The sequence below is a fragment of the Cryptomeria japonica genome, chromosome 7 (genome assembly GCF_030272615.1).
Source record: "Cryptomeria japonica chromosome 7, Sugi_1.0, whole genome shotgun sequence".
Classification (NCBI taxonomy): domain Eukaryota; kingdom Viridiplantae; phylum Streptophyta; class Pinopsida; order Cupressales; family Cupressaceae; genus Cryptomeria; species Cryptomeria japonica.
In genome coordinates this window covers 698,516,547-698,660,725 of record NC_081411.1, presented here as the reverse complement: position 1 = coordinate 698,660,725, position 144,179 = coordinate 698,516,547, and the positions used below count along the sequence as shown (strand labels likewise).

At 36.8% G+C, this 144,179-nt stretch overlaps 1 protein-coding gene across 3 annotated transcripts; it reads left to right on the top strand.

Annotated features, from left to right (window-relative positions):
* Window positions 1–52,989: 52,989 nt before the first annotated feature.
* LOC131033068 (V-type proton ATPase subunit F) lies at window positions 52,990–117,598 on the top strand. 3 transcript variants are annotated; one of them, XM_057964193.2, is made up of 5 exons: window positions 52,990–53,110; window positions 55,670–55,775; window positions 84,370–84,451; window positions 114,997–115,079; window positions 117,159–117,598. In XM_057964193.2, the coding sequence occupies exons 2-5, from the start codon at window positions 55,713–55,715 to the stop codon at window positions 117,321–117,323; spliced, it is 393 nt and encodes a 130-aa protein (XP_057820176.1). In that variant the 5' UTR covers window positions 52,990–53,110; window positions 55,670–55,712; the 3' UTR covers window positions 117,324–117,598. The 3 variants fall into 3 exon arrangements, with proteins under 3 accessions (XP_057820176.1, XP_057820177.1, XP_057820178.1); XM_057964194.2 differs by having other exon boundaries at window positions 53,009–53,176; XM_057964195.2 differs by lacking the exon at window positions 52,990–53,110 and adding an exon at window positions 53,200–53,353.
* Window positions 117,599–144,179: the final 26,581 nt, after the last annotated feature.

The window sequence follows — 144,179 nt, the reverse complement described above, 5'->3', positions numbered from 1 at the left end:
CTTTTATATATTTTTTCATTTGAGGAAACTTATTATATATAGATATATATTAATTATTTTCAATTACATATTCATTGTCTTATGTGTGTGTGTGTATTGCATTACTCCTTTCTTAGCTTCTATATTGTTTTGTTTAAGTGTTTTTTTTGGTAAGTAAATAACTGCTAAGGGCAACACCCATTCTATTAGAATTCAAAAAAAAGTATATTATTCATAGTTTTATCCTAGTTGATGAGCCAACAAGACACCCCACTACTAATTTAATATAGACCTACCATGTAGGCCCACACATATAGTTTCTATTGTGGTTGTGTGAGCCTCCCCCAAAAAACAATTATAAAAAAAGACCTCTTATGTGTGTGTGTGTTGCATTATTCCTTTCTTAGCTTCTATATTGTTTTGTTTAAGTGTAATTTTTGGTAAGTAAATAACTGCTAGGGGTAGCACCCATTCTATTAGAATTCCAAAAAAGTACAATATTCATAGTTTTATCCTAGCCGATGAGCCAACAAGACACCTCACTACTAATTTAATATAGACCTACCATGTAGGCCCACACATATAGTTTCTATTGTGGTTGTGTGACCCTCCCCCAAAAAACAATTATAAAAAAAGATCAAAATGATGACACAAGTAGAACTTCATATCGGATATACACACTTACCTGAGAAAGCTATTAACATATTATTAACATTATCAACAAAAAGGGGAAGACTTGGACCACTTTTCCTTCTTCTATTTCTTCTACTTCTTTTCTCTAGCCTTATTAGACAATTTGGGAATTTGGGCCACAATCCTCGTGGATGATGGTCGAAGCTATTCTGGCTCCAAAACAGACCTTTTGTACAGTGTGATAGCGATGTGTTAGTCAATCACAGCCGTTTGTTGCAAAATCAACGGTGTAAAACATGTGACTAACACACGTGTTAGTCAATCCGTACTGTCATTTTGGAGCCAAAGTAGACGCGTCTATGGATGACCAATTCTGCAATTCTTAGCAGGCCTTAGCAGGTCCACCTCATTGACATCATCCTCTCTTTCTTCCTTTATGTCTAGACCAAATTCTTCCTCCTTTGTGTCATCGCTAGCAAGGCCTTCACTCTTCAATAAACTTTGCACCCATCCTTCATGCTCATTATGCACTATACCCATAAGCTTCTTTAGGAACATAGCAACCCTCCTACCCTTAAACAACACTGACTCTGTGGTAGTGACCAGTGACAACTTCTTCAACTATTTTCCTCGACGCCTAACCACATAGTATTCTTGTAGGAGTGGAATACACCTGTCAACATCCACATTCTTGAAAACATCCTTGAATTCTCCAAGGTGGGGTCTCTTGAAAAGCTTCAGGTGCAAGACCATAACCCCCTCTTTCATCTCTCGTACTTCTAGAATGGTGGTCAGGAACATGACTATCACATCTATGTTAACCAGGTGTCAATGACATGCTATGATAAATTCATCACCAAGAATGGTCTATATGGCATGGATGACCGAACAATGATCAAAGGTGAAAATCATCTTGAGGCACTTCTCAAAAACCTCCCCTAAGAATGACATTTGATGCTTCTTTGAAACTAGATGGATAAGAATATCCATTATCAGCACTTGACACCAAATATTTGCAATACCAGAGAAGTGAATCACCCACAACCATTGAGGGTGATACATAGGCATCTTCAAACTATCATCGCCATATCATAAGATACGATCCCAAGGCGGTCTCACCATAATGTTTTTATAATACGACCTCGTCTTGTCAAAGCTTTCATATCTGTAGAAAAGCCAGGATATAAATGTAATATAACTAGTATATCTATATTTAAAAAATATAGGTAAATTATGCCGAGAGATATCTTATAATAGAAGGGAATTTGACGATTGCAACAATATTAATAGTATACAAGAGTTTCAAAAATATAGATAATAATAGAGTTTATTGTTCCCTTTTAAATTTTATGGCACTTTTCCACAATCATTTGAATGTAACGGTTTCATATAGTTGAAGACAAGCGGCGAGGGTTCTATTTTATTTGGAGTAATAAAATAACACCTCCACAAAAACCAAAAGATGACATATTTCATGCATTTACGCGTCATTTGCATGTCAAATTGTTTCAAAATTGAATTTTTGTTTACGAACATTTTGATGTCATTGTAGATGCCTCTCGATATAACCACTTCACATGCATGGATCATCAAGCAGCCAAGTTATAATGTTTTGGTGTGTTGGCAATAGGTAGGATCAACACGTCCGCGACATTCCTCACTTTTCAGCGTTCCGAAGGTAACCACTTGGAGCTTGCATTCTCGGTGGCCTCATTGCACTACGGAGAGATCAAATAAGTGGGAGCCTCTATCATCTCATTCCCATCAACCCGTTTGTATTCATAATGCGGTGACGTTAGTCCTAGGATATGTTGCCACAATAACCCGATGTCACCAAAATAATTATCGATCATTTGATTACAAATGACAAGACAACAAGGTGCCATAGTCAACAACCTTTTTGGCAATCTATCAGCTAAGGAATTCCCCTCACAATAAACGTGTGTAAATTTAAATTCTACAAATCTATTAATGAGAGCCTTGACTGGTCTTAGTCATCAAGCCAATTTCCAAATAGGAGTCGAGTTTAAGTGTATTACGTACACCGTGATTAAATAATCTTCTTCAAGATGCAGTCGGTCTACATTCAGTTCCAAACCAAGTTCTATGCCTCAGAGGGCAGCCCAAGATTCTACAATATTATTTGTTGTATTGCATAGGATTTCAATTTTTTCTCCAAGAACTACCCTAGTGTAATCACACGCTATGCACTTGGCAATGTTGGGGCCAGGGTTCCTCTTGGAAGCCTTGTCAAAATTCCCCTTAACCCAACCTTGTTCAGGCTCTTTCCCAACTATTCTGATCCAGAGGTTTAGAGGAAGATTATCCTTCCTAACCCCATTAACTAGGGTGCTTAAATGTTTGTTTTTTACATATTGGTTTCTTTTATTAGCATGTAGTTGTACTGTTTTTAGTTAATTTTTCTCATTTTTATTTCTATATATTTATTATTTTCTTATTCATCTTAATTTTCTTTAAACTAATAAAATAGTTTAAACATATCTATCCTTATCGGACATGTTTAAGAAAATCTATTATCTTCATATCTGAACTCTATTTTTTACATTTTCTTTTGCTAAATTCTTTTTATTCTTTTCTATTCTATATGTTTAGATTTACTTTAATATCTACCAATTTATTATCATTCTTTTCTTTATTCTTTCATATTCAAAAATTTTAAGATTTACTTTAATAGCTACCAATTTTATTCTCATTCTTTTCTTTATTCTTCTATTTTATTTCTAGCATTTCTATAATCTATTTGTTTCATTGTTCTTTCACCTACATGTTTTCTTAATACATTAACTCATATATATGTGTTTAAGCATTCTAGATTTATACAATATTTCCTTAAATTTTGTAGTTACGGGTAATTTTTTATCTATCTATTTTTTTAAAGATATATTTAATTTATTTTTTTACTTAGAATATATTAGCTATTAGCTTAATAATATGTTTATACATATCTATTAAGAGACATATGGTTTCTTTAATAAGATAAGTTTGAACATGGCTAGTTATGTTAGGAACCGGAAGGGAAACTGAGAGGGGGGGGGGGGGGGAGGAATCAGTTGTCAATGAATTACAACCCAATTATAACTTAATCTAACATAATATTTAATATCGGTAAACCAAACTTAATGTCGGTTAACAGATTAGCAGTTAATATCAATACCGGTAAAACTCAATGCATGAAACAGAAAGAGAAACAACATCCACAACACATAACACAGAGATTTTGACATGGAAACCCTGTAAGGGGAAAAACCATGGTGGGAAACCTTACCCACAATCAGATGATACTACTACAGATAGTATGTGTATACAAATGGGGTTTACACATGTAGAAAAGGCCAACCGCCTAGAGCACACTCCTCAAATGGGAGTCACAATGACTACAGTAGGATGGTTAAATCCTAGAATAATGTACTGCTCAAAATAGCATCTTCAATGTTGGATTCAGTACTAGTTAAGCTCTGATAAACACCTTCAAACCTTCCTTGAACCTTTTTTATGGTTTGATCAAAATGATCTTCAATATTCGCACATACCATGTTACAATACCATACCATATCTCATCTCAAATGAGATCTTACATATATACAAAACCTAAGACCAAATATGTAGGTCGGCTCACTAAGAGTATTACAATAAAATCAATTACATATAAGTCTTTATGTGATGCATCATGTCGGATCAATACATTTACAACAATATCCAATCAATAAATCATCCCCATAACGTGTCGTGCTAATTTGGAATAGATAACGCATACCGGTCCATAACCTAGACCAATTTGTCGATAACAACAAATATGTCAACCCGATTAGACCATTAACCAAAACACCAAAACCAAGTATCCAAACCATTTCTTTGACATAATCAAGTGATCTCCAGATGATAAGAAGTCATCAACTATGCCGATGAACCATATACTTGTTCGTGAGCAATATATCGGTGACTCTACATAAGTCACTGACCTAGCCAGTGAACATAATATGTTTGTAAACATAACCATAGATCTCCAGAAGGATAAGTGTTGACAACAATGACAAAACTAATGCAACACATCCATAATACCAACAAGTTAATGGGTCTTTTGGGGTTAATTTGGGTCTTAAGGAGAGTAGGATTGTTGACCGGAGCACCTCTCGATCAAAGATGGATCAAGGTGAACTTTGATGGGGCATAAATAGGTAACCCTGGTTCTTGAAGGGTGGGGTATGTTTCCAGGGGTTGTACGAGAAGAATTATTGCTTTTGGTGCTTCAAGATTGAGGGAAGGAATGAATAATGTGGTAGAGGATCAAGCTACATGACTGATGGTGGTAATGGCCAAAAATTTGAATGTTTCTAATCTTCACCTAGAGGTTGACTCTTAGGTCATTATCGCTGCATTGATCAGAGGGAAAATGGGAGCTTGGCGGCCCAATAAATATATTGAAATCTTAAGGGACATGTTTGCAACGTCCACCAATTTTTGAATTTTGCACATTATGAGGGAAGGTTTTATAGTTGGTGACAATTTGTCCAAGGTGGCGCTCTCCCTTGATGATGATGGATTGCATGGTTTGTGGGAGGACTACCATGAGCTGGATCTTGGTACGTGAGTAGCATCGTTCGTCGCCAAAACCATTCAAAATTATTATTGAGAAGGACAAATGTTTATGGTTACAAGCAGGATGGTATTCATGGCACGGGGAGGCGAGTTGCTATTTATCTGGTGGGTGGCATTCAGATGTAGTTAGTGTTCTGTGTTGTACTGGGAAGATGTGTAGTGCCAAATGGAGGCGACTTTTACTCTCATCACACCAAGGCAACATCTCGCCTTCTTGGGTTTGGCGATAGAGAAAAATTTGAAGGGCATGTTTAAGTATGATGATCCCATCTTTTTATAGATCATGGAGGTGTTTCTTGGGGAAGAATTTATGTAGTTAGAGCATCGATATCGTACGAACATCGATACAATGGTGTGGGGACTATAATTGGGCAAGGAGGAGGTGCCATGGGTTATTCATAGTTGTGTGGATGCAGATTAGTTGTATGGTATGCCATCTTTAATGGTGAGGGCTCAATCCAACATGGGCTTTGTGGTTGAAGGTGACAAGGCAGGCCGAGAGGTGGATTCCCCACGTCCTCTCCAACCTTTCATACATTGGAGTAAATCGTTTGACCGGGAGGAGTGACGAATGATTTCTTTGATTGGGTGGAACGAGTTGGAGGTGTTCCTATGCGTGAAGGAGGTGGAGTAGAGAGGTGCAAAGGTTAACAAAGATGAAAAGGGCAAGGCAAAAATGGCTTTTGATCTATCCAACTACTGGGTCAATGGTCCCTTGTCGCTTGGTGTGTAGAATGAGTAATGTAATTATCTTTATATAAATTTTTGGGTGTTTGGGTCGTTCTTATGTGTTATTCTCAGTGGCAGGGTAGGGCTTGGTTGTATTTCTATTCAAATTTTCAATGCTTGCATAGTTCACTTTGAGATGTTATTGTTTTTTGTTGGTGGGTTTTGTAGTTGGTGTGTAGTAAGGTTTAGTTGTTTGGTATGGTGTTTGATTTGGGTGGAAAATTTTTGGATGCAAGGGTTTGTCTTTCTGATTTATGTAGACTTTATAGAATGTACTTGATCTTTATTACTATTAATAATATATTATTATTACTGACCAAAAAACAAAAGACAAGTTGGAACATATTTATTTTCCTTCATTTAGCTTAATCCAATACTCTCAAGCCCTTATATGTTATACTCCACTTTTAATTTATTACTTATGGATTTAATCATGTCTCTTAGCTAATATATTATCCTAATTATTTGATATTTGGTTTTGGTTCAAAAATGTATTAGAGAACATTTTCAATTTTTTTATTTTTTTACCTATACCCCCCTTCCCTCAATTAAATTTACTTGCTATTTTTTTTTTTTTTACTTCTTTTATTATTTCTAAAGTTTTTCTTGATACATAATGTGTAGAAGCCAAGGCTGCACAAATTATATTAAATGATTGAATTATTTGGGTTGTTCTATAATGGAGGGCCAAAAAAAGTGCAACCTGTCCATGAAAAGGGGTGCACAACATATTATAGAGACTTAGTCAAACTCCTACCTACTGGTTTTTTATGCCACTATCAGAAACAAAAACTACTCTACTACTAAAGATATCTTGAACTACAAGAACAAGGTCATTTTTCTTAAAAAAGGTGCAAGCCCAACATGTGGGAATCACAATATAATTTGCTACTAGACTATTGATATAAAAGCACGCCTACCCTACTTAACATGGGATGAAAGGCATAAATAAACTAATGCTTTTAAGATTTGATCCACTTTTGAAAGGATCTTAAAGTCATTTGATGTGGATGTTTTGAAATTCCAGAGGATTTTTTCTTCTTAACTTCTCTCCATTCCCGTTCTTGGGACTCCTCATTCATCCTTGTTGGATAGCCAAGATTGCCCCCTTTCATTTCCTTTAAGATCATCATCACCAAAAAGGCGATCCCTTGGGAGAGGAGAAGGAATGCATTTTGACCTAAAAATACATGACTTATTGAGGCATGTAAAAGACTTTGAGGAGTGAGTAGCCTTTGAAACCATAACGGTATTTTGAGAAGCCACCTAAGAAGTGCCGAGAGAAGAGTTTGGAGAAGATCATTGAAAAGACTTTAAGCTTGAATCAAGATCCAAAGTAGGCTTCACAATTTGTGAATATTTTATATCTTTAGTGCCTTCCTTTGAAGGACGGGCCTTCTTTTTGTTAATACTATCAATAGTGTAGTGTTTGGGAGTAGCTTCCTTCTATCAGGAGGCATCTTATTTAGAATGTGTTTTGATGTTTGGGAAATCAATTGCTATGTGCCCAATTTTAAAACATATTCTACAATGAAAAGGTAAGGCCTCATAATCTAAGAGATGATTCCATCCTTGTCCATTTGCCTTGAGGACAATTGCAGCATGAAGATCTTTGGTAGTGTTGAGCTCAACCAAAATTATTGCAAATGTAATGTGCATAAAATTTGTTGAATTTTGGTTTGTGGTAAAAAATGTACTAATTGAATTATCGATTTCTTCAAAGCGCGATTTAAACCAATAATGAAGAGGTAGATTTGGAAGGTGGACCCTAATAATTGTGATAAAAAAGGATTTTGTGGGCAAATTAAAGCAAGGGTGTCAAGATTTTAACATTAATGTGTTTTCTCCTAGGTCCATACATAGATTAGGGTGGTATTTTTGTCTTTCTTGTTCTCAAAGACCACAATAAAGAAGCCTCTAGTGCATGGATAAATTTCTATTTTTTCTTCCAGTAAAGGTATCTAAGCTTTGGAGAACCACTTGTGTAACTTAGGAAGACTCGACCAAAAATGGCTAATCTTTTGATTAATCCATGCTCAGTGAAAAATTCATCATTTTCCAACAATTTCTTCTTCAACTACATCAAAATTTTAATTCATTAGGCTTGTCTATGTAGTGAATAATTTTCTTGGAGTCATTACCTCATAGGCCATTAGAGTGGCCCAAATTGGTGGAAGAAAGAGTTGAAGATTTGACCATAGAGGAGGAGGGAAGTAGAGATTTTATCACATCCAAATAAGGTGCTCTAGATGCAATGAAAGTAAACATGTAAAGAAGCCCATTAGTGACCATAGCCAAAAGGGGAGGCACATTTGAGACCTCATTATCTGAACTCCAAATAGAGACACTTGTCACCATCAAAAACCCCTATGTGACAAGGTAAAGGAGAAAGGGGCAATTTCACAAAAATCATGGTGGTTGAACTCGACACAGAGGAAGAAATTAGGTCATTTGTCAAAGGCATGCCATGTACTCCCAAGACAATGCATCCAAGGGCACTACCAAGAGTTGAAGAATCACTAGAGCGAACAGAGTTGTGGCCACGAGTAGAATGAGAAGTTGTAGAAGTCCTAGCAGGGCACCTCTCAGTAGCAGACAAGAGCACTATATTTTTATTATGCTAATATTTTTTATCAATTGAAAATAATAATTATATTTCTTTAAAATATTAAATTTTTGTATAAATATATATTATTATTTCTAAAGTTTCATATATAATATCTTGTGTTTTAAAATCTAAATTAATTTCCTTTTCATCTTGTAGTTGTTTTGGAAGTATTTATATATAGATCTATAATTATATTCTTGAGTTTTTTTAAAATATAATATCATTAATATCTCTCTCTCTCTCTCTCTCTCTCTCTCTCTCTCTCTCTCTCTCTCTCTCTCTCTCTCTCTCTCTCTCTCTCTCTCTCTCTCTCTCTCTCTCTCTCTCTCTCTCTCTATATATATATATATATATGACCATTCATCTATAGTTGTACACATATTTTTTGCGCATTTTTTGGTGAATTATTTTCCTTATCTTCCTTTTATATTTTGTTATTTCTTCCTCTTTTCTCCTATTTTGGGTTTTGCATGCAACATCTCCTCTCCTCCCCTTCCCTCCTCTCCTTTTTAGTCAATCTAGGTTTGCAACTAACCATCTTTCTTCTCCTTGTGAACTCTTTCATCCTAATGATGGATCACAAAGTGATATCCAAAAGTTTGATGCAAAAACTAGCACACAATCAAATACGGAAGCAAGTACAATCAAACATAGAATTTAATTTTACTACCATTATTTGAATATGAAGTTGGTATTATTTTATCTTTTATTGTACCAACAAATACACACCTCATAATTTTAAATATAGATGATAATACTAAGGGCCAAAACTACATATTTTAGTCTACATATGTCTTCCATATAAAAAATGACCAAAACTCACATCATTAATACTAAAATTATCTTTCTTTTAATCAATAAAATTCACAAATTACAAGTTAATCAATATGCCAACAATAATCAACACAAATCCATTATACCTCTACCATTTTTACACCCAGTGTGACATAACAACCCTTAAATCCTAGTCAATTTATATGACCAACTATACATTAAGGCAACTTATAGACATTCAAGGGTTTATTATGTAGGACAAGAAATTGATACCAATAAAAAAATCCAACTTGTCCATAAATAGCAAATAAACACTAAACAAATTTCCTTAAAGTCCCCTAGTCCCCCTTGATTTCCTAATATTAGGATTTTGATATCACCCTTACTAGCACGCCTTTCCTGAAAATCCCACATTCCCCACATTTCCTTGATTTTAAGATTCCCCTTATTGGAAAATATTCATAAAAATTCTCCATTTTCCTGAAATTTGGGATTCCTTTATTAGTATGCACCTTTCCTGAAAATCCCCAAATCCTCAACTTTTAGCTTTTGGAATTTTTTTGTCGACTCTTTAGCAAGTGAATTCTTTGGACTTTATTATTTGAACATGAAACCATACCTACTCTTATACATGAAACAATATGCCATTAATGGTCTTAAAAATATGTGAGTAGACAAGGGAATTCTTTCAAAATTCTATCAATACCTTTGGACCCTTATAACCATGTGTAAATGATGCAGCACATATTTAACACTTTGTATTCCCACCCAGGAATTAAGATTAAATATAGTACACTATATACATGTTTGTAAATAGTAACGAGAGCTATTCATTAAGCTAGGTTTTGATTGAAAGCATCTCATGTAGTTCCTAGGGTATTAAATGGTGAATGTCAAACTCTATAAATGATGAAGCATGTTTGCAGCTTTGGGAAAGGGGTAGTCTAGTGAGTTTTTATTTATAAGCTTATCTCCATGATATGTTGTAGTAGCTCATGAAGGGCTTTCAACTTAGTTGATGTCTCTCACTTACCACATTTAATGGCATAATTGTAAAAAAATGATTAATTTATGACATGCATTCTAAAGCATTACAAACACTTTTGCAACGGTATTATTTTTTTTTGTTGCATGTGGGGTACTATTGACATATCGGAAATAACTAAGCATGTTCATTTATAGGTTTCCTTATCTTTTTGGGTCTTACATATATATAATCTTTGTTCTTATTGCTAATTTACAAATATGATTTCATCCTCTTTGGAAGATAAGATTATTTTTTCTAATGTAGAAGGCACTAGTCTAATTAGTGAATGGACAAACACCTTTTATTATAATAATCTCTCTTATTAATTGCAGGAGTAATTTAACTGTATGATTAATATTTGTATATTTTCATATCTTGTTTTATCTTAAAACTAAAATGATGTTGAAAAATCATGTTGGTATGTCCCCTCTCTCATCCATGTATATGTAATGTTAAGTGGGTTCATTTGATAGGGAAGAATTTAATTATATTTTGATGCATGCTGAGTGAGTTATTATTTTCTTATTAGTTTTTTAAGGTCTATATTTAGTCAATGCTAAAAAGAACTTAATAAAAAATGTATGAATTCATAACATTTTAGGTATAGTTGCTTAAGGGCCTTAAGCATAATTGATTATTTTTCTTTAATTGTTTTGATATTGAGACTTTAGGGAACAACCTCGATAACCTTGTAGATCCTAAAAGTGAAAGGGAATTTACCCACTCACAATAATTGTTTCTTTTATGCCATTGCCGAAACCTAAGTCTTTCCCACCAACGTTTGTTGACATTTCCTTGGCCTTGGGTTTTGGTGCTAGTATTTAGGATTTATGGAGATGCATGTTTAAGAGCCAACCAATTGTTTAATGTCTTGGGTGAAAGCTTATATAGTTAGGCATAGTCTTCTTAGTTTATAACTTGATATTGAGGGTGCGAACATGTTTAGGAACCCAAATTGTATTTTTAAGTATTGCAAATACCATTGCTAAAAATCTAGGTGTTGCAAGTGTCTTTATTCTAAGTCTTGACATTACAATTTTCTTTACTAAGAGTATCGATATTGTAGGTCCTTTTGTTATAAATATTCATCTTAGAGGTATAGATGCTAGGTGCTAAATTTGCAAGTTCAGATGCTACATGTACTATTAAACTATTATATTGGATGTAGGTACCGGTATTGTAGGCGTCTAAAAATGGTCAATGCTTGTGACATCATACTTTAACATGTCAGTGTGACCTTATTTTAGATTTTTCATGCTTATTAATATTTCTTCTATGTCGCACATTCAATCTTTAGCATTTGTCGACATTGTGTCATTCCTCTGCATTTCTTCACTCTTCGATTATAATTCTCTCGCATTCGAATTAGGTCTTATCAATATCATCTTTCGAATTGCAATCATTGGTCGTGATCAACCTTATCATGTCAAACAGACATCGTCAATCCTAATTGATATCTACTTAGGATGTTGTCCTAGATCTTTATCATTTTTAATCAATTATCAATCATCCTTGATCATTTATCAATTAATTTGCATCATTTTTGGATCTCGTTTAATTGTCAATTATCAGTCTCTTTATCAATTTCGACTAATTCGTCATCGGTCTTTATCAAGTCAACCTTCTTAAAATCGACCTTTTATCATTTTTTGATCGATTTGTCATCGATCTCAATCAGTTATCAATCTTCCACTTTTGGATCAATCAATTGTTGATCCTTTATCAATTATCTTCTATCAATTCAATCTTTTTGTCATATGTGATCGATCTATCATCAATCTTTGTCATATCAATATCAAATCCTTGTCATTTATTCTTTTTTTATCATGGTCAATTTCTTTGTCAATTGCCTTTTAATTGTGTCAAGACCTAATCTTATTTCTAGTCCACCTTCCTAGGGTTTGATGATTAATTCATTTAATCCTATTAACATTTCTCCTCTTTAGGTTAAGTGAATTCATTTATCCTGTCTTTTATGTCACAATTAAATTAGTATTTAATTGGCTAGTTTGTTTCTTCTTTTGTGAGTTAATTAATAAATGAAAAATTATTAATTAATGCTTTTTTAATTTTCCTAATTTCTAATTCCTTTTTCCACCTAATTTTCTCCTAATTTTTCCCACTTATATCTCCTCTATTTTGCATCCACTTTTTATGCTCAATTATTTCATGAATCATGAAACTATTTTCTCTTCGTTTTGTCATCAATCAATGAGCAAATTTTGTGGGTAATTTGTCATAAATCAAGTGGCTATTTTCCCTCTCGATGTTGTCATAAGTGATGAGCACAATTTGGTCTCAATTTGTCATATTTTGATATAGCAGTTTGTCATTCAATCATGATATAATCATATGCCAATTTTCGAATTTGTTGCCCTTTTCAATTGCTCATCAATTTTAGAGATTCATGTCCTATAAATTGAGCTCTCTTTTTTATCAATCCTAAGCACACTTCTAGTAGCCTTATGTTGTGAATTTCACTTTGCAATCTTGCTTTTCACTTGCACTTATTTTGTAGGTGAGATCCACAAAAGTCCCATTTGAAGGAGAAAGAAGGTCAATGGAGGTCAATGAAGGAAACACATTGTGATGGTTTGCATTTTTTTTTAGTGTTTTGCCTTCATTCTTTCTTTGAGTGTACTTGGATTTGATTTCATAAGCTTGTTAGGTTTGTGGTTACCTAATATTTATGCTTTGATGTTTTTTCCTAAATTCCTAGTTACAAGTACATTAAGGAGAAAAAGGGTCCCAACCCAAATTTCATTGCAAGAACTATAGATCCACAAACCATATTACACCATTCACATCATTCATCTTTCTAACTTATAACCTAGTTTCATACCAAACTCAAGATGTGAAAAACTCATAAAATATATTTGATCCTTCCATTAAATAGTTTAATCTTGACATGGTCACACTTAATAGTAATAAAAAAATAGTTTAACTAAAGTAAACCTTTTCATATTTAGCATTGTAAATTATTATTAGGCCAATTTACACCTCATGTTTGTGCCCCTACTTTAGTGTGTCTCCTTCTCATCTCCTATCTAGGTCCGTTTTGTGTCCAATCTCTTGTTATGATGCCATGTACACCCACTAATTGATTTCTTGGAGGGGTGTCCTTCTCCATGGGGCTAAATTGAGGTCCCTTGCTGAGAAGAAACTGAGGTGCTAGCACCCTGGTCCTAGGATTAGAGCGCCCTTTCCTTGATCCCTTTTAGTTGGGTCCTATTTAAAATTGGGACAAGGGCCCTCTCTCTCTGTGAGAATTCATTTTTGTGGCTCCACATGACCATTGGAGGTCATCCTAATCAGTAAATGACCTAGGTACTCCTATATAAAGATATTTGATCAACCTAATTCTATATATCTATCCATTATATACAAGCAACTTCGATATAACATGTGTTCTATCGAAAGGGGCTCCTAGGGTTCAATCGAACCCATGTTCTAGTGAACCCCTCTGAGCATAACAACCATGTTCTTTTTAAAAATATTAAAAAAAGGGGTTTGATCGAACCCCTTTTTTAATGGTTTTATATTCGATCCAATGTATTTAAAAAAATATGTTTGATCAAATCATTTTTTTGGTTTGATCGAACATGGCATTTGATCGAAACTGGTAAAAATTAAGTTTTGGACAAACAAGTGCAATTTCTTCATCCAAAAAAGTGTAACCCACTATTGTGGGTCCACCCCTATCAACAAGCAATCAAGCATTCGTGCATCTGTGAAGCATTCATTATCAAGCATTTTCAAAGATCTTCAAGGCTACATATTCTTCATTCAACCATTGTGGAGAAAAATTACATCATTCATATGCAAGCATGTGTGTGTGATTAGGGTTTTGTCATGTTAATGCCATTTAATACAGCATATGTGATTACATTCAAGAAGAAAACCATCATCATCAACAATTGCATATCTGAGGTATATATTTCCATTATTTATTTTAGTATTTGCATTTATTCATTCAAGGTTAATTCCTAAATAGGGGTTTGACTTAGACAAACCCCTATTCCCAGCCATTTTCCCTTATCTACTATGCGCATGAATAGATGTGAAGATATAACTTTTAGGATCACCATAATTTGCAGAGACGAATAGGTTCCCCTTTGGATGGAGAAAAGTGCAGAGGACCAGAGTGAGGGGCATTTTGGTCCCGACAATTGAGATTGACCTTCTAGGAAAAGATCTGAACACTCAAATATTGCTTAGATCCAAGTTCATGGCTTTGTTTGAAAACTATAGGTCACTGTTTATGGATAATTTGCTTCAATTTCAACACATTTTCCCTAATTTCAACATTTTCACAATTCAACTTAAAAAGAGGGAATCAAATCCTAACCAGTGATACTAATTAGAATTCTCAACCCTTTCTTTATTGGTTTGAGGCTAGATCTATTGGATCCACCCCTCTTTAATGTAATTGGTCCCTAAAAAAATTTAGTGGTTTTACTACTGTCATGCTTGTGAAGTGTACACCTGTTCCTGCAACACAAAACACTCAATAGATCATTACAAGCATGGTTAATGAATTTAAAGCAAAGAAAGATAAAACCATAGCTAAGCGATCTATCACCTCCTAGTAAATGCGAGTATGAATTTTGCTCTCAAATCTGGTTATGCAAATTCCAGTGACTTGACTACACTTAAATGGAGGATTTAAATGATAAATGATGCATTTAAGCTAGAAATGATAATGATTAAGCTACATGATTATGCTAGAAAATAAGCTATATTTAAGCTAAAATTGAACATGATGACAATGCTAAAATGATAAATTAAGAACTATATGACTATAGTAACAATGCTTAAAGACAAATGAGATGGGATCATTATTGCTCCAAAATGGGGTCTATTTATAGGATTTCCAAGGCCAGGGGTGAGGTGGCAGGAATCAATGGTCAAGATTGAGTCTGAAGATATCAATGGTTAAATTAGAGGAGGTTGGAAAAGAGGTTGGATGAAAGGGAACATTGTCATCTCCATGGTGACAAGTGTCAAGAGGCTTCTAGAAGAGGTTGGATGAAAGGGAACACTTAGTGACAAGTGTCACAAAGCTTTTCTCATGAGAGGGCAAAGTGTTCAAGGAAAGGGGACATGGTGGTTAGGATGTGCAAGCTAGGATGGAGTTAATTAAACCCAAGGTTAGATGGAATGAGTTAGGCTTAGAAGGGGTTAGGTTAGGTGGTTAGAAGTTAGGAGAATTTGAATTTAAAAATTTAAATGATAGGAAAAGGCTAATTAATCTCAACAACTCATTATTGATTTGTTTTAATTAATTATGGGATTTAGAAGAAATGAATTTGATGATGAATTTGATGGGGGGAATTAATTAATTAAAGGGGATTACGAAAATGAACTTATTAAATAAATCCTTAGATTTATTAATAAGTAGATGAAAGGGAGAATTTCATCAAATTGCTTAGTGAATTCAATTAAATTGGGAAGGGGGATTAATTAAATAATTGCTTATTTAATTAATTATCTGCAGACCATTTTTAGGTGTATACAACTACAACATTGGATGAAACCCTAATTTTTCACCCATTACATCATCATAAAACTTTTCATATTTCAAAACACCTTATGAGGAGTCATGTGGAAAGAGGCATCATTGTTGATCATTTGTACATCCTCACATATATGCATAACCAAGGTTGCAATAAATGTAATTGATTCATCCTAAGATCCCTGTAATTTGAACTATCATTTGACTTATTATTTTATTTTGTCTTCTTACAAATATTTGTTGTGGCTTTTCTTACCATAGTTTTGGGAGGAATTGAAGGCTCAAGTACCAATAAGTGATGATTATTTTGGTTGTTTCAAGAATGCATTAATCTAAATTTTTTCTTTAGATTTACTAGGAGACTTAGATGTCCAATGATACTTACATTTACGTTTATCCCTCAACCATCAATAAATAACCAATTCTTATTTTATTTTCCTAGAAACCTTTACCTCATATTATTTGAAGGTAGACCAACCACTAATTCAACGAGCATAAGCTTTGAATTATTACTTCTAATTGTCACCTCCAGACTATCCAATGAGTCTAGTGAATCATGAAAAAATTGGGCATTGATCTTTGATTTATATCTTCACACTAATATATTATACCATGGCCACAGTGGTCTTAAATACATTTTAGGTGCTCAAAAATTGAGTTCCCATCTATCTTTGAAGTATATGACTTCTCCCATTAAAAAAAAACTTGTTCACTAGGGATTTATCTTGGTATAAATTCTTTGTTTTTTTCAAAGAGATTTTGAGATCCAAGTTCTCTTATGAATTGTAGGAGCACTGAATCAAATAAAATATGTTCAGTTAGACTTATTCATTTCTAATCTCGCATCACTTGGACATAAACTAACATAATCAGAGGTTCGTGTTTAGATATTATTGAACATAGGTCTCAATCTACCAAGGGTTTCTCCATTTTAAATTTATACAACCCAAAATTTATGTCATTAAACCTTTCCATCTCCACAACACAATATACTCACCATCTTCCCTAAAATAAAAATCTCTTTTGCACATGTCTCCTACTCAAACCAAGATTAGTTCAAAAACTATTTTTTCTAACACTTAGAAAATAGAGTTGATTGGGTGCTAATACTAAATGAAAGGAAGATAATAGTGGAAACACTTCTTATACTAATTAATGAGGAGAGAGATGCATACAAAATATAATCACACAATTAGAAAAAAAGTATACATATAAAATATTCACACATAACATAGTGCTTACTTTGGATAAAAATCAGTCTCATTATCTCAAAGCAATGCATTCATAGTAACAATCTTAATAAAATACATCAGTAGGCTCAAGCCTTCATACAAGAGAGACCAACACATGCATGGAGAATTTTTTGCACCATAACTCTCTTCAAAATTACAGTACACTACACTACATTCCCATCCAAGAACTCAAATATATAGGTTGAGTCCAAACCACAAATCAACTATGGTTTCCTAAAAGCATGGGAGAATAACATGAACAAATAATGACATACAAATTCTAATAAGTAATTTCAATGCCTAAGACTAATAATGGATTTACAAATTCTAAATAACACATTGCTTATGTATGTCATAACCACTCACCAAACCTGGGTACCCCATTTATACTTATTCAATCTTTTCAAGGATGATCTATGATGCACCACTCTTACACATCATAAATTGGTCTCTATTATAGGTCCATCTTGCAATTATTATCCTACATGCTCTTACACGTGAATTATCATAAGATCTATCATATATCTTATAATTGTATGTGACACTCTTACACATCTCCATGTCATTAGATGATATTACAACTTCTTACACATGTCATGTTATTAAATATACATGGAATACAATACCCAAACAAAGTAAGATGCCCCTTTTTAAGAGATACTGCAAATAAATAATAAATAATAAATCCACTACCATGATTGTAAGGTGTAGGACACACTTTTGGTGATTGTGCTGCAACAAGTACATCACTATATTCATTGGAACCTATTACATCTCATCAATCATATCTTTGAGATGTGAATATATATAGTTGTACATGAGACTCCTAATTAGAGAATGAAATCACTCAACAAAGACATAGAGATTGATGAAAATGTTCCAAAGCTCATAATCCTATTTTTCTTTCCTCGTATTTTTCATGGACTATGAAGAACATTTGTATGTTCCTATGAGATGAGCTCTCCTAGATGGAAGAAACCTTACTTTGTGAATGTAAATTGTCGTGCCTGTGAAGTGTGATACTTGCAGCTGCAACACAAACACTCAATAGATCATTACAAGAATGGTTAGAAAATAATAAGCAAATGAAAGATGAACCATGACAAAGTGACCTATCGCCTCCTAAGAGATGCGAGTATGGATTTTCTCTCAGATCTGGATAAGCAATCCCAGTGACTTGACTACACCTAGACGAAGGATTTGAGATAATAATGATATGCAAAGATGAGATTGATTATGCTATATTGATCCAAGAGACTAATTAAGATAATTATATGCATGATAAACCTATTATGGTGATGTAATTAAGCTAGAAAAGAGATTGATTAAGCTACATGATTCAACAATTATGCTAGAAAATTATCAAATTAAGCCAATGCAATTGCCTATAACAATAATGCTCAAAATGATATGCCTATAGTAACAATGCCTAAATTGACAATGATATGGATTCTTATTGCTCCAAAATGGGGGATATTTATAGAATTTCCAAGGCCAGGGGTGAGGTGGCAGGAATCAACGGTCAAGATTGAGTCTGAAGATATCAAGGGTGAAATTGGAGGAGGTTGGAGAGAGGCTGGAGGAAGGGACACTTGTCATCTCTGTGGTGACAAGTGTCAAGGAGCCTTTCTCATAAAAGGGCAAGTGTCCAAGAGAGGAGACATGTGGCCAAAGTGTCATGTGTCCCAAGGGGAGAATATCCACACCATAGGAGGTTAGGATAAGGAGGTTAGAATGTGCAAGATAGGATAGGGTTAGGCAAACCCAAGGTTAGGTGGAATGGGTTAGGTTAGAGGGATGGTTGGGTTAGGTGGTTAGAAGTTAGGAGACATGTGGGCAATTTGAATTTAAAAATTCAAATAATAGGAAAAGACTAATTAATTTTCAACAACTCATAAATTGATATGTTTTAATTAATTAGGGGATTAGGAGAATTGATTGAAATGAGGGGAGGCTTAATTAATTTGAATTGATTAATCAAAGGGGACCATTGAAATGAACCTATTAGATAAATCCTTTGATTTATTAATAAGTAGATGAAAGGGAGAATTTAATCAAATTGCTAATGAATTCAATTAAATTAGGAAGGGGGATTAATTAAATAATTGCTTATTTAATTGATTATCTTTAGACCATTTCTTGGTGTATACATAAATCTCTATTAGCATTCAACACTCTTAATTTATCTTCTAGGAGGCAACACAAATTTGGGTAGCTACTCGGTCCATCTCTTCATAATCTCTCCCTATCTCTACTTGGTATGTGGGTACCTAGGATGACCTTGTTACTAAGACCCATTTTTCATCACCCCTAAGTTTCACTTAAGGGGTATTAATGTAATACCATATTTCACCTAGGATGGTATTATTCCTAACTATTAAGTTTACTTAAGATAACATGATATCTAATTTCCCTCAACTGGGTAACTAATAATGACATGTGTAACCCTTTATTTGAGTTCATTAAGTGACACCATTGCCTCATAAATACTTGATTGGTAGAAATTGGGTCCCACTTATATCTTAATTAACTTATCTCATCTCCTAATTAAGTCTAATGAGGGAATTGTATTGATCAATTAGACATGTGTTATTCTGAATCATGCATTTAGGAGGCTCATATATTTATACTTTAATCATTGTTTCATTACTTCAATTAGTGAATAAATAACAAAATTATTCTATATATATATATATTGGCTAATTCATATACATTAGGTCCTAGGTTAAATTTGTTCATCACAAAATCTAATAATGTTTTATGCTCACAAAGGTAAGGAGAATTGAAAGTCACATTTAAGTTCCTTGTGAATATAAAGACAGGTTTCATTAATTATACCAAATACATCTACAATAAACATAAGTAAGAGAAATTTGGAAGCAAAATAAGGAGCAAATTGATCCCTCTTCATACCTCACAAGGTTAATCAAGGAAAAAGGAAACTTATGGTTCTTTTCCTTTACCAAAAGTGAGGCAAGATCATGATGCCTCCTCCATGTGTGCCAGAGTAGGGAAGGTTCCATCTCGATCCTATGAATCCAAAAAAGAAGGTTTAATTTGATTGTAATATGTATCTTATAAATGTACACCTTCACATGAGTTTCAAAAAACACATCGAATATCACAAAAATAAAACTAAAGTCCACTCTGAAGTATTGTAACAATAAGTTACAAAAGGTTTGTATCCTATTCCACATATATCAAGCACCTTAGTTGAAAGTGTTACTTTAGATTACATTACAATATGAAATATATTTGTTTGAAATTGAGAGGGTGATGGCCTTCTTAGTGATGAAAATGCAATTGGTTGAGCCTTATGCTCCACCTACCTTTATAAAACAAACATATGTACTTTATTTGATGGTGTCTCCTACTTATGGGTATATTTTATGAAATTTTCACGTTTATATTCTTATGATGATGTGTTTAAATGGTCCTTCCATTGATTATATGATTATCTTTATTATTTTTATTACATGTATTACTAATTCCTAACTTTTTCCAAGGTTATAAAATCATCAATGGTTATTATTTATATTCTATAATTTTACACTAATCCAATTCATTCATGTTATGGTTATCATTATTACATCTTACACTCACATGATAATGAGGCTTAAATAGTTTTATGATGGTATCTCACCTTTGTTTGATCTTATAAATATGATACCTCTATTTAGTGCTTTGTGGATTTATTAGGGGAATGTTGTTGCCTATCACTTGTAGTGCTTATATGAGCATGACTTACTACATTTTAGTGTCATGTGATAGTATCTTTTTTATTATCACTAACTTTTATTAGCTTTATCTTATTTTTGTTCGGGATTGTTGGAAGCATGAGCTTGTATGGTTTTCATTGATGTCAAACTTGGTTATCCAGATGGATGTTGGTTTGAGTATGCTCTTGGTTGTTGCGGAATTATGTTTTATGTTGCAATTAATGTTTTTGGTGTTGTTTGTGTCATCTTGTATTCATGATGGTCCAGAAAGCTTTTGGTGCCCTTTGGGTATGTTGTTGATTTTGTTGTAGTTTAGTGGATCATATTCTTTTGATCTAGATATGTGTTGGAATATGTGTTGAGATGTTGTTTTGGGTCTCACCATGGTGTGTGGAGATCCATATTGAGTATTTTGCATCGAAAGAGGTTATGTGGCCAACTGGTTGTTATTTCTACACGTTACATTTGGTAATGACTTTGGAGAATGTGTTAGTGTGTGCGGAATGTTGGATCAATCATGGAAGGATGTATTGAAATATATTGTGGTTCCCTCTTTCTCCTAGAGTGGATCGATTTGAGTATTTTAGGTTTGGGTGGCTTATTTTGTGTAATATTGCTTATTTTGTTTTCGCCAACCCTTAATTAGGATTTCAATGTTGTATATCATATTTGAGATGTGTGGACGGATGAATTGTTGTGTGATGAAAAGTGAATTGTGTGAGAAGTGTATGCAAATGATTTGTAAGAAGAATTGAGTTTATGGTTGTGCGAAAGTCAGTTTGAGAAGAGCTTCGAAGGTGATATATTTTGCAAGACAATGTGTTGTGATAATGAAGATTATCATAGATGTTTGCCATGATGTTGGTCACTTGATCCAGTTGTTTAAGGATAATTTCATGTTTAGGATAATCCTTCTCAATTTCAATTCAACTATTTCAATCATTGTTGATTGATTGCGAGTCCTTAGTTAGCAGTTTGTATCTTGTCTTGAAGAAGTGCTATTTAGTTGAGCAAGTCGTCTTTGTATCTTGCCTAAGGTTGTGCACCTTAGTATTGCAAGTCCTTCAGGTGTTGGTGCTCCTTGGTAGTAAGCCTAAAATGTTGTAAACATTGTTATTCATATTGTGAGTTAGATTCTCGCCATGGTTTTTCCCTGTTTGGGTTTTCCACGTAAATCAGGTGTTCATGTGTTGATGGTTGAAGCTTATGTGCTGATGATTAATGTGTTATTGCTAAGTAAGTTAATATTGTTTATTAATAATCTATTTTGAAAATCCAGACTGATTCAATCCCTCCTCTTAGTCTTGTCGGGTGTTCAACAATTTTATCTACTCTCATCAAATCTATTTGCATCCCTTGTATGCAACTAATTAAAGGGAGATATGTGAGGTCATTAACACTCGTCTCATCACATGATTGAATGAATACTAGATAAATCAAAGTTATCCATGAATAGTATCACATTTTTTAAGGTGCACTAAAATACTACTTACCAAACCTATTATTTCAAGAGTACTATCTTTATCACCACTTTTTTTTTCTTTTTTTTTCCTTTTTCGTATGAATACCACATTATTAGTTTTAAATTCTTACAAGATGCTACTTATTTCTTTCATTTTGTTTTGTAGGTGTAGACACCCCAAATTTGCATTGATTTCTCTGCATCAATTTCCTACCAACTAATTAAATAAATTATTATTTAATTAATTTGGCTAATTATCCTCAAAATAACTATTCTCTTCTAAAAATTTATTTGACCAATTTAATCATTTGGCCAATGTCACAATTAATACCTTTCACATCCCTAGTATTGATTAAATAATTCTACTTAAATATTAACTTCTATTTGAATTTCTCCAACAAATCAAGTAAATAATAAATGCTTAAGTGATTTTGCCAATTAATCAACTTCTCACATTTTCTTCTAATTTAAAATTCCCTCATACCACTAAAAGCCAAGAAAAATTAGATCCTTTAATCTTCACTATCCATTTCAAGTGTATGGAACAATATGGACCCTCCATATTTAGGAATTCCTTCTCAAGCTACTTGTCTCCACTCCTTGCTCACGCATGTGTGAGAATACAACATGAAAAATATCCAGTCCCCATTCCAAACTCTAATCCCCTCCCTCCACTTACCCCTTCCATCTCTCCCCACTTTCTTCCATCTCATTCCATCATATATTTGAAGGAAATATCATCCCTTAATCAAGCATATCTCATCCCCGCTTACCACTTATCAATAGGCTAGGATACACATCCATGCAAAAAACAATTATTTCCCTGTATTTAATCCTTCAGTTTTAATCCTTTATGTCCATCTTGTAAAATCTATTCAAGGAGGCTTACTCAAAGGACATCATTATCATCATCCATAGTACTTAAATGTTATCAAGTTGGGTAATATCAAGCAAAGAGCATTCATGTCGCATCACTACACATCCATTCAACATTGGCGTACATACACAAGGTCAAATGGAGGCATAATGTTCTTGTTTGTGGCAAATGGAGGCATAATGTTCTTGTTTGTGGCATTTCCATTATTGTGTTACTTACATTTTTACTCTAAATGACGGTATATATATTATTTGGGTTTGAGTTTCTCTACTTTGTTTATGCATCTAAATCCTCTTATTTTGACTCAAATTTTATATCCATGATAAATTTTCAGGATGAAGTACTCATGCCAAGAAAACAAGCACCAAGGTAAAATCTTCATCCATATCAACATTCTTTTTATGCGTGTCTATGCATATACATTTTCATTGATTGCTTGTATTTAGTTTGATGTGCATTCCCATGATAATTGGTGTGCAAGCCAAAGTGGAGTCAAAATGTAATGATAAAAAATACATATGCTACACTTTTCAAAGTAATTTTAGACACCCTCTATTTGGGTTAACCTTTATGGAATAACAAGCATATGATAGGTTTATTTTCAACTAAGCGGTCAATTACCTCATGATGCTCTACAAAAAGGATCAGGTTAGTCAATGATAACACAACACAAATAAGAAGAAAAGCCCAGTTGTTAGTGTTAGAAATCATAAACCAAACACTTTCCTACACAAGCATATCAAAAGAGATACCAAAAGCATGATAGAATGTCTAACTAGGAAGGTAAATATGATGAGGCATCTCCAAATGCCTCCTAACATGCTCTTGGCTTCTTCTCCCTTGTTCCTCTCCTCTCCAAGTTCCAAAATAGTGTAGCTCTCAGCAGCTTTTTGCACTATGGATGCTTATGGAGGATTGAGATTGTAGTATTGAGCTTTGAATGTGAAATAAAAAGCTAATGCTATGCTATTGATGCTAAACTGATATATTTTAACCAAAATAACAAGATATTAGATGATTATGCTAAGAATGCTCTCTAAAATGTCTATAGCTTAGATGCATACAAGTTTTCAGGATCTGGTGTATGAAGAAATGGGCTCTATTTATAGGAAAAATGGAGCAATGGATGGTTGAGATTGAAAGATTCAATCAAGGGTTGAGTTTGAAAGTTGAGGATCCATGTGCACAATTGGCACCAATGAAATGGTGACAAGTGTCAACATAGGGTTGGGTTGAGAAAAGGGGTTGGAGGCATTAAAGGCCTGAGAAGACCTCATGGTTATCTAAAGGCTAAGGGTCAAGTCTAAATTAAGCTTACCCACTGGATTAAGAGTTAATCCAAGGATAAACCTTTGTGCAAATGTTTAAGAGATAATCATGGTCAAAGCATTAATGGCCTGATGAGACCCTTGGGTTGGATAGAGGTTGAGTCAAAACAAATGTTTTAACCATGTGGGAGGGTTTGAATTAACCATTAATGGTTATTGGAGACTTTGGGGATTAAGTGGTTGAAGGTTGAAAGCCTTCAATGGTTTTCAAAGACTTTAAGGGTTTTGGTGGTTGAAGGTTGAAAACCTTTAATGGTTATCAAAGACTTTAAGGTTTTTGAGAAGTGACTTCCCTTTGCTTAGGGATGTGACAAAATTTAGAGGAGGGTTAGGTTAATTAGAAGTGTTTAGAAGATTCTAGAAGGGGATTAGATTTTGCAAGTGGATTTGGTGGGTGAGGGAAAATAGGATTTTATTAAAATAAAAATTCATTTATTCCAATAAATGTGTGCAAGTTGCATTTGTAGGAAAATGCAAGTGGGGTGGGGGATAATGATTTAAATAAATGTTTTATTTAATTCATTTAAAAGAGGAATAAGAGGATTTAATTAAATAAATAGATTTTATTTATTTAATTGATTTGTATTTGGTTTAATGAATGAATTAAAATAAATTGAATAATTTATTTAATTAATAGAAGAATGTTTGGAGATGAATTAATTAAATATTTATTTAATTAACTGATGGCTAGTGGATTTTTAATCAAATAAATACGAAATATTCATTTAATTAAAATGGACAGATTTGTGTGACTACATTTGCCCCTCTTTGAGACGGTGCAGTTTATCGCATCGTTTCAAAGAAAGAAAAATAGGTGTGAAGAAATGCCCCATAAAATGTGAATTTAATGGATGGTATGCCCCCTCGAGAGATAGGCTGAAAAATTTCAAAAAAATCGGGCGATCTCTCGAAAAAGAATGAGAAGTGGAGGGGAGGTAGAATAGAAGAAATTAGCAACAACAGTGAAAGAATGGAAGAAAAATAGAGTGAATACAGAGAAACAACAAGCCAGCAAGTACCCTGAGGTCATGCAAGAGATACATAGCAGATGTAGTGTGGGGTTTGGATTGATGCTATACAATTGATCAAAATTGGTTGGACAATCTGGTGCAATTGGTTGAATTGCCCCGGTCAAGTCAAAGCGTGACAGTTGATGTCAGTTGGTCGCTTGGACATGATAAAGTCTGAGTAAGTGAATCAAAGTGACCTGATGTGACTTAGACAATTGATGTAATTGTCCGATGAAGTCAAGGTATATGAAGCAAAATACTCATTGAGACGTAGACAATTGATGTAATTGTCCGATGTGATTGTGTTTGATTGGTTGATCAATTGATAGTGTGTGCATGTGATGGATGGTTGTGGGGAATCATGGCAGCCCCGTTGAGACTAGGTCATTATGATAAATGCCTGATGTAGTCTAGGATTACCATGATCGATTACTTGTTGAGACCCGAAGATACTTGATCAGAGTATCTGTTGATAGTCTAGGTGTGTGTGAGTCGATGTACCTGTGCAGACAGAGTAACTTGCTTGGCTTATTGGATGACTTAGCATAGGAAACACAATCCCTCCTATTTAGAGATGGATGGTGATGAACGTGGCTTGATTGGGTTGATTGAGAAACGATGTAGGGTATGTGATGCTGATTATCGAGATGGGGAGGGTGAGGGGAGGTGGGTTCGATGTGAGATAGAAGAAATGGAGAACCTATGACTCATTCCTATGGAAGAAGAGGAAAATAGAGTATGCATTATTATGACTATGTATGCATGATATGTAGCTATTATGAATGTATTGATGGGTGGAATGCAACGAAATGCAATATATACAGATGAGATGAGATGACGATCCATAGTGCTCTATTTTCATCATTGAGCTTTAAAATGTTGGAAGAGAATACAAGCATCTTGACATAATGATTCAAGATGACCTGAGTATTCCTTACATGGATTTTATATAGCAAGTTAATACAAGCAACTTGATATAATGGATCAAGTCGACCAGAGTATTGCTTGCGGAACAGACAAGGATTATCTCCTTTCATGCATGACTTGGATTGTCCTCCTTGATCTTAGGCTGATCATATCCTGAGACAAGTGCATACCGTACTAAGAGATAACACCTTTATCCAATTTGGATGAGGTAGGAGGAACCAAAGGAAGAGCATTGTACTTGCAAACAAACAGTATATACATAAAGAATAAAGAATATGGATCCTTGGTAATGGTTCATGCCCATATGGTCAAGGTATATGCTGTAGTCAGCAAGTCGTAGTGATCTATGACTGCATTTGGCATAAGATCACGAAGCTTAGTGAACTTCCCACGTAGACCCCATTAGTACATGCCCCAGAACTTCATCGAAAATAATGCACAAACAAAACAAAACAATGCTGAAAAGATCCCGATACAGATAAACAAATGATTGTACTCACAAATCAACAAGGTATTTGATAGCTTAACATAATTTTCTTGTCAAAGAAAATGTCATCTTGTCTTTGTTTTGGTAAGGAAGGATGCATCCTTGTTGAAGACAATTTTGAGTGTTGATGTTGATTGTGTGGTCGATTGATAAATGGTCATTTGTGTGAGTATTTTGTCAATGTTTGTTTTGGTATCTGCATGGATGAGTATGTACAAGGTGTTGCCATGTTTTTGTGTGATTCTCAATGTTTTCTGATGTTTTTGGATTTTGTATTATTTTTTAATGTTTTTGGTATTTTGTGAGACATTTTTGAATGTTTTTGGATTTTGTGAGACATTTTTTAATGTTTTTGGATTTTGTTGAGACATTTTCCAATGTTTTTGGTATTTTGATGATTGCTTGAATGAAGAACTGAATGAATCATAAGACAATGTAAAATCCACTTCCATCAATAGTTTAAAGGCATTGCCCCCAGTTTTAGACATGACTTATGAAGAAGCGGGACGCAAGATGCATGAAGTATTTATCATAATTGCAGAGAAATAACAAGCCATGGTTTTTCGGATGGATGGATGTATGTATGAAGTAGATGTGATCGCAACAAGCCTGAAAGACAATGGAGTCATAGCCTTTACGAGTGGCACCTGTTTGCCAGGTTTTCACCACCGTACTTACCCAAGGTGCCACCGGAGTGGTTGTTCACCGTTTGGATGCATGATTTTCCTTTACTTTTTTGAATGTTTTTGTATTTCTTCATGACATTTTTCTGAATGTTTTTGGTATTTTCTGGTATACAGGGGAGCCTGATGCTCTGTACACCTTAGGTATAAAACCGTTTGAGGTGCATGTTGTTAATTGGATCTGCAAGCGGTTCTCCTTCTGATGTAGCCAACTGATATGCCCCGGACCCGAATACAGTAGTGACAACATATGGGCCTAGCCAGTTTGATTCAAACTTGCCTTGATGTTCTCTATTTGGTTGGTTGCGAGGATTTTCTCGAAGAACAAGATCACCTACCTCAAATGTACAAGGTCTAACTCGGTGATTGTAGCTTCTGCTCATGCGCTGCTGATAGGCTTTGAGGTGATTGTATGCAGCTTGTCGTTTCTCATCAAGTAGCTCCAAGTCCTGAAGATGGGATACTCTATACGCTTCATCATCTATCAGATTATGCAAGGAAACCCATAATGATGGTATCTCAACCTCAATAGGTAAGATAGCTTCTGCACCATAGACCAACGAATAAGGAGTTGCACCTGTAGGGGTTCGAATGCTAGTTCGATATGCCCATAGCGCTGGATTTAGTTGAACATGCCAATCACGGCCGGCATCATTGACTGTCTTCTTGAGGATCCTTAACATGTTCTTATTTGATGCTTCGGCCTGACCATTGCCTTGCGGGTAATAGGGGTGGAAAAGCAGTGTTGGATATGAAATTTCTCACAAAGTTCACGGACATCCTGATTTTTGAAAGGAAGACCGTTATCTGTGACGATGGACATGGGCACACCATACCGACAGATGATGTAGTTGAGGATGAATGAGGCGATCTGCTTGCCGATGACTTGGGTAAGTGGAACAGCTTCGATCCACTTTGTGAAATATTCAGTGGCGGTAATAATGAATTTATGGCCATTGGATGAAGATGGATGGATTTTACCCATAAGGTCAAGGCCCCATTGACAAAAAGGCCATGGTGTTGTGATTGGTTGTAGTTCCTGAGCTGGTGCATGTATCAGGTCACCATGAACTTGACATTTCTTGCATTTTCTGACAAAGTAGTAGGAATCTTTTTCCATAGATGGCCAATAATATCCAGCTCGCAGGAGTTTCTTGGCTAGTGATGGACCACTTGAATGAGTCCCGCAAATTCCTTCATGTACCTCTTCCAAAGCCTTTGTTATCTCATCTTGTTCCAAACATCGAAGGAGAGTACCATCAAGACCGCGTCGATATAGGGTGTCGACAATAATGGTATATCGAGCAGTTTGGCGAATGAAGGTTTTTCGTTGGTTATTCGATTGGTTGGAAGGAAGGGTGTGATCGTGGAGATAGGTGTAGAACTCACCATACCATGGGGATTCGGAACCGACAAGGTGACATATCATTTTAGATTCAGGGATATCATAAGCAGGGATCCAAAGGTGTTCGACCAAGAATTCGTAGCGTGTTGAATTTTGTGGAAGATCTAGGAGAGATGCGATGGTAGCCATGGCGTCAGCAGCTCGATTTTGATCTCTTGGTATCTGCTCAAAAGTGATAGCAGTAAATGATGTCTTTAGAGTGTCCACCATTTGCTTATATGGCATGAGTTTATCATCTTTGGTCTGATATTCATCTGTTGCTTGTCGAATGACTAGTTGGGAATCGCCATATACTTGCAGTTCTTGTAATTTCCATTGTACGGCTAGCCCGAGTCCTGTGATCAAGGCCTCATACTCTGCTATGTTGTTGGTGCATGGAAATGTGAGCCTGTAAGACTTCGGGATGTTGTCACCTTGAGGTGTGATAAATAGAATGCCTGCCCCCGAGCCATGCCTAGTGTATGACCCATCAAAATATAGTTTCCATGGTTGTGCTGTTGTGATCATGAATATCTCTTCATCTGGAAAATTGGAAATAAGAGGATGATTGCCTGTGAGGGGTGCATCGGCCAACTGATCTGCAATAACTTGACCTTTGATAGCCTTACGTTCCACGTACTCGATGTCAAATTCACTTAGAATCATCACCCATTTGGCCAAGCGACCTGTCAATGCTGCTTTGCTGAGTAAATACTTGAGTGGATCAATCTTTGCAATGAGTTGTACCTTATGTGTCAACAAATAGTGCCTCAATTTAGTAGCTGCTAGGATTACTGCTAGGCAAGCTCGCTCAATAGGTGTGTAATTGAGTTCATAGCCCACCAGTGTGCGAGAGATGTAGTATACAGCACACTCTTTGCCTTCTGCATTATGTTGTGCCAGTAATACACCCAATGCTGTACTTGTTGCTGAGATATAAAGTAACAACGGTCTACTTGGATCTGGTGGCATTAACAATGGTGGATTCATGAGATAGTCTTTAAGCGTCTGAAATGCTTGTTGGCATCGGGCATCCCATTGAAAGCGGATGTTCTTGTGTAGTAGATGTGTGAATGGGTGACACTTATCAGCCAATTGTGCAATGAATCTTCGGATGGATTGAAGTCGCCCTTGTAATGTCCTTAGCTGACTGATATTCTTTGGTGGCGGCATGTCCATGATTGCCTTAACTTTTGCTGGGTCGACCTCAATACCTTTGCTTGAGACAATGTATCCTAGAAGCTTCCCGGAGGTCACTCCGAAGACACATTTCTTTGGGTTGAGTCGAACATGGTATTGTTCCAGTCTATCAAATATTTTGTCTAAGATGTGGAGATGCCCTTCTCTGGTGAGTGATTTTGCTAGTAAGTCATCAACATAATCTTCCATCATGGTATGCATCATGTCATGGAAGATGGTGGTCATTGCTCTTTGATAGGTTGCTCCTGCATTCTTTAGACCGAAGGGCATTACATTCCAGCAATATGTGCCCCATGGACAGGTGAAGGCTGTCTTATGCTGATCTTCTGGTGCGATCTTTATCTGATTGTATCCTGAAAAGCCATCCATGAGTGAAAGCATGGCATTTCCTGCTGTCAGATCCACTATGATGTCGATATTTGAAAGGGGGAAGTCATCCTTAGGACATGCCTTATTCAGATCTCTGAAGTCAATACAAATGCGGATGCCCCCTTTTGGCTTGCCAACAGGCACAATATTGGAGATCCACTCTGCGTAATCAATTGGTCTAATGAAACCAACGTCTAGGAGTTTCTTGAGTTCTATTTTGAATAGTACTGCAATCTGAGGATGCATCTTACGAAGCTTCTGCTTGACAGGTTTGGCTCCTTTTGATACGGTGAGGTGATGCATGACTAAATCAGGATCAAGCCCAAGCATGTCTGCATATGACCATGCAAAGTTGATCTGACACTGTTGAAAGAACTCTATAAATTTAGGTTGTTCCTCTGGAGTGAGAAGAGATGCCAGATGTATGATATGAGGATTTTCAGGAGTCCCCACATTGTATTCTTTGGTTTCCTCGATGAGAATCGTTGATCGTTCCTGTTGTGTACTATCAGGGAGAATGTCAAACCCTTCATCCTCAGGCGCCTCAGAGAGGTTTTCACCATTGGATACGCTCTTTCTTTTTACTTTTGTTGGATCAAATAGTGCCACAGTGTGGTTTTCACTGGAAGATCCATGTTTTATTGTTATATTTTTGCAGCTGAAAGGTTTGGCATCTGCCCCGAAGTATGCTGCGCTATTAAGTTCAATGGCGAATCCAGCTTTGTGATCCCCGCTTGGTAGGTTATCCCTTAATTCCAAAAAGTCAATGATAGCCTCATCGTTTTGGAAGAAGTCAAGACATGGGGGATTTGGTTGGTTCCATTCGATGAGTTCAGGGTGGACAATGGGCATTACTTCATCTACTAGGTTAAGTTCGTTAGAGGTATCAGTAAGGGTTAAGATGTTATGGTGAAGGTCGTTGATGGTACTCTCCCTATCAGAATCAGGCGTAGGATGAGACATAGGGTCTGTGGAAGATGTTTCCAGCTTAGGAACCCAAATGGTCTTTATCTGTGCTTCTCCATAAATAGGGATGTCTTTGCGTGGTGGAGGTGGTGATGTGTCTTCCTCATCTGAAGTGTTAAGTTGTATTGAATCAAATTCCCACTCATGTGAGTCGGTCTCTGAATCACTTTCTAGCATCCGATTACTATACCATACTGGGATGTCCTTTGAGTTAAATACTGCAGGTGTGATTGGTTTACGTACCTTTGTAATGATTGGTGCTACAGGGCGGTTGATGGAGATTAAAGAATCTGATACGGGAAGTATTGGTAGTATTGACTCAGTGGTTTCTGCTGGAACTGCTGGTGCCATAGATGCTGTTGCGAGTTCTGATACAGTTGCTACTGCTAACGGTGTTGCTGATGGGATTACTGGTTTGTTTGGTGGGATGAGTGGCATTGGTGATTGCTGTGTTGGGATTCTGAGCCTCGATGGGGCAGTTGGGATGGTGCTTGATGCCGCTTTGATAATGAAAGGTGGCCTTTTGGCAGTAGGCTGACATAATGGTTTGTTGGGTTTTCCTTTGAATTTGAGCTTAGGAAATATCTCCTTTTCAAAGCCTAGGCCTGTATTACCTTTGGGTTTGAATTCTGGTAGTAGAGGTTCATGTCGTCCTTGTTTGCAATATCCCAAAGCACTCTGACCATCATACCCCATTCTTTGCATAATGAGGAGACCTTTGCCATACTGGTCCGTAGGAAGTGTAACTCGCGGTATATTAGTGGTGATGGGATCTTTATAGATCCATTCCGCCAGGTCCTCATCTTGTGTTTCTTCCTCTTGACTCTTTCCAAGAACGAAAGGCGTCAAGGCACATGCTGGTATGTTTAGTGGTTGCTGGAGTACCTGCTGTGGTTTACCATGAGTTCTAGGAGAAGTGGGCATTTGTCCCACACAAAAGAGTTGACTCAAGTTGTATTCCCCAGGACCTTCCTCTGCGATCTTCATTTTAAGCTTTTCTTGCTTGGGCATAGTGGTGTTTGAATAGGCAAGAGAGGCGGGACTAATATATGATGTGGAAGAAATGGCTTCTCTATTATTAGGAACGGTAATCTCTGGTTGATGGCTGATATTATGGCAAAATGCAAAGGGATTTGTATCGCCCAGAATTGTGATCTCTACACCATTATGTGGGAACTTGATACATTGATGGTAGGTAGATGGAACGGCTTGCATGGCATGTATCCAAGCTCTTCCTAACAATAGATTGTATGGCAGAGGAAGGTCCAGAACCTGACAAATGATGTGCTTTACCACAGGGCCCACTCGGATTGGTAGTACCACAGCTCCTTTGGATGAACGCTCTGCATCGTCATAGGCTTTGATTGTGATCTTCTGACGAGGATCCACTGATTCTACTGCATATCCCAATGCTGTGACCAACTGCAGTGTACAAATGTTTAGGCCTGCCCCATTATCGATCAAGACTCGCTTGATCCGATGCTGGTTAATAAATCCTTCGATGTGGAGCGATGCATTATGCGGTTGTTGGAAGGAAGAGTTGTCACTTTCAGAAAAAGTGAGACAAGGTGATGACTTGAGACTTCCAATCATGGCTTGAAATTGATCTGTATTCAGATTTGCAGGGACCGACGCTTCTTGGAGTGCTTGATCCAAGATAGTTTTATGAGATGGCGATAGACGCAAAAGCTCTAAAATGGATATAAGCGCAGGGGTTTTGTCTAATTGTTCCACAAGATTGTACTGCTTTGGGATGGAGGTGGTGCCTTGTGGAGCTGCTTTGATGGTAACTTTGCTGCGACGCGTAACAACATTGCAATTGGAGCTGGGATTTTTGAAGGTTATGGTTGCAACTTGTTCATTGGCATCATACAGGTGATTTACAGTGTAATTTTACGCAGCCCGTGTATAATCAGTAGTATCGGTGCCTCGCCTAGAATTAGAAGGATCCCTTTGATCTTGTGATGGAAGTGGATTTTTGAACATCAAATGATCATTATTGGTTGTTTTAAGGTTATGTCCTTCAATTTCAATTTCTCCTCGATCAATAAGATCTTGAATGAGATCTTTCAATCGGTGACAATTACTTGTCTTGTGCCCTCTTCCTTGATGGAATTCACAGTGTTCAGTATCTCTCCACCATGCTGGTTTGACTTGAGGCTCATAGTTTGATAGCTTAGGTAGAGTGACCAAATTTTGAGAAATGAGTTGTCGCAATACTATTTCAATGGGCTCCCCTAAGGGAGTGTATGTGCGTTTTTGTTTTTGTTGATGAGGTCTAGGTTTATCATGAGATGTGATGCGACCTTGATTGGAAGGAACATTTGTGTTATTTTGAGGTGGAGGATTTTGTCCTGCAAATCGAACCACAGGTTGTGCGTTTTGGATAGTCCTGGCATCCACAACCCCGTCATTGACAATATTCTTGTTTTTATTCCAGAAGTTTGGTTTATCGCTATTGAAGCGTGGACGAGGACCATCTTTTGGTTCATTAAAGATTTTGATGAGTCCTTTCTTGATGAGTGCCCGTTCACATTTTAAACCCTTGGTGATCATATCATTAAATGAGTCTGTGTATTTAACATCCAGGTGAAATTCCATTTCTTCGTTTAAGTTGGAAATGAATATTTCCACTAGTTCTCGTTCAGGTAACTGAAGAGAACGTCTGCTAGACATTTGGCGCCATCGTTGCAGGAATACTGAGAATAGTTCACCTGGTTTTTGTTTGGTGTTGCACAGATCAGCCATGGTGACATTGCGTTCAATGTTATGAGAGTAATGAGCTAGGAACTTCTGGATGAGTTCCTCAAATGTTCTAATGCCACCTGGTAGTCGAGAAAACCATGATGTGGTTGCTCCTCCCAAGCTTTGGGGAAAAAGGTGCATTAGGTAGGTGTCTTCATATGCTACTTCAAGACAAGCGGAATGAAATTCTCTGACATGATCACGAGAATCTCCCTTTCCTCTATATTTTTCGAATTTGGGTGTTTCAAATCCACGTGGAAATGGTGGCATGTAAAGATTCCTGTCAAAAGGATAGGGATAGATGTCATTGAGGGAGAATTGGTTAATCTTGACACAACTATGAAGCTGTTGGGCGAGAGTCTCGACTTGTTGCCGCAACATCTCCATTTCATTTGGAGGAGGAGGTGGTGGGTTACCTCGAGGAATGTTATATCTGATGGGATCTCTACCTCTTTCCTCTTCATGATGACTTTGTCTTTCTGATGCTTGTCTTAATTGGGCAAGATCAAAGTCAGAGGGGAGTTTGGCTCCTTCTTGAGCGAGTCTTAAGAAGTGAGCATTCGCATTGCTCCTGAGTATTTCGTCAAACAATCTGTTAAAGAGAGGGTTATGCTGAACCCTTTCTATTGTTGCAGGAGTGGGAGTACTCGGGTTTTTGTCATCTGCATTTCCTCCAAGTGCTTCTTGAAATTCATTCAGATTTTCCTCTTCTTCCTCTTCTCTTTCTATTTCTCGTTGTCTCGACTGTGATCAGGTTTGAGCCATTTTGCTTTATGAGTCTTTGTTGAAGTTGTGTGAAAATGATGATGAGTGTTTGATGAAATGAGAGATTGATGATTTGGTGAATTGTGTTGCACGTGGATCTCTAGCACTTTGAAGGTAGATGTTACCGAAATTCCTTCTTTGAATTGCTTGCTTGTTTGATAAGTTTTGATGTGATAAGGTGTAGAGAAATCTGAGATGTGTTACAGATTTAACTACCTAGTAATGAGAGGATTCACTCATGAACTAGTTTTAACCTGCGTAGATGTGTCTCTTAGGATGAGCTTATCCTAGATGTAGAAACAATCTAAAAAGTGATGTGAAGTGTTTGATTTCAAGCAATATCTAAAAGAGAACTTGGGACAAGAACCTCTTAATGTTTTGAGAGTTGGGACAGATTGATGATGAAGTGATGATGTATGAGTGAGATGATGGATGAAAATGTTTTCAACTTTCAATAAAAACTCTGTGTCACAAATGGGACAAACTCTACCTCTTCCCTTTTAGGTGTTGGAGGCATTTCACGAGCTGTGTTGTAGGTGATGCAGATGTTGGGGAAAAAGTTGGGATTAATCTTTCCTCCTTGATTTTTGTGATAACTCAGAGCTCTATATTACATAAAAGCTCTACGGTTCAAGGATTTTGAATCAAATTTGTTTGTTTTGCCTTGAAGGTAGAGACGCATGCGATGTAGAAAGACTCTATGGGGGACAAAGATTTGTCGATTGATATAGAAGAATTTCCTCCTTTTGATCCAAGCCTTTGAGCTTAATGGTCTTCTTTTCAAGTTGGTATTCTGATGACACTTCTTCTTTCGCAAGATGTGAAGAATGGTCATAAAATTTGTCTCTTTGTTGTTTGTACCTTGTTTTTGATGTTTTGTGGTTGTTTTGACAGATGTTTGGATGAATACTTTGTTTTTGGGAGTGATTTTCTGATTTTTTTTTGACAAGAAAACAAAGCAAGCACACAAACACAAGAATGTTGCCTAAAAGGCACAAATGAGTATGGGTCTAGATTAACCCAATCCTTGGACTTGTATATGACCCTTCCTTTAGATGTATTTTAAGGTGTATTTCCAAAGCCTGAAGTTGGCTCAATTTGCACTTGGTCTTTAAAACAAATACACTTCAAACACTTTTTATCCCTAAGGTCAAATGGCCAGTTGTGATAAATTTAGCCCACATCTTGATATTTCTTCAACTTTGGTACTACATACCTTATGAATCCCGCCGTGGCAGGTAAGGATGTGATATACTAAGTCTTGCACGAGCATAACAAATAGATGATCCCTATGATGGGGGAGTCACCACTTTTATCAAGCCACAAGTGACTTTTCAAAAAGCTATGTTTCTACTCAAGGAAATATGTATGGTGAGTATCTTGGGAGCAAAACCATCTATGCTCTTGCACTAAATTATATCGCAAATATCCTCAATCAATAGAACGGGTGGGCTACTACTTAAAGGTGTTTAGTCATGTTCGATGTTTTTGGACATAAGTTCATTCTGCAGTGACTCACTTAAGAGCCTTGTAACTGGTGGTGGGGCCCATTTGTCCTTTCGACCAGTTACACTGTAGGAACAACTATACCCAAGGCTACAGCTATTGCTCTCACCTGATTTCTATAGCGGCTCGAAGGATTTACCACTCGAGGTCGTTTCCAAGAGTATCGATCCCTTGGCAGGCCTCTCTTAAAAAGATAAAATTTGAGCGTTACTAACACTTTTCTCTTGCACCTAGGACCACGAGAGCCAAGGGAGAGGATAGTGTGTGTTAGAGGTAGGACCACTCGACTGACTTTTTGCACAAGCGTGCCAAACACGAAATTCACTTGTTCTTTTTAATCCATCTTTTGCAAATGTGATCTAACTATTTGGAGATGTTGCTCCAACAGCCATGGTGTTCTTTTTATCTTCAAAGGCAATATGTTGTAATCTAGAAATGGGAAGTCCTGGTCAACTTAACAAAAAACACGTTTTGCTTGAAGTAAAATTGCTTGCAAAATTGAGACAAGTTGATTGTGAATTTTATTTGCACCAAAATTTTGAAGTGTGGATTGTAAATTTTAGGTCTGAATTGATGCAAGGAAATCAAATTTTTGTTGTTGATTTTAAGCACCAAAAGAAAATGAGTCCTAACTTGCAATGAAAGCAAATTTGAAGTTGTTGTTCTTTTTACCTTGCAATAAAGAAAGATGAATTTTCTTTTAAGCACCAAAAACAAGTTTGAGGTTCATTTTATGCACTCCAAAATAAAATGTGAGGTTTATTTTAACTTGTACAAGAAGGGAGAATGGATTCTTTTTAACCAACTTTTGTTGAAAGAAAGTAAAAAAAGAAGAAACTTAAAGCCTCTAAACTAACTCCTTCCCCTGCACAAAACATATTAGAACCTGCACATAATCAGTGATCAAATGTTAGTGTGGGCTTACACAAGCCTAAATTCTGATTTTGGTTACAAATTTTACAAATCCTGATCTTGAAATGCCCTGAAATTTGACTAAGTCTAAAATTTGGAGGATCTTCCAAAAACTAGATTTTGCATTTCAACTCCTAGAGGTCTGAAACCCCTCTCAAACATCCTGACAATATATATGGAATATAACTTAAAGTATAAGAAAGAGAAAAGAGAAGAGGAAATGTTATATTCCATATATATTCTGCCTCCCACAAACCTAAGAAAAATAATTTTATTGGTTACAAAGCCTTTTTTATAACGTTCTGTTACAATAGCGCTAGTCTATGTGAAAACAGAAGCACTACTTTAACACAAGCGCGCTAAAATATTACAAAAGCGCTAAAAGAAAAGATTTTTACAGCAATACAAAAGCGCTAATATAAATACAAAAGCGTTAATTAATTAACAAAAGCGCTAAAATACTAGCAAAAGCGCCAATTCTTTGACAATAGCTCTATTGTAAGAACAAAAGCGCTAAAAGACAAAAAACAATAGCGCTAAAACGTGACAAAAGTGCCAAAGCGCAACCTGTGTGTCAAGTTCAACATTCAAAAATGTTAGTTGTCAAAAAACAATTGTTTGTTTAAGTGTTTGGATTTCACGTCGGGTTCACCAAATGATGCTCTGCAAAAAGGATCAGGTTAGTCAATGATAACACAACACAAATAAGAAGAAAAGCCCAGTTGTTAGTGTTAGAAATCATAAACCAAACACTTTCCTACACAAGCATATCAAAAGAGATACCAAAAGCATGATATAATGCCTAACTAGGAAGGTAAATACGATGAGGCATCTCCAAATGCCTCCTAACATACTCTTGGCTTCTTCTCCCTTGTTCCTCTCCTCTCCAAGTTCCAAAATAGTGTAGCTCTCAGCAGCTTTTTGCACTATGGATGCTTATGGAGGATTGAGATTGTAGTATTGAGCTTTGAATGTGAAATAAAAAGCTAATGCTATGCTATTGATGCTAAACTGATATATTTTAACCAAAATAACAAGATATTAGATGATTATGCTAAGAATGCTCTCTAAAATGTCTATAGCTTAGATGCATACAAGTTTTCAGGATCTGGTGTATGAAGAAATGGGCTCTATTTATAGGAAAAATGGAGCAATGGATGGTTGAGATTGAAAGATTCAATCAAGGGTTGAGTTTGAAAGTTGAGGATCCATGTGCACAATTGGCACCAATGAAATGGTGACAAGTGTCAACATAGGGTTGGGTTGAGAAAAGGGGTTGGAGGCATTAAAGGCCTGAGAAGACCTCATGGTTATCTAAAGGCTAAGGGTCAAGTCTAAATTAAGCTTACCCACTGGATTAAGAGTTAATCTAAGGATAAACCTTTGTGCAAATGTTTAAGAGATAATCATGGTCAAAGCATTAATGGCCTGATGAGACCCTTGGGTTGGATAGAGGTTGAGTCAAAACAAATGTTTTAACCATGTGGGAGGGTTTGAATTAACCATTAATGGTTATTGGAGACTTTGGGGATTAAGTGGTTGAAGGTTGAAAGCCTTCAATGGTTTTCAAAGACTTTAAGGGTTTTGGTGGTTGAAGGTTGAAAACCTTTAATGGTTATCAAAGACTTTAAGGTTTTTGAGAAGTGACTTCCCTTTGCTTAGGGATGTGACAAAATTTAGAGGAGGGTTAGGTTAATTAGAAGTGTTTAGAAGATTCTAGAAGGGGATTAGATTTTGCAAGTGGATTTGGTGGGTGAGGGAAAATAGGATTTTATTTAAATAAAAATTCATTTATTCCAATAAATGTGTGCAAGTTGCATTTGTAGGAAAATGCAAGTGGGGTGGGGGATAATGATTTAAATAAATGTTTTATTTAATTTATTTAAAAGAGGAATAGGAGGATTTAATTAAATAAATAGATTTTATTTATTTAATTGATTTGTATTTGGTTTAATGAATTAATTAAAATAAATTGAATAATTTATTTAATTAATAGAAGAATGTTTGGAGATGAATTAATTAAATATTTATTTAATTAACTGATGGCTAGTGGATTTTTAATCAAATAAATACGAAATATTCATTTAATTAAAATGGACAGATTTGTGTGACTACACCTCAAACCTTATCTATTTATATTTGCACTTATTTCTATAGTGGTACCTTGAGCTTCCATTTTACCTCTTTCTTGTCTTAGTTTAGATCCATGATCATGAGAGTTATCTAGATCACTTTTGCACTCACATAAATGATCCCTTTGATTTTGAAATTTTTGTTTAACGTGGGATTGAATTTAAATCTCATTGTGACTCTTATATGCCAACTCAAGGCATGGACATATGTTGTACAATCCTTAAAGTTTTATTTAAATGGATAAGCCTAGTTCATTTTAGATCACATGGTTCTTGCATTCTCAAGCTATCATTTATGACTTGTATGCATCAACAAGAGCATTTATTAAAGAATCTACATTGCATAATCATCTAGGCAATCTTGTATGTGATATATCCTTTACATAGCTTGTCATAAAGGAAATAATTGTCCTTGCCACATGTAAATCAATACACATTAAAACTAGGTTTTTGTGAAGGTATCTTGAGAACATCAAGGTGAGATGAAAGTGATAGTTCGAAAGTTTACAAATACCGACTTTACAAACCCAAATTAGATCCATAGTTGTAGGATCAAATATGTAGTTATAAAAGTGGCTAAAATTGACAAACATTATTTTTATTGATTCCAATCATTTGTTTGATCTTTGTTGATATTTTGTACTATTGGTGAATCATATTCTATCATCTATCACAAATTTTTACCTAAGTATATTTATTATTTTATTCAATTTTCTATTTTAAGTACAATAATCATTCCTCATTAACTTTTACAATTCATGGTAGATATTAGTATTTGTATTTATTGATGTTATTTATTCATTAGTCCCTACCTACACATGTATACCATAATAATCAATAACTATTTGTTAACCCCTCTCTCTCTCTCTCTCTCTCTCTCTCTCTCTCTCTCTCTCTCTCTCTCTCTCTCTCTCTCTCTCTCTCTCTCTCTCTCTCTCTCTCTCTCTCTCTGCTTGTTTCCATGTCATTCAAGATAATGCCTGCTTGCTTTCTTTTACAAAATTTTCTTGCACATGACTCTTCAGCTTGTATCTTCTGCTTCTGAAAAAGTTTTTGATACCGTCGGAATTCCGATGACAACGAAAGAAACATTCGACGAGGATGTTGTATGTTCGACGACACTTCCTTGTCGGACGGTCATCGATGCATGGTACGTAATACATATAAAATTAAATATAAATAAAAATAAAAATACATACTTGCATCATGATATCTTTGTCTTCTTTGTTCTCGATATGTTTGTTCCGTTTCGGGAGAATAATTCTTTGAAGTCTTATTTTGCCTTCTCTTCTTGTTCCCCATGCTTTTAAAAAAACCTTCAAATATCTTCAAATTATTGGCCTCAAAATAATTTTCAAATGTCTTCTTTCATCCAAAAATGCGAATTTTTTTAATAATTTGTGTGCTAAAAAATTTAAAAAATTATGTATATTTATATGACTTTACTAAAATGTAAAATAAAAATAAATTGAGGACATTTAATGAGCCAACCTCCAAGTGGATTCTTCGTGCCCCACATTCAATTCCAACTTGGAGCCCTCACATTGCAACACAAAATTCTGCCACATTGTTTGAAGCATGTCCAATATGCTTTGTCACTTATGCCAAAGAGTTTTTGTGCTCATCTCTGATAACGCAGTCAATACCACTAGAGCCAGGATTTCCTATCGATGCTTCGTCAAAATTAACCTTAACCCACCTAGGCTTAGGAGCACACCACTAGACCAAAGATCTGGGATTCACCAAATGTTTACTGCAATCGCTATCGAATAGGGTTGGAATTGAGAGGCTTGCAAAGATTAGTATAATTTTGCTATCCCAACTAGTGTATGTATTTTGCTTTGGAGTTTTCAAATTGGTTGCTTCATTGACAAGATCAATCAAATGGGCTTCAATTTTATGACATTCTTTCAGCATCCATATTTTTTTCATGAAAAATTCTCCGAGTGCGTTCCTTCCATAATTCCCAGATTAGCAACGAAGGAAGGATCTACAATAAATCACCAAAAACTACCCTCGTAGGATTTTGTGGCCACATTCTGAACCAATCATCAATCCCAAAAGGGAAAGGGCAGATAAAATTCAGTTTGCTCATATAATGTCACCAATGCTTACTAGCATAGTCACACGTTAGAAGCAAATGATCCACCGATTCCGATTCATGCCCACAAAGGACACATTTGCTAGATCCCCGAATGCCAATTCTCATAAGCCTGTCACTAGTTAGAATTTTCTTCTGTAGCGCCATCCAAGCAAAAACACTTGCCTTCGATAAGCAATGCCTATTCCCAAGCAACTTTGTCGGTCAATTCTGGTTTACTGTGGTTGCTTCCTTAATCTTGTAACCCATACTGACTTTATACTTCCTGTTCTTAGACCGACACCATTGAATAACATCCTCACCTCCAGTTGGGATGATCATATGGCTACTTAGGATATTTCTCAAGGTATCCTTCTGTTGTTTGTCAATATTTAGGTTTTCTAGGGATCGCCACACCCACTTTCTCACTCCATTCTGGTGGACTATCTCACAATAATCACTAACTTTTCTCCCCCACAGACTGGTTATTACATCCTTTATCTCATTCAGATTTCGATGCAAACTCAGAATCTCCCCTCCCCCCAAGAATCATTTTGACCATTCCCAATTTCCTAGGATACATGATTGCTGATGATATCCCTGCATTCCACCATATAATTCCATATAGCCGAGCCTTTGGGAGGGTTGAGTGTTGTGAGGCTCCTCTTAGGCTCAGTTGAGTCAAGATACTTATGTTTAAGTACCCTGATCCACTACTAGTCCCCACCGCTACAAAGGGCCCATACTAGTTTAGCTCCCATAGCCAGATTCATGATTGATAATTGACATATACCTGCACCCACAACATCCTTTGGTTGGTTGACTTTCTTCCAGGATACTAAAGGAATTTTATTTTGATCCCCAACCCCATTCGAAAGGAAGTTTCATATGATCTGAATAAGCTCCCCTTCTACTGTCATTGGGATTTTCAAGCAAGTCATCGAAAATACTAGAATGACAAACAAGACCGATTTAATCATAGTAAGTCTCCTAGCCGAAGAAAGCCACTTTCCTTTCCAACTTTCTAGTTTTCTTTTGCATTTATCGACCAATTTATCCCAACAATTGATCTTATTTAGCCCCACAAACAAAGGGGTACCCAAAAACCTTCTAGAATAGTTGGCAACTCTTAGATTTAGAGTTATAGAAAGAACTCTCTGTAATCTAGGTTGGGTATTGAGGAAAAATACTTCAGACTTGTGTCAATTATTGCTTTGACCTAAAGCCTTGCAATAATATTCTAGGTAGGTTTTAATAGTTATGGACTCACTGCTATTGGAAACACTAAAAAGTATTATGTCATCTGCAAATTGGAGGTGAGTGGTTTGCTCTACACTAGTCGCCACACTTACCCCTTGCCATAGCCCTTCTTGATAGAGTTTGTCGTTGGATCTACCAAGATCCTCCACTATTATGATGAACAGAAAGGGGGATATTGGGTCTCCCTAATGAATACCTCTTGTAGAAGAAAAGAAACCATGGGCAACCTCGTTGATTAATACAGAGAATTTGGGGGTTACGAGACAACTCATAATCCACTTAATCCAACAGCTTCCAAAACCAAATTTTTCCAATACTTCAAATAGGAACTGTCTATCCACCAAATGAGAATCATACACGCATTCCTGGTTTTTCTTGTAGAGTGTAGAGTTTCATGGGCTGTGATGATTCCTTCTACAATTGATCTCCCATGGGCAAACCCATTCTTCTCATCTGAGATAATATGATTGAGGATCAATTTCAATCTATTTGCATATCTTTGTAACAATATTATAGATTGTGTTGCATGGTGATATTGGCCTAAAGTCTCCCATGTCTTGAGGACAACTCTTCTTTGGAATTGAGGCTAGGAAAGTGATTTATCGACCCCAACATTGTCATCTTCCTCCTCGATTCTTCCACAACCAAGTGTGGATTCTTACCAACAATATCCCAATAAGATTGGAAGAAAGATGCAGGAAACCCATCTGGCCCAAGGGCCTTGTCCGGGTTGAGTTGAAAGGTAGCTTTCTTGACTTCCTCCACATCAATCTTTTTGTATAAGGGACTATTCCGTTCTTCAAATATTAAAGGTGGGATGGAGTCCAAGATCTTATCTTTGATGTTTATGTCCACTTGATTATCTCTGTTCAAAATTGATTCAAAATAATTCACAACCTCTCTACTGACTTCTTCTGAGTTTTGAGCCATTCCACCATCCATTTTTCTGATTTCAAAGATCCTATTCCTGTTTCTATTAGCAATTGTAGACCTAAGGAAGAATTTGGTATTTATATCCCCTTCCTTAAGCCAAATCTCTCTAAATTTCTATCGCCACTATATCTCTTCCCTTTTTAGGATCTCATTAAGTTCTTCCTTTAATATCTTTTCTTTTTGGAAGTCCAAGCTATCCATACCTCTGCAGATCACATTTGCATTAATTATTTCAAGCTCTTCTTCCACTCTTCTTTTTTTTGCAAAAATATTCTTGAATTAATCATGGTTCCATTCCTTGAGTTTTGTCTTGACATATTTTAGCCTCCTTCTTAATTTGTATGGATATGAGTTGTTTCCCACATCTATTTCACTCCACCCAGTTGCAATCAAATTTGATAGCCTAGAGTCTCTAATCCACATTTTTTCAAATTTAAAAGGGATGCCTCCCCTAGAGTGAAATGGTGATGCTGTAAGCCGAACAGGATAGTAGTCCAATCCAGAAAGTGGGAGGATGGTAGTTTCTACAAGGGGGTCTTGCTGAATCCAATCCCCATACATCAGAAATGTGTCTAGCCTTTCAACAATATTTGTGAAATCCACCCTCCTGTTCGTCCAAGTATAAAGTCCATTCTTCAGAATTATGTTCATGAGCTAATTCTTATCCACAAATCTTTGAAAATCTCTTTGAACTGCATTAGGCCTTTGGATTCCTCCCATCATCTCTTGTTCATTCAGAGTGGCATTTAAATCTCTAGCAATAATGATCTTATCGTTGTTGCTAGCTTCTAGTTTACTAGTGATAAGTTGCCACAACTCGCTTTTCTCTGAAGTGGTCGTAGGTCCATACACATTGATGATGAAAAAGCATTCATTATTGCTCAAAAGTGTTATCTTAGCATATTGCCAATTCCTACCTTCGCCCAATACTTCTCCTTTCATTATTAAAGGATTCCAAATGATACCAATACCCCACCAAAGCACCTTCAACTTCAACAAATTGTCCTGACCACTACCTCCACACCCTCATATTTTTGTCAATTTCAGCCCTACTCCATTTAGTTTTTTCTAATAACCATATGTCCTCTTTTGCCTCATCTATCTGGTGCTTAATCAAGCACCATTTGTCAAGGGCATTTAAGCCCTTGACATTCCAGGATGTGATCCTCGTTTCCCTTATGTAAGGGATGTACCCTTCCCTATTGCAAGTTTGGTTTGGCCTCCAGCCTTTGCTTCTAATTACAATTTGACTTTGTTTGATTTGTGCCCTCTCTTCCCCTTGGGGTTTGATGTTGGGTCTGCAAATTCTGGAGATAGATACCTCAAACCCTTTTGTGTTGCAATCTCCAATCTCTTCAGCCTCACTTCCTTCATCTTCTTCCAATACCGATTCCACATCGTCATCATCGTTTGCTTCCATCAAAATGTCAAGAGCTTCCTTGATTGCTTCTCCATAATTCTCAACTATGTTTTGGTCTTCATCACATGCCTCCAAAGGTTGCTCTCTTGATTGGACATGGTCTACTCCCTGAGCCACCTAAGCTGCATGCTTTGTTTCCCAATTGTTGGTAGAATCTCCCAACTCCTCCATATCCTTGATCCCCAATCCACCCCCTTGTGAAGATGGGAGGTCTTTGATCTGCATTTCTATCTCAGATTGCAGAGTCTTAGCTTCCCTTAAAGAGATTTGCAGGTCTACTGCATTGTCTCTAGTTCTTTCTCCCAAGCTTTCCTGCTCTGAGTCTTTTGGATCTAGTGGTTCCAAATACATTTCAAAGGTGGGATTAGGTGTTGAGGGAGGAGCCCCCATAATTTTATCTACAAACAGTCTCATATGTGAAACATTCTCGCTCCTAACTTCTTCTATCCAAATTGATTCCACAGATTTAATTAGTGGATCATTGACCTGTCCAGCCTCTCTTGGACCTACTAGGGCCTCCTCATCATTCAAGATCTTGCTTTGGGTGCATTCATATGCCTTTGAGACTTTTGCAATTAGCTCACATTCCAAGCCTTTGTGTTCTCTAGAGAAACATTTGATCCTCTCTGTCGATCCTTTGAGTCCAAACCTCCCCTTCTTCAAATATCTTAACTCTGGTTGGCATGGTTGAAATCTGGCGGACATTGACACATATTCTTGCAAAGCTTCCCCAAATTCTATCTTCCAAGATGTCATTTGCTAAGATGAAGGATCCAAGGCTTTTTCTAATTTCTTTTAGAAACTCTATATTCCAATATCCTATTGGAATATTGTACAACCTTACCCATGTCAGACTCTCAGGTAGAGTGTGGGTCCTAGGGTTAAATTTGGGATACCACTTAATCAAATGGACTCCAATTCCATCCAACATATAAGGATCATTGTTTAGGGACTTCTATTGATCAGTTTCTTCAGGGAAATCAATCAAGTAGTAGCTATTTGGGAGAGTATTGATGCTAATTCCATTACCCCATTGCTCCCTACACCAATTCGTAAAATTTCCTCTACCCTTGGATCCTCCACCCCATTTTACAAACACCCCTTTGCTTTGAAGACTATCCCTAATCTTTCTGATTTTAACATATTTCAAATGAATTGAAGTGAGGGGTGCTTCACATACCTCATCTTGGGGTCCTGTAGGTTTTTGTGAATGGACACTATCTTCTTTGAGACTCGCTTTCCTTTTCCTTTCTTTGCTGGATCGAGGAGGGTGCACAAGACTACTGGATCTCCAATTGTCAACCTAATCTACTATAGGTATTTATGTTTTCCTGAACCACCCACTCCTTCCTTTCTTGAATCCATGTCTTTGAAGATGTTCTGCAACACTCACTGTAGGCATATTGCCTTCCCTCCTGGGCCTGCGTTGAATGTTATCATATTGTCTAATCCATGGAGGTCCCAATCTCTTTTTTGTTTGTTGTGCATATCCTTTGTTTTGTCCATTTCCCATTTGTGGGTCTGCACATTATCATTTCTGGTAGTGGGGAAGGCATTTCTCGACCCATCTACCACCCTCAAAAGACCCATTGAGCAACATGCGTTGGCTAGTGAAAATGGTTTGGTTTTTGATCAGTTTGGAATCCACCTTTGTTTGCAGCAGGGAATTGTTATCCTTCTGGCTTCGGAGTTCGTCACTTCTCCTTGGCAGCATGGCCTTGGATGGTCTCCATGGGAAAGGCCTCCTCTGCCTCTCGAGCCAAAATTCCTGCAACTTTGCTCGCCGCTTCATGCCAGTGGTCATGCTCCACATTGATTCTGACAACTTGCATCTGGATCTGATTCAAAATTTCGCTACTTCGTGCCACTTCCATTTTCTTGATTTATCTTTATAATAATTTAATATTAATTACAATATCATAATATAATAATAATTTAATATTAATTAATTATTATAATATAATGACTTTTTTAGTAGAATAATAGAAAAATATGATGTCTTTCAGTGTACTTTACCTATATTCCTCTAAAAATAGGTATGCTAGTTTATAAACCATCATGCATTAGAAAATCTCTCTTCATTTATTTTTTTATGATTTGACTTTAGAAGCTTAAATTATTAGATATAAGTAATGTTCAAGGATTGGTTGATTGCTGATATCTAATTAGAGAAGCTTCTTTATCTTAATTTAAACTACAATTAGTGAATTTTTCTTGTGTTAATGTCTTTTGAAATACATTTTCTATTAATTATTTTTTGGACAACATTATTGGATCCAACTTACTTAATAAATTTTAATAATTTAATAATTAAGAGATAAAATACAAATTCTTAAAATCTAAAAATTCTTTTTTTAATCTAAATATTTTTTTGTTTCAGTGTATCAATATCACCTCACTCACTTATATCAACAAAACAAGTCAATTATGTGAATTGTTATTTATAATAGTTTACAACATTTTACAATGATAAAAATGAATTATTATGTGACACATGTTTACCTTAGTATCTTTTTTTATTATCACTAACTTTTATTAGTTTTGTCTTATTTTTGTTGGAGATTTTTGGAAGCATGAGCTTGTATGGTTGTCATTGATATCAAACTTGGTTATCCAAATGGATCTTGGTTTGAATATGCTCTTGATAGTTGCAGAATTATGTTTTGTGTTGTTGTTAATGTTTTTGGTGTTGGTTGTGTCATCTTGTATTCATGATGGTCTAGAAATCTTTTGGTGCCCTTCGGGTATGTTGTTGATTGTGTTGCAGTTTAGTTGATCATATTATTTTGGTCTAGATATGTGTTGGAATATGTGTTGATATGTTGTTTTGGGTCTCACCATGGTGTGTGGAGATCCACATTGAGTATTTTGCATTGAAAGAGGTTATGTGGCCAACTGGTTGTTATTTCTACACGTTACATTTGGTAATGACTTTGGAGAATGTGTTAGTGTGTGCGGATTGTTGGATCAATCATGGAAGGATGCATTGCAATATGTTTTGGTTCCCCCTTTCTCCCGAAGTAGATCGATTTGAGTATTTTAGGTCTAGGTGGCTTATTTTGTGTATTGCTTATTTTGTTTTCACCAACCCTTAATTAGGATTTCAATGTTGTATATCATATTTGAGATGTGTGGATGGATGAGTTGTTGTGTGATGAAAAGTGAATTGTGTGAGAAGTGTATGCAAATTATTTGCAAGAAGATTTGAGTTTATGGTTGTGCGAAAGTCAGTTTGAGAAGAGCTTCGAAGGTGATATATTTTGCAAGACAATGTGTTGTGACAGTGAAGATTATCATAGATGCTTGCCATGATGTTGGTCGCTTGATCCAATTGTTTGAGGATAATTTCATGTTCAGGAGAATCCTTCTCAATTTCAATTCAACTATTTCAATTGTTGATTGATTGATTGTGAGTCCTTAGTTAGCAGTTTGTATCTTGTCTTGAAGAAGTGCTATTTAGTTGAGCAAGTCGTCTTTGTACCTTGCCTAAGGTTGTGCACCTCAGTATTGCAAGTCCTTCAGGTGTTGGTGCTCCTTGGTAGTAAGCCTAAAATGTTGTAAACATTGTTATTCATATTGTGAGTTAGATTCTCGCCATGGTTTTTCCCTGTTTGGGTTTTCCACGTAAATCAGGTGTTCATGTGTTGATGGTTGATGCTTATGTGCTGATGATTAATGTGTTATTGCTAAGTAAGTTAATATTGTTTATTAATAATCTATTTTGAAAATCCAGACTGATTCAATCCCTCCTCTTAGTCTTGTTGGGTGTTCAACAATTTTATCTACTCTCATCAAATCTATTTGCATCCCTTGTATGCAACTAATTAAAGGGAGATATGTGAGGTCATTGACACTCGTCTCATCACATGATTGAATGAATACTAGATAAATCAAAGTTATCCATGAATAGTATCACATTTTTTAAGGTGCACTAAAATACTACTTACCAAACCTATTATTTCAAGGGTACTATCTTTATCACCACTTTTTTTTTTCTTTTTTTTCCCTTTTTCGTATGAATACCACATTATTAGTTTAAAATTCTTACAAGATGCTACTTATTTCTTTCATTTTGTTTTTGTAGGTGTAGACACCCCAAATTTGCATTGATTTCTCTGCATCAATTTCCTACCAACTAATTAAATAAATTATTATTTAATTAATTTGGCTAATTATCCTCAAAATAACTATTCTCTTCTAAAAATTTATTTGACCAATTTAATCATTTGGCCAATGTCATAATTAATACCTTTCACATCCCTAGTATTGATTAAAAAATTCTACTTAAATATTAACTTCTATTTTAATTTCTCCAACTAATCAATTAAATAATAAAATACTTAAGTGATTATGTCAATTAATCAACTTCTCACATTTGCTTCTAATTTAAAATTTCCTCATACCACTAAAAGGCAAGAAACATTAGATCCTTTAATCTCCACCATTCATTTCAAGTGTATCGATCAATATGGACCCTCCATCTTTAGGAATTCCTTCTCAAGCTACTTGTCTCCACTCCTTGCTCATGCATGTGTGAGCATACAACATGAAAAATATTTCGTGTCTATTCCAAACTCTAATCCCCTCCCTCCACTTACCCCTTCCATCTCTCCCCACTTGCTTCCATCTCATTCCATCATATATTTGAAGGAAATATCATCCCTTCATCAAGCATATCTCATCCCCTCTTACCACTTATCAATAGGCTAGGATACACATCCATGGAAAAACAATTCTTTCCCTATATTTAATCCTTTAGTTTTAATCCTTTATGTCCATCTTGGAAAGTCTATTCAAGGAGGCTTACTCAAAGGACATCATCATCATCATCCATAGTACTTAAATGTTATCAAATTGGGTAATATCAAGCAAAGAGCATTCATGGCGCATCACTACACATCCATTAAACATTGGAGTTCATACACAAGGTCAAATGGAGGCATAATGTTCTTGTTTGTGGCATTCCCATTATTGTGTTACTTCCATTTTTACTCTAATTGAAGATATATATATTATTTGGGTTTGAGTTTCTCTACTTTGTTTATGCATCCAAATCCTCTTATTTTGACTCAAATTTGATATCCATAACAAATTTTTTCAGGAGGAAGTACTCATGCCAAGAAAACAAGCGCCAAGGTAAAATCTTCATCCATATCAACATTCCTTTTATGTCTGTCTGTGCATATACATTATCATTGATTTCTTGTATTTAGTTTGATGTGTATTTAGATTGTAAAGTCTCAGCTTCCCTTAACAATATTTGCAGGTCTATTGCATTGTCTCCAGTTCTTTCTCTTGAGGTTTCCTGCTTTGAGTCTTTTGGATCTAGTGGTCCAAATACAGTTCGAAGGTGGGATTAGGTGCCGAGGGAGGAGCCCCCATAGTTTCATCTACAGTCTCATTTGTGAAACATTCATGCTCCTAACTTCTTCCATCCAAACTGATTCCATAGATTCAATGAGCGGATCATTGATCTGTCTAGCCTCTCTTGGACTTACTAGGGTATCCTCTTGGTTCAAAATCTTTCTTTGGGTGCATTCATATGCCTTTGATACTTTTGTAGTTAGCTCACATTCCAGGCCTTTGTGTTCTCTAGAGAAACATTTGATCCTCTCTGTCGATCCTCTGAGTTCAAACCTCCCCTTCTCCAAATATCTTAACTCTGGTTGGCATGGTTGAAATCTGGTAGACATTGACACATATTCTTGCAAAGCTTCCCCAAATTCTATCTTCCAAGATGTCATCTGCTGAGATGAAGGATCCAAGGCTTTTGCTAATTTCTTTTAGCAACTCTATATTCCAATATTCTATTGGAATATTGTATAGCCTTATCCATGTCAGACTCTCAGGTAGAGTGTGGGTCCTAGGGTTAAAGTTGGGATACCACTTAATCAAATGGACTCCAATTCCATCCAACATATAAGGACCGTTGTTTAAGTCTTTCCATTGATTAGTTTCTTCAGGGAATTCAATCAGGTAGTAGCTATTTGGGAGAGTATTGATGCTAATTCCATTACCCCATTTCTCCCTACACCAATTCGTAAAATTTTCTCTACCCCTGGATCCTCCACCCCATTTTACAAACACCCCTTTTCTTTGAAGACTATCCCTAATCTTTCTGATTTTAGCACATTCCAAATGAATTGAAGTGAGGGGTGTTTCACATGCCTCATCTTGTGGCACTGTAGGTTTTCGTGAATGGTCGCCATCTTCCTTGAGACTCGCTTTCCTTTTCCATTCTATGCTGGATCGAGGAGGGTGCATAGGACTACTGGATCTCCAATCATCAACCTGATCTACTATAGGTATTTCTATTTGCCTGAACCATCCACTACTTTCTTTCTTGAATCCATGTCTTTGAAGATGTTATGCAACACTCGCTGTAGGAAGATTGCCTTCCCTCTTGGGCCTGCGTTGAATGCTATCAAATTGTCTGATCCGTGGAGGTCTCGATCTCTTTTTCGTCTGTTGTGCATATCCTTTGTTTTGTCCATTTCCCATTTGTGGGCCTGCACGTTGTCATTTCTGGTAGTGGGGAAGGCATTTGTCGACCCATCTACCACCCTCAAAGACCCAATGAGCAACATGCGTTGTCTAGTGAAAATGGTTTGGGTTTTGATCGGTTTGGAATCTACCTTTGTTTGCAGCAAGGAATTGTTGTCCTTCTGGCTTCAGAGTTCGTCACTTCTCCTTGGCAACATGGTCTTGGATGGTCTCCATGGGAAAGGCCTCCTCTGCCTCTTGAACCCAAATTCCTGCAACTTTGCTCGCCGCTCCATGCCAATTATCGTGCTCCACATTGATTCCGACAACTTGCATTTGGATCTGATTCAAAATTTCGCTACTTCGTGCCACTTCCATTTTCTTGATGTATCTTTATAATAATTTAATATTAATTACAATATCATAATATAATAATAATTTAATATTAATTATATTATAATAATATAATGATTTTTTGAGTAGAATAATAGAAAAATATGATATCTTTCGGTGTACTTTACCTATATTCCTCTAAAAATAGGTATGCTAGTTCATAAACCATCATGCATTAGAAAATCTCTCTTCATTTATTTTTTATGATTTGACTTTAGAAGCTTAAATTATTAGATATAAGTAATGTTCAAGGATTAGTTGATTGCTGATATCTAATTAAAGAAGCTTCTTTATCTTAATTTAAACTACAATTAGTGAATTTTTCTTGTGTTAATGTCTTTTGAAATACATTTTCTATTAATTATTTTTTGGACAACATTATTGGATCCAACTTACTTAATAAATTTTAATAATTTAATAATTAAGAGATAAAATACAAATTCTTAAAATCTAAAAATTCTTTTTTCAATCTAAATATTTTTTTGTTTAAGTGTATCAATATCACCTCACTCACTTATATCAACAAAACAAGTCAATTATGAAAATTATTATTTATAATAGTTTACAACATTTTACAATGATAAAAATGAATAATTATGTGACACATGTTTACCTTAGATTTAATTAAAGAAAATTTTATTATATATTAATTAAACAAAAATATTAGATTGTTTTTCCCTTCAATTAGGCGGAGAGCCATCAATCTCAAAGACCTATCTAATTTATATAACAAATCACTATTGACATCTAAATAATCATATCTCTTGATGTTGACAGATAATAAAAAATATCTATAAGAGATAATAAAAAAAAACTATATAAAAAACTACAAAAGGGCAATGGGAGGAAAATAGATCAAACAACAAAAAAGTAAAAAGCGTGACAAAAGAAAGTTTCTCGTTAACCGAAAAGTGTTGACACGAGGAAAGGAATATCGAAGGAGCAGAACAAGCAGGTGCGCAAAATCACATTACAGTTGCAGATAGGCACATCATCTAGGACAACCCTTTTTTATTTCTTTGTAAAATTTTACTTCCTATTTGACCTTATTGCTATATTTTCTTCCCCTCTCTGTCAATTGCATTGGAGTGGTGGAGAAAATTGCAGTCTCTGTTTTACTAATTGTTAAACATCAATACCAGTTCTGTCTATTGGCATCTGGTTTGACAGCTCTTGGGGTTTCGTTGCACTTATAGCGGCAAGATTTATTTATTTATTTTTCCTTAGCTATGCTTTTTTAGTTTGAAAGCTCTCATTGATATTTATGAGGGTTATGAAATCAATTGCGTTCAAGCATATAATAAAATGCTATCAGTCTTATGTCGTAATGTCCGCACAGATTTGTTTGTTACGGTGTTGCTCCGTTTCATATAATGTTTGAACCCCATCTTCTCTGCTTATGATTTGCCAGAAAATTTATGCCCAATATTTTTTTCCTTAAAATGCATCTGAAATTTTGTGAGATCCGAGATTTTTCCCATTTGGGAAGCTCACAGGAATAAGAATCTTACAACCTAATGTCACTTTGAATTGGAATTCAGCTTATCGTCATCCTTCGGCTACGATTTTGTTTGGGAGATGGGATTAATAACATCAGGGAAAACTTACATCTTAATTTTTACTTTTTACCTCTAGTCGAGTATTTTAACTGTAAAACCAACATTTTTTTGCAAGGAATATGTAAATGCAAGTAGTTTTATTAGATCAGCTGAAATTGTAAATTCTGTGTTCTTCTTCAATTATTTATCTGGGAGTGTAGCGAATTTAATTTTTGGGATTCGGGGGATAGAATGAACCAATTCACAGTTTGTTTCAAAAAAGTGTTTGCCTTTTAGTTTTTATTGTTTTTGTGAATCCAGTTTTTGTAGATCCTAGCCAGGAAATTCTGTTTGTGGTTAACTCTAACTCTTTGTTGAAAATTAGATAGAATTTAAAGTTTAGGAGGAAACAGATTATCTCAGGTTGAATGATTCATGTATTTCTTTTCATGCTAACCCATTTCAACGGGTTGTTAATGTAATTGTATATTTCTCAAATTTGGATGGTAAATTAAAACTTCTATTGAATGCTGATATGTGGGAAATAAAATGCATGTGTGTGTCATTTTCTTTATAGATTAATTAGTGGAGGATTCTGTATGGGCCTCCACCTAGGAATAGAGCAAATCATAAACATTACAATATGTATACATGAAATAACGACCTTAATGGTATGCCTAATATAGCCCATCACAAAACCAGCGGGAATACATATGCGAACTACAAGCATATAAAAAACTGCATCGTAGGTGCAAAATACAAAAATACAACCACCTAGATTAGCATGACCATAGAGTCATAGACAACCGTAGACAAAAAAAGGGAACTGACACACCCCAACAGCTTATGCTAGAATTATTTGCCAAACCCATCTAGCCAAGTTTTCAACACCCGTTGCTTTGGATTAATCCCCTGCACCTGGCAGGGGATCCTAACCATGCCATTCAGAGATGGGAATTAAATTCCATGAAAATCCTCCTTGATGCTTGGTGAATTTTGTCTACATAGAAGGTAAGAATTGTGTACTTCTTGAAACTTCTAGACACACTTTTTCATGGGTCAACATCAGGTCCTCCAAAACCTTGTTGACATCACACAATAGGCTCCTAGAATCATTAAATTGCATTAGACCAGCTTTTGGTTATTGTTCAATGTTCACCAAAAACCCATCAGCTGAACACTCCTCCTTTAGAGTCTTGCCATCCTTAGGAGATGACCCTTGTACCATCTTGACTGCCTCCTCTGCTTCATCACCCAAGATCTCCATTTCTCTTTTTCTCAGTGTTAATTAAATGATGATCTTTTTGTCCTCTGCTTTATTGTGGACTACTTTTGAAATTCATTGGATCTTTTAACCTGTGTGGGATGATTTCCACTTGATGGGGTTGATGCTCTTTGACTTTTGAAGATCCTCTCCTTCTAATCTACATACATGTAACATGCATTTTTTCCACTTTGGGCTCTTATCTGAGTATCTATAATTTTTGGAAAACAACTTAAACTAATAGCAGCAATTGCATCAGTAGATTTTACCTACTGTTAAAAATTTGGAGCATTTTTAGGATTCACAATGCTAATTCAATTCTATCTAGGTATCTTTATTCCAATTCTATCTCTACAAAAATCATTGCTAACCTAGCTATTTCTTTTCAGTGTTTCACTTAGCTAGGTTTTCCTTACTTTTTTAATTTCCTTTTCATTTTGAAAATACTATGTTTGTCTGGGATATCTTAAAGTTTTTAAAAATAAACGTGGAAAATGAAGCTTGTAACTTGGTCATGAATTACAAGGTTTTTGTCTACTTTTGTTTTTGTCTTTGTATTGCATCGCAACCTTTGCTCATAAATTTGAAATCTTTCAAGAAGTCTTCAGAAAATGTTAATTTGTAAAGATTTACAGGACTGGCATTTTCAAGTGTCATAATTTTGGAGATTGACATTTACTGTCTTTAACTTCTTTTCAAACAATATTTGCAGAGGAGAAGAGTTATATTTGGTTTGACTGTAGAGATTTTCTGCAATGGCTGGGAGATCTCAAGTTCCATCTAACAATTCTGCAATCATTGCAATGATTGCTGATGAGGTATCTGTTCATTTCTGAGTTCCAAAACAGTCAACAATTTAGTTCAATTTTTCTGTTTATATGAATTGTATCTCTTGAACATAATATAGGTTAGATTAAAGAAACTCATTTTTTAAGGTGCAATATACTATGGGAAATGATGCGATCGGGATTAGGCAACTTTCCTATTTGAGTAATATGACTGTATTTGAACCTAATTATTCAAGACATTTATACTGTTGAGACACATTCCTACCCACCCTCCTCTATGGTGGTTTTACATATTCATCATTAATGTATGTATATGACATGCAAAGTTGTGATTGAGAGGCTGATCTTAGGCTAAATGATAGGCCAGTGAACTGATTCCAAGTCAGTATAGATTGTGGAGAATTCTCCATGTTCTTTCCTTTTTTGAATGGAAACCTGCAAATATCATTTTAAGAGGCGTTGAAGACTGTAACCTTAGTTTTATGGAAGTTTAGCACAAGCTAGTAAAGTGTAAAAGTGGCCAAGGGCATCACACTCTTTGTAACAAAAACTGTTAGGAGAATGAGCGAGGATAGCTTTATTGTTTAAAATCAATATACCAATTAGAACATGATGCAATATACAGCCATAACCAATATGATCAAATAGTAAAAGAAATCCTATTCTCATCTATATGAATACATGAGAGGTGATTAGAGCAGGGACCTATATTTGGCTCCAGTGTTAGTCTTAAGAGACCCCGAGAGACTATATTTTGTTTAAAAGCAATATGCTAGTCAGAACATTTTGTGATTTATACCCATAATCAACACGAGCAAATAGTTGAAGAAAATCCTAATCTCATATTTATAAATACTCTAGAGAGTTGATGAGAGTAGCTACCTATATTTGATTCTAATTTTACTCTTAAGACAGCTTGAGAGACGATGGGGAGTTTGGAGTTGGCCAACAACTGTCTTATAGGCTCATGATGGTAGTACTGAAGGAATCTGAAATATCAGTATCTTGCAACTTCTAAAGAAATAGATACCTTGATACCACTATTCAATGTCTTATCTAAAGTCTAGAAAATGACTAGAGATTTCTATATGATGAATGAAGACAAAAATGTGGTCATAATCAGGAGGTCTGGTCTCTCATGAAATTTTCTTATAATTGCCCTTGCAAATTTTAACTTTATAAGTTCTTAGAAAGCTTCATGTGCAATATCATGGCATGAAGGCTAGCAAGTTAATGTCTAGCCATAGTAATATTGTATTTATTTGTGTTTGCTTTATTCCCCAATTTTATGAATGAGATTCATAATCTTTTTTTACCAACAGGGGGTTAATCCTGTGCTTACAGTCTCATTAAATAATGTGCCACAAGGAAAGCAAGTCAGTTCACACACAGTATGTGAAGGATTCATGCTTATTCCCTTCACTTTTTGGTGCTTTATTGCACTGTTGTCAAGAAGGATTGCGCCCAATTGCTCAAGCTCTGAAGCTTAGCAATCTCATGCAACATGGGATCATCTCTAAGCCTGTGGGTTGCTTATGACAGAGATGAACCTCCAGATTACGGGGCTGGATCCCCTTTGAAAATCTCCTAAAACTGAACTAAACTTAATGGGAAAAGGGATAGAGGTATTGCTTAAACTGAAAACTACAACTACTAGGAAGTGATGCACCTAAAATTCATGAAATTGCTTGCTATTCTGGACACTCACTATCAGCTCAATCCTAAAAGTTGAATTGTTCACAACTCAAATGAGAACATGCAATCCATAAATGTTTCATAGAAAAGATCAGATCAGATCTAATGCTTGTATGAATGAAAGTACCAATTCTCACAACTTCAATGCATTATGATTCTCTATCACAATTCATGACCTGAATTGAACATGAATTTCCTTGTTTCACTATTGTTTGAATGAGACATAAATTAAGGATTTAAGAGTAAATCACAATAGATACATCCAATCATCCATTTACAACACAAAACAAGAAAATATTGAAAAGGAACTGCTGCTTTTTATTGAATTGAGAGGAGTTTTCTGCGTTACAATTTGAAAATTACTTCTGATACTGAAAATAAAATGAGCTACAATGCTTATTTGCTTCTGAATGTTGCAAGCAAGAAGAAAGAACTAACTTAGAAAAGAAGAAAAGATGAAGCTTTATAGAAGAGAAGCAGCATTCCTGACTGTTGGATAGATCTGAGATGAACTCCCGTTCTAATTAGCATGTTGTCTTTGAACTCAACTCGAACTGGTGATGCTAACTTGGTCTTCTTTCTTGAAATCTCCATCAACTTGCATGATTGTAGCTCCTCGGGTCGAATTTGATCAAAAAGCATGCAAAAAGGCACTGTAAACTGCTCTGAACTGAATTTGTACTGGTTCAAGGCTTGTCCTGACTCTTATGTTACCCATGTGAGGCCTCAAACTGATGTAGAACTGCTGCAAACACCCTCAAAACTCCACCTTTTCAGGACTAAACTGGTTTATGACTTAGAAGTTTACCTCTTTTACTGACCTTGACTGCTTGCATGCTGATGCAACTGATTGATTCTCCTTGATGACTGGCTTGATTATGCAGTAGCTGCATGATTTTGGGTGATGCTTGATTATAGAAGCTTGCATTGACTTTTAACCTTCACTAGGTGTTGGATTTTAAAAGGAGATCAAGCTACTGTATAATGACAACTAATCTTACTGTTAGAACATGCTTTTGGGGCTGTTCATTTAGCAATCTTGACTATGACTTATTCTTTCATCTGCCATACTTCTTTATGCCTTCCTTGCCTGTTGAAACTATCTTACCTACTCTGCAACCAAAGAACAAGGTCTTCAAATACTGCTCATGCCATGATTATTGTCTCAGAGAAGCCCATGTGATTGTTTTGATCATAAATGATTGATATGACTGTTTTTGACTCTTGAATGCACTTGGGTTGAGGACTGTTATCATATAAATGCACTGCCTTCTGGATCACTGTTCTGATAATCTTTTGAGAGCACTGTGTTTTTTATCACTTGCTAGGGTTTGCTTCTTGATGATGAGATACTTGATGTGAAAACATCAGTCTTTTCATTATCATGATATTTACGTTAGGTTTCAGATTACTGAGAATATATGCCTCTTTTCTAAGAATTGAATATCGCCTTTCATGATATTCTCACTGCGACTTCAAACCTGCATTTGTCTTAAGCCATTGAATTAGCTTTCCTTGTATTCACTGGCCATGAAAGTAATACTGTGATTGCCTTACTGATCTGGCAATGCTATGAATTGACACAATCTTGCCAAGTTTCTATTGTGTCTTGCATTTGAATGCTCACTGCTCTATTCATGTTGATACTGCAACTTTTCTATTGTTCACTGTCCTAGGACAGGGTTTATGACAGCGTTTGCAGTTATCTTTGATCCTTGATATAGCTGCACTTCATTCACTACCTGTGACTCCTCTAACATTCTAAGCTGCTGGGCACTGTCCTGGACTGGTCATGACTCCTCAATTACAGATCAATAGTATCTTCATGGCAGCAAACCGGCTCTTTTGTTGCTCTCTTTTGTCATTATACATGGTCAGGTTCTTTGAAGGGGACTGCCTTCTTTTTACAAACTTTCTTTCACCTTGCCAACTGAGATATCTTTCTGTTTCTAGACTGTATTCTTTGTCCAGTTTTGGACTGTCTTTTTCATTATTAGGACTGTTCTTGTGGACTTCATTATGACTATTTCTTCTTTCTCTCAGATGTAAGGTCTGTGACTAATGCATGTGCCCTGTAAGAACCTCAAAAAGCCCTCAACTCTGACAACTGAAGTTTAGTTGAACCTGTTGCGTTTTAAGTTTGTTCTTTGCAAATTTTTGAACAACAAGTATAACTTTGACTATTACAAGCTCAAAAAGCAACTATGGGGAATTGCTAGAAATCAATTATAATTCGATAGTAAACTGATCAAACCCTTATTACATTCATTCAACCTTTTTGTATCCTCAATACATAAACAAACCATACTAGAGAGGAAACTGATAAATACCAAGAAATTCTGAAACCCCTTATTTCCTTCTTGCTGGTCATACACAGTCCATTATGACAGCATGCTGTAATTTATTCCAGACTGGCTTGAACAGCTTGCATGATAGCTTAATGGAAGAGTCCAGGCTAGGTGTGAAGCAAAGGGGGACTTACTAGGCCGAATATGTCCCATGGCCAGAAGCTCCTGTATGGTTTTCTCTATTTCATCTTTCAGGCGCTTCGGATGTCTATATGGAGTAATCATTACTGGCTTCGCACCCTCCTCTAGCTCAAAGATGTGCTCAAAACCGCTATCCGGTGGCCTCCCTGATGGTATGTCACTGAAAAACCTTGTTATGTTTGGTTCTCAGGATCTGAATGTCAGGATGATATTCAACTTTCTGAGCATCCTGCTGTATGGGCATGATCATACACTCTGCTGCCCACTCAGTCTGATCATGGCGTACAAGCCTCTCCATCCGCCTGAGTGTAATCATTCTGAAATTGCTGTCTTTAATCGCTTTCAGCACATGTGTCTTTTCATCAACGGTGAAAGACATCTCCATCTCTTGCAAGTCAAGTGTAAACTTCTCTTCATGCAACCACTTCATACCAAGGACCAAATCTGTATCTCCCATCTGAACCACATAGAAATCAGTCTTGAACTCATAATTGTTTACACGCAATGGGAGTTGTGTAATCATCCTATTACACTTTAAAGTGTAACCATCTGCCACCCTCACACGGATGCCCTCAAACTCCTCTGTTTGGATTCCTCTCTTCTCCACTAACCTGGCATCAATAAAGTTATGTGTGGCTCCGGTATCCAGCAGGGTAATAACTTTTTGACCAGCAAGTACTCCTCTCATTTCGAATGACCCTTCTTGCTGAATACTCGTGAGAAGTGCCTCCTTAAGGTGTTCATCACCTTCTGCATCCATCTTGTCAAGTCTCGGAGGACCCTGTGTGTCATTTTTAGCCTCTAAATCATCATAACCAGCAGGCTGACCTTCATGATCAGATTCTGAATCTTCATAATATGCCCACATTACTCCGTTTGCCCTGCCCTTAGGCTACAAAGGACAGTCATGGTTGGCATCATATGGACCTTTGCAATAAAAACATAGTTTCTTCTGCCTTAAATCGTTAAGTGTCTCACGATCTAAGGGGGGCTGCTGGCTTTGGTTTGTAATCATTTCTAAAGTCTGATTTTTCTTTCCCTTTGTTGAAATTCTTATTATCTTTGTAAGATGTTGGTTCTTTTGACCCAAATTTATTTTGAGTGGCTGTCACATCCATACTCCGTGCCTTTTTAATGGCAAGTAGAAGTTTTGGGGGATCAAATGCCTTTACCCAACCTCTCAAAGGCTCCATGAGTCCCTCTACAAACAAGACTACTAACCGCTGATTTGACATGTTATTTACCATGCATGACAATTTCAAAAACTCTGAAACATACACCTCCAAGTTCCTTGTTTGTTTCAGCTATGCTAACTCCCGGAAGTAAGACTCAGGATCTTTCTTATCAAACCTCTCTACTAACAAATCAGCAAACTCCTGGTAGGTGGTAATCTCATCGTGTTGGAGAGTGATGAGTCTATTATGCCACCACTCATGTGCAGTACCGTCCAAGTGTAAGGTTGCAAACTTAATTGCATCCCTTTCAATCATGGGTCTCAGTGTGAAGTATGTATCCAGTTTATGGATCCAGGACGTAGCTGTAACTGCACTGCTGCCATCATAATAAGGTAGAGTGAGCTTGCTTGTGGCAAACTCAAGATCTCTATGTTGGAAAAGAGGCCTCCTCTTTTGCCCGTTTCTCTCTACCTCCCGTTTTTGCCTCATGAACTGATCAAAATTCAGATTCTGCCTAACATCAGGTGGAAGAAGACTCCACTCATCATGTACTGTCATAACATTATCAACAAAGATAGGCTCTGCCTCAGCTCTAGCAACATCCTCAGGTTCTTCTACCAAGAAATTAAGCCTTGAAGGCCTGTCAACTGTGCGTGTAGCTGCCCTGTGAGGTCTAGGAATATTGGCTACACTCTGTTATCCTCTGGGTCTTGATTGGGTCGGTTTGGAGGATTCATATGCTCCATCACGGTGCTGAGTGCTTGTAAAGCCTGAGCAACCTGCTGCTGCCCTGTAGCCATAGTCCTAAAAAATTCTCTTGTCTCCTCATCCTCAGCTCTGTGGCCTCTGGGTGGACTGCCTGCATGCCTGTCACGCATAGTATCTGACTGCCTGTTAATGCTTTGTTCTCCTTCAGGGAGGGCTCTTCTGTGTGTGTAATACCTGTGTGAATCCGCTTCCTATGACTGCATGTAACTGCTAAACCCTTAGGATGGCAGGATTTAGCTTTGATACCACTGTAAGAACCTCAAAAGGCCCTCAACTCTGACAACTGAAGTTTAGTTGAACTTGTTGCGGTTTAAGTTTGTTCTTTGCAAATTTTTGAACAGCAAGTATAACTTTGACTATTACAAGCTCAAAAAGCAACTATGGGGAATTGCTAGAAATCAATTATAATTCGATAGTAAACTGATCAAACCCTTATTACATTCATTCAACCTTTATTTATCCTCAATACATAAACAAACAATACTAGAGAGGAAACTGATAAATACCAAGAAATTCTGAAACCCCTTATTTCCTTCTTGCTGGTCATACATAGTCCATTATGACAGCATGCTGTAATTTATTCCAGACTAGCCCGAACAGCTTGCATGATAGCTTAATGGAAGAGTCCAGGCTAGGCACACCTTCTGCTTATTTTTAATATATTTTTGCAACCCTCCAGCATGCAGATCGCAGCCTCCTTCAGGTGATTGGCGCAACTCCCAAGCAGCCATACAATCCCCACAACCACCAAATAATATCCCCTTTGTGTACCTTTGTTTCCCTCTCGCTGCTGCAAACAAAACATTGAAGATTGATGGTGACTCTTTGATTAATTAGCACAAACTTGGTCCCTGAATGAAACCAACTGAATAAGCAAGATCAACTGATATTTCACAGCCTCTGATGCTGTTGTACAAGAATCCCACGTTTTCTTGCACTGATACCTCTGATCACTGTAGAAGAATCTTCTGCTGAAACCCTTGGCCAAAAACTCCTCTTAGAGCTCAAATCCAAAATATCAAAACTCAGCATAATGAAAAGAAGACCTAAAATCTTCTTTAATCTTCTCCACTTAGGGTTTGGCATGATTCCCAAGAAAGGTGCGATTTGGCATTTAATGATGTTTTAACTTTTATTATTTATTTTTGACTCAAAAATAAATCACTTTCCATTTAATATAAAAACTGGCCCCATCTGATGAGAAATAGATCCTCATTTAAGTGACTTTTAAAACATTAAAATATTAAAATGACTTTTAAAACATTAAAATATTAAAGTTCGCCCATTTAATATTTAATTAAAATAATTAAATATTAATATCTCTCTAAGTATTCATCAGAATTGCCTGCCGTCTGAACTGGAGACTGCCAAACCATACTCTGCCCCTGCCCAACCCATTGGCTATAAATAGCAGGACTGCTAAAAATAGAAAGTATCTCAAACGGAGTCCTGGAGACCTCAAACGAAAACCAGTCCTGGAGTGCTCGCTCTGAAGATGACGAATCAAACTTTGGAGGACCCTCTAACCAACCTCATCAGCCTACGAGGGTCGGTGATAGGCTAATCTACTCAGCTGACAGATGTCAACTAGAAGAGGACATCACATGCCCTTGCTCATCTTGTTGGCTGTCACTTTAATGATGGGTAACTATCCTCTGCTAGGACTGTTGGTAGCTTCTGGGTTGTCATTGTGTCACTGTTTTGATCTTCTTATTTTGCAACATGGCCTTATTCACTGTCATAATGTTCATCAAGGGTTTAATCAAAGTGCTCTTTGATTTTGACAGGGACTGCTATTGTTATTAACCTTTTGACTGCTATGATGACACCATAGAAAGCTTTGGGTAACTGTCATCATTGTTCTTAGTGCTGTATCTGTTTACACAAGACTGTCATGGGTATATGACTGTCTCCCTTTCTTTCAATGACTGCAAATTATGTTTCCATTTTTCCTTTTGTCTTCACTGTGTACTATCTGCTCAGGAATTCTGCCTTTTTACCTTAAACCTCTTTGGGACTGTGGCCCTTCTTGTCATTTCATGAGCTACTGTCATCAAGCTCTTGACTCTTTTGCATCCACTCTTATCATGATATGACTGTCACTAAGGCCTGTGATTTAGTCTTTGATTGCACTTATGATCTGGTTTCATATTATCTTTTGCCTTCTCATGGCAATCCTCTGCTCTTTTCCAGACCTCTGCTATTACCCTTGTCTGGTCTATGCTCTTGGATCTGAAATGTATCTCCAGGGTTCTGTGGGATTTGATGAAAACTTTCTACACTTTTCTCTATACTTTATGACTGAGGCAGCTGTAGTGATCAATAATATCTGAATATGTAAAAGACATCTTTGTATATTCCATTGCTTCCATATCTTTGGCTGTTCTTTGTCATTACATTCTCATCTAAGGCTGATTATAACAGTCTTTTGGGATTGTTCTTGGTGACTTGGATGATATGCCGCCTTTTGGTGCTTTTTCTTTGCAGGGACTGTTGTTCATTTGATGGGTGTAATAGGTCATTGTCAATCTCATGGAACTCAAAACCTTTTGTGACTGTGAACCTGAGATCTTATTAACTATTCTATGCTCAGTCATGACTGCAAATCTTCATATATACTGTCTTTTCTTCTCCCATAATGATTATTTGTCTCTGGAAATAAAGAAGCCTAACCCTTTACAAGAATGCAAAAATAATTTTGTTTTCATGAAATACAAAAGGAAGATTTCAGTGAGATTGAGCAGACCTATTTTGACAAGTAAAGGTATGTGTATTCTTTGCATGAGATAACTACAGTGTTCTCCATTGATTGCTTGGGCCTTTTCATGTTCAAAAACCTTGAAGCAACTCTTTAACTGTTCCTTGGAACCGTATGACTGCACCTTATGTGCATGAACCTCTGCAAACTAGATGACTATCCCTGGCAGGCTCTTGATGAGGCAACATGGGGCATTGGAGGGTTTGTTTGCATGTAACCTTTAGCAGAAAATTTCTTTCTCTTGATGAAAACATGAGGTCAAAAGGAGAGGCTTAATTTTAGCTGGAATAAAACCCTAATGCAACGTAGGACTGCTTTTTTAAAACTTCTAACTACCTCCAAATGTGACAATAAGCCTTCTATTGACTTGATAATATGTGGAAGTTGGTTTTGAAAGCTTTTTTAAATAGGATATAAATAAAAACCAAAAGCATTATTTACCCTTTCATTTATATTGACACCATTTTCAAATTGAAAATGATATTTTGACTTTTATAATCATTCTAAATCCCCCTCAAAAATCTTTTAAAAATAGGACCTAAGACTTTTTAGCTCTGTGTAGGCTATTTTGGCTCAAAGGAGGAAAATAGGTAACAAGCACATTGCTTGTCATGTCCCTCACGTCCTCAGCGCCTAATTTGTTGTTTTAGAAAACAACACTAATTAAATAATAATATGATACCTTATTAATAATATATACATATTATTAATTAAAAAAAATATATAATTCTCTTCCCAGTCAGTGCCAAGTAAATCTAATGTCAATCTGGTCAGCTACATGAAAATTCAAATGCCAATGGGTATTTAAGGGGCAATCAAGGCACATCCCAAGGCATTGAAATCTGGTAATTTTCTGAGTTTACTGCTTGCTAAAGTTGAGCTTCCTTCTCAGACGAAAACCTCAGCATAGGAGGACCCAGGTAGAATGAAATCTCTCCCGGTGACTAAATTTACTGCCAAATCGAATCAGAAAGAGATATAATTATTGCTGTTTCTCATTTCCAGGTTGCACATACATCAACAGTCATTGTGGAGCATTGAGGAGATAGTAGCACTCAAGAAATCCTGATGTCAAAGAGGCTGGAGCTGGTGCCACTCGCAAGGCACCAACATTCCTATTTCACCTCTGTCACTAAAACCGGAGCTCCACCCAGGCAGCAATATCATCTGCGTCTGAGATTTCTAGGGAGTCACTAACAGCAGAAGATCACATCATTTCACTCTCACATTCTATCATATTTGTGGATACCTTGTAAAGCATTTCCGTATCTGCATGCTTTGAGGTCGCCCTTATAAACTTTGCTGCAATGTATGTAACAGAAACCATATATGTAATATAATGAAATTAATATCAGTATTCAATAAAATATGTTGCCTATTTACTACTGCAGAGGCAGAAATTTGCAGTGTTGTATGATATTCATTATTAGGTATAATAGTGAACAAATAATTGTGGTGGTCCATCACATTGGTCTCAGAGTAGGCAGTCCTGCCAATCTGCTGGTTAAACTTTGTGTATGCAGCTCAGCCAAAGGGATCAATGAGCTTTGGAGAGAGAGAGAGAGGAAGAAATCAGACTGATTCACAACAGTCAGGGTCTAGAAGTAAACACAAAGGCAAGAAGATGACAGATTGGGATAAGAATTGTGATGCTTTCATGCGAATCCAGCAACAAATTTCACAGATGCAAGAACAAATGGCAAAATTGTAGGAGCAAACAACACAAATACTCCTCCAAATGTTGCAGAATATGAACAAAACAATGGTGCAAAGGGCAGCAACTCAGATCAGAATGGATCTGAAAATCAGAACACCAGAGTTCCCAGACCTACATAACCTTCATTCTTGCCTAGAGTTGAGTCAACACATGAGGAGGAAGAGCTGAATCTTATAGAAAATGATTTTAATGCAAGCATAGATGCCTATAAATGACTTGATCTGGAGCTGAGGCATCATATTCAATTTATACAATTCCACAATGCTAGAAGTGGATCAAGAGGGACACAACCTTTGCAACAATGTAATAGAGCTCTTCAGTATGGGATGAGTTAGTTGAGTCTTCCAACTTTTTATGGCTTGGGAAAGGTCACTGCACGAGCTTGGTAAAAAACTAAACACATTTCTTTCAGTCAGCCCTATGAGAGAAGACGAAGTTGTCAAGTTTGCTATCCTTCACTTAGATGGTGCAACACATGAGTGGTGACATCATGGGCTAATTACACAAGGGAACCACAATTTTGTGATGTATGTTGATTTCACACTGTTGTTGTGCGTTTTATGACACTTCGAACACATAATAAAGTATTGAATACTCTATCCTCTCTTGAACAAAATCTTCTCAAATGCTGAGTGCTAGGATCACTTGAGATGACTCCAAAAGGTTTATATATGTCAGGTCTTGACGTGTGGATAGCTTCAATGGTTGATGTGATTGTTGTTCTTCCAAGGGGACTTATGTAGTTGTTCTTTAGGAGATGAGTCTTTGATCACAAGGAATGCTTTATGAACCTAATCTTATGAATGATATGCAATGAAGCTCTTTCCTACTACTACTAATGATCGCTTAATAAAAAAATGCAAAAAAGTATTGAGGGTTTAAGAACGCTAGACTAAAGCTAAGAATGTATGGACGATGGATGATTTCAAGTGAGCTTTGACATATGAAGAACAATTCCACAAAGCTAGTGCGATCTTCTAAGGTAAGCATATGTTATTCAAATCACCATCAACAACATGGACACCATTAAGAGGATGCATATCAATGAGCAAGTAGCAATTGAAGTTAAGCTTGGCTAAAGGAGTTCAGTTGACTACGCAAGATACTTCACAATCAACGAAATACTAGTAGTGTGAACATAAGAATTTCACCATCAATCATGCACAAAGATCTTCCATTCATCTAAATACTTAGCAAATTTACTCTTTATCTTTTTTTTTTTTTTTTAAAAAGTTTTAAGTTCTCTTAAAAGGATGAAGATACTACCAAATGCTCCAAACACAATAAGTCACCAACACTTAATGATTTTATTGTTTTTGGCAGCATCAAAGCAACAATTCTAAAAAATTCTTCTAATCGATCCCTTTACAAATGAGATGAGTGGAGCTTATATAGTGCTCTCTATACAAATGAATGGCCAAGATTAAATTAAAATCAAGGGCCAAGATCTTGCCTCCTAAACCCTAATTAGGGTTTGTTACAACAAAATACCTAATTATTGCAAATTATTAAATATCAGCCAATGGGAAAATGACATCCATTTGGCACAAACTACGAGGAAAAATCCTCCAATGAGAAAAATCGACACCACATGGGATCATAACAAACTTTCATCTAGAAGTTTGTTCCCCTTATCTCTTTTCTTAGAAGCAAATTCAATGAATCTGGACATGATGCAGTTGAGCTCGTCTATTGGAGCATTAGGCATGACTTTCAACTGATCTTCCATGAAGCCCAACTCAGCTAAGGCAGTAACAAAAATCTTCTCCCACTCTGGCCAGAAGTCTCGAGTCTTACCGGCAAGTGTCATGAATGATTGTATGTCTTCCAGTTGCCTCTCTAAAGGTGGTCCAACCTGTTGGTGTTTTCCATCGAGTAGTCAGAACATAAGTGATTTAAAGCTCTGCTGCATTTACCATTCCAAGCTAGATGGCCAATTGACAAGAATTCCAAGGACAAAGGAATTCTTCTACACTTTGGGCTCTACAAAACCCAGGTAGGTAAACCTACAAGACATTCACACAAATAGCACAATTCATACAAAACATCCCTTACAAACAGATAATTCTCAGAATTCTAAGCCAATGTACATTCATGATTGCCTAAACACACCATTTCACTCATAGAATATGAAAGATACATCAGCTTCTGAGGAAATAACATATGAAACTGAAAATAAAATAAAGATTTAACGATTTTCAAATAAGAGGTATCTGAAATGTCATAACAGCGTACAAACTAGTGCCTATCCTAAGGTAACAGAGTCAACATTTTCTGAATTTAACAATCCCACAATCAATTCCCAAATAAAGATGCCTTACATCAATACTCAACATATTCCACCGTGAATCATGCTTAGAAAATCTTTATCATTTTATCATCCACTGCAATTCATAGCTAGTATTTAATCTTTTCCTTGAAAAGAACCTTAACTATGCAATTACACATTCACACATAACTGCAAAGACAATACCCATTCATCCTAGATAAACAGGAACCATGAAAGACAAGAAAATAAAACAGAGAGACAAAACACGATGCGATTTTCATTAACTCAAAGCTTGTGGATATACAATTCAGACAACATTAAAACCCTATGCTCAGAAAGATTGTTTCTTTCAAGTGTATGCCAATTACAAAATTTCAGAACCCTCTGTCGATCAGCCCTGAATTCCTTTTATAGAAAACAAGGAGCAAAACAAGCTTTAGGCTGATGACAAATGTCAAAATTACATTGCACCATTAGAGAATATGCCAAAAGTATCTTCATACTTCAATACAAGAAGTTGCTGCGCCTTGAGAAGATGAGTGCTATGGCTCTAACAAACGACATAACTGCCTCCTTCAAATATTCTTTTACCCTAGCTAGCAAACCACTTCCTCAAACATCCTTAACCGCGCAATACTTCTCATGCCAGCTATGAATTGCAAAACCTGTTGGCCATTCCACACCTTTGATTAACTGCACACAGTTTGGAGCCTCTTTGCATTTGGCATCAATAACTGCTCTGACACCTGCAACAAACCTTGAATATGCTGTATCAGTTGCAATTTGCTTATCAATAGTTGAATAATATATTGGCCCATTTATATAATCTTTATCAACTATCTTCTAAATGGCAACATTAATTATATCTTCATATTGCCTCTTCCATTCATCAAAAGGCTTCAATTCTGAATTTTCAGCGTGAAGGAGAGGGATGGTCCAATGTCTCAATTCATTAAAGCTCTGCATTCTTTCCTTAATTGTTCCATCCTTATCTTTTAAATAATGAATCTCATTGACTAGTGATTCATAAGCTCTGCAAAAATCTGCCAATGGTTGAGGTAGCCTGGGCATGTATTGGACTGCAATAGTTAAATCTTTGATTTTTGGCCCTAGAACTTTCCACCCTTCAAAAATCTCCTTTAAGTCAGTCAAAAACTTGGAGCATTGAGTAGCCCCTTCTGAAAGAATACAGAAAGAATTGTAAACATATTCAATTCTGCTTAAAATTGATCTCAACAAATGTGACAAAGTTCCCTTAATCATTGTTACAACTTTGTCTTTTGCCATTGATTCTATCCTCAAAATTTGTTGATCTTTAGCCTGCACCTGCAGTTGAAGATCACTTATTTCCTTCTTCAGAGAAACAATCTCCTCCATGGCCTTTGATGATTCTCTCTGTTGGACAATCATAGGAGGGGGTGCAATTGCCTGCTTTCCTAACTACTTCTTTAGTTGAGAATTCTCAACTAACACCTGTGTGTAGGACTGATGCATCTCCACTCTCTCCTGCAATAATGCCATTTTTTCCTTTTCTTGTAGCTTTACAGCATCTAGAGCAAACATGGCTGAATGCATTGATAATGTTACTGCTTCAACAACAGATGTGTCCTTCAGAGTTCTTATTATTGCTCTATCCCCTGTCCTTTCCTCAACTCCAATCAAGACTCTAGGCTTGTCAGTGCTTGGGGCTTTCACCCATTGGGCTAGTGCTTTGATAGTGGGATGATATCCTAACCCACTGTAACCTCCATCTTTCTCAAATTCTGCTATAAAGGTGGGGTCTGGCTGCTGCCTTATTTGATCTAGTAAAAACATTGTTTCCAAATTCCATCCTGGTATGAGTAACATCTCACTCTTCTTAACAATTTCTCTGGCTTCCTGTAGGGTTACATGATCTAAATTGAGATCATTCAGAGACTAAATCTCTGGGACACCTTCGGGAGGACCAACCACCTGTAACCATAAATCCTTGAATTCAGGTCTCTTAACAAAATCTTCATTTGACAAAATTGTATGAGCAGCAATTGCTCGCTCATCTTCACACTTATCAATTGGGAGAGGCTAGCCAAAAGCCTTTCTACTCCGAGGTTCTTCAACAATCTGTACATCCCTAGGAGGTGAGGAGAGAATCTGCTCAACTTCTTCCTCAATGGCATCCTTACCACCTTCGCCCCCTGCAGCTTTCTCTTGTTGTACCTCTTGTTCATATTGTATCTGCTGCTCTGAAGCATCTCCTAGAGTGTGCTCCCATGTTTCCCAATGGGCTATATCATTTTCAATGTTGTAAGTCCCTGTAAAAATGGACTCAAACTCCTCAACATTTAATCAATCCTCATGATAGGCGTTTCTTCCTTAGAGAAAAATCCTTGAAAATTAGGGATCTTAGCCCTTGTATTATTCTCAATTTTTGTGAGGATTGCCCATTTCTTCCTCCTTTGAAGGGCTTGTTCCGTGGTAAGGCAATTCCTTACTACATCTTCATTCAAGTCTAAATCATGATTAAAGGGCCCTCTTTTAATTTTGGCTCTAAGCCAACCTATGAATCCTTTTGGGTCAAAGTTTCTCTTCTTCCCATATCTCAATGCATATCTAATTATCAAATAATTTTGTAGTCTGGTCAATACCTTATCTCCAATTGCAAGCTCACCAAACCTTGTGGACTTGGGAAGAAGAGAGCCTTTCCTCTGCTCTGCCAAATGAAATTTCTGTGTCCACAACATCTGCCACATAAACTCAAGAAAAGCTAAACTTGGAGAAACATAAACCGACAGCTCGTGAGGGGGTTGGGGGCACCCATAGACCCTTATTATGGTATAGCTAGAAAATAAGAAACAATCAACAAAATTGAATCTCCCCTCATCATCCAATCTATTTTCTTTGGGCCTCAGGAAATCCATGACCTTAGTTGGGATTCTACTCAATACCACACCCAACCAAGACATAATTTTCATCACAAAATGTTGGTGATATACAATATAATCGACCACTTCACATGTTCTGTCCCACACATGGCACCACCTCTCTATGGGGAAGGCCACACCTTGCTTATCATAAAATTTGAGCTGAAGATCAGGGCTCCACTCATACTTATGCTGGAAAAGAATTAAATGAGACAACAAGGAAGAATACTGCATCTAAATTTCCAAGGGCTTGTTTGCTGCTTCTATTAGCCCTTCATGAATTTGCCTAGAAATGTATGCCGCATAATCATATTCTAGGCTCACATACTTGTGCTGAATCTTCATTCCTATCAGCATTATCCCTCCTGTCATCTTCTCCTTAGCATCTTCCCCCAAAATCTGACAAAGAGCATAATAAATTTTAATAAAATATTTTTCAAAGGACGCAACAACAAAAGGCTCTTTCTTAATGGGCATAATTGGCACTATATCAAAATGCCAATCTTTTTTCCTAAACAGGGGAACCTCCTTCTCCCTATGATACTTTTTCCTCAATTGATACTCCTGCTCAAACTTCTTGGTGTCAATATCCACCACTGGACGCCCTGTGAGACCAAAACTATTGACAATCTCCATTGGACTTATATCAACCAAGATTGTGCCTTCAGCTATCCTTACTGTTATTGATGCAAGATCATACATTGTTGCCAAAGCCCTTATCAAATCAACTTCTACAAAGCATCAGGCACAATCAACTTGGCCATATGAAACTTCTAGGGGTTTGACCTAGGAATTGTTAATTTTAGCAATCAGACTGAAAGTAAAATAGAAAGCACAAATGCAACACATAACATAGTGATACCCTGGGAAAACCTCCCTCTTGGAGGTGAAAAACCTAGCAAGAAATGTCTCAGATCTGATTAGAATAAACACAGTAGTAGATTACAATCTTTACCCTCCTTTAGGGCACACATCAACTAGAGCGAAACTTATCTGAAGATAGAGAACTGAATGTATATGCAGGTCGCTGTTACAGTAAGCTAATCTGAGACTGAATTCGACAGTCCTAAGATACTTCGCCTAGTCTGAGACAAGTCTGGCACCCCAAGATAGTATTCGCTTAGCCTTAGAATGACCTCGCCAACAGTAACATAGGTTTGCTCCACCTTAGGCAAATTCGTTGATGCAGAGACAAGTATTCGCTGCCTTAGGAAGATTCGCAAGTGCAGAGATTAGTCGCATATGAGAGTGATAATTCGCTTGTGATCTTCAAATCACCTTTCATATATAGGAGATGACACATACAATAACCCTTGGTCGGCGTTGTGTATTTTGGCGCCATGATACAATATGATTTCAAATGCTTTACAAGTTATATGAATAGGTCTTGACCTATATCATTACTACAAGTTACATATAACAACTAGTTATACAAGTTACACCCATCGCCCAAATAGGGCTTGACCCAAATAGGGCTTGACCCAAATAGGGTTATATGCCAAAATGCTAAGGCTGAAAGGCCACTTAGCATTTTATGTACTAGGTCGGCCCTAGAAGGGATCCGACCTAGCTACAAAACAACAAGAACGGGCTCATCCTTGTTATTATAGAAATATTGGAATAAATTCCAACCCCTCTCAAGAATGAACGCATCACCACATTGCAAACAACCATCCATTAGGTAGTCATTATCCTTAATACTCATGGTGGATGCAGGAAGCACATCTAGGAGGTCTTGATATAGTGGAGGCTCCTCCCTTTCAGTGGTTTTTGCAGCAGCTACTGCTGGTACTTCAACATCGGCCTGGATTGTTTGTGCGTGCTCCTCCAATCTCTCATTAGGAATTTGATGTCCCTCAGTCAAGGTCACCTCGGGTGCTTGAGATTCTTTCTTCTTCCTTGGAGCCCTAGGTTTTTTCTCTTTTGGCTCCTTCTCCTTCTTCTCTCCCTTCTCCTTTGGCATTGAGACCATTCCCTTCTTTGTTGTCCTTCTTTTCGGCTTGGGAGCCACTTCTGGTTGGGAGACCTCCTGCTCAGCTTGAGCAGCCCCTACTTGTTCTGGTTCATCATCATGAACCTCAATTGTGGGAGGGTTTTGCATAGCCTTGTCCATTTCATTCAGCTTGCTCTTAGAAGTACTCCCTCCCCTCTTCGACATTTTAACAATTCATAGGAACATAGAAAAACTACTGGAATTCTGAGCAAATAAAACCCTAGAACTGACGGGCAACAGACTCACTTATGCCAAATTCTCAATTCACCCTCACAACTATAAACAAGATAAAGAACACTTATTGGTTTTAACGCTCAATTCAGCACCTAGGATACCTTCAATTCGCGCAATACCTCTGGAATTCTCTGCAATTTTAGCTTGCCAAAGCACTTCTCGGTCGCACGAATGCAATTTTGAAATCAAGGAATGAATTGTGAATCAATTCGGTAGCAAATTGTAATAAAAACTAGTGCTTTGAGCATTAAATGCAGCATGCCAATTGAATTTGCAAGTAGCCATGATTTCAATTTGAATTTCCACCATCGATGCTTTCCAAGTGATCAAATTAAATGGCTGGACTTGCATTGAAATCCACATGGATCTTTTCTGATGGGTCAAGAGTGCCACGTATCCTTGTTGAAAAATCAGTAGAAGCTTACCGCACGCCCACAAGCCTTCAATTTCCTTCCACCTTCCCTTTACGGGGCTGCGGGATATTCACCTTTGTTTTGCACGCCCGTTGATCTTCTTAGCTTTTTGTGGAATATGCATGTGGGAATGTGGGGTACCAAAGTCCTACTTTACTCTTTGCACTTTCATCTTCTCGCAAGCCCGCAAGTCTTACTTTCTCTTGTTATGTCATTCTGCGGGATCCCTTAACACTTGCAACGTTCTTTCTCCTGCACGCTCGCATCCTTTCATTTCCTTTCGCTTTAAAACTTACGGGGACGTGGGATGTACCAATTCACCATTTGCATGCCCGCAACCGGAAGTTCATCAATACATATCATCCCGCGGGGATGTGGGGTCCTTCTCAACGTGCAAAACAATAAAGTCTGCAAGCCCGCAACATACATGTCGCAAATGAAAAGCACCTTGCGGGGGCGCATGACCCTTTCACTTATACATGGAAATCCTTCCGCAAGTCCGCAACAGACAAATAATTGAAGAGCAATACATTGTGGGGGCGCGGGACTAATAGCTAGGTCACTCGCAACACAACTTGCGGGCCTGGGATGTGAGAAAAGAACTAGAAGCAACCTACGAGGGTGTGGGATTTCAACCACGTGCAACTAACATAAGGGTCTAAGGGTCATTACAACGTTGGACTAGGAATAACCCCTGAAAGGGACCTAAGGAATATGATAAGACCTTAATAAAATAAAATCCCTTTGTAAGCAAAAATCATGAAATAAACCCCAATCATGGACTTAAAATTGACAACCAAAAGGCAAACCCCTTAGGACAAAAATTAAAAGCAGATTTTGCAGTCCTAACACAACCATCCTGATGAAGATGTACTCTACTTTCTCTACCAATTGATCAACAACTATGTGAACTTCTTCCTTCATCTCCTTTCCAAGTATTATTTCAGCTGCAGCCACAATCTTATCATGTATCACGCTAGTCTTGTTTTCAATTTGGGTGCAACCACTGCTGATATCCTCAAACATAATCTTCCTCATTCGGAGCAGGTTATACTACCTATGGAAGACATATGATTACCCTTCCTTCAACACTCCAGCATTCACCAAAGTTTGTTGTGGTATGCTCATCAATGCTCGTAGTCTTGGGATGGTGAAATCTCTAGTATAAGTGAAAGCATCATAAGTAGTCATGAGGACTTGAGTCCTATCAAGAACACCAGAAACTCTATCAAATATACTCACTAGCTCTTCCATGAATGCATTTGCTTTGGTGAAGGAACTATCTATCCAATTCTTCAACACATGAGAGGAGGTCCTCATTTCTTCTAAATTATTAACTGAATCTGGAGGGAGCAGTGATGGAGGCATGCTTGAAGGATCAGTTTGCCTTATCAGGTTTTCAAGCTGCTATACATAGTTCTTCAAGGCATTCATTTCCCTCTTGAGCTTCATGTTTTTCTCTAGCTCAATCTTCAATAAATCTTGGACTGTCTTTACTGTATCATTCAAATCTTCCATTGCCTGTTTGGTGGTGGGAGGACCTATGTCAATTGTTTCCAAGTCACACTCATCTGCAGTGATCTCATCTTCTGGCTTGTCTACTCTTGGGGTGGCAATTTGTATAACTCAAGATCCTGTATTATTCCTTGTAATTTTGGATAGCTTGGTAGCTTTCTTCTTTTTAACTATCTCTCCAGCTCTGTTCAAGAAATTGTCCAAATCATCTATAGGCTCCTCCTTTGCTACTATTACTTCCTTTTCTATTCTCTCCCTAAGCCATGCAAGGATAGTAGATCGTTCCTTCTCTACTTGCACCTCGTTGAGTTGTTGATCTACTTGGGGTGGAGAAGTTGTTTCATTATTGTCATCCTCTATCTCCACATGTTCATCCTCTATTGCCTTGTTGCTAGCTTGTTCTTGCATTGCTGGAGTATCTTGTACTTGAAGTTGTTTTCCTTTGTCTGCCTTCTCACCTCGTCTGTCTTGAATTGTTGATTCCATGGATTCATTCATACCTTGGTCAATGCTTCCCTTGGGTGGCTGACTTTCTTTGGCGGTTGCTTGGTTCATTGCAACTTCATGTATAGATGAGGTTCTAGTGGAAGGATGGGTTGAACTTGATTTATTTCTTTTCTGTCTCAATCCTTCCTTATGACTTCCTTTCCTCTTGGAACCTTTGGAGTGAGTTGACTGGGTGGCACTTTCTCTCATGCTCATACTTTCCGTTTCTTCACCGGATGAGTATGGATCTCCCATCAAATCAAACGTTAACTGTGTATTTTGGCTTTTCAACTTATGAGTTTGAATATCTACCCATCTTTGTGTGTAGGCCATGATAGGCTTCATTAAGTCTCCCAAGTCAGTGATCTCAATATCAATCCAATTGACTTCTATTTCTTTGTCTTTTTGATAGGGGATGGTGAACACTCTGCACATCATGACGATATGAATTGGCAGCCTAGAAAACATCTTCTTCCTAATCACAAAATCATCCTTGGCATTCATCCAATAGTCCTCTATGTGCGGCCTGTGCTTGTGCCTGTTTCCATTGATCCTCCTCATGTTGCCATAAGGATCAAAGCTGTCTTTGGAAGAATACTCAACGAGGGGTTATAATCTCATCTCCTCTTCCGACTTCTTAGCTGCTTGTAGAGATGGACACACTTCCATCAACTGTCTAAGTGAGATGGGAAAAGAGATCCCTATCTTTTGTCTGTTCTTCTGAACCTTGTCATAGGTGACCAATTGTCTCACTAGCTCCAATAGTATCATCTTGTCCGTAGGTTAATGTGGCAGCGTGTATGGTGGACAAGAACATCCCTAAACTCTTATATAGGTGAACTTGGAGAATTGAATATACCAAGCACCATACTTCTTTACTAACTCTTTTGCTCCAGGGATAATCTCTGATGGATGCTGCCTTGCAATGTTCTTGTCAGGTGCATGGTGAAAGCATTGTTCACCCTCCTGAAGTGTGCCTTGCTATGGAAATGTAGCTGTGTGTAGGATTCACATGCTCTCATCTCTCCGACTCTACTTCCAACTGGGCTTCTATACATCAATCCTGTATATTCGTAGGCTCTTGCAAGTGAGTAGATGATGTATGAACTCATGTAGAATGTTTTAGTACACTCAAGTCTTTTCAACTATAGGTCAAGGTTATGATTTAAACTCTTCCTTGAAATCAATTTGGTGAAGCTTACTGGGTATCTTGGATATGTCAGGCTTGTCTTTTAATATCAAGTACTTGTTGATGATGCCCAAGCATTTGTTGGGATCGTCATCAAAGATTGCTTGTGCTCCTTCCTTGTTCTTGTAAACCATGCCCTTATGATCAGGTATGTGGAAGGCCTCGTTGATGGCTGTTTTAGATAGGAAGGCAAGGACCTTGCCGTCATGTGCCACTATTGCTCTTGCGCTGGCATCATAGTGTCTGACACATTCAACTATTAGCTCGTTACATTGTATAGTCGGATGGAAGCCTGTTGCTTGCACAATTCTGCTCTCGATCATCTTCTTCGATATTCCGGAAGGTTTTCTTGTATAGAAGGGATTTGAAACTTCTTCATGTTGATCCGACCTAGGTTGGTGTCTCCAACAATAGTCCACAATGGTGTATTCCTTGACTCAGGTATCACTCCCTTCGAGTCCTCCTTGATGAGGGTCTGCCTTGGAATCGCTTCGGCTCTTGGGGCTGCCATGCTCTACTTGCAAGAATTACCTGAGTTAGGGTTTTAATATGACATTAATGTATATAAGATTGAAAGTCATCAACTAGTTTAGCAATCCTAAAACCCCAGCCTTTCAAAATTAGACTTTGTGTGAAAATAATCATCAAATTTGCAATGAATTTTCATGAAAACATATAAATGATCAAACAAAGGGTTTGAAAACATGATGTGGAAAAGATCCTTAAAACTAAAAACTCTCCAAAACCCTGATATGTAACTGTATCAGCACAAAATCCAGGTCTGATTTTTGATAAAAATAATAAAAAATAGTCAATTCAGACTTGCTAATGAATGTTTATAATGCTGATGTCTGAGATCTGCCTTCAAATTTGGCAAAATTCTTTTTAATGATCATTGTGGCAACCTTATAATCTACAAATGTAGAAGAGGTCTGCTGGTTGAATTATGAAATCCGCTGAATTTTGCTTCATTTATAAATTAAAATCGCTGAGATATGAGGGTTATTGCTGCTTGGTGATGGCAAAATTCGCTGCTTAATACTTGCTTGCCTGAATGGGAATCTCCAATCTTTGATAGGGAAATCATTAATCATTTGGTGAAGAATATCGCTGCCTGATTGGATCATGGAGATCGCTGATTTCTGCTGGTAAATTTACTGCTTCTGTGAAATGTCTCTGCTGATTGAAAGAGTTGAATCGATTTCTAAGTGATGGTTGATCAAATGCAATGATCAACCATCCTTTATAGTTGTTGTAAGGATGCATCTCTTGGGAAATAAGGCTGACTTGCTTTGTTCCATTTAATTTTTTGCAATTCGATTTTCCATGTACAAGGCCGACTTGTTTTGCTTTTCAAAGTGTGGGCCCCTCCTCATGGTTTTAGCGCTAAACAATTACTTTTCCCTTGTCATGGATTTGAGAGGTCACTGTCAATGACCATAAGGTGGGCAGGCTTTTTAGGGGTCATTGACAATGATCATAAGGTGGTCATGGTTTTTGGAGGTCACTAACAATGACAATAAGGTGGTCATGGATTTTGACCCCTATTGGAAGTAACAACTTCCTTCCTTAATCATTTGCATCTCTTCATCGCTTTTTTTGATCACTTGCTTGATCAAACATTGAAATCATTCTTACCTTGGCAGCACAAACATTATTCATGCCCTCAGGCTGGGTTTTTGGGTGCTAAGTGGAAGTGTTCATCAGCTGGTCGTGCTTTTGGAGGGCCACTAGAAATCATCATCAGCTGGTCATGGATTTTGAGGGTACGTGGAAATCATCTCATGCAGGTTGTGGTTTTGGAGGGTCACCGGAAATGACTCCCAAGTATCAATATGACTTGTTCAGTGAACTATTCAAGGCGTTTCCACTCTTTCTTGTTAATTTTACCAATCTTAAGCAACATCATCCTCCAAAACATAAGTATTTATTTCAACGAGTGTTGATCTCACCAAGAAGGACATGCTCATCCTAGCCGGGCTTTTGATAGCCAATTTGAAATCATCCCTTGGTGGTCGGACTTTTGGAGGGTGACTGGAAGTGACTCCAAAAAGCTGGCCGGAGATTTAGGCTGATTGTATCACTTCATCCACTTCAAGAGTTCCCCATTCATCTCATAAAAGTAACCTCATCATCAACAAGGCTTCTTCATCATTTCTAATACCTTGATTGACATTCACCAAGCATCTAACTTCCTTTGACTGTTTTCCACACTTAAGCTCAACATTTCCGTCCCTGAACTTGAAAGTCACATGGTGATGATCAAATGAAATGATCATCATAAATCGTTCATCACCAAGGTATTGAGAGCTAAACTAACTCAATTCCATTCAACTAAAGGATCAGACTGCTACTAAACTGCCCAAGACCTAGGACTGCTGGCAAAAAGAGGGGGTGCCCATTTAGAATGGGGTGCTGTGTGAAAAGGTTACAACACAGAGAGGCTCATAGAAAGGTTTGATAGGAATGAAGCCAAGGCTCATTTCAAAGAGTTGATATGCTTGAGACATCATGGTTTGGTGGAGGACTACATAGCAAAATTCTAGTGAGTTTAAGGCTCATTTCAAAGAGTTGATATGCTTGAGACATCATGGTTTGGTGGAGGACTACATAGCAAAATTCTAGTGAGTTTCAGTCTTGTTGCCAGATATTATGGAGAGGAGACTTATGTTCCTATTCATTGAGTGACTATTAGAGTCACTTCGAGGCTTGGTTAGGGCCTTTGGGCCCATTTCTATGGAGGATGCTATTTAGAGGGCTTGGAGTTTGGAAGATGCTACAATTAAGAGGAAGCTCTTAAGAGTGCACCATTAAGATCACATGGGACACCTTTTTACAAGGATGTCTTGCAACCAAGGGCATTACCTCCTAAGCCAAGCAAGATGGAAGTGTCTAAGAATAAGCTTCAAAGGAAGTTGTGTTTCACATGTAGAGATCCATGGGAGCGAGGGCATAGATGCTCGGAGATGGACAAGTACACTACATTGGAGTAGCACCTAATAATGATTCTGAAATTGAGGAGTCTAATCTTGAGATTGTGGTGGAGTTGGTGCATGAGGAGAAGGGGGAGATGCTTCAGGAGGTACATTTGCAACACTTTCAAGAGCACCTAGATATCATCCTCTTTGAGTTAGGGGCGCCTTGTAGGCACAAAGATTGATAGTTTTGATTGATATTAGGGCAACCCACAACTTCATTATTAAGAATTTGGTAGCGAATCTGGGTTTACTAAATGAAAACTTTAAGGGTTTTAATGTTACAATTGCCTTTGTGTTAACCATTCCATGTAATTGAAGGATTCAACAAATGGAGTTGGCTCTAGGAGGGCATAAGATGAGAGATGACTTCTTTGTGATTAGCATTGGTGAGACAGATTTGGTCTTGGGAGTGCAATGGTTCCACTCACTTGGTGAGCATACATAAAATTATTGAATGATTAAGTTGAAATTTAAATCCGATGGGAAGGAGGTAGTTCTTCATGGCCTATCCGATTGTAGGCCTCATGGTTTTTTCAGCTAAGAGAATGGAGAGGACTTTTTATAGAGAACTAGTAATGTGGGCAGCAAAGTATTTGATTACAAATACAAGGGATCCAAGGATGAAAGGTCCAATCATGTTGATATTCAATCCATCTTGGACAACAAACATAGCAAGGTGTTCAACGAAATTCCTCTTGGATTACCATTGGATAGGGGTTTTCAACATGTAATTGAGCTTGAGGAAGGAGCAAAACCTATTATCACTGCTCCATATTGTCACCCTAGGAGATACAAGGAGATTGAGAAGGCAATTAAGGAGTTATTGAATATGTGGCACATACGACCTAGTTCCCACTCATTTACTTCATTGATGGTGTTGGTCAAGAAAAAAGATGGGACTCTGAGGATGGGCATTGATTATATAACTTTCAACAAGAAGACAATTAAGAATTGCTACCACATACCCAAAATTGATGAGTTGATAGATGAGCTTCATGGTGCAGTATACGTCTCAAAGATTGATCTACAATCAAGGTATCATCAAATCAAGGTTAGAGTTGAAGATGTGCACAAAACAACTTCTAGTTGTCATTTTGAACATTATGAGTTGTTCATGCCATTTGGACTAACCAGTGCACCTACCACATTCCAGTCTTGCACGAATTAGGTTTTTATCTTACAATTGAGGAAATTTTTCTTAGTTTTCTTTGATGGTATCTTGATTTATACTAAGACATGGGAGGAAACTCGAGGCACGTAGATGTGGTGCTTGGCATAGTTGAGCAGTATTCATTCTATGCCAAGGCATCCAAATTTGAGTTCGAATTGATGGAGATATTTTATTTGGGACATAAGAATAGTAATCTCTTGCATTGTTAGAAGTAGAACAGATTTCTAGACCCTCATTCCTTTTGCATTTTATTTCAAAGCCTTCATTAGGATTAGTTTCAAGAACCTAATTGCAAAACCATAAGTTATTCAAGTCTTAGAGCTTACAATTGCTAGAGTCTTCCTTGTGAAAGATGTGGTAAAATCCTGGAACAATTGTGTAAGTTCCTTTGTGATACCAGTAATATCACATCATTTTGATTGAATCTATCCAAATTGCACCGTCAAGACCTGACTAAAGAAACCCTGGGGTAACCTTACTTGATCACATTGTTTAGCATATAAGGTTTCCTTGTTCAAGAGAGGATATAATACTTATTATTTTATTCTAAGTTTGAGGTGTCATAAAAACACATCAACACCACCCTCCTATATTTATATTAATGTATTCTACAACTCTTTGTAATAGTCATTAGAGAGTTAACTAGTTAGTGAGTTAGCTAGCTTCATTGTTGTAGAATAGGAGGATAACTTAGGCGTTTCTACCTACCATTACTTGGACTCACACATTCATCCTTGGTGCTTGTTCCACAGGCTGGAAATGTGTCCCTGTTTTGGAGACCCATATGGGGACATATCCAAACATTAGGAGGCTTCATATGAAGTTTCTTTGTGTTTCCATATGTCTCCTAGAAAAGTATACATGAAAACTGGTAAACTTTCTATAGAGGTTTCTTAGATATATGAATTACAGTAGGTTTTCCTGAAGTGCTGACATGTGGTTGACAAAATCTGCAATTTCTATTTTCTGCCAGAATTATTTTTAATACCAAATTTCAAAGAGGTAATAGTATAAGGAGAAGTAATAGATCGAGACCATTGAGTTCAGGGTTGGGTCCGCTGCATGTGCTTCGATCCTAGTCTCTATTTGCTATCTCTAGATAATTATGATTTAAAATAAAATGTTATATCATGATGATGATTTCCAAATGTCGATAGAATTAATCTTTGTTTTTGTTGGCTATTTCAATTCTTCAAAATGTCAATTTTAAAAAAAAAATAAAGCATTTAAGTATTTTACATTTGTTAAAATTTGCATTTCCACTGTACAACTATTATTTTCTAAATAAGGCATATATGTAAATTTTATTGTTTATTTTGCTATTGCCAACTTTGAAAAAAAAAATGACATACTGGTACCTGTCCCTGCCTCCCATTCTAGTACCAGTTAACCATTATTTGACTTCTCAGATATTGTATAGATTTATTCACATGGTAAGACTTTGCACATTATAGCATTGCAATATCTAACTGTTCTGTTAGTTAATCTCCCCTTGACTTTGTGTAATTTAATATAGCTCTTGGCCTCTTCATTTAAATAGATTCTTCCAACATCTCACATCTAGTCAGCTAAGTGTGTCTAATCTCCTCCATATGTATGAATAGGGTCAGCTTTCACGTACCCCAGGAAGAGTCGAGAAGGTGACAAGGTGGCAGGTTTTTAAATAGTCTTATTTTGTGGTCATCATATTGACTAATATGACTATTAAATATTTATTAAGGTTAGAAAATAAATTTCTTCCAGTAACTTTTCTTTGGTCAAAATATAAACATCTCTCTCTTGCTTGCTTGATTTATCCTTTCCCCCAAAACTTGCTGATAACAAAGATACCTGTAGCTGATAACACTTTGGTATACTGTAACTATAGAATGGTTATCACTTCTAACCCTTCAATTAAATTAATGTTTATTAAAGAGAACAAACATTAATTTAAAATCTCTCTGAGTTTATTAATTACATGTTGTACTAACTTTCAGCTTATACTCAAAAGATTTTGCTTCAGAATGAGATCTGTTTATCTATGAGGAGGTACCTAAAGTAAATGTTTCATGACCATTTGATAATTCATGCTATTAATTTGTTATATGCCTTTTTAGTGATTTGGGCTTGTTAAAATCAGAGTAGCCAGAAACTCATATGTCCTCCTTGGGCGCGCGTATCCCTGTATCAAAAACAGATACGTATCCAATACAGCCCGGATACACGTTGGATATTGTACCCATGCATGCCCAAAAGATCCTGATTTCCAATTGTGCCAAATACTATGTGATTTGTTTTTCTCAAAATTTGATGTAAATATTCTTTAACTTATTTCAAAAAAACTTCATTCATGCAATTTTTAAAAAGAAAATTGGTATAAACAAAGCCTACACCAAATGAGAAAGACAAATGAAATGTTTTTCTATTTCAGCAACCCATTTTTTTGGGTAATCTTCCAGTGCAACTCTACTATTTTTGCATATTGTAAATTGTTAAATCAACTTATAATTATTTATGTAGCAATTATGTGTCCATATTGCTTTGGAAGTAATGAAAATCTCCTCTAATAACTTAGAAAATTGTGTTAAATATATGTATATGTGATTTTTATGAATGTCTTATTCAGCCATATCCATATTGGGGGTCTTAAAAAATGGCTGTATCCGTATCTGATACCGTAGTCGTATTTGTATCTTAATTTGTGTCCGTGCAACTTTGGTTAAAATGTAAGGGTGAATTCCACCAACTATTGTTAACACTCTTTTAAGGGTACGCTAGCTTTGTAGGTTCTTCAGAGATTTCTGCTGTAGCAATTATGGAAATTTGTTTGATAGATAAAATCTTTTGAGGGCATTTCTTACAACCAGCTAACATGTAAATCCACTTCTACTGCAGGATACGGTGACAGGGTTTTTATTGGCTGGAGTTGGCAATGTAGATCTTCGGAGAAAGACAAATTACTTAATAGTTGATTCAAGTATGAATTTATTGTGTGTAAGAAGTGATTTAATTTTTCATAGAGCTTGTGTTTTCTTAGACTATTCTAAGTTGCACTGCATGTTTGAATTCGGACTATGTGCTTCATTTAGATGCTTGATAAAGTATCAATGAAAGGCTTGAAATTCTCTTGATCCAGTGTTCCAGTAGAGATGATGCAAGAATTTACGTAATCTTGATGAGAATAGGAAGAAAAAAAGAGTAGCTGGTTAAAATAGGCTTGAAATTTGGAAAGCACTTTCTTTTGACATCGAGATTGGAGTTGGGGCGAGTTGTACAAAAAACCATAGCTTCATGTTACTCAAAATCTATATATGGCAACCATTAATATTACCCGTACTCTTACTAATCCTAGAGTACTGCATTAATTTTTTCTGCCCCTCACAAGTACTCTTGGTTCAACAATATGAATTGGAAGTGATAATTGGAATTGAAATTTTTGGTTATATTTCAATATTCCCTTGATTGTGTGCAGGCTCAATTTATCTCCAATTGGCTAACAATGATAGACATTTTTTTCTATTTGTGACACATGATTTGAAGCCCATAGCAATGAAAGGCGTAATTTCAGATGATGCTATATTGTGTGACCAATCAACAATGTGCGCACAAATATATCTAGATTTGATGACTTCCTCACAAAGTTCTCCACTGTTCACCAACATTAATGACACTACTTGATATCAATTCCATGTGCACTCTTTTTGAAAGGAAAATTTGAAAAGAACTTTTGTTGGTGAAGAGTGGAGAACTTCCTCCTATACCATGAAGTATATGGAAATGATGTTGCTATGTTCTAATGAGGTGTTTTGGAGGAAAACTCTGGATAATTTTCTTTTGTTAAAATACATTGCATTACTTGTGATGGAGCACCATGGTGGACGGTTCAGGGGTTTGAAAGTCTGCACGATAGGTGCACCCATTAATGGCACCATTGTTGTTTGAAATGCCTTAGAGCCTACCAATTAAGATGAATGCTACCTTTTCAAATCTCAAAATGCTAGGTCAATAACACTTTCTCAGAGTATAGCACATTAACAACTACGCTCGCCAACACATTAACACGACAACGAACAATGTATTGCCATGCAAACGATTTGATATGCCACAAAAGCACTTAGATCCAATCCCACTACTATGTAGCAAGACCATGGGATGCCACCATATTGTGTGACTAGTCAACAGTGTATGCACAAACATATCTAGATTTGATGACTTCGCACTTCAGTTGTCTTACAATTTGTGTTTAACCACTTGATCTTGTGGTGGTTTAGAGATCTATGGATCTATGCGAATTATTTTATATTTCGAAGCAATTTCCATTTCCTTTTCATTTGTATGAATCTAAAGTAGGAAGAAGCTCTTTCACACATTTAGGAACCTCCACATATGCATCTTCTAGTGGGTACCTTAATGAATTCTTGTTCATTTAAGGGAACAATGGTTTAGGAGTAGCAACAAAGCCGCAAGCTTATCAACAACACCCTTTGGGAAGGATCACTATTCTCAGTGTTCCACAAGGATGCATTCCCCTGAGAAAGTCTCGGGGTTTCATGACGAGGACATTTTCAAGACTTGGGGACTTGAGGGAAACATCCCCTTACCACACCATGTAATAACCCTTCCATTATACCCTGAAATATCAACTAATTTATTTTTTGTGTTATTAATTTTCCTTAAGTTATTAAGTGTTCATTCATTTTTATACTCAAGAATTCATCTATTCATCAAATAGGATAAGCATCTAGCCTTCAAGTAGGGTTAGACATCCATCTATCAAACATGATGGGCATCCATCCATCAAACAAGATAGGGAACATAATGCTTTGGCCAGAGACTTAAACTTAGGGACAATCTGTTGCTCTAAATCATTCTCTCTCAAGAATACACTTCCTAATGGAAGTACACCGAGGTTCTTCTTTAGGAGAAGAGAATGTAACCAACTTGAATCCCACCTTGGAATTTCGGCGTATGGCTTGTGGGGAAACAAGTGATACTTTTGGGATCCTTCAAAGTATACAAAGAATATATTTTATCTTAACATTATATTAGAATTTTTATCCCAATCTCACTAAACGAATTATCTTGATTCAGTAATCTTTATTAATACATAACCTTCCTAAAACCCCATCCTCGATTGCCTACGTACTAGGGACACACTTTGCCCCTAAATTGTCTACATACACTGCTTCCAAACGAGATCAAGATGTAACATATATGTAGTTTTGCTTTCTATCTAGGTTTGATGTAAACTATATAGTGGTTATGCAACCTTTTCTGAGGTCCTTGTCCTAGACAATTTCTTAGCGGCTGCTACCCACAATGGGAAACACAAAAAGAAGTTGGTCATCATGACCATTTGCTTGTTTTCCTATTTTCATCCAAGTCCTAATTCCTATAATCATATCACCCTTGACTTGTGCATCAAAGAAATATCTTATACATACATAAGTAAATTCAAATAATTACACATATTCAAGAATCTCCTATGGGGTTTCTATGTTTTCACTAGCGTATGTTAGTTCATTAAAATTTATCTTGTTAATTATTGATTCAACCTTTGGATTTTAACTTCATGATGACCCTTATTACTCCTCAACGATTTATGGGGATGATGCCATTGATGTCGTTATTGCATCTTTATTAGGCTATAGGTGTAGTAGACAATCGTTTGGGGCACCGTTGATACCGAAAGCTGCTAAGTTTTCTAAGTTTCTCCTCTAAAATTAGGTTTACATCCAACATGTAAAAGAAATGCTACTATTCTAGTCAACATGTATAATCAATGCTTCTTTGAAAATGTAATGTAAACCAATACAAAGTTTTTGGAGTTACTGTTGTGACCATTTCACACATAGCCCCATCACAAATGGGGACCCCCTCTTTTGCTTCCAGTTTTAGGTTTTAGATAGGTTTGGCAGTAGTCAAATCCTTAAGATGAAATGAGGTTGACCTGATTTGCTCCCCAACACCTTGGCTATGAACGACATATGATGATCATTTCATTTGATCATCATCATCAAAGATCGAGATGGTAGATGCAAGATGAAGGCTTAAACCACGTGAGAAGGCTTTGATAATGACGAGGGATTCTTTGAGTTGGCGAGGTGAGTGCTACTAATAGAATTTAACAAAGTTGAGTCATTGCTAATGACCCCCTCAAAACCTTGCCTTGCCTTAGCTCATAGTCAGTGCCCCCTCAAAAATCCGACCTCTTTTAGTCAGTGGGGTATGAAAAGTCTGATCTCTTTGTTGTCCAGTCAGTGACCCCTTGAAAGTCCGATCTATGATGAGGAAGCCCTTAGCAAGATAGGCATCTCTAGGGATATATGCTTGATGTTTGATGAGATTGAAGTGATTGAGCTAGTAAAGTAGCATCCTTTGAGTTATTGTTAGTGAGGGGTGAAAACCCTGATCACTTTTAGTCATGACTCCTCAAAACTGCGACCTTTCTCAGTTAGTATTCCTTCAAATCCGCAACCTCCTTGGTTGATTGTTAGTGCTTGGTGAGATCCTTGCCCAAGGATAGAAGATGTTTTAGTCGATGATCATGCTAATGGTGAAAGAAGGATCAATTCAAAGCGTCAAGTATGATGAAGGAAGGATATTAAGGCGGATCATTGAGAAGTTTGAAGGCATTGTCAATGCCTCCCAAGAAGCCTCATCATACTTAGTCGATGCCCCCCCAAAACCTCGACCACATTTAGTCGATGCCTTTTACAAAGCTCGATCTTTTTTGCGTCATAGTTGATGCCCCTTAAAATTCCGACCTTTTCTAGACAATGACTAGGCAAAAGGCCGGCTCCTCACAGTCAATGTCCATGCAAAAACCTGAACTTCTTGTGCTTGTCAAAAATCACGATGAGGAAGAGGTATGTTAGAGTGGTTATGATCAAGAGAGGGACCCACCTAGGAAGTAGATGTTTTAATTCAAATTTTGAAAAGGGTAAAATAAGTCGGCCTTTTGTCTTGAAATTATCAAATGCAAAACATTAAATGAAAGACACAAGTTGGCCTTTGATTGAATAGATGCATCCCACCCAATTTCTATAAATATAGGTTGATCATTTCATTTGATCAACATACGATTTGCAAAGTGAATTACCTCTCATGTGCAGTGATTTTGATCGAGATAGCGATTCCATTCAAGGTTCAGTGAACTCACCATTTGCCAAGCGACTTGTTATCTAAAAAGCAGCAATCTTGTCACCATTCAAGCACAAGGCGGACTCAACATTAGGCCTCAAGATTAGACATTGACAATCCACCATTCAAGTAAAGTGAATTCCCCTTCAAGGGTTAGCGAATCATTGTTGCAGACTAGCGATCCTACATTGTCAAAGGAAGCGATCACCATCAATAATCAGCAAGTCCAGGTTCCACATCAATGTTTACCAGCATTAATCACAGCAATAGCGCATTGAAACAAGGGCAATTTTGCCAAATTAAAGGCTAATTTGAAGTTACCAGTCAGTTTAGAACTCATTTGCAGGTCTGAATCAGATTGTACTTGATCATTTTGATTGAAGTCAGACCTAAGAACAATGCCAGTACAGCTTCAGGTTTAAGATTTTAAAGAGGTTTCAGTCATGGAATACTTTTTGCATCATGTTTTGACCATCTAGCACACTTCAATACAAAAATCCATTACGATTAGATGATTATTTTCAGATTGAGACAAGTCTAGGGTTTATATTTATGCCTAGGGTTTTAGTAATTCATCAAGATTTTAATGATTCTACAAGCTTTTAAGGAGGAATTACTGACCTGGATGCTGTTTTAGATATTATAAGACATTAAGGTTATATCAAACCCTAACTTAGACGCCTCTTTCAGGTAGAATATGGCAGCCTTGAAGACAGGAGCAATCTCAAGGCAAACCCTCATCAAGGAAGACTCAAGAGGAGTGATGCCCAAATTGAAGATTATGTCATTTTGGAGCAATGTAGGAGACACCAATCTTGGTCAAATTGACATGAAGAAGTTCCAAAGACCTTTATACACAAGCAGGCCATCCAGATTCTCAAAGAAGATGGTCAAGAGTGGGATAATAAATGCAGTAGGTTTCCTTCCAGCCATCCAATGCAATGAATTGATAGTTGAATGTGCCAGCACCAAAACGACAGTGGCACTTGATGGTAGAGTACTTGCTTACCTATCCAAGACAGCCATTGGTGAAGCCTTCCACATTTAGGATCATAAAGGCATGGTCTACAAAAGCAAAGGAGCGCAAGCAATCTATGATGATGATCCCGACAGATGCTTAGGCATATTAACAAGTACCGGGTATTGAAGAGCAGATCCGACATATCAAAGGTACCCAATAGGTTACACAAAATTGATTTCAAGGAAGAGTTTGGTGACTTGATCACTCTACTCAATCGAGTTACAAGAAGTCCTCAAGCATTTCAATTTGAGAATTGGATGTTCTACTTAATGGAAACAATGTCAACTGGAAAAGAGAAGATCAACTGGGCAAGAATCATAAACAACGACCTTGACATATAGTTGAAAAGGCTTCAGTGCACTAAGACATTCTACATGAGTTCATACCTCATATATTCACTAGCTAGAGCTCATGAATATGCGGGATTAATGTTTAGAGGTCCAGTTGGAATGGAAGCTGGAGAGATGAGAGCGTGTGAATCCTACATATAGCTACATTACCTTGGCAAAGCACATCATAGAAGGGTGAACGATGCTTACACCATGCACTTGACAAGAATGTTGCAAGGCGGTATCCATCAAAGATTCTCCCCACAAGCAAAAGAGTTAGTAAAGAAATTCGGTGCTTGGTATATCCAATTTCCCACATTCACCTACGTAAGAATTCAAGGATGCTCTTGTTCACCCTACATGCTACCACACTATCCTACTGATAAGATAGTATTGCTTGAGTTGGTGAGACAATGGATCACATATGACAAAGTGCAAAAGAATAGACATAAGAGAAGATTTGCTTTTCCCATCTCAGTCTGGCAATAAATAGAAGTGTGTCCATCCTTGCAGACAACTGAGAAATCTGAAGAAGAGTTGAGATCCCACTTCCTTCTCTAGAGAAAAATTTGATCCTTATGGCAACATGAGAAGAACTAACGGAAGAAGACACAAGCACAAGCTACAGTTGGAAGGCTACTGGATGAACGCTCAAGATGATCTTGAGATAAGAAGAAAGATTTGCTCAAAGCTACCGATTGACATCTTCAGGATGTGTAAAGTTTTTGATATTCCAAATCAAGCACACGATAGTGGAAAACGCTTCCAGTTGGTATACGAGTAGGAGACAGACAAGAAGGTAGAAATCAATTGGAAAGATGTGGAGATCACCGATTTGAAAGACTTGATGAAGCCAGTCTTAGCATACACACAATGATGGGTAGACATCAAAACTCAGAAGTTGAAGAGCTAGAATGCGTAGTTGAATTTCAAATTGATGGGAGAGATAGACTCATCCGACGAAGAGACAAAAAGTACGAGCGTGAGTGGAGGTGCCACCTAGTCAGTTCACTCCAGAGGTTCAAAGAGGAAAGAAAATCATAGGGAAGGATCATCACACAAGAAGCATAAACAAATTCAGGCTGTTCTTCCACTAGTAGTTCTTCCATACATGATGTAGAGACAAATCAAGCAACTGATAAGGAGAGTAAACCACCTAGAGGAAGCAAAGATCATCGAATGAATGAGTCCTTGGAGTCTACAATCCAAAATAGCAAATGTGAAAAGACAGATAAGGGGAAACAACCCCAAGTTCAAGACAATTCAGTTCCACATGAGCAAGCTAATAGCAAAGCAAGTGAAGATGTATTTGTGGATATAGAGAATGAAGATGAAGTAACCTCTCCACCTTGAGAAGATCAACAACTTAAGGAGGTGCAAGTGGGAGAAGAAAACCCACTATTCTAGCATGGCTTAAGGAGAGATTAGCAAAAGAAGTCATAGTGATAGAAGAAGAGCATTTTGATGATTTATGTAGTTTCCTAAACAAAGCTCAAGAGACAATTGAAAAGAAGAAGACCACTAAGATGTCAAAGATAACGAAGGATAGCACAGGATCTCAAGTGATACAGATTGCCACTCCAAGAGTAGATAAGCCTGAAGATGAGATCACAACAGAAGAGTATGATTTGGAGACTATTGACTTAGGTCCTCCCACTACCGAACAAGCAATGGAAGACTTGAATGAACTAACATATGCTAAAACATAGAAACCCCATAGGATTCCTAGATATATGTAATTGTTTGAATTTATTTATATATGTATGAGATATTTTTTTGATACACGGGTCAAGGGGCGTGATTATAGGAATTAGGACTTAGATGAAAATAGGAAAACAAGCAAAGGGTCATGATGACCAATTGCTTTATGTGCTTTTCATTATGGGTAGCAACTGCAAATAATTTTTTTGGAACAAGGACCCTAGAAAAGATTGTGTAGCCACTATACAGTGGACTGCAAACCTAGATAAAAAAATAAAACTGCATTTATCTTGCACTTTGATCTCGTTTGGAAGCGATGTATGTAGGCAATCTAGGGGCAAAGTATGTCCCTAGTACGTAGGCAATCGGTGATGAGGTTTTAGGAAGGTTATGGATTAATTAAGATTAAAGAATCAAAATAATCTGTTAAGTGAGGGGATTGGGATAAACCCCAAGTTTAAATCTTTGGCCTAAGCGTTATGTTCCCTATCCCGTTTGATGGATGGATGCCCGTCTTCTTTGGTGGATGGATGACCATCTTGTTTGATAGATGGATGCTAAACCCTACTTGAAGGCTAGATGCCTATATAGTTAAATGGATAGATGAATTCTTGAGTATGCTAATGAATGAACACTTAATAATTTAAGGAAAATCAATAATACAAAAAGTAAATTAGATGTTGTTTTGGGGTATCATGGAAGGGTTATTACACATTGCCATCTGTTGACGTGTATTTTGTACACTATCAAACACAGAATAAAATACCCAAGGGTACCTTATCCTCTCTTGAATAAAGCCTTTGAATGCTGAAGATATCGCAAAAAAGGATCAATCAGGGTGACTTCAAGGTTCTTCGTTGTAGGATCTCTACGTGTGGATAAGCAATGATCCCTTTCATCCATTGTATGCATGCTTAACTTGTTTTTGCAAGGCAAAAATAGGTGTTTCAAAGATTTTCGCCCTGGGCCTCCAGTGAGGGACAAGAGCGACTTTTGTATTTTAGCCTAGGATTATCAAGTTTTGAAGTCAAATCTTTGTTCACCATGCTTTAGAAGACCTTTTCAATCCTTGCACAACCTTGCCTTTGCGTAATCTTGGAGGGAAGTTATTGGTTTTGTAAAAATCGCCTTGGACCTTCAGCAAGGGGCAGGAGCGCTTTTGAGTCCTTTATACAAATTCTTGGTCACTTCAACTTCAAATTACCCTCAAGGCGTAGAACATCATTCCCCACTCCCTTTTGAATCTTGGAAACAAAAATATCATCTCGAAATGTAAGGTAAATGGGCATACTTGGAAATTTTGCCCTGGACCCTTGGAGAGGGACAAGAGCGAATTTGCAAATTTTCATCAAAATTTGTAATCCTTGCATCTCAATTCCACTTCAAGGCATTTTAAACATCATTTCAAACTTGCGCCTTGGCTTAGATTTGTCCAAACTTGGCGAGAAGGACTGGATATTAGGTTTTTCGCCCTGGTCCCTCAGAGAGGGATAGGAGCGATCTTGCAAATTCGAGTTTATCCGTCCTTTGTTAGCCCTCCAAATTATCTTCAACGGGCAAAACACGCCTCCTTCCATTCATTTCAATCACAAAACTTGCTTCGTCCTTGCAAGAAAATTGCACTTTTTAGAAAATCGCTCTGGACCTTCAGCAAGGGACAGGAGCGACTTTTGTCATTTGGGTTGATTTCCTCCTTTGCTGACTACTGAAATTATATTCAATGGACAAAACATGCTTTCCTTGATCTCTTCCAATCATAAAATTACTTTGATCCTGCAAGAATAGTGCAAATTTGAAAATCAAGCTCCGGACCTTCAGTGAGGGACAGGAGCGACTTTTGCCTTCTAGGCCAAAATGCTTCATCTTTCATCATGAAATGTCTTTGCTAGGGAAGATTTCATCTTGTTACACGCCATGAATAAGAGTTCCAGCCCAAAGAAGGTCTAAATATGTGTATATAAAGAATTTCGCCCTGGACCCTTGGTGAGGGACAGGAGCGAAATTACCCTTCTAGGCGAAACTCCATCATTTCATTGTCTTTAATCAAGTCTGGATGCTCTATCACGTTCATTTCATCCTCCACCATGCCTTTGATGCTTCAATTTGACCAAACAAGGTCAGGAATGACTCAAATAAGCTTTTTCGCCTTGGACCCTTGGAGAGGGACAGGAGCGATTTTGATGATTCCAACAAAATCCTTCATCATCTCGAGCTAAAACTCCTTCAGGCAGGTGGAGAAAATCACTTGTTTTTCACTCATGTTCAACACTTGGTCTTTCTTCACTGCAAGAAGAGGGAAATCAAAATTTCGCCCTGGACCCTGAGTAAGGGACAGGAGTGATTTTTCCCTTAATCCTTCAAAATTCACCATTTTCATGCCTTCAAAATCTTCAAAAGCATCAAGTCACGTCCAATCATCTCTCCTGAGACCCTGCACAAAACAAAATAGAAAAGTCAGTGACAAATATGCATTAAATAACATTTTCGCCCTGGACCCTTGGAGAGGGACAGGAGCGATTTCACCCTTTCTGGCTAAAATATTCAAAATTTGAGTCTCCAAGCACTTCACAAGGCAGAGTTAGGTCATCTTCAAGGCCAGGAATTAGTTAGCAAGCCTATCAAAAACAAGAAATTGCCCCTAGGATGAATTTCGCCTTGGACCCTTAGAGAGGGTTAGGAGCGCCTTCTGTGTTTCAGGCATCATCTTACCTCCAAAATTTGATCAAAACTGACCTAGGCAAGAACACACAATTTCACCTTCAAAATGCTAACACTTAGACAAAATTTGGATTTTACCCTAAAAACCCTGATTTGACCTAACCTGAGACCTATCTGACTCTCCTGACAGGCTTACCTCACTTCAATCGTCTCAACTCTAGGGAGGACGCTTAACAACTTTCAAAATTTGACTGGACTCAGCTTGAATAACACTCAAAAGAAACCTCCTAAGGTTTAGCCCTAGCCCAGACAGACCACTCACTCACTCAAAACCCTAAAAAGCAGAGAGAAGAACAGGCAAAACAAAAGCGAAAAAAAGAGGGGGTCCCCATTCTAATGGGGCGATGTGTGAAATGGTCACAACACCACCTTTGCTAGAATGTTGGCAATGCCATTGAGATGCAGTGGATGTTGAGACGTTTGCGGGACTCTTGGAACTTTTCCCAACTATCTTGAGGATGCCTAGGTGTTTCTCATGGTTGGATAACAAAAAGACCATTTTAAAATAAAATCATAATTTTTTTATTGGTTCTAGTGCCCAAGCCCTTATGACCAATGGGCCCCATCTAAGCCCCACAAACCTTATAAAACACTTTCAAATCCTGATTTTAACTCACAAACACATGTCAACAAGAAGCTAATAGTGTGACTTAAAATGCTACAATTACATAGATAGGGCTGGCTAGTATTAGTTTGGAGGAGCTTGACTGTGTGGAGTCCAATAGTTCTAGTGATGAGGAGTTTTGGATGATTAGAGGCCTCATTGCACTCTGTTTTGTTATTTTGTGAGAGTCGCACAACAATTACTGAGAGGGGGGCGGGGGTGAATCAGTATTTGAAACCTTTTAAAAACTACAAATTACTCTTGAAGCAACTTGAAACAAGGATGTAAAAATGCAAGCAAGACACATAAACAAGAACACAAAATTTTCTCGTGGAAAACGCTTTCAGGTAAAAAAGCACGGCATTAAGAAGCTTTGCTTAGCACAAATGGGCACCAACCCAAGTTACAAGAGAGCACTAACTCAGATTAAAACTCTCTAATTTTCTTAAGCACCAACTCCAATTAAAGCACCAACTCAAAAATAAAGAAACATTCAAAATACACTTTCAAATCATTTTGGGCACTTTAGAATCAATGCAAGTGAAACATAACACTCCTTACTTCCTTCCAGAATATCTTCACTCAAACCTAATTCTCCAATAAAAATCAGAATTTTCTGCACACTTGGTTCATTCTAGAAAAAAACTTATTTGAAAATTTATCCCTGCTTATATCTTGAAGGCATCATGCTCAAATAATTTCTATCCACGATATTAAAACAAACAAACCCCTTTATCTTCACTACACTCAGAAAAATAAATCCAACACCCGATAAGTAACAGCCTGATTAATTTTCAATGAAAGACCAGTCGACTGTGGCAATTAAGATAGTTGAAATTCAAATTCTTAAGATTTGACAAACTTCTTAAAAATGTTTGCTGATAACATCAGAGAATAGTCCCCCCCAAAAAACTTCAAAGTCTCTCCTTTTGTTTTTTTGTGCCTTTCACAAAACAAAAACTTTATACATAGGCCACGAAGACATCCCGTTAAAATCTTCCAATACCCTCATATTTGAATGTCATCAATAATAATATTCTCTTGGCATGTTGGAATTCAAGAGCATACATACCAAAAATTTTTTTCAGCACCCAATCAAGATAAACACGTATAAGTCAGGAATGAATATAGCCCCCACGCACTAAAAAAATGCACCAGTCAGAAGACATTATTTTTCCCTTTTTTAGCACCTGTGTCTATCAAAGATCATACCTTAAACACGTCCTTTGAACATAAACCAATAATAATTGACGCGGTTCAACCATATTGGCACTAGAAAAAAATATTAATAAAGATCGCTCCACGATTTAAAAAAAAATCGTCTTCCTCCACAAGACTAAAAAACCTGGCAATCATGTTGCTTTTAAAAAAAAACGCCCTTTGTAGAATTAATTGCCCACGATATTATAACCCATGCACAACCAAACAAAGTTTTTGGTATTCAATTACTTCAACGCACTTCACGATTTAATAAAAATCAACTTTCCAACATACGACCTGCATACAAAGTTATTATTTAAAAAAATGGACCTCTGGACAATTAGAATCCACGATGGCATCATTTGACTTCTAGAAGGAAGTAACGCACAACACAAAGTTAATAATTGATTCCATAGGAATTAAAATCATTCTAAACAAGTCATAAAGAAGCTGCCGCCACACACCACTAACCAAACATTAAATATCAAAATTGTTGCCTTAAAAAAATATGCATAAGAGGCTGAGAGTAGGGTCCCACCAATCAGAGTGATGTGGCATAAGAGGCTGGCATAGCTGTTGACTAAGACAAGTAGGCACACACACTGCTTGCTCAACCAACACCCAAGCATACAAGCACCTCAAGCAGGTAAGCAACTAGGTAGTTGAAACTCAACCAAGCACACAAGCAACTCAAGCTGCTCAACTAGGCACATAAGTAGGGAGCTCAACTAAAATTCATAGCCAAAGTCCTAACAAAACCAACAAGCCTTTGAAATCAATGACAAATAAATTATAATCCAACAAACTCCCCCTTTGTCATTGATGGCAACTCCATCTCCTTTTGCAACCTTCTGAAACCAAGAAAACATAATTTCTTTCCTTGAGATCCTACTCCCCCTTTGACATCAATGACTGATACAAAACTGCAATCAACCAGGAGCTGATACAAATTCATAAACAAACCTGCAAGCACTGAACAAGGGGCATGAAATAATGCAATTGATACTCCCCCTGAGCAAAACAATCCTGCAAAACAACCCTTCAGTGATGGAGTGAAACCACTCCTAACTGCTGTCTTAACCTTTCAAAAGTATCTTTGGGCAAGGGCTTAGTAAAAACATCTGCAAGCTGATCCTTAGTAGAAACATATTCAAGCTTTACCTGCTGATCACTGACTTGTTCACGCAAGAAATGATACTTGATCGGAATGTGCTTAGTTCTAGAATGCAAAACAGTATTTTTAGATATGTTAATAGCACTCATGTTATCATACAAAATAGAAATGGGATGACTGAAATCTACCTTGAAGTCTTTCAAAATCTGCTTCATCCAAAGGACCTGTGTGTAGCAAGGCACTGTTGCTACTATATATTTCGCTTCAGCAGTTGAAAGAGAAAGAAAAGCTTTCTTTTTACTATGCCATGAAACCAAACACTTCCCAAGGAAGAAAGTACCTCCACTTGTGCTCTTCCTGTCATCAATAGAGCCACCCCATTCTGCATCTGTATAGGCTGTAAGTGAGAAATCATTTCCACTTGGATACCAAAGGCCATACTCCATATTACCTTTGAGGTACTTGAAAATCCTTTTGATTGCATGAACATGTGTCTCCTTAGGGGCAGCTTGAAATCTTGCAACATATCCTATAGCCTGCATTATATCAGGTTTAGCAGCTGTAACATACAACAAACTACCTATCATAGACTTGTAAAGAGTTTGATTAGCATCTGATGATTCATCATCCTTATTGAATTTGCAACTAGTTATCATAGGAGTGCTAACAGGAGTACAATCTTCCATTCTAAACCTCTTCAACATCTCTCTAACAAATTTCGTTTGAGAAATAAAAATACCTTCCTTAGATTGATGTATGTGTAGCCCAAGAAAGAAAGATAGCTCCTCCCAACATAGACTTTTCAAACTCTGTCTTCATATTTGTTGCAAAAACTTCACACATTTGTTCACAGTCACTACCAAAGATTAGATCATCAACATACACAACTACGATCAGCATATGTTTACCTTCCTCTTTAATATACAAGTTGCTGTCCGCTGTGCCTCTTCTGAACCCTTGCTGTAGCAAATAACTATTCAGCCTGTCATACCAAGTACTTGGTGCTTGTTTAAGGCCATAAACAGCCTTTTTCAGTTTGCATACATAATCCTGATTTTCTGTCAAAATAAAACCATCGGGCTGTTCTACATAAACCTCTTTAGTTAGATCACCAGCAGATTTAACATCCATTTGAAAAACTTTAAAACCTTTAAAGGAGACAAAAGCTAAGAACATTCTAATTGCCTCTAATCTAGCAACTGGTGCAAAGATTTCATCAAATTCTATATCTTCTACCTAAGCATAACCCTTACACATTAATCTTGCCTTGTTTCTCACCACTTAGCCATCCTCATTCAACTTGTTCCTGAAAACCCACTTTGTGGCAATCACATTCTTGTCTATAGGCCTTGGAACAAGCTCCCATGTTCCACTCTTTTGAATTTGATTTAATTCTTCCTTCATAGAAGCTACCCATGATTTGTTTTCTGCTGCCTCTTCAAAAGTCTTTGGTTCAATTATAAACAACAGTGAAATGTCATCATCTTCATAGTGATTAACGTTTCTCCTAGCTGCTCTAGGTCTGTCCTCTTGCAAGATTTGATTAATAGGATGGTTCTTCTCAACAAATCTTGATGTAGTCTTGAGAGAAGTTCTGATTGATGTTTTATTTCTATCATGTGAAGTTGTATGACCAGCTGATGCAACTGCTGTATCAACATGATTATCTGTTGTTCCAGCCTCTAAGTGTATACCAACACCTTCATTTTGATTGTTTTCAGGGGTATTTCTAGCATTGTTACTTGTTGTCCCAACTTGCACAGTAGTAGAAGTTAACTGATCAGCACTTTCAGCCTCTCCATTCTGTAAATCATCATCACAACTTTGCAATTTCTCAGAAGAGTTAGCAATCTCATGAATTTTTACATTAGTGCTCTCAACTATTTAATGCAATCTCTTGTTAAAACATTTATAGGCTCTATTTTTTGAAAAGTATCCTAGAAAAATATCTTCTTCAGCTCTAGGATCAAATTTGCCTAAGTTATCCTCATCTCTCCTAATGTAACAAGGGCTGCCAAAGATTGTAAAATGCTTAACAAATGCTGGCTTACCATTCCACAATTCATATGGTGACTTGTTGTGCTTAGCTCAAATCAAACCTCTATTCTGAATGTAGACAACTGTATGAACTACCTCCTTCCAAAAACAATCACTTACCTTGGATTCATTCATCATGCTTCTTGCCATCTATTGAACTGATATTTTCTTCCTCTCAACCACCCCATTTTGTTGAGGTGTCGTAGCAGCTGAATGTTGTCTTTTGATACCAAATTTTTCACAAAAACTCACAAAATCATTTTAGGTAAATTCACCACCATTGTCTGATCGTAGGCACTTAATTTTCAGATAATTCTCATTTTCAACCAAAGCTTTAAAAGCTTTGAACTTCTCCAATGCTTCTAATTTTTCCTTCAAAAAGGCCACCCAAGTCATATGTGAGTAGTCATCAAATAAAAGCATAAAGTATCTCTCACCTTGCATTCTTGTAGTCCTTGTTGGTCCGCGCAAATCAATATGAACCATCTCTAGAGGCATTGTGCTTGAGTACTCTTTTGTTTTAAAACTCCTATGAGTTTGTTTACCCAATTGACAATCTTTACACATTGTGTCAGATGGTTTAGTGAGTTTTGACAAGTCTCTCACCACCTGTTTCTTGCTGACCAGAACAAGGCTATCAAAATTTATATGACTAGAGTTTTGACAAGTCTCTCACCACCTGTTTCTTGCTGATTTGAACAAGGCTATCAAAATTTATATGACCAAGTCTCCTGTGCCACAACCAAGATTCATCAAGTAGACTCAAACAACAAGTTTCACTTTTAGCATCATCAAAATGCCCTACTGGCTTTAGCAATATGAACACCATCTTTACTAATCTTGCAACAGTTAGAACTAAAAGTTAAACTATGACCTTGATCACACAATTGGCTGACACTTAGCAAATTATGTTTCAAGCCTTCTACAAATAGCACATTCTCAACTTTAAACATGAGAGTAACTTTACCAGCAACCTTAACTTTTGAGTTTCCACCAAATCTACTTTACAACCATTTGATTTCTTGAGAGTCAAGAACTTACTCTCATCTCCGGTCATGTGCCTAGAACAACCACTATCCACATACCAAATGTCCTTTTCACTCTGTGCAAGAAGAGTTGTTTGCACAATTAGAGACTTTGTTTCAGCCTCTTTCTCTTTCTTCTTCTAAACTTTGGTTTCCTTAGCCTTGCTCTTATTATCTTTCTTTGAGAAATCTGCCTGTCAATCTTACAAAACCTTGCACTATGTCCAATGTTATTACATTTATAGCAAACATAATTATAATCTCTCAAAGGAGCAAAAGAGTTCTTGTTTGCAAAACGAAAATTATTTCTAAAAGACACCCTACAATTTGCTGCCTTGTGTCCAAAATAGTTACAAGCAAAACGGTAACCATGAAAGAATGAATAACTAAACCTGGTTAAGTGTGCTTGTCTAACACTGAAAGGTTGCTTGAAAACATTTTTTGGGTTTTTGAAGATGAAATCCTTGAGCTCTCACCATTAGAAGTCCGTTGTTCTACCTTTGAGCTTTGACCTTTTTCAAGGCCAACTCCACCTTTGTCTGAGGACTGTTTTTGAGAAGCTAACAAATTGTCCAACAAAAGTGAACCTTTCTGATTTATCTCTTCTTGGTTCAGCAATGTAGACAATTTCCCTATCTTCCTAATAGAAGCAATCTCAGCTTCAAATTTCTCACAGCTTTCAACCTTTACCTTAATTTGATTTCTCAATTCCTTATTGTTGGTGAAAATTTCTTAAACTCGTGGAGGCTTACAAAATGTCAGTTTCACGACAGTACATGAGATAATATCTCTCAGAAGGCAAGATATGATCTCTCCTACTTGTAATGGGAAGGCTCTCCCTTCCTACTGCAATATCTATCTATTCTAAATCTACTTGCTAACTTTATACTAATCCAAGATGATACAATAACTTATATCTCTTTTTTTAGAACAAGTTGTATCCAATTCTTTATTTAGAAAAGATTTTTCCTTTTCTCAACTCAAATTTGCAGTAATCTTAATAATCTATACTAATTGAAAGCAAAGTGTCCATAAGAGTACAAAGCCTCCCATTGCTTCCTTTTTTTGAAAATGACTTTAGGGATAAACCTTTTGTATGCAAAAGAACTCAAAGTTTCTTTCAAATACTTAAGTCCTATCAACCACTGTAACCCAAATATCGATATATTTCTAGTTCAAAGACTTTCAAATATATCATAAGATTTTCTACTCTAACAAGATACTCAATAAAGCACAAAGACTTTACCTTATTATCCACTTAATGTAAACTTTTATAGAAAATAAGCAAAAGCTCAAAGTCTTCAAACTATTATCCACACCAATTTCCTATTCTTGAATTCTCAAGGTAACACAAAGTTTACTTGTATAAACTCAAATTACTTTTCAATATTTTGCACAAATAACAATGCTCAACTTAGATCTTTTCAAGAACATACAATATAAATGACATAAAAACATCTATATTATACTCAAGATTGATTCAAACACAAAGTCTGAAAGCCAAACTTGTCCTCTCTTTGATTAAGTTTGCAAATTAACAATATGAACACAAAGTCTCACTTTGCTTTTCACTTCGGCAAAGTTTTGTTGCATAAAATAATGATGGAAAAAGATCCTTATTGCAATGAAATCCCTCATATATATAGAAGAGGGATGATGCACAAAAAAAGGAAAAGTTACAACTAATTTGTGACCAAGTAAAAAATAGAGACCTATTTGACTGAGAACACGTGCAGTCCTACATGTGTACTAGAGCATATGCAAAATGACTCTTAAGGTGTCGTTTGGAAATACAAAATGCCACTAGAAAATCATGAAAATGACCAAGTGTCATTTTCTTCACGCTGATCTCGTTTTTGGAATTCTTCAAATTTATGTAGAACAATCTTCATTCGAGCTTCAACGGGTCCTTGGGTATGACTGGTGATGTCTTTGACTCGTGTGATGGAATCTCCTAAATCAACACAACATTTTCTATGTTTCTTTAGAAGTGAATCTAGAAAATCCAGAACAAATTATAGATCAACCAATTTATCAATAGAAGACAAAGAGAAGTACTCTCTCAATCTTAGCAGTTAATAATAAATTGAATTATTTGATAACCACATCAACATCTATAGCTTTCTGATCTTCAAGGAAAGTACAAGGAATTTCTGATATTTTGTGAGCAATCTCCTTCTTTTTGTCCGTGCATATTCCTTTTGAGCTTTCTTCATATCCTTGATATGCCGTTCTAGAGTATTCATTTGGTGCTCGAGTGCCTCTCACTGCTCAACATACCTGCTCTGAAAAGGAATGACACTAGTCTACACAAGATCATCTAAGTCGAAATCTTCAAGTTTCAACCATGCATCAAAATCCTTTTCCTGTGCTTCTAACTCTTGGGAGAAAAGTTCTATGGTGTTATCCACCTCAATTTTCATGGCATCAAAATTGATTAAGGTAACCGCTAAACTTAGGAGCAGCGTGCCTTGGCTAAGCATCCTATCCATTCACTCGCCAACTACTCTGCTTTGTGAAGCTGCTTGCTCAACTCTCTTCATAACTTGTTCGTCTAGTGATGAGGTCAATGGTTCAATGGCCTCTGAAGACTAAGTCACCTTGATTAGCATAGTGTTGAGTTGTTCAACTTGTGCCTTGAGCTTATCTTTCTTGATTTTATCTTCATCGTATCTAGCAACAAGAGCATCTAGAGCTGTTTGAGCATTTGCTGCAGCATAATCATGAGTTTGTTTGCCCAATTCAACCCTGTTGATGCTATAATCTGATTCTTGGATCTGATTCATGTCTTTATTAGGAGGAATGGCAATCTCTACGTACTTGTTTCTAGCTTTATCCACCTTCACCCTTGATATGGTCTTGGCTTTCTTGGTGGTCTTAGGCTTGGTGGGGGTGAGCTGACTGAAATCAAAATCATTCGGGGAAACAACTTGTTTCTTCCTTTTAGGGGCATTTGAGAATAACCATGGTGGCAAGGAGGAATCATCAACACCTGTGACTAGGGCTTGAGAGGTATATATTTGCTCTTGAGAAGTAGTATTAACAATAGGTGATGTTGTGGTAACATCAATAGGAGGATTTTCAAGAGATGGCTCATTGGGTCTAGGACCCGTCTCTGTCATGAACTTATCAAAATCATCTAACATGGTGGCAAATACTTCAGACAAATTTGGAAAAGCGGAGAAAACAATCTCAATATTGTCATGTGGAGTATCTAAGGCAGACTCACTAACACTAGTGGAAGAAACGTGAACAATTGTGCTAGTGGTAACACATGTTACAACAGATTCAAAAGGTTTTGACTCTGAAGTAGAAACATGAGTATGCACCATGGTAGAAGAAGAAAGAGATACTTGGGGTAGGGATTCATGGGACTTATCTGATTGTGGTAGTCCTTCATCATATTCATCATGCTCTTCGTTATCCTCCTGCTCACCTTCAAGTTGATCAACATTGATGGGCTCATGATCAGGATGTTCATCATCCAAATGTTCATTTTGTACTTCAGACTCTTTTGTCTCCTAAACATTTGAAGTGGATGGTTCTCCTTGGGCATTTCCTTTGTTTGCCCCAACTGTAAATTTCAACTTCGGAGCCTTCTAAGGAGTAACAGGATCCTGTTTATTCTTTGTTCTAATCTTTGACCTCCTACCAACAGGTTCAACTGTATCATCATCAGATCCAGTAGAAAAAAGCTTCAACTGAATTCCCTTGCTTGAAAGCCAAACATTAGTATTCGCAAGAATACTCTAGAATCTGTCTCTGATAGAAGTTGATTCCTTCTGTGACCATTGAATGAGAGGCAGGGGTGTTGATGAAACTTTCTTTTCAACATAGGTAAGGTCTAGAACATTACCATCTTCTTCAAGGTTATCTAGGATATCAACAAGATCAAACTCCTGAATTTGATCCACTGTGAGCCGACAGTAATCAAACTTCCTGATATCATGCTCCGTCCTGCAATCAATCCAAATGTCTTCAATGCGATGAATGTGAACATATGCCTTCTTCAATTTGTTCCTCATTCCCTTGTAATCAAAGTCCCTTCTTGCCTTGGAGAACCTCATAGTTACCCTCCTCATCTCTTCGTCCAGTGCCCTGGCCTTGAAGATTGAGCTAATAGAATACCTACCAATAGTCAAAGAGAATTTTAAACCTGTCTTGTGTGAACCTAATTGTGCTTCATGTACCGCCACCATTTGACGAGCCAATTCCATCAAGACAATTTTATCTGATGGATATTTAGGGTTTGGGGTTTGGGGTTTAGGGTTTATAAAAATTTAGAGTGTATAAAAATTTACAAAATCACTCACAGCTCCAAAAGAAGAATAGTAGACAGAAAGAAAGATAGATAGAAAGGAAAACTCCAGAAATTTATTCCACAAAGTTTACAATATCTCCATTACAAAATCTCCAAAATAAATATCCAAAACTAGTTTCGGGAAATCAGCCCTCATCATTTGGATTGAAGGAATCGAAGGAGAGAGGAGAAAGCGAGAAAATTGATGTAGAAAAATGAATTGGGGAGGATAAATACCCACGCCTCGACCCATGAAATGCCACCCTAGACACATGAAACACTGCCCTAGCCACTCAATCGGCACAAAAGTGGGTCAATGGGAGGGGAAGATAAAGGGCCATGACCCTTGGAGAGCGGCCGCTTTAAGTGGGGACACTACACTATGTGTAGCGTCCACTTAAGTGGGTCGGATCCAAAGGATGTGTGGCAAAGGGTGGGGCCATCCCGTAAAAGGGGAACCCCCGCCAAAACAAAAATAAAATTTAAATAATATAAAAAGGAGGGGGATATATTGATCAAAGAAGACCAATACACCCTAATGGATCGACGCGTGCTTAGACTTGAAGTAGAACCTGCTCCGTAGAAGGAAAGAACCCAACTTTGTTGGGTTACGCCAATAGACTCTCAGGAAAGGGATGTGTCGTAGTGTGGGGACTTCTTGGCAAAGCCAATGAATTAAAGAGTTTAGGGTGGCCCCCAAGTTTAAAGCTTTAGCCGAAGGGCTATAATAAAGCTTAAGAACGAGGGGGGGCCCTTTTCTCTGCAAAAAACCATCATGAAGATGAGAGAGAAGCACTATCTTATCAAGCCGAGAGACTTTTCTGAAGCTCATAAGTGACCTTGAAGTGAGTCCTTACAATTGAGAGTAAGTAACCTGGTTACATTCTCCCCCCAACTTCACAAGATGGTAAGTGTTTTAGGGGGATGAGGCCTTGATGGGACAGTTAGTTGGAGCCTCCAAGTTGAGCAAGGGGGTTAGAAGCAACCTCCCTTGGGCTTGGTGTAGAAATGGCTCCAAGCAATCCCAAAAATGACGGAGAAGATACAAGTTGGGGAAGAGTCTACAAGAATCACTTTACAAGAATGCAGGTCAACATCACAAAAGAGCAAAAACGAGATGAAAGTGCTGGAGGAAGAATAAGATCAATGTATTCAAGGAGAAGGACTACATAACCTTGGTAATGCAATCACTACATGATGTCAAGAGATTTGCTCAGTCACACTAATTTGTGATGATCTACAAGAGGAGCAAGTAGCTGAGGTGGTGCTTAGTCATCACCAACCCAATCACATCATTCCAAGTCAAGGCGTCCAGATTCAATGCACTTGACTCATCCAACGAGGAGGATAACTACCACATGTGGAGGCACAAACTTCGATGTACCTAACCTCATCTTTCATTGGTCAACATTCAAAGAAGGACATGTGCCCTAAGATGTAATTTTATCATTGGTCAAGCGTTAAATGTAATGCAAAGCTAGTTGTAACTAACCTTAATTAGGTTTTTCTCATGTAATCTTGGCTATTGATTCGGATTTGATCCTAGCCATTCATTTGTAAAGGGAAGTCCATAAAAGGCTTGCTCTCCTCGTTTGTAAAGGTTAATAGTTGATAGAAGTAGTTAGAAGTAGAGTAGAGTAGGAGGACAAGGTAAAAATTGTTGTCAAGCATGTAAATAAGCATACTCTTTATTGAATTTATGGTGAATGGTGGTATTTCTTTTGCATATTGTATGGTTTCTTGTTATATCCTCATGTTAGATGAAGTTCATTGATTGTGATGAAGTAATGTGTGGATGTTGATAATTCCTTGGTTCATACTATTTGTGGTTGGATGGTTGTCAATTACAGTGCATAGTTAGCTTGAATATTAAAATGTGCTAAGTTCAATTGTGGATATGTTTATTCAAGTTGTGCTAGTATATTGGGTATTTGGACGAATGTTCATGATATGAAAACCTTTCATTTCCCTTGGAAGATTGCATTGGTTTTGTGTAGTTGTTGGTAACATGGTGAAGCAAAGCTCAGTTTAAAGAATGTGTCCATCCAAACATGATCTAGTGCTATCATTGATCTTAGGAGTAGATTAGATTTCTCTAAACCCTCAATCCCTTTTGTCCTTTTTTCAAATCAAGTGAATTTCCACATTCCAGCCACATTCAAGCAAGAGTTCAAGTACAAACATAAGTCCCCCTTGCGATTTCAGCAATATCACATCAAATCATTGAGTTATCCACATGTCAAGACTTGACAATAAAACCTTGAGTCAGCTTGTATGATTACAAAGTTTAGCATTTGAGGGGATTTTGCTCAAGAGAGGATAAAATACTTGGTATTTTATTTTGTGTATGAAGTGCATAAAAAACACTTCAACAAGTAGTACATATATTAGTACCCGCAATGCTTAGCTCATCATTAATTGGATTTGTAGTAGTATCTGCATCATGAGTAGACAAGCTCAATTGGCTTTCATACCATTGCTAAAAAATATTTGTAATGCTGAGCTCATTATCAATTAGTTTGACAACATTTGCATTACAAGTAGATGAGTTGTCTTTTGAAATGGTGGATTGGACTCTCCTATAAGATTTTGATTATAGGCGATCCTTAGTTTGCCATTTGGAATGATCTATCCATCCAAAATTCATATGCCTCATTAATTTGGTAGGCAAATATATGACATAACATTGCTTTGTAGAATATGTGCGTTGGCTGCATGATAAAGAAGGATGTAGATCGAAACAATCATTGGAGGTATGATCTTGATGTCCATAATTAGACTTGATTGGTTTAGTGCAAGTTGATTTTGATTGACTTGACAACTTGACAATTTCACAAGGTTGACCAATAGGTGAAGACTCATCTGTTGTCTATAATACCTTCAGATAAAAATTTGATAGGTTTGGAATATTTTGGTACAAGAAAATTGACAATAGTTGTATACCCTAGACCAATACAATGTTTGTTGGGTTTTATTGTCTCCTAGACTCACCTAGCAGTTGGAGATTCAACAATGAGAGGACTAAAAGGTAGTCTATCCATGATGGTTTTTGACAGCACATTTTTTGATTTAGAACCAATAAAATTGTTCAGAGACACACAAGGGAACATCCTGTATTGATTGCAAAATTTCACTAATAGAGACTATCTTTGCTTCTTGTTTGTTTCTAACATTAATTTGAAAAGTTAACATGCTATTGCTGTATAATGTGGACATGTTTGCAAATATTACACAATTTCGAGTTGGGTTACATTGATAATGCTTGGACTTGGAGACAGTACAATTCACAATACCTAATGACTATTGTTGACAAGTGGAGATGAATTGATTCCTTACCACTCCAATAGGTTTCCTTTTCTATATATTACCAAGCTGATATACCAAACCTCTTGATATTCTTGCCCTTTTGATGTACTTGTCGGTACATAGAAGAATCTTGTCCTTTTCGATATACTCATTGGTATGTGAAAGTGACGTTAAAGCATGAAGAGTAGAAAGGTATGTGGCACATAGGCAATGTGTGAAAATGATTCACCCTATCAATGAAACTTGCGTAGAAAGAAGTCAAAATTTCTTACAGTGAGGATTTACGTCTTATGATAACAATGAATGGGTAACAGAGGCAAATATGCACCATCACATCTCTTCCAACTTCCAAGGACCTTATAGTTTTCTCAGAACCCTTTTTTGACTTGACAGAAGGATAATGTTTGTGAAGTTTCATGGGAGGCACAATTCTCTCAAAGTTCTCATTCAACCTGTGAACTTGAGATAGATAGAGCAAATCTCATGAAATTAATCCTTGATAGTACCACTAGAAGAGGTTATTCCATCTCATTTTTGGTTTAATTTGTCTTGCAGAGTTATTCGAATGGCATTGTTCATTCACAAGATGCTTTGCATTCATGCATTCATTCTTAGCAAAAAAATAAAGATTTCTATCCCTTAGAACATGCATAAACACTAAAAAATAATGATATAGAAAGCAATAAAGTAGACAATGCAAAAGAGGAATAAAAAGTAGGGCAGAATTTATTTTGCATTCACCATCATTTTATATATATATATGGGTAGTTAAAGAATTACTCATAACTTTGTAATTGCTGACACAGTTTATAGTTTTTTACAAGTGTATTATGACCTTACCAAAGGAGACAGACTGGACTTTGTATTATTATTACATACTAATATTACCCTTCATTTTATAATCAGGTTCATGCAAATTTCTTCTGCATAAGCCTTCTACTCCCTATAATCTTGCCCATTTTCAGTATGACTCGTCACATTCTTGAAGCAACATATATATGAATTAAAATTGAAGCTTTATGTCCCTTGGAATATGTTCAGGAGTCTTTGACAAAATTTAATGATTTCACATAACAAGCTTTATCACCTATGCAAATAGTTTCTATGACATTGATAAGGAATTTTCTTTGTATCCATTTGCCAAGGTGATGCCTTCCTACATCTGAACCCATTGTATCGCAAGTTGATGTGTTGGGATTAGGCGTCATACACCTTCCAAGTTCGAAAGTTATTTAATTATTGTACCCACAAATTGGGACATCTCACTTGGTGTGGCACGGTGTGTCCATGCTAGTTTTGATTCAGGTAACTTTGTAATTTTATCTCATGTAAGTTACTAAATGCAACTATGACAACTGTAATATGTTAAAAGTTGCCGGTATAGAAAGAGCTTGCAAATAGGGAAAGATAAGTGAACTAGGAGAAAAAAGGAGCATCTTTTATAAAGATGAAAACAGTCCAAAATAGATTTTATGCATGATTTGGGTGCTTTAACTTGCCCATGCAAATCAACGCATAGATTTGAAAGCTTTCAAGTTTATTTTGTTTTTTGGGCATGCTTATATATTGGGCGCTTAGTATGGAGAAAAGGGATATATATTATTTTTGTAGGGTTGTGTTACTAGAATCTCTCCACGGATCGTTGATGCTGCTAAGATGAGTGAATACTTTGAATGTGTTGTAACGAAGTTTGTGTTGCTGAATAATACGTTGAAGCTTCTTTTGGTGTTGTTTATTTTTTCTTTTTCTTTTTTTATTTTCCCCAAACTGTTTTCCCTAGGGTAATTTTAGTGATAGTTGTATTATTTCTATTTGCATGTTATTACATGTGCGTTTTTTGGCACGGTTTAATTCATGTACTCTATAGCTCTACTCTTTGAAGTTTAGTTTGGAAGTTGTTTCCATGTTATCCCATTTCCTTTCATTTGGTATTAAAGTTTGGCCAACTTGTGAGATCTTTGGATAGGGAAAAAGATTTTTGATATTAATCTTCATTTGAGTGAGAGTTGTGCATATGAAGGATCGTATTTTAGGAAATATAGGCAAGCTGATCAAGGTTGGAGATGGATATATGGATTCAATGGCACAAATTTTGAGATGTGGAAGCTCAAGTTAGAAACATTGCAATGTTTGTTGATGAATGGACAATGTTATATAAAAAAGAAAGAAGCCTAAGCAAGCTTTTCTTGGACGATTTAGTGTTTCTAAATGTTTCAAGAGAAGCCATTATAGAATCCTTGTGGAAGAAATTAGGATTTTTGTATCAGGTTAAATTCTTGGTGAATAAGCTCTTTCTTTGCAAGAAATTTTTTTCTTTGAAGATTGGTGACAGCGACTTAGTTTTGAACATGTGAATGCTGTTAAGTTTTAACACTGTTGCTACCTAATTAAATTCCATAGGTGTATAGATTTACAATGAAGAATAGTGTATTACATTGATGTGATGTGTTCTTTATTGGGTTAGTTGGGAAATTTGGTAATGGAAATTGGAAGTACTGTTACTAAGCTTATGCTTGAAGAAGTGATACATGCTCTTCTCTCAATAGAAATGAGGCAAAAAGCTTTAGATCTTGTCAACAATGATTTAGTTGTTTGGAGAAGATCTAAGGAAATATAAAAGGCAAGAACAAGCAAAAGGACCAAAAATATAAATCAAGAGGTAGATCTTAAGTCCCTTGGAAGGTCCAAAGTGAAATTCAGGAATTGTGGCAAAACATGCCACATTAAAAAAGGCTACAAGGAGAAGAAAAAGAATAAGAAAGATTGAGATAATGAGTCAAATTCTAAAACTTCTCAAGATGATGTGGGAGATGCATTTCTTGCAGCATTGTCAATGCATGCATGGATGATCAATTCTAGAGCTTTTGTCCATACGATTCCCCTACAAGGAGTGTTTTTTTAATATGAGAGCATTGATGGTTTAAAGTTTTTTTTGGGTCATGATACAATCCTACATATTGTTGGCAGAGTCAAAATCAGATTTTTTTGATGGTAGGACTGAAGGAATCTCTGGAGTATTGCACATTCCAGGTTTGGCTCAAAGTCATTTGTGAGCAACGTGAATGTTGTAGGTAGTCTTTGATAAGGCTGGGTTTAAAACTATTTATAGTGCCATGGTTCTTGCTAGAGGAGTTTGAGTTGGAACTTTGTTATGACATGATGCTAAGACTTGCTTTGGAAATTCTAGTTAAGTAGATTCATGTTGCTGCTTTGGCTCAAGTTGTCACCAAGGTAATTCTTTGAAGGGCAATGCCTTTGGAAGTTGTGGACATTGGAGTCTAGGTATGGGATTGTAGGATGTGGGAGAAAGAAGTCCAAGTCTCATAAAAGCAACACTTTCACAAGACCTCTCGGAGAGAAAGGATTGTAGATTTGGATTCCTCTCAAACAATTGTGCAATTTCAAAACTGGGTCTCATTTTGAGTTCATATGAAGAAGTTATGACTCCCAAAAGTTATGAGCGAGACATGAAGGTATTGCCTAATGACACTTGAAGTTGTTGATAGAAGGAAAGTACGAGATATCACCTAGGAGATACTTTATATCTTTTGTTTGAGAGTTAGTTACCAATTAAAAAGACTATGTTGTGGCATGAGTGTTTGGGCCACATTGGAGAAAAAAGTCTTCAAATTTTGAAAAAATAAAAATTTGGTAGAAGGTTTGGTACTTTGGTTGATTGTTCTCTTGATTTTGACTTTTGTGAACATTGTTTTATTCGAGCTTTACTAAATCAATAAGGATGTTGGACTTAATTCATTGTGATGATCTCTCTTAGAAGACAGGTTGATTTTTTGAAGCACATTTGAAGTTTTTAGCTATTTCAGTGGGTTTAAAACTCTTGTAGAGAACTAGACAAGAAGGAAGATCAATGTGTTAATAAAAAGAAATGGTGGAAAATATTGCTCAATGAAGTTTGATAGATTCTATATGGACAATGGAATTGCTCAACATAAGACAACTCCATACACCCATCAATAGAATAGAGTTGTAGAGAGAATAAAAAAATTGTTGATGGAAAGGGCCAAGAGTATGCTCAATGGACTCAGATTGGAGAAGAATTTTTTGGTGGAAGTGGATAGTAACTTGTGGTATCTAATCAACAAATTTTCTATATCAATGCTTGTGGACAAAACCCCACAAGACGGTTGGACAAACAAAAAGGCCTCACTTTGTGCTTTTGGTTGTGAGACATATGATCATGTGCCTAAGGAGAAATGGGCTAAGTTGGATTACAAAGCTATCAAATGCATTTTCATTAGCTATAGCAAAGGTGTGAAAGGATACAAGTTCTGGAGTATTGTGATTGGCAAGACTATGCATGATCAAAATGTGATCGTTAGGGAGATCAAACTTTTTCTCATAGTTGAACAGCTACAATCAAAGACTGAGGAAATTGCACTTGAGGTTGAACTAGTTGTTCAAGATGGATTGAAAGAGGATGATACTATTAGAAACATAGAGGAGGAAGAACCTCTACTTCAACTTGTGAGGAGGTACACATGGCAAAGGAGGCAACTAGAAAGTTATATCGTGCCTGATTTTAGATGTTTTTTTTTTGCTTTATTGACTATCTTAGATAAGCCTACAATTATGATGGAGGCAATGGAGATGAACAATAGTGAATCTTAGAAGATGACAATGGTTGAAGAAATTGTAGCACTGAAGAATACCACATGGGACCTAGTTTAGTTATTCAAAGGAAGGAAACTTGTTGGTTGTAAATTGGTTCTCAAGAAGAAATTTAATTTTGAGGGAAAAGTTGAAAAATAAAAAGCAAGGTTGGTAGCCAAGGGGTATCTTCAAGTTCAAAGAATATATTTTGGTGAAATCTTTTTCTCTAGTTGCAAAGCTTTACATGCATTAGATTCTCATTATCAATTGCTATGTAAATTTAACTTTGATATCTTGAAGATGGATGCTCATAAAATTTCCCTGCATGGTGACTTGGAGGAAGAAAGCTACGTAAGACAACCAAGACGACATGGTAAAGGATGAGCAATCATTGTTTTGTAAGTTAGAGAAACACCTTTCTGGTCTTAAACAATCTCCCACAATGTGGTATTAAAAGTTTGATTCTTATGTCTTGAAGATGAGGTTTGTAAGGTTAAAACCAGATCACTATGTTTATTACAAAGAAGGATGGTGATCATTTCATTGTTACCACTTTGTATGTTGATGAAATGCTTATATTAGATGATAGTAAAGGTATGATTAAGGATTTGAAATCTCAGCTCTCATCATGATTTGAAATGAAGGATTTGTGAGCAGCTAAGTTTATCTTAGTGATGGAGATCAAATGGGATAGAACTAACAGAAAACTTTGGTTGAATTAGAGGAAGTATGTTGATTCTATTTTGTAGTATTTCAACATGGTGGATTGCAAACTAGTGAGTGTTCTTATTTTTGTGTGAACAAAGCTTTCAGTTGATTGGTGTCCCTTTAAATTTGACAAAATGAAGGACATGGCCATGTTCCTTATGCAAGTGTAGTTGGGAGCCTCATCTATGTGTTAGTTTGTACCAGACGAGACATTACCCAAGCAGTGGGAGTCTTGAGTTGGTTCATGGCTAAAACTTGGAAGGCATCATGGAGTAGCAGTGAAGGGAGTCATTAGATATTCGAAGGGTACTTCCAAGTTCCAAGTATTATATTTGTTGTAAGGGGAGATACTTTTAGTGTGCCATAGTAGTGTTGATGTTGTTAATTACTTAGAGCACCTAGCTGAGATTCAAGGGTTTGTGGACTCAGATTGGGTAGGGAATGTTTACAGCAAAAAGTTGACAAGTGGATATGTGTTTAACTTGTTCAATGGCGTGATCAATCAGATGAACAAGTGATACACTATGGTTGCTCTTTCCACTAGAGAGGTAGAGTACGTGATAGCTACTCATGCTTGTAAATAAGTAGGATGGCTTTAGATGTCATATTCAGATGTTGGGCAAAGATAGGAAGTAAGAAAAATTAAATGTAATGGTCAGAGTGCCATTAGCTTGTCAAAAAACGCAATTATTCATGCATAGATGAAGCATATTGATGTTCAAAATTGTTTTGTTTGTGACCTGGTGGAAGATTGGAGGGTGATGTTTGAAAAGGCTGACACTTCGGTGAATGTTGTTGATGCTTTGACAAAGCCTTGAGCACAAAGAAGCTGATGGTGCGGTGAGTCTACAGACCTCATGACCCTTAGTAGATAGTTCATGGATTATTGGTGATCCATTTTTGCTCATGCAAGGTATAAAAGTGAGAGAATGTTGGGATTAAGTGTCATACACCTTGCAATCTATAAAGTTAATTTGATTATTCTACCCACATGTTGGGGTATTTCACTTGGTGTGGCACTATGTGTCAGTAGTAGTTTGTGATTTAGATAACTTTGTGATTAGCACTTAATGTCAAATGGGTTAGTTGAACTTGCTGACCTTGCTACAGTTCCACTCCTAGAAGAACCCTCAGTGGCAGCTATATTGACAGGGGTATTTCCTAGCATTGACTTGACTTGGAGATTATGTTTTTTCATAGTTTGTGTCTGGCTACTACAGTTGTTGCTTCTAACTTGTTTTCTCTAATTATCTTGTTGGCTTCAATTAAGCTTTTGAAGACCCGTAATTATCTTTTTGGCTTCAATTAAGCTTTTGAAGACCAGTTTTTCAGTTTTCTTTATTTGTTTTTTTAACAAGTACATATCAAGTTGATGAAAATACCAAGCAGTTTCATGGATTCCATCAAAACCATATGTACTTCTAAAACAATACTTCTAAATGCATCCCTTGTAGGGTAATTAGCAGTCTCATATATCGTCAAATGGAAATGAATTTTATTGCATTTCAGTACAAGCAGAGTCATCTTTATGTTTCATAGAAGACATTGGAATGATGTGTCAGTATTTGAAACTTCCAAATTGGCAAACAGTAATCCATATCTGTTTGATTTATTATTTGTATCTCTAAATTTGTGTGTTAGGAAACTCTTAAACTTCTACCGTTTCTTGCTATTTCAAATATTTAATTATTTTCTTCTATTTCAGAGACCACAGTTAAAGCCATTGAAGAAACTTTTAAGGAATTTACATCAAAAGAAGATATTGCCATTGTGCTAATCAGTCAATATGTAAGTAAGATGACTCTTATTATTTGGTTATCTTAATTCTTTCATATTCATTTTTGTCTGCTTTTAAGAACATTACAAAAATATAATTGATTTCAGATTCATAGCAATCGCTGCCTCTAAGCAACAATATTTCCTCTAGATTATTATATCAAAGTTTTGCTGAATATTTTTGCACTTACACATAGAAATGGAAGCCTGGAAACGTTCCTGATACAAAAGCATAAAGTTCTTTTTCTCTCCTGAGGGAATTATACACACATCATGGTGGCTTTGCGTAGTGAAACTAATGATGTAATTCAACTAGTGAGGAAACTTTTGATGAGTAACTGTGCAGCCTGCTTATGATCTTACCATAGGTATAAGTTTGAAATATGTACACTCACAGGAACAGCATCTGCATTGCTTGAAAAATTGTGTTTCTGATCTTGTTTCTTTGATGCACGTTCCAATGTCTTAAATTGTTTGATCCAATCAGATACACAGATTTAATGCACCTAACATCTATTGCTCTGAAACTTGTGAATAATCTACATGATTCTTGCACCTAACATCTATTGCACTGAAACTTGTGAATATTCTACATGATTCTGATTTCTGTCTGATTGGATGCTAGTATACGTCTATAAGTTTTAAAGGAGAATTTGTGAATAACCATTGAAGATTATGCTATTTTTCTCTCACAAGCAACTGATACAATTTAGTCATAGATGCAATTTGAGTTTGGAATGCAAGTGACAGATTTTTTGGGGCTGAAATTTAGTATGACCGAGGAAATCCTATTGCTGGACTTGCACAAGGGTGACTCATTGTGTGGGGGCTACAGTGGTGAAATTAACTGTCCGTGAATGTTGATGATTTGAACTTTAAACCGATTATAAATCAGCTTAAGTTTCTTTCTGTTCAGAAAAGTAGTAGCAAATTTTGTTGAGATATGATATTTCCCTCAACCTAGACTAGAATAATAATATAATTTTTTAAAACTTTCCTAAAGATGCAGCTGGACATTTTCAAAAATCTCCTTTGAATGAAACTGATGTACCAGTGGTTGTATCAATGATGCCACAGCTAGAAATTCAGCCTATTGCTCTTTTAGTATAATTAGATTTTCGAAAAACTATTTAAACTCTTGCATAGAATGAATGTTCAAGATACACATTTTGAGTTATATGAGGAACTTGGTGTGTGCTGTAAGAACGAAAGAAAAATATTTTACTATGCATACTTGTTCAAGGAATTGATGATGAATCACAGAGAGTGATTCAAAATGTTGATGGTTAAAATTTTTCGCACAATCAAATCCAGAAACTGCAAACAATATTTGAATGGATTGTGGAAATCTAATAGCTTAGATTTTGATAATCATATCATCTTTGCTCTTGATGTCAGGATGACTGATTGAAAGAAAAGATTTTCTTATTAAATCCCATTAGATGAGGGGTAGAATTCATTACACGCTAACAAGTAATTCATGCTAGTGCAACAAAATGGAATGCAAAGCAGGAAACAGTAAGATGAAGAGGAACGCCTGAGCTATATATATCTGCATTGAATTTATATATTAATGTCAACAATATATGATGTTAGCCATGCTTACATTTTATTTGGGAGTCATTATAGCAGTCTTGTTGAACATGCATGTCCTATTCCATGTTACAGTCTAGAATCATTTAACGTACACCCGTTGGGCACATTATATTATTACTATTTAAGTTTAAAGTTAACCAGTGGAACAAATTCCCATGAGATGATTTTGTAACAGAGTCACGAGTCTTCAGTCCCAAGCCATAATTACATTTGATCACTAAGAAATTTGCATTTCTATATTAGAAGTAAATTTTGTACCATTACTTCTTTTTACGAAGCCAAGATACTTTTGTCTTTGGTACTGAATCAAAAAGATCGCTTCTGCAAGAATTTAAGCTGCACTCCAGAGTGTGAGATGGAAGGGATAGGGTAGCTTTGTTGTTTGATCTTCTTTCAGTATAATCATTACTGGCACTTGTTAGTAACAATAGGCCATATGTTTGTAGGGTATTTGTGTTACATACTACCTAACATGTATTTTATGATGTGTTCTAGGTTGCAAACATGATTCGTTTTCTTGTAGATAGCTACAACAAACCAGTGCCGGCTATTCTGGAAATTCCATCAAAAGATCATCCTTATGATCCCACCCATGACTCAGTTTTGTCACGAGTAAAGTACTTATTCTCCAGTGATTCATCATCATCTGACAGGCGATGAACCCTGTTTTATATTGGTCTGCCCCGTTTTGACAGATACATTTTTTCATGGGGTATGCTTATTTTATATTGTTAGAGCAATATCCTCAAGCACACAGTTGTCTTTTCTGTAACCTCTTCAATATATTTTTGAGAATAACTGATCAGTGTGTAGATAATTTATAATAGATGGTAACTCCTGGATAAGTTGCAGGCAATTAGATATGGTGGCATGTCCACTAGATTGGGTTTAATTCCAAAATTATAATCTTATTCTCTGCTGTGCCCTTCCGCCCATATCATCGTCTTGCATGCACATTAATAATAACATGTATGCTAGAGTAGTTAAACCTACTTTTGTTTCTCTGTGATGCATGCTTTTTTTCTTGATGAAGAGCTTTGAATAAGGTATTTTTTTTTTGTTTATGCTAAATACAATTTATAAAATTAGTTATAATATTCGATTGAATTTAAAATGCTATTGGAATATAGTTTGCATTATTGTTTATTTTTCATGTGAAGCTATCCCACTTATATCTATGATTGGGGATGTCTATAATGTTGATTAAACCAACCTAAAAATCTGGAGATATTTACACAATCAAAATTTTAATAACCCTGAAATGGAAGTCTGAAAATGGAAACATTTTTTTAACCATCTAATATGGTAAATGTGAGCAGTTACTGCCTAAACTGATTTTTTTTCCCATGCTATAAAGAGCATTGTGTAGTCTTTATTATTAAATCATCATTGATATTCTTCCTCTTAACAAATGCTTTTATAGTACATTATATAGGTGTGTGGAATGGCTACTTCTAAAAGCCAAGCAAGTAAACATTTAGATGCTGCTCATGAATCTAGAATATTTTCCTATAGAGAGACAATGGTACATTTGATCCATTTGTGTTTTTGATGAAGTTAAAATTGTTATTCAACTAGACCAATTACTACATAAGACCTAGACAAAAGAGTCGAGCTTTCTTACAACCAGCCATAGACCTAGAACCACATTGCACTGGAATTTTTCGACATCTTCATGTTTTATCTTATCACTATCCTATGTATTGTTCCTACCTTGACATTGCTGGTAAATCTGATGCTGTACCAATCGTTCTAGATTTTTTACATCATTAGTACCCATGATAGCATCTAAATCAGCAACGTTGGCATTCATAGACACCAAAGAGTCAATATGGTCATTCAAGATTCTTTGGAACCACTTTTATAATCTTCTGTAAATTTAAAGTCTTTTTTTTTCCTGTAAATTGAAATTCCTTGTGCTTAAAATTCAAATTATTGGGTATTAGTGGTAGAAGACTTGGTTTTGCCATAGGCAGAAAAATATTTGCGGAAATTGGGATTTTAAAAAGGTTGTGATATACTTGAAACTGTATTTGATTTAAGCTTGAGATTTCAGGAAGTTTGGAAGGATTTGAAACTGATTAAAAAGCTGTTCACAATGTGACAAAAAATCCGAAAAGCTTGATGCATCATATTAATGAATGCTATGTCTCGAGTCCACGCTTTACAATGACAAATTGGACCTCTTAAAATCGAAGCCTATTACATTATTAAAATAGTTGGCGCCACCATTGTGATCATTAATGTTCATTAAAGTCTGTCAAGCATGTATTTCGATGATGAGTTAGAAAGGATAGATGCTACCTAATAGTTTAGGACAAGAAGGACATGAAATGAGATGTATTCTACTCTCCTTGAATAGATTGAGGAATGCAGATAATATGATATTTGGTCAATATACTGAAAGAAAATCGTCCTTTTGGAAATCAATATATATTTTATGTTGAACTTGCATTGTGCAATTGTGGACATGAATACAACAAAAACTTTGGTGTCTAGTTGTGTAAATCAACTTGTTGATTTTATAGTTTAAAGCATTTCTATGATCTTTTGCATGCAATTCTACAAATGCGTAGAGGATTATAGGTGTTGACATGTCATAATTTAAGTTTTAATTGAAGAGGGCATGTAATACATTTTTAACCATCTTGACTTGAGATGTTAAGAGTGGTACCAGGATTGTGTTATAGGCAAGTCAAGTGGATTGATTTAGCTATTAAATTGTTTATTTTTGATGTTGATAGATTTGATTGAAAGAGAGAGGGAGGGATTTAAGTAATGCTGTAAGTAAAGGTTACTCTCTACATGCTTACACGTTCATTTCTATGGCATCCCTTGTTTTTAGTGCAATTAAAAACATAGGTTGGTAATTCTATATTAAAATTTAATGGAAATTATGGTTGTTATTTAGATATGGATTAGTAACTCTATGGGACAAGTAGTTTGGACAAAGCTAAAAAGAAAACAAGAGAGCTCTTGTAGAGGCTCCATCCTAAGTAGAATGAGCAAGTAGAAACATGCACCATTAAAGTAATAAACATTGTACTCATGAAATAATAGAAATTGTGAGCATGCGATCAAAATAGTCAGTCAAATGGTGTTGAGAGAAAATAATATTTGTGGATAATAATTAATAATCAAAGGAAGAAGTCTCTCATAAAAATAAGCTAGAAATTATTTTTTTTAGTGATGAGAGGAGAAATTATTTTTTTTAGTGATGAGAGGAGAAATTATTTTTTTTAGTGATGAGAGGAGATTTTTTTTTAAGAGAAGCCCAACTAATTTACTTTTGATCAAATTCTCTTTTGAAGAGGTCAAACTTTAGATCCCCACATCTCTTTTGATATTATCCATACTTATTAACAAGTTTTTAATGTCCTATTTCTAACATATACAAAATTATTTTTCAAGAAGATTTTTAAACATAAGATTCCAAGAAATTCAATTTCAAATTAAATTTCCCTAACTTTTCTTTGTAATGAACTCTAATACTTAATTACTCATTAAAAACTCGTAAAAAAACAATAGAAATACTATATGAAAATGTTCAATATATCTAGAATGGATAAACCTTTGAAATGTCAATAACAATTTCCAAGAGCAAATCTTCCAATTGATATGTGCCACTTAATAAGGTTTTAGAATATATATAGTTGTAATGTTGGAAATTGCACTTGGTGTCAATTTCACACTTATTGTCTATGACATTTATGTCAAAACCTATGATTGGAATTTTACAATCCCAACTGTATAGGTGGCAATGACGAAGCATCAACAAATTCTGATTTGAAATTCAATCAAATTTTGTCAGATGACAATGTGATGTGTAGACGTGCAATACGTTGGTGCCTCGATAGTTTTTGAAATTCAAATTAGAATATTTAACGTATTCTATCTTTGATATGTCTCACAATCACATAACACGAACGTAACAACTCCTACTCACTCAACCAAACAAAACCCTTTTTCTCAAACCATTTCACAACTTGCTTGCAACTCATTCTCTCACACAACAATGAAGCTCTGCCAAAATACTCTTGGATCTTAACACTAATAGCGGTCAAGAATCCTTATCTTCTACATTATCACGCCCATTGGATCATCTCAAGGGATGAGCCTCAATCGTTGGTAGTGCTCCTTGCTTATTGTCTTTGATACAACTATCTATACATGTCTTTTATTTATCTTGATTTGGGTTTTCCTCCATATCGGGAATTGTTTCTATCACATGTCTATTTATTTTTGTCTTTAATTTGGATTGTCTACTTTTATCTTGTCTACTTGTTTGTGGAGGTTGAAACACCAAAATGGGGGTTTGATTGAGGCAAACCCCTAAACAATCCCCAACATTTTTCTTGTCTCCTTGTGTGCAAGTTTGAAGGTTCTACGAACATGATTGTGACTATCTAGCAACTCACTCCAGCTATGACATGCTAGTGTCTATGGTCGAGAGCCAATTTGTTTGGTGGTGATTTCCCTTAACTCTATTCTTTACATTTCTATAGGCTCAACATTTTTATCCTTCTATATATACCCATGCTTAAGTATTTTTTGTTTTGTTCGCTTACCAAGTTAAAGTAAAAATTTGATCTCATAGCATAACAATTCTTCATTACTTTCTTTTATAGTCATTCAATCAAATCATTTGAGGTAATATAGGGCTATTTGCTCCTTGAGACCCCATTGCCTTGAGGGTAGCAAATCCCCTCTACATTTTGGTGAACTTGATGTGAACCCTATCAGATCTTTTCATTCAAAGTTTTAATGTTTTTGCTATTGTATTCTCAAAGCAAGATTTTGACATGTTAGATGATGCCCTGGATGATTTCTCAGAGGTATCTCCTCCTAGCCAAAAATTTGTCAAACTCACTCCTTCATTAGAGAGTTCTTCACAAGATAAGAAGTCTGTTAATGTAATTGTGGTCTTTGTTGCCCCTAGTTGGCCTAAGAGACCAATCGTTTATGTGATTCTTGCTAGTCCATCTCCAAAGAAAGGAATCTTTGTTCATGGTGTTCGTTTTGAAGATCATCCACAAGATCTTTTCTTGAAGTATGTATACTTGATCATATCTAAGGCTCCTTCCTATAAAACTACAACCCATACTTACAATACTAGAAGGAATAAACAAAATTTTGATCAACCTACTTCTATTCCACCATCTTAACCAATTCTTCCTCAAGCACCTAAACTTGTAGCTAAGCAACAAAGTGATTATGATCTTATTGAGCAACTTCGTGTTACTTTTGCTAAGATATTACTTTGGGATTTGCTTCAAACTAGTCTAGATTACCAAGGCATGCTTCGGGAAGCCTTACAAAATATTCTCTAACCTTCTTCTAATAGACTAATGGTCGTGAATATGTTGATGGAACACATTCATGTGGATATGCTGAATATTACATTTTGTTTGCCATTAGGCATGCTATCAACCATTAACATGATCAAGTAGATCTTTTAATGATAATAGTTCATGTAAATAACAAAATCAAAATCAAGTACCTCCAAAAGTACAAAATCAAGTAGATCTTTTAATGATAATAGTTCATGTAAATAACATTGGCATTAGGCATGCTATCATTGGCAATCTTTTAATGATAATAGTTCATGTAAATAACATTGGCATTAGACATGCTATCATTGGTACCAATTCGACACTCAATGTTTGCAGTCTTGACCTATTACCTTAAATTAAAATTTATCCAACTTTCACAACTTCTTTGTTCATTCATGAATTCGATAATGTTTGTTGATAAGCTTTAAGCACAATGATCTTGGCTTTAAAGTTGGGGCTTGTTATTGTACCTACCTTGTTATATCTTATGCTAAGACATTTACTATATAATCTTCTCTTAGGAAGACCATGGATTCATGCTGTAGGAGTAGTCATCTACTTTGCATCATTCTATAAATTTATTGCTTACAATGAGGCAGTCATAGTCAAGGATGACCTTGATGCCATACATCTATCAAATGGTAACAATTGGTCAGACTTCAGTTACTCCTACCTTTAAGAAATTTCATTCCATTGCTATCTTCTAATGCGTAGACATTTATTTTGATTACATCTACCAGAGAAGATGTCCCTAAAACATTCTCTCTGAGACTCAAGATTCTCCTAAGGTTGAAAATTCTATGTTTTCCCCTACTTCTCAACAAAATGCATGTTTAGGTGATGATTGGGGAACTTTGGAATTCATTGAATCATTCGTTAGAGAGTACAAAGTTAATCCAATCCACCAAAAAATTCCAAAGTTTTCATTTACACTTGTTGTAAAGGACAATTATACTCATGTTAAGCAATATGACACATATAACATCAACTATGCCATTAACAACGACCCTCCTCCTTTTTAAGAGTTGCAATTGCATTATAGCTTAGGATTCAATATTATTCTAAAATAAGAATATGTAGGTAAATGTTATGGGCATGATGAGCAAGGTATCAAAGTTCCATTAGAACCTGATCCACATGGTTCTAAGACACGGTTTGGATACTTCCCCACAACTTCTAAGGCAAGACCATGGTTGAATTTTTATGGTCTCTTGTGAACGTAATATATTGAAAGCATGGGAGACTTTAAGGCAGTTCCTCTATTTGTTTTCTCACTATAGGAAAATCTAGAAGAATTCTTTGGAGTCTACTTTGATCTACCTTCTTATCATCATAATAAACGTTGATTCCCATATTTTCTAAATAGTCAGACATGCTTGGAGAATCTATTATAAATTCCAATGAGAGAGGTCCTTTTTCTAATGATAACGAGAATCTATTTGTATTGCATCCTAAAGATCACATTACTCTTCTTAAAGGTGATACTTTTGATGTCTTCATTGATCGAAACTCTTATGAGAAATTAAGATTAGGAAATGCCTTTCTTTAGAAGAATCTGAAACACATGTTGATCTTCTACATTCTTATTTTGACATCTTCGCTTGTTCTTATGATTCAATATGCATAGTAAAAATTAATCTACTATAGTTCATAATACCATTCTATATCCTAATGCCAAGCCTATCAAGCAAAATATTTGCAAAATGAATTCTAAGGTTGCATTAGTAGTCAAGACCAAGATATAAAAGCTTATAAAAGCTAGTTTTATCCATCCTATTGACTATTTGCCTTGGATATCTAATATCGTTGTTTTCAATAAACGTGATGGTTGTATTCACATTTGCATTGACTTTTGTGACCTTAACAAGGCTTCTCTTAAGGATGATTTTCTATTACCTAATATCAACATAATTGTTGATTCGACTGTAGGCCATTCCTTGTTATCTTGAATGGATGGCTTCTCGGGCTATAATCAAATGCTTATTAACCCAAAATATAAATATAAGACAACTTTCAGTACCCCTTCAAGTACTTTCTATTATGTAGTATGATGTTTGGGTTAAAGAATGCTGGTGCAACTTACCAACGTCCGATGACTTTAATCTTTCATGATTTCATTAGAAGATTATGTTGATGACATCTTGGCTAAGTCTGTCACTCGCCAAGATCACATTGAAAATATTCATCCTATCTTTGAAAGGCTTCAACTTTATAAGATGACACTGGATCCTCTTAAGTGTGTCTTTGATATCGATGTCACTAAACTATTAGGATTTATTGTCTCTCATCGTGGAACCGAAGTTGATACAAATAAGATTGATGGAATTGTTAACATGCCTCCACATAAAAACATCTCTCAACTCTGTAGTTTGCAAGGGAAGATTTAGACAATTTAGAGATTCATATCTCAATTGGCTGATCATACCCTTCCATTTATGTGTTTGTTGAACAAATTTGACAAGATGATCAATGCCAAAAGGCTTTTGAGTACATCAAGAGTTATTTAGTTAATCCTCCCATCTTGATGTCGACTATGCAAGATAGACTCTTTTTGCTTGTTTCAACATCATCTCATGCTTTGACAACTTTACTAGCTTAACATGACAATATGGTAAAGAAAGAGTGGTTTATTACACTAATCGTATTCTAGTTGATTATGAATTTAATTACTCTTTCATGGAAAGGAAATGCCTTACTCATGTTTTCACAATGCAAAAGCTAAGACATTATCTTCTCCATGATGAAATCCATGTGATAGTTAAATGCGATCTTAGACATTTATTTTCTAGAATTGATCTCTTAGATAGACTTGCTAAATGGATGATGTTGCTCTCTGAGTTTGATCTTAAATTTGTGTCTTAGAAAGCTTATTCCAAAAGGAATTAAACATTTATCTTGCACTCCTCTTTTAACTCAAGGGTAATTAATATAACTTTTGTTTTTTAATCTCCCGTTTAACTAAAGGATCATAGTAATTGTTAATTTCTTACTTTCTTTTTAAGATATTTGTTTATTTAATGAGGTCAAGCCATCGCTAATCAATTAGCAGAAGTTGTCTTACCCAAATCTTTTCCTAATCCGATATTTTCCCAGATGAAAATCTGTTTACTCTAGAGCAAGTTTCTACATGGGAGATGCACTTTGGTGGATCAAGATGTCAAATTGGTTCCAAAGTAGTTGTAGTTATAGTCTCACTCGATGGTAAACTAGTTCCTCTTTCATTTTACTTAAACTTTCATTGCAAAATTGCCGGGTAAAGAGCTTACATGTCGCGATAACAAACACATTTATACCCATGGTGATTTTGAAATAATATTAAACTAGATCTTTGGGACATATCAAGCTAAGTAAAACTAGACATCTCAGTATCAAGATCTGGCTTTCTCCTTGATCAATTTGCTTATTTTACTATTGACATTGTTCCTACGAGAGAAATTTGTCATGTAGATGTGCTGACAATCACGACTTCCCTTACACCCTTAGATGATTGAGTAGATGAGTATCATTTTGTGATCTTAATACTCTACTCTCTTGTTGTTTTAGATAAATATACTCTTGATGTTTTATATGTGCAAATATAGACTTAGGGGAATGATATTCTTATATCTTTAACTATTTGAAGATTGAAAACTTTCTTGGCAACATTGGTAAGAATACTCATGTTTGGATATGAAAAATTTCAGCTTGATAGATCATTTTATCTAAAGTTCTTTATCACAAGTTGTATAATGGTGTTCTTTTATGATGTCTTACTAAGATATCCCTTGCCCTTCAAGAAGATCATTTACGCTTTGGGGGTGGACACTTCGGCGGTAAATACTTAGTACAAAAAATGTTGCATATAGGATCTATTGCAAACAATGGATAACAACTTCTTTGCCATTGTAAAAAAAGTGTGCTCAATGTGAACACCATAGTAATCGTATTCGAGCTCTTGCATAGGAACTCTACACTCAAGCTTCTCCTTGGCCATTTGCAACATCGGGCCTGGATATTATTAGAAAGATATCACCCCCTTCTTCTAAGGGACACACCCTCATCATAATCGCTATTGATTTCTTTATGACATGGGAGGAAGCTATTCCACTTCAATCCACGAATGTTGAAGCAATCTTTAGTTTTATCCTGAATTAATTCATTTCTCATTTGAAGTGTGTTGTGCCTTGATCCGTGCGATCGTCGAGGTATAAACACCCTCCCTAGGGTCTTTTTGCACATTTGTGCATTCAAGTCATTCACAACTCTCCTCCTTCTGACAATTCAACAAATTCTCGACGTGCTTTGTATGTTCCTCTCCTTCTTGTCTAGCTGGGTTCTTTGTTCCTTGCCATGTGTTTTAGCCTAGGGTTTGTTTCTTGTTTTCTTGTTTTTCGCGTTTGCTTTGGGTTTCTACTTTCTTGTAATAAGTCAATTTGCGATAGCTCAACCCCCCTCTTCGTTTTCGGGATCTCAGGTTTCTTTCTTCTGCTTTGAAACCTCGGTGTCCCGAGATTTTGGGGTCCCTTTTGGTTTGTCTTTGTTCTGCTCCAGAATTTCGAGTTCTCGGGATTCCGCAGAGGTGTCTTGCCTCATGGTTTTTACCCTTCGGAACTTCGGGTTCCTGGGATCCCGAAGGTGTTGCCCTTGAATAAATTGTCAGCTGCTTCACTCTGGAAGTCCGTGTTCCTGGGATTCCGGAGTGTGTTTTGGTTTGCCCTTGTTAGACTTCAGAACCTTGGGTTCTCAGAATCCTGAAGTGCCCTCTGAGCTTCCCTGTTCATGCCTTCAGAGCTCCATGTTCTTGGAAATCCGAAGCTTGACCCTTGACAATTGTGACCTCCCTTTCTGCCTTTCAGGACCTTGAGATCTCAGAATGGTGAATTTTTTATGCTTCTCACTTCAAAACCCCAGGATTCTGGAATCCCAAAGTGAGTTTGGTTTAAAATTTTGTGACTTTGGAATCTCGAGATTTCGAGATCCTGAAGTAACACTTAAGGTTTGAGGTTCTCATGGCTTCAGAACCCCGGGATTCCAGGATTCCGAAGTCATGCTGCTTTTTCTAAAGGTTTCTCTTGAATCTAGAACCTCGAAACCCTGGGATTTTGAAGTTCATTGCCTTTGAAAAGAACTACGAAGGTACTGATTTTGTATTTTGTTTTGGCAGTTAAAGAACTCTTGTGGAAGTAGTAGCAACCCCAAGGAAGAAGACTAGGAACAAAGTCAGGCTGGAAAATAACCTTATCACCATGAAGTATAGATATCAAGGCCAAACACATGTCTCAAAGTTTGAGAATGACGTGCAATGGTCATCGACATAGAAATAGGACATATTGAATTTGAGGAAATCAGAAAGGAATTATCTAGCCCTAATCCTAATTCAACACACTGAAGAATCAAACGATTAGGACTTGTTGAAGCAATAGTTTTTCCCCAAGCAATTCAATCTCCAAAGTTAATATTGGCAGTGGCTCAACATTATAATAAAGACACCAGGAAATGTGTACACACTAAAGGTAATGTGATAGTAGATCTGTCATGTGAGATGGTTGTCATGACCTTCTGTATCCCGGAGTGATAGGGTTTTGTAGATAACTGGAGAGGAAGCCATTCCAATCTTTAACAAAAATGTTTCCAATAAAAAGAAAAATATAAATGAGGTATGGCTTAAGGAACCAAGGAAATCAAGCCTCAAGGCTATAGATAACATCTTAAGAGATGATTTCAAGGATTCCCCATGTGATGTAATCATTATGCTCAACAGGGCCTTTGGGAAAGAAGACTGCAAGCACTACCATTTATGGATGTACCACTATATTCGCATTGTCCTCAAGGGAAAGGAATACTTGATTGGGAACAAATCATATCAGACAACATCCATGAGCAAATGTGCAATGTACTCTTAACCAAGAAGTTCTTCGTGACTTCTTATGTGATTTGGGTGGAAGCCAGGAGTGACATTTATCCAGGATTGAACACTAATGGCAGGCTAGGAGAGAAACCTGTAGAACAAAAAGTGTGGGAGTATTATACTCAGTTTCCCATTCAACAAGACAAAAACCATTTCAAAAGGATTAATGATTCATTTATATATGCAATCATTTCCAGACTAAAAGGTGATGTAGGATACCGATTGTCTCCCGAGGCGATTAAAGTAATCAAAGAATGGGGAACATGGTTTATTCAAAACCAACGATCTACATACATCCGATTGAGCGGATTCATGGGCAACCCTTTCTTGATCCCTCGCTACTGCAAAAACATGATTATTATTCTCGAGTATGTGAGGCAAATTGTGGGGGTTCAATCCCTTTTGACTCTAAAGCATAAGACGGGAGTAAAATTCCCGATTACCCTTGAACACTATAAGTGCCACATTTTATAGACTGCAAAGACAGTTGTTCATGAGTTATAGGATCTCTTCTTTAAGGAGTTTGATTATGCTTGGCCAATATATGATCCATTCAAAAAAATCAAAGGAATGATGCCGATAGAATATGAGGGGCATATACCAGCCTTGGAGGACTTTTGGCCAGGAATGCAAGATAATTTTGAAGATAGGAAAAAGGGATTCCACAGGCTGACGACATCTCAAAAGACAAAATTTTACCTCAAAGATAATATTCCTCAAGATTTTAGGGATGATGGAGAACTATAGGACCCAACTTACAAAGAAATGTAGGTGGGCCAAATGCCTCTCTCGCCAATAAGATGGTCGACAAAGGAGAATGTGGAAATTAATAGTGTCTCTGAAAGGGTTGTTGAAAGAACAAGGGAATGGCTGAGCTTTAGGCTCAAAACTAGCACTTCTATGGAGAAGAAGAAAGGTGAAGCCACCAACAACCCCCAATCAAAGACTACTAAGGAATATGTAAGGAGGACGAGGTCTAAGTCTAGAACGAATGCTCTGGTGGATCAAGAAGCCCCCATGCATGTCATCGGAAAAGAAGAATTGATGAAACAGTTGGATGCAAAAATGAAGGAGTCTCAACTTCTAAAAATAACAACCGAGCAATGCATAAGAACTATGTTACTAGCCGTGCCCCAAGCATCAATTACAACTATAGTGCCTGGAATTAGCATTACTTCAGGAGAGGACACATCACCGGGACAATATATCAAACAACCTGCCCCTTTTAATCAAATTCCTATGACATCCACAAAGATGACTCATGAACCGATGACTATGCATAACATTGAATTGGATTTAGATGAGGATGATGAGCCTATTGCAACTGTGGCCTGCAAGAGAAAATAAAATCTCATGCAAAGGCAGGCTACCTCGTCACAACATATAGGAGAAGCAGTGTTGGTACAAGTACCTTATATTCCTCAAGACGAGCAACCCGCTTAGATACTTGATGAGCCTAAGGAGAAGACAATTTAGGTTACTTAGACACATGCATATGATGAACAATTGGATACCATAGAGTTTGATGATCAAGATGAGTGCTTGGTGCTCAGGCCTCAAGACCAAGAGCAACTCCCCAAGCACTTGGAAAAAGGCCGACAGAAGCAGCAACATGAAGCAAACAAAGAAGCCTTAGAACAAGAAGTAAGTGAAAAATTAGAGGAGTTTGCTGAACAACATCAACAGAACTTCGAGCAAGCGCTGCAAGCAAACCTTCCGCAACAAATTTCCCAACCTCCAACACAACATCAAGGACTTACAAAACAACAATGTGAACAACCTCGAGAGGTGAATAATGAACAACATCAAGAGGTATATAAAGATCTGTAGGAAAGTGAGAAAGAACAAAAGCAACAGTTGGAGGCCCACTTGGTAACCGCTCAAGTTACCACCCAAGGTGAGCAACAAGTCTCTAGTATGCCGCAATGGTTAAATTTTTATTTTCAAAAAACGAAGATTGTCCTACCAAGCATCACCTTATAAGAAGTAGTTACCGAGTCACCCAAAAGGATCAAGAAAGCTAAAATCCTCCACCACCTCTCAAGAAGTGACTCTGAGGATGTTATAGCCAGTGTAGCGATGCTCGTACAGGGTGTAGAAGGAAAAGAACATGATTCTCCAAAGTATCAAATCTCCTAGGTGAACCTTGGTAAAAAAGTTGAATGGGGAGAGATAGATAACCTTGACAGTGCAACTACCACCATAAAGACAAGGATTGAAAAGGAACATAAATCCAAGAAGGAGGCCAAGGCTCAACTGCGACAATATGGGCAATTAGTTATGGAGATGGCTAAACCACTGGATTCAAGATCAAGTGATGTTATACCTTCCACCTCAACACTACCACAAGAAGAAGTCAAGTCACTATATGCAATGAGGAAGGTAGCAACTACTATTAAAACTTGGGTTGGAGATCAATTAAGAAAAGTGGGAATGTTTCTTCAAGAGACTTTGGATATCTACGAGGAAGCCAATTTTGTTGAAAGAAGTATGATCCTACACTCCACCCAATGGGAGGGCCAATCTACTAATTTTTCAAAACAAATCAAAGTGCTAAAAAGAATTAGGGATCTAGGTGAAGATACAATTAAGAAAGACGATTTGTTAGGAGGTGAAGATCCCAATGTTTTGCAAGCTTCCATTGATGCCTTGGATTTCAGAAGGGATGTGCTGGACTAATGTAAAGCCAGAGTGCTAAAAGGACATCCACCTATTTTAAGCCTCCTCGACAAATATGAGCAATATGTGGTAAGGGTGTTAGAAAAACATGGATTGGACCTCATTCGAGCGGGCTCACTCAATTGGGAGGATGTACTCGAGCAATGGGCAACATATAAATTTGAAAATTTCTTTTCATCTTCTGAGTTTGATACTGGGGTGATGGAAAGATACATGTACCTTGTCTTCCAATCCTATCAAGCAACTTAGATAGTAGAACATCTTGTTGATAAGATGGAGGAACCAAGAGAAAGTCTAAGGGTTGCCAAGTTTCACATAGAGTACTTGCCAAACCCACCACAAAACTCAATTAATTGCTACTTAGGAAACTATCAGAGCTACAAGCAGAGCAGACATATCACTTCTAGTGTACTCCCAGTTTTGGCAAGTAGAAAAGGCATAGTCATGACTCATGGAGATGGGATACACAGTTCAGACAATAGTTCACCCAGGCATTTGTTTAACATGTACCATGCCAGCAATCCCAAGCTACACTCCAGTTGATGTAACTCCTATTGCAGTCAATGGTCACTCATTATTTAGTGTCAGTTGAGTGAGGTTCAAAAGTAGTGACTTGCATGTCAACTACAACCTCAACCATTTTTTAATTGGGTCATAGGCATAGTTCATTTCTAGAGTATAGGGAGTAAGATACTATAAATGTGATGAATTGGGCCATTTTGAGGGTCCAAAAATTGAAGATTGGAGGGCGTAGTTAGGAATTCATTTACATTATTTTCATTTTCAGTAATTTAATTTTCAAACATTGTTGAAATTTTTCAGTATCAGTGCTTGTTGGTACCCATTATTTCCATAATTAATCAATGCAAGTTGTTTCATGGATCACATGTTTCATGATCTTTGTTGGTTGAAATTGGTATTTATTTGATCTGGTATCTTATTTCATTATGGATAGCATAATTGTTCTAAGTAATGTGGTTTTCATGATTATGATATGCGAAGTTGTTAGTAAGCTCTTTTTGGATGTAAGATCGTAGACCTTGCATGTGGATGGAAAATCTCACCTATTGTTGTCTTGTTTGTTATCGATAATATCTGATCATTTGAATTATTTATTTAAAATTTAACAATCTTGCATGATTACATTGTTCTTTCTATACTCCCCATCTGTTTTGCATTTTGTTTCTAAGTGGATTTATGTAAATCTATTTTGTAACGAACATACCACCTTGATTGAAAAAATTACAGAGGCCCTTAACTATCCCTCAATAGTTGTGACCAAAGGAACAAGACCTTGGGGAGTGGTGATTTCATAATCTTTACTCTTTTCAGGAGAAGGTCTGCCTCGCGAAGCTTGCATCTTAGGTGAGTATCAAAGGTCCATCAACAAAAACTAGCATTAGAAGGAGAGCACAACAGAAAAAAATGAATCATTATGGGCCACTATGAAATGATATAATATGGCACTCCTAGGAGACGATGCCATTCTATTTTTACAATCAAATCTGGGTTACGAACAAGAAGTTATCACATAATTGTATTCCCTCACCTGGAACGGTAAGAAGAGCTATGCTAATTGGATGCATAAGCATTTCATTCTTGACGAGGAATGACGAAAATCTCGACACATTGAGATCAACGCTCAGAGAGTACTCGTTGCACAGAGAAACCAAGCACAACAAAACCAAGCATAATGAGAACAAGCAGTCCAGGCACCTCCCCCTCAACCCCAACCAAATTGAGAAAGATCAAGCTGGAGCAGATATCCTCCTTCTCACCTGAGAAGTTTGAAAGAGTTTTAAGGAGTTCTACAAGTCCCAAGAAGTTCGTTGAGCTAGGACCATGCACTAGACAACAAAGAGACAAAGGAAAGGAGAAATTTCCTGGTACACCCTTATCAGAGATTGCATTTAAGAGAAATCAAATAAATTCATTTTTATGGATCTTATTTATACATGAAAGTAGTGAATAACTATGTATTCACGATTGCAACAATTAGCTCAAACAAAGTATTAAACAATAACAAAACCCAAATAAATAATAACAAAATACAAACAAACTAATAGTCAATCTAAACAACCTATCTATGTAGAAATAATGTTGGAATATCAAAAAATTCCCCCCTTATTACATCATTTATTTAAATTACTAATAAGAGAATCATGAAAACTTTCAAACTTCACACGTGCAAGAGGCTTGGTGAAGATATCGACATGTTGTTCCTGTGTGGAGCAGAATTGAAGCTGAATGTTGTTTTGTTGAACATGGTCTCAAATGAAGTGGCAATCAACTTCAATATGTTTGGTTCGTTCATGAAACATTGGATTACGAACAAGCTTGAGAACACTCTCATTATCATAGTAGAGGATTGTAGGTTGGTTTTGTGGTACACCCAATCCTTCTAGTATGCGACGTAGCTTGCTTCACAAAATACTGCACTGACTGCACGATATTCTGCTTCTATTGAAGAATGAGCAACTATCGATTGCTTATTACTTCCCAAAGAAATAGGTCCATAACCGAGGAAGAAAATAAATCTAGATGTGGGTTTCCTATCATCAACTAAATCTGCGTAGTTTGCATCTGTGTATCTTGTCAAGAAGAATTGATCACTCCTTTTATATTCCAAACCATGATTCGTTGTACCCTGGATATACCTTAGTACCCATTTTGGTCCTTTCTAGTGACACATTTTTGGTTCTTGCATGAATCTTGATAGATAATTAACAACAAAACTAATATCTGGTCTGGTGTAAGTCAAGTAAATCAAACCTACAATCATTTGTCAGTAAAGAGTTGCATTCACTTGAGGAGATGTATCAAATGTAGAAAGTTGCAAACCTAATTCCATATGTGTAGACATGGGCTTAGAATCCATCATTCAGAATTTCTCAAGCAGTGTCTGGCATATTTCCTCTGTAACACAAAGATATGGTGATGTGTTTTCCACAACTCTAAGCCTAGACAATAGTGCAGTATCCCGAGATCTGTCATATCAAAAGTCTTCTTGAGATCATTTTTGGTTGTTTCAACCATTTCTTCTGAGCTACCTGTGATAACCAAGTCATCAACACATACATTAATCATCACAATATCCTCCCCTTAATCCTTGAGGTAGAGATTTGGATCATATGGATGCCTAGTGAAACCATGTTTTAGCAAATGCTCATCAATTTTGACATACCAAGCTTTAGGAGCCTGTTTGAGACCATATAGAGACTTGACAAGTTTTCACACCTTTTCTTCTTTAAGAGGTGCAACATATTCCTTTGGTTGGGTTATATAGACCTCTTCCTTAAGGTATCCATTAAGAAAGGCACTTTTTACATCTATTTGGTACAATTTCCATCCAAATTGGGCAGCTAAAGAAAAATCATTCTAATGGTTTTTATCATTGCACTGGGAGCAAATGTTTCCTTGTAGTCTACCCCTTCTTTTTAGGCATAGCCCTTAGCTACAAGTCTAGCCTTATGTTTGTCTATACTACCATCTTCTTTATACTTAGTTTTGAATATCCATTTACAACCAATTGCTTTCTTACCAGGTGGTAGATTTATGAGCTCCCAAGTGTTGTTTTTCATCAGAGATTGACACTCTGCATTCATAGCATCTTTCCAAGGTTTTGACTCTAGTGCTTCCTGAATAGTGGACGACTCAAATTTATCAACAACAGAAGTCATTGGTGCAAAAATTACCTCATTACGAGCCATGCTGCGAGTCCTCGGACTTGGCATTGAAGTGTATGGGTTTCCATCTAGCTTTGCATCTTGAATGATACTAGTATACCACTGAATGATACTAGTATACCACTTCGGTAAGGGTTTTGTGTCACTGGTGGGTGTTAATTGACTATCAACATTCCCATTATCTTTCCCATCCATGTTGAGTATATGAGCACTATTGGGAGTAGGTGATGATGTTGAAGGAGAACTTGACTCACTCTTGTCATAAAAAATGACATCCCTAATAATATATGTTTTCTTTGTGACAAGATCCATAAGGTGATATGCCTTAGACTCACTATTATAACCAAGAAGAATATATTTCATGGATTTTTTATCAAGCTTCTTTCTTTTCTGTTTAGGAATGTGCATATAGGCAGTGGATCCAAAAACATGAAGATGTGAGATAGAAGGCTTCACCCCTGTCCATGCTTCTTCTAGAGTGATTCCATTAAGGGCTTTGGTTGGTGCATGATTCAGAAGATAAACCACAATGTGAACAACTTCAACCCAATATGCATGCTCTAGGTGAGAATCTTTCAACATACTTCAGACCATCTCCACGATGATGTGATTTCTCTGTTTTGCAACACCATTTTGCTGAGGTGCGTATGTTGCAGTCAGTTGACGCCAAATGCCATTTTCCTTCAGATATGTGGAGAATTTGGTGCTGGTGTATTCCCCCCCTCGATTTGAGTGGAGGACACGAATACGATGATTTGTATCTTTCTCCACAAGAGTACAAAACTGTCTAAAGTATGAAAAAGCCTCATCTTTGTTGTAAATAATATACCCACATTTTTCTGGTGTGATCATCAACAAAAAGCTACAAGTACTTATCCATTGTGACTAGGTGGCATGGGACCGCATAGATCGGTATGCACCAGCTGTAAAGGTTGGCTTGCATGATGCTCACTGGGATATAAGGGTGCTCTGTGGTATTTTCCAACAATACAACTAGAACAAACAACAAGCGACTTCTCTAGTGATGGAAGCCCTTTGACCATGCTTTTCTGACTAAGTTTTAGCAGATAACTAGTGCTTAAATGACCATATCTGCGATGCTAAAGTAGAGAAAGATTAGTTTACTTAGTCACTAAGGCTTGATTATTAGCAGTTGTATCAAGCCTAAACATTTTGCCAATCTCAGTAGCATTGGCAACAATCTTGTTATTTTTAGACTTATCTTTGATAAGACAAATCTTTTTATTTTGATTGCTATCAAACTCAATCCAAAGGTTGTGATAAAGAAATTGATTAACAAAAATAAGATTTTTGGTAAGTCTTGGCACATACAAGACATTGGTAATCCTGCAACGATTAAGCCAGACTTCAAAGAGATGTCACCATTACCTTTGATGCCATGGGTGGTTATAGCATTTCCAAGAGTTACTGTACCATGATGAGGTTTCAATATGTGAATCCACTCTTGTCTAGTCATGTACTTTGTGCACCTGAGTCCATATACCATATAGTGGTGGATTGTGAACCATCTTCTGAAGTGTGGGTTGATAGCACATATTCCTCATTTGGAGAATCATCTGCTTCAACAACATTGCTTTGTTTCTTTGTTTGTTCTTCTGCTCCCATTGTGGTTTGCCGCTTTGAAAGGGCTTCTTTGGATGTGATTTGTTGGAAGATCCTTTGTTGAAGGAGTTGTACCAACAATTCTTCACATCATGTCCAACTCTATCACAAATTAGACACTTCTTCTAAAGTCTGGATGGATTACCAGATTTTGGTGGTCCACTAGATTGCTTCATAGGTTTCTTGGATTTATGATAAGTGGTCATGGCATGATCCTCCTCCTCATGTTCGTGCCTTAGAGATTCTTATTTTGGAAGTAGATTCACCAACTTCTCAAAGGTGGGTGTCGTCTCTGTGACATTCAAAGTTGTCACAAAAACTTTATATCTGGAAGGTAACGCCCTTAGAACAATAGGCACCAAAATTGCATCTTCAGTATTTTCTCGCAATGCTTGTAAGAAATCTCTCAACTCTGCAATCCTTTTGAGAAAGGATTCTAACTATTCTCCATTCTTCATCTTAAGACTATGAAGTTGATTCTGCAAATTCAGGATTTGATTCTGATTCTTCACCTCATACATTGTCTTTAGCTTGTCCCATGCATATTTGGATATGGATGCGTCCCAGATGAAGGGTTGAACATCATCAAACACATTGAACAAAATGAACAATTTTGCCTTTCAGTCGGCTTGATCAAATTTTTTCTGCTCATCAGCATTTGTTTCGTGTCTTTGTTGTGGTTCCATTGACCACATCCCATACTTCCTCAAACTAGAGTTGAGTCTTGAGTTTGGTTTTCCATGCGGAATAATTATTTCCACGCAACAGCTGTGAGTTGGGAAGAAGGAATTTGGGAGAACTTCCTCCCATATTACTAGCTAATAGAGATGCTATTCTGATTTTTCATTACTAAAACACCTTAGAAAGAAAAATAACACCCTCGATAAAGAGTGGAGAGATACACACGTTGTTCTAAAAAAAAAGAGAGGCTTACAATTGCTCATGGAGAGATTTGTGTAGAAAATGAACCATAGAAATATTTAAATGCCTTCACACATGACATATTCCTATTTGAGAAACAAATGAAAAATCTCAAAAATACTAATATGGTTTCTAAGTACCTTTTATCTGACATGCTTTAAGACCTCTCTTCACCCAAATCAGCAGATTCAGACCCACACATTCATAAGACTATTGTAATAATAAAAATAGCTTCTACACACATATGCCCGATATGTGAATACAAGGAAGCGCCGATCACCACACACACACATTTGATTTTGAAAAGAAAGGAGCATCGAATCTTACAAGTCTAGACACTACATTAGAAATCAACAACTGTTATCGACGCCAGTGATTGCATTGACCACCTTCAAGCCCAGGTACGATGATGAGAGTATAATTGAAATTGGGCACCAACGATGATGTGCTTCCATGACAAGGAAAATATCATGAGCTACTGCTTAAATCAATGAGAGCTATGTAAGGCAATAAACTCCAAATGATAGGCAGTAAATCTCCACACAAAGAACACAAGCTCTCAATTCAGGACACAGACAAATCTGCCAAAGGCAACATGATCTACCATGAGCCTCGATTCTCACAAATGGAAACTTCGATCAGAAGGAAGGCATTGTCAAAGGATACTCCCATCATCATGGCTTGAGAGATATGGTGTCTTTCAAAAATGTCATTCAAGATTACGACATCACTAGGATCAGTGTCGCATTGGAGATTGACTGCAACATGCAGGTTGCGGTGAGCGTGGACTGAACAACGTTGCCACGTGAATTGGTTAACTGGTGGATCAAGGATGGCTTCTCACTGAATCATGTTATATGCAATCTCACAATGAAAATTCGGATGCCAAAAAACTGAGGCTACTTCTACGGCTAAAGCATAGTCACTGCCCTCACAAACTGGCATTCAGAACAAAATATATGCACAAAAAAACAATGATGCAATCCACGACAATCGTTGCATGTTACAAATCACCAGACAATGCAAGGTCTCCGCAGGCCAGTGAAATTTGAATGGAAAAATAATTGGCATAGAATCTTCATTGCTCTAATACCATATCAGATATTGTATTTCAGAGCAATAAAAAAAAATGGTTTTGCATTATGGAGCTTATTTATACATGAAAGTAGTCAATAGCTGTGTACTCACGGGTGCAAAAAATAGCTTAAACAAGCTAATAAACAATAATAAACCCCAAACAAATAATAACAAAACACAAACAAACTAATAGTCAATTTAAACAACCTATCTACAAGGAAAGAATGATGGAATATCCAACAACCCTCTCCGAAACCTCCTCTAGTCCATTCTCCCACCCAACTTATCCCAAGTCCTCAACCAATTGCAGCCCCTTTTGTGAACCAAGCTCCACCACCGCCACCACATATGGCATTTATTAATCAGGCTCAATCCCCATTGGGAAACATTCCCAGAGTAATTCATGAATTACCTAACAATCTTGACAAATTCTGTACAAAGTTTGAGTTTGGAGGACCCCAAACTACTAAGGAACACATTGAAGCCTTCAAGGATGCCTTACTGTGAAACAATGTCCAACATGAGGATGTGGCATGTAGACTCTTCCCCTATTCGCTAGGTGATAATGAATACCACTGGTATCTGACCATGCCAACAAACTCCATAACTAGCTAAAATGCATTTGAGGAAGCTTTCATTTCTCAGTTTAGAGTGTATGTTGACCCTGCTACCCTTTACCACCAGTTTGCCTCATTAAGGAAGCTTCCAAATGAGCCTTTAACTATCTTCAACACCAAGTTTTAGAGAGCTTACAAAAGACTAAGAGATCCATATCAATTCGCCCAAGATGTAGCTATTGAAGCGTACTTCCGCGGTTTCGATCCATGGATTACCATGTTCATCAAGTAGACTGTACCACAACTGAATATGAATACTCTAGCTAAAGTCTATGCTCTCACCTTGAAGATGAATCAAGAATTAAACCAAAATCCTGAAGGGATTGACCATAACCACCCTTTGGGTCTCACTTATGGGTCATATAATCAACTTCCCGCGCCCAAACCATCTATGGTTGTGGGAGCTCCTACTATGAATTCAGTTCCATTGTATGTACCACAACAATCCACAATTCACCAGCCTACTACACGTACTTTACCATGGTATAATATGCCACAGAGTCAGGTGAATGACCAACCTTATGGAATGACCTACCAACAAGGATTCAACAATGTTGCCATGGCTAATAAAGTGGCAGAAACTTCCTCAGCGGAGCAAACCAACCATCATTCTACTGAAGTAGAAGCACTTAAGAAGATGATTTCTCAGGTCACCATGAAACTAGGACACCTTAAGGTGAATTCCCCAACACTCCAAAATTAGTGTCAACCCTATAATAATCAAAGGACTTACCAAAACCAGGGCCAGAATCAAAGGAACAATCAGAAGCCATACAATCGATCATGGAACACTGGCCCAAGTAATGGTGGAGTACCCCTTGACCATCTCGATGCCCACAACAACTCTAATCAAATCCAGAGTGTTAAATTGGAAGATATGAACCTCATGAGTAACTAGTGCAGACTCCATGACACCGCATCACATTCTGAAGTGAATTGCACTTAGATGGAGAAGGTCATCCGAATAACCCAAGTTGATGCACAACCCAAGGGTCAAGGGGAAGTCAGTGAACCTGATAAGATCAACACTTCCATGTTGGCAAATACCTTCCTCTTTCGAGAAGAAGGAGAGACTGAACCGGATCCACCAATATATGATGCCCAAGCTTTCCAGAACTCCAAGAATCCCTATAATCTAAGGAGTCGGGCTAAAGAACCTCTAACATCTCCGACTCCACCTAAGGATGGGCAAGTACCTCCAGATATTGATGCGAGTAACAATCCTTCACCACCTCAAGGTCCTCAAGCAACACATAACAAGGTTGAGGTAAGCAGGGAGCTGACTGGTAGGAGCCCTTATGATGTAACCAGGGAGATGGAAAAGGATTCCACTAACATGTCTCTCATGGATGTCTTGCTATACTGCCCTAAACAAAAACAAGCACTCCTTAAGAAGTTGGAACAATTGGAGTCCCATACCAATGAAGTGAAGATGGTTAAGACGGAGCATGCTAACACCACCTACCATCCTGATACCATTGAGAACCCACCTTTCCTCCCAAGTATTGAGATATTTGGTAAGAACCTACACAACTGCTTGACAAATTCAGGTGCTTTTGGGAATATTATGTCTTACTCTATATGCCGGAAGTTGGGACTCAATCCTGTTTGTACCAACAACAAGATTATCCAGTTGGACAATACTGAGGTCAATGTGATTGGTGAGTTGAAAGATGTGTACATACAACTGACTGTAGATCCTCAAATTTATAGATACATAGACATCTAGGTGGTTGATATTCCTGAATTCTATGGAATGTTACTGAGTAGAGATTGGTCAAAGATGCTAGGCAGTTATTTTTCCACCTGCTTCGCCTATCTGTGGCTCTTATGGAAAGACATTAGTAACCAGATCTGAATTGATAGCGAACCAAGACTCAAGAAGATGATTGCTGATTATGGAGACACTAATGAGGTAGCATATCTTGAAGTGAATCCAGGAGGTTATGAGGTGAACAAAATCATGACCTTGACCACGATGCCTACTGCTAAACAACCCCAAGAACAATAATCTTAGTAGCTAATCATAACTAAGAAATTCATTGCAAGGATGCGACAAGGTATGCAACTCTTGGGAGATGACCTTTGTCTTAAGGATCTCTTGTTACCGAAATGGTGCAAAATTCACCACCAAGAACACTCAAAGATATCCTGCATCCCTTGTAGGAATGAAATTACAAAGTTAATGAGACTTGAGTCCAGTAATGACACTGACTGTGACACTACTTCAGAAGAATGGGAAACATTGACCAAGTTAGATGAAGAGATCCCCAACATGGAACCCCACCAAATTGTAAGTGAAGATGAGAGTCAAGAAGAGGAATTATCAACATTAGAGGGAATACTTGCACCTCTTGAAGAACCTTCCGTAGCTCTTCTATGGAAAAGACCACCTGTAATCCAACCATAGGAGGAAATTACGTCTCATTCTCCCACACTAGTTAGGCCCAAAACAAAGAGAGGAAATCCAAGGGCTGACCTTTGGCTGTTGAATTTTGATGGTTCTAGATCTAAGCAAGGTAGTGGAGCAGGTGTCAAGCTCACTAATCCTAAGGGTAGGGATTTTCTTGCTTCATATCGCCTTCAATTTTCCTATACAAACAACGTTGCTGAGTATGAGGCCCTAGTAAGGGGACTTTTGCTGGATCTTAAAAAAGGAGCCAAAGCTATGAGGGCACAAGGAGACTTATAACTTATTGTCAAACAAATAAGAAACCAATATGCATGTCATGATAAGAGGTTGGCGGCTTATTGAAATCAGGTTTTGAGCCTCATAGGGGATTTTGAAGCCTTTGACATCTAGTTGGTGCCTTGCATCGAAAACTCCATACCAAATGCACTAGCAGTAGTTGCTAGCACTCTTGAACTAGTTAGTGAGTCCCCACTCAAAATATTTTCAGTCGAGTTGGTCCCCAATCCAACAGTACCAGACAACATCACCCACTTTCAAGTCTTTGAAGATGATAGGCATATTTTAACCTTCCTAGCAAATTCAGGAGCCTCCGAGGACCAGATTATAGATGAGGATGATAAGGAAGACTTTAATAGTAAGAAGATGCTGAAGGAATTATGAACCTCACCACAAATGTCATCCCCAAAGTAAAGGTCACTCTTGAATGACTCTTCGATTCTGATCCCAGAGTGAAAGAGAAGTTGACTACTGAGTTGAAGGCCGACAAATACAAACCATACAACATTGGTCCAGAGGGTTAGGAAAAGATAGTCTTCATTAACAAAATCTGTATTGAAGCCGAAAGGGAGGAAAACATAAAAAGCACGAAGGAATATATAAATGTCATAGCTTGGGGGTATGAGGACCTGAATACCTTTGATACTTCCATCATCACCCATTCTATTTCTTTGAAGCCTAATGTGAAATGCTTAGATAGAAGCAATGTTTAGTCAATCCTCTCATTGAACCCCTCATTTTCAAGGAAGTGCAAAAGCTCCTGACTGCTAAGATTATATTTCCGAGCAGACACTCATCTTGGGTAGTGAATTTGGTACCTGTTCGGAAGAAGAATGCTGAAATTTGGTTGTGTGTGGATTTTTGCAATTTAAATAAAGCATCTGAAAAATGACAATTACCCATTTCCTTCTCTCGATGAATTCCTTCAAATTGTGAATGGCTCACAAATGATATCATTCCTTGATGGCTACTTAGGTTACAACCAGGTGTTGGTTAACTATGAAGACCGCTTGAAGACAATGTTCAACACTAAGTGGGGAACCTTTGCATATCGATGCATGTTGTTTGGTTTAATAAATGTCTGTGCTACCTTTCAAAGAGAAATGGACATAGTGTTCAAGGATTTTATTGGAAAATGCATAATCATATATATATGGACGACCTTACTGTGTTCTTCAAAAGGCGCGAGGACCATCCCAATCACTTGCGTAAGATATATGAAAAGTGCCAAAAATACGGGATATCTCTCAATCCCAAAAAGTGCATTTTGGAGTCTCTGAAGGAAAGTTGTTGGGCCATGTGATATCCGAGAGAGGGATATCCATCAATCCTAACAAGGTAGAAGCATTTCTAAAACTACAAATGGTAGGCAGTAATAAAGAGATGCGGTCTTTCTTTAGAAAGATCAATTTTGTCTGAAAGTTTATCACTGGATTTGTACAAATCATCAAGCCCCTCAATGAAATGATGAAGATAGATGCAAAAATTGAATGTAGCCCAGAAGCCAAGGACACATTCAACCAAATCAAACTGTCAATTATAGAAGTACCTGTGTTGACCAGTCTAGACTATACCTTGCCATTTTATATTTACTCTTTTGCCTCTTTGCATTCATGTGTTGTTGTGCTTACATAGAGAAAATGTGGAGATGAAAATCCAATCCATTTAAGAACACTGATGAGAGATACTCGACATTAGAGAAACAAGTGTTCACCTTGGTATGCACATTTAATAAATTCGAACACTACATTCTTTGGAGTAAGGTGTATGCTATAGTCCCAGATCAAGCGGTAAAGTCATTACTAATGCAAAGTGAGCTTGTCGAGTGTCGAGGTAAGTGGATGACTATCCTCCAAGAATTTGATTTATAAATGCAACCTATGAAGCTAGTTAGAGGACAAGGTTTGTCTTAAGCGCTTGTGTCAAATGACCCTCACATACAATGCCAACAGTATACTGTGCACTCCTTCACCCAAGACTCTTGGTACACTGATTTGATCTACATCCTACTCAATAATAAGTGTCCTGAAGGACTAAGTATTGCTCAAAGAAGAGTGTTGAGGCTCAAGAGTGACATCTATATGATTAAAGACTCAGTACTCTATCGTAGGAACTATGAAGGAATCTATCTTAGGTGTCTCAATCAATAACAAGCTCAAAAGATGATCGAGGAGTTTCATGGAAAGTATGGTACGGGTCACGGGTTTGCTGATGCAACTATTCATCAAATTCTTAAGGCAGGGTATTACTGGTCTATCATATTCAAAGATGTGCATCACCATGTATGACATTGTCATACTTTCCAGACAACTGCTATTAGAGAGAAAAATCCAGCGATGCCCTTGTAACCCATATACAAGGTGAGGCCATTCACTCAATGGGTGTTAGATTTTGTAGGAGTCATCAATCGTAATTCATCTGCTAGACACAAGTTCATTTTGGCTCCCACTGATTACTATACTAGGTGGATGGAAGCATACACTTGCAAGAACTATACTATGAAGATAGTCATCAAATTCCTCAAAGACAATATTGTCATCAGGTTTGAAATGCCATTTGTTTTGGTATGTGACAAGGACCTTGCCTTTACATCAACACAATTAATGCAATGGTCTTACGAGTTCAAGGTGGTTCTTAAAGTTTCCTCTAATTACTATCCGCATGGGGTAGCTGAATCCACTAATAAGAACCTTCTCGATGTTATCAAGAAACTATTGGAAAAGAATCCTAGGAACGACACAATCAACTAAAGTATGCCTTGTGGGCTGATAGGACCCGTGTCAAAGCTACCCTAGAAACATCCCCTTATAACCTGGTGTATGGTCAAGAACCGGTTTTCCTTGTCAATCTCCAGATCCCTATGCTTCAACTTATGAAAGACTTAGAAATAGGAGATCAAGTTGAAGGTTGCCTCCTCAACCTTTTGAAACTTGATGAACAAAGGATCAACACCTTGTAACATTTTTCTAAACATTAGGCCATAGTCAAAAGATGGTTTGATAAG

Coding starts and splice junctions, on each gene's coding strand:
- LOC131033068 (XM_057964193.2), top strand. CDS start 55,713: ATGGCTGGGAGATCTCAAGTTCCATCTAACAATTCTGCAATCATTGCA. Junction 84,452..114,996: donor TTACTTAATAGTTGATTCAA/GTATGAATTTAT, acceptor CTTCTATTTCAG/AGACCACAGTTAAAGCCATT. Junction 115,080..117,158: donor TTGTGCTAATCAGTCAATAT/GTAAGTAAGATG, acceptor GATGTGTTCTAG/GTTGCAAACATGATTCGTTT.